At 44.5% G+C, this 140196-nt stretch overlaps 10 protein-coding genes and 2 long non-coding RNA genes across 24 annotated transcripts in view; 8 read left to right on the plus strand and 4 right to left on the minus strand.

The window, feature by feature from the left end:
- The first annotated feature begins 2343 nt into the window (after positions 1-2343).
- adhfe1 (alcohol dehydrogenase iron containing 1) lies at positions 2344-14559 on the plus strand. Of its 3 annotated transcripts, none has more exons than XM_047367108.1 (14): positions 2344-2458; positions 3435-3472; positions 4063-4112; positions 4201-4254; positions 11557-11711; positions 11897-12093; positions 12169-12246; positions 12444-12549; positions 12689-12841; positions 13087-13185; positions 13311-13389; positions 13579-13675; positions 13959-14116; positions 14197-14559. In XM_047367108.1, exons 1-14 carry the CDS (start codon positions 2406-2408, stop codon positions 14278-14280), a joined length of 1401 nt encoding a protein of 466 aa, XP_047223064.1. In that variant the 5' UTR covers positions 2344-2405; the 3' UTR covers positions 14281-14559. The 3 variants fall into 3 exon arrangements, with proteins under 3 accessions (XP_047223064.1, XP_047223066.1, XP_047223065.1); XM_047367109.1 differs by having other exon boundaries at positions 2393-2458; positions 3368-3472; XM_047367110.1 differs by lacking the exons at positions 4063-4112; positions 4201-4254 and having other exon boundaries at positions 2392-2458; positions 3368-3472.
- On the plus strand, positions 9374-10906 carry LOC124869313 (basic proline-rich protein-like). The gene has a single exon (XM_047367113.1). It carries the CDS (start codon positions 9482-9484, stop codon positions 10709-10711), a length of 1230 nt encoding a protein of 409 aa, XP_047223069.1. The 5' UTR covers positions 9374-9481; the 3' UTR covers positions 10712-10906.
- Positions 14560-15675: 1116 nt separating the features above from the next.
- On the plus strand, positions 15676-33476 carry si:dkey-97a13.12 (jouberin). Of its 2 annotated transcripts, none has more exons than XM_047367128.1 (5): positions 15676-15830; positions 16380-16417; positions 17893-18060; positions 32057-32151; positions 32373-33476. In XM_047367128.1, the coding sequence occupies exons 1-5, from the start codon at positions 15764-15766 to the stop codon at positions 32575-32577; spliced, it is 573 nt and encodes a 190-aa protein (XP_047223084.1). In that variant the 5' UTR covers positions 15676-15763; the 3' UTR covers positions 32578-33476. The 2 variants fall into 2 exon arrangements, with proteins under 2 accessions (XP_047223084.1, XP_047223083.1); XM_047367127.1 differs by having other exon boundaries at positions 15682-15830; positions 17890-18060.
- LOC124869362 lies at positions 24960-26405 on the plus strand. The gene is made up of 2 exons (XR_007038570.1): positions 24960-25040; positions 25135-26405. It is a non-coding gene; the product is annotated as an uncharacterized LOC124869362 (long non-coding RNA).
- A 13-nt stretch (positions 33477-33489) lies between the features above and the next one.
- Positions 33490-50458, minus strand: LOC124869304 (transcriptional activator Myb-like). 7 transcript variants are annotated; one of them, XM_047367091.1, is made up of 17 exons: positions 50321-50458; positions 49745-49848; positions 49551-49626; positions 49380-49451; positions 49210-49305; positions 48901-49121; positions 37411-37561; positions 37167-37340; positions 36817-36960; positions 36563-36673; positions 36346-36479; positions 36191-36275; positions 35996-36085; positions 34610-34879; positions 34394-34517; positions 34197-34271; positions 33490-33961 (listed from the first exon to the last, which is right to left on the minus strand). In XM_047367091.1, exons 2-15 carry the CDS (start codon positions 49768-49770, stop codon positions 34428-34430), a joined length of 1740 nt encoding a protein of 579 aa, XP_047223047.1. In that variant the 5' UTR covers positions 49771-49848; positions 50321-50458; the 3' UTR covers positions 33490-33961; positions 34197-34271; positions 34394-34427. The 7 variants fall into 7 exon arrangements, with proteins under 7 accessions (XP_047223047.1, XP_047223048.1, XP_047223051.1 ...); XM_047367092.1 differs by lacking the exon at positions 50321-50458 and adding an exon at positions 49941-50284; XM_047367095.1 differs by lacking the exon at positions 50321-50458 and having other exon boundaries at positions 36817-36942; positions 49745-50285.
- A 533-nt stretch (positions 50459-50991) lies between these two features.
- wdr33 (WD repeat domain 33) lies at positions 50992-68356 on the plus strand. The gene is made up of 21 exons (XM_047367077.1): positions 50992-51230; positions 53307-53525; positions 53627-53695; positions 53798-53902; positions 53985-54080; positions 54719-54870; positions 60669-60766; positions 60846-60972; positions 61045-61199; positions 61613-61691; positions 61790-61900; positions 62118-62212; positions 62291-62377; positions 62470-62609; positions 63334-63489; positions 63587-64285; positions 64368-64425; positions 64517-64835; positions 64907-65067; positions 67559-67708; positions 67995-68356. Exons 2-21 carry the CDS (start codon positions 53322-53324, stop codon positions 68153-68155), a joined length of 3222 nt encoding a protein of 1073 aa, XP_047223033.1. The 5' UTR covers positions 50992-51230; positions 53307-53321; the 3' UTR covers positions 68156-68356.
- Positions 68357-69118: 762 nt separating this feature from the next.
- sft2d3 (SFT2 domain containing 3) lies at positions 69119-70576 on the minus strand. Its single transcript, XM_047367123.1, has one exon. The coding sequence runs from the start codon at positions 70248-70250 to the stop codon at positions 69498-69500; it is 753 nt and encodes a 250-aa protein (XP_047223079.1). The 5' UTR covers positions 70251-70576; the 3' UTR covers positions 69119-69497.
- Positions 70577-73601: 3025 nt separating this feature from the next.
- Positions 73602-74555, plus strand: si:ch1073-184j22.2 (dual specificity protein phosphatase 18). The gene has a single exon (XM_047367126.1). It carries the CDS (start codon positions 73612-73614, stop codon positions 74278-74280), a length of 669 nt encoding a protein of 222 aa, XP_047223082.1. The 5' UTR covers positions 73602-73611; the 3' UTR covers positions 74281-74555.
- A 9143-nt stretch (positions 74556-83698) lies between these two features.
- On the minus strand, positions 83699-93130 carry si:ch1073-184j22.1 (erythroferrone). Of its 3 annotated transcripts, XM_047367118.1 has the most exons (9): positions 92975-93130; positions 92703-92872; positions 91912-92028; positions 89649-89763; positions 85763-85890; positions 85567-85678; positions 85249-85330; positions 84864-84942; positions 83699-84660 (listed from the first exon to the last, which is right to left on the minus strand). In XM_047367118.1, the coding sequence occupies exons 2-9, from the start codon at positions 92868-92870 to the stop codon at positions 84562-84564; spliced, it is 900 nt and encodes a 299-aa protein (XP_047223074.1). In that variant the 5' UTR covers positions 92871-92872; positions 92975-93130; the 3' UTR covers positions 83699-84561. The 3 variants fall into 3 exon arrangements, with proteins under 3 accessions (XP_047223074.1, XP_047223073.1, XP_047223075.1); XM_047367117.1 differs by having other exon boundaries at positions 92703-93125; XM_047367119.1 differs by lacking the exon at positions 91912-92028 and having other exon boundaries at positions 92703-93127.
- A 7747-nt stretch (positions 93131-100877) lies between these two features.
- Positions 100878-132083, plus strand: mfn1a (mitofusin 1a). Its single transcript, XM_047367082.1, is given in 18 exon segments — positions 100878-101367; positions 102239-102358; positions 102623-102758; positions 107355-107517; positions 107601-107725; positions 108334-108442; positions 116002-116109; positions 116255-116408; positions 116707-116774; positions 116887-117008; positions 117079-117205; positions 118085-118189; positions 118924-119026; positions 119101-119346; positions 119349-119494; positions 119896-120092; positions 120168-120302; positions 131333-132083. Coding segments are annotated over 17 exon segments (2226 nt in total). The 5' UTR covers positions 100878-101367; positions 102239-102243; the 3' UTR covers positions 131400-132083.
- A 758-nt stretch (positions 132084-132841) lies between these two features.
- On the plus strand, positions 132842-133977 carry LOC124869357. The gene is made up of 2 exons (XR_007038566.1): positions 132842-133333; positions 133577-133977. It is a non-coding gene; the product is annotated as an uncharacterized LOC124869357 (long non-coding RNA).
- A 2476-nt stretch (positions 133978-136453) lies between these two features.
- pex5lb (peroxisomal biogenesis factor 5-like b) overlaps positions 136454-140196 on the minus strand; it is a 43124-nt gene continuing 39381 nt past the window's right edge. The window contains exons 11-15 of one of the 2 annotated variants that reach the window (XM_047367088.1): positions 139575-139740; positions 139183-139340; positions 138923-139106; positions 138754-138852; positions 136454-138659 (exon numbers count right to left, since the gene is read on the minus strand). In XM_047367088.1, the coding sequence (XP_047223044.1) occupies positions 138799-138852; positions 138923-139106; positions 139183-139340; positions 139575-139740 (562 nt within the window). In that variant the 3' untranslated portion in view covers positions 136454-138659; positions 138754-138798. Of the gene's footprint in view, positions 138853-138922; positions 139107-139182; positions 139341-139574; positions 139741-140196 lie in introns of both variants that reach the window. The other variant, XM_047367087.1, reaches the window with a different exon arrangement.

The raw sequence follows: 140196 nt of genomic DNA on the forward strand, positions 1-140196 counted from the left end.
GGATGGATGGATATGTTGAACATGTTGTTGTAGATATAAAAAGCTGATGAGGAGGAACTCTTCCAGAAGCTCACTGATTTCTCCTCGAGGGCCAGTGTCCTGCAACCTTTAGATGTGCCTCTGCTTCAACACACCTGAATGTAATAATTAGGTCATTAGCGGGATTCTGGAGAACTTGACTGCATACTGAGAAGGTAATTCAGCCAAAGATTCAGGTGTGTTGGACCAGGGACACATCTGAAAGTTTGAGGACACCGGCCCTCGGGGACTGGAGTTTGACATCCCTGCTGTAATGAGACGTTGGACCAACAGATGGAGTTACCTGCACTCACATTAAGGAACTTTTCAAACAGTCTCCCCTGACTGGACGTGTTAACTTCCTGCTTGTCTGACCATGTTTGGACTCTCCTCGTTAAGTCCAGCTGTCAAGCCGCTCTGCTTCCAGAGGATGCTGGGAGACGCCAGCAGCTCATTAGTCGGTGTTTTCACTTTATGTTAACGAGGTGGAGTGTGCCGGAAGGATATGGCTAATTACTGGGGCATATGTCAGTACAGTTATTTGCTGCTGCAGGACTATGCTCTGTGTTTTCACCTAATTGACCTGTTTTAATAATTCATGAGAGACTCAGTGAGAAGTTCATCTCCAGGCTTCATGCTGGATCAGAAACTTTCACTAAAACTCGGGAGCAAACAGCTCAGAGTCCTGCAGTGGCTCGTTGCTTTGTTTAAAGGTCGATTTGTCTGTTCATAACAGCTGCAGGAAATACTGCTGCCCACTTTACTGAGGATCATGCAATCTGACCTCTGACCTTTCAGAAGCAAACTCAACTGGCTTTTAGTCCTTTAACACGATAAAGACCTTCAGCCAGGAGAGGAGGAACAGTAGCACCATGCTGCTGGTTTCCATCACTAACAGCTCTGAGCTGGTTTCAATATATTTCTATTTTCCTGCAGGAAGACATAGCAAAATCTATTCATTTTCATTAACCTGCCAGATCCTTTAAATTACTCAAATAAATATTAAAACTTTATAGAAACATATATTATTCAAATAAAATTGGCAGTAACTGGTCCTGCTGTTTGAAATGAAATATTAGGTTAGAGCTGGAAACAGTGTAAATAACTATAAAAATGCTAAGTATCTGTTGAAGTGAGTCGTATGCAGAATATAAGTGCATACTTTTAAACATGTTTGAGGAAAGATTTAAAAACAGTGAAATGATCAAGATAAATGAAGCAGTCACAATTGGTCTAGATTACTGGGATGTGCTTCATGCTGGGATCAGTCAGGCCTCTCTTTCAGGCCTTCAGCTCATTTAGGAAGCTGCTGCTGCTCTTTTAACCAGAACACAAACATCTCTGACCTGTTCTGTCTTCTCAACGCTGGCAGCCAGAGTCCAAAGAACTCATTTAAAAATCCTTCTCTTGGCTTTTAAATGCGATCATGGTCCTGCTCCTCTGCAGCTCTCCGACCTCGCCTCCTGCTCTCAGGTCAGCTGACCAGCTTCTCTTGGTTGAACCCCAACAGATTGAAGCTCGGAGGAGATCAGGCCTTCTCAGTTGTGTCTCCAGAGTTATGGAACAAGTTGCCATTAAATGTTAGACAGGCGTCTTTTCCATTAAAATTCACCATTTATCAGTGGCTTCTGACACAATGTGAGTTGGTTTGTTTTTGTTTCAGATTTTATTGCCGTGTTGTTTTTTTATTATAATTCATATTTGTGCTTCGGTTTGACCTGTTTTATTACTGTACAGCTCTTAAACTAATTGTTCTTTTTAATGTGCTTTATAAAAGAAATGGGTTGGCATGTTGCTGCCGCTGCTGCCTTGCAGCAAGAAGGTCCCAGGTTCAAATCCTGGCCTGGGGTCTTTTTGCATGGAGCCTGCATGCTCTTCCTGTGTTTGTGTGGGTTCTCTCTGGGTAGAAATAAAATAAAAATATATTTTATTGTCATTCAGCAGGGAAATTCAGGTGAGTCAGGAGCAACATAAAAGTCAAATAGAAGCTGGCAGGTTCTCACAAACGTAAAAAACTATCAAATCAAGAAGTAAGAGTAGAATAGACAATAAATACAACAAAAAACACTTCACAGTTATTAAAATGGCTTCCTCAGATTAATGAAATGTGCAACTGAGTTATTTGAGCATTTACCAAAAGCACATTTTTAATTGTGCATAAAAACAACAAGAGACTACGAGAAATGGAACAACTGCACATATCAGCAGGGGTGCGAATACTTGGCGAGTTCGTTAGGAGCAGCGGTGGTTCTGAGGTCCAACAGGTGCTGGCAGGAAGGACCTGAGAAAACGCTCCTCTGTCAAAACCAAGCATTCGGACTTTTATTGTGAAAAGTTGTGGTGGAAGCAGCCGATTCTGTTGTAGAAGCAGCAGAGGTTCGGACAACATGGCGGGTCGGGACCGAATTGTTCACCTGCTCAGACAGCTGGAGCGCGCAGCGTAAGTCAGACCCGGTTCTGATTCTGAGCTCAGCAGCCTGTTGTGTCGAACTCTGCTTAAAACGTTCTCAGTGTGAAGGGATTACATTTGAATTTAATTCGATGGGTTCGTAAGATCCAGACAGGGACAGGTCCTGGTTCTGTGAAGGTTAATTGGTAGAAATGGTTTTTATGTATTTAATTCAAAGTGTTACTTTCTGTTGTTGTGTCACTCTGATCTGAAGTCAGGTCCAGCAGGTTAAAGTTCAGGTCTCTGTAAAGAACCTGAACCCGATCGGGTTCGGTTCGGGTGACCAAAGTCAAACGGGCCAAGCAGAACGGGATCATTCAGAGATTTCTGTGACCTATAAAACTTTAGTTCTCTGTGAAAACAGAACTGAACTGAGATCAGTTGAGTCTCAGAACCTCCGAACCGGTCTGACAGATCAGCTGGTGGTGGCAGCTTTCTGTAGGCGTGGCCTCTCAGGACTCCTGTTCCGAACCTGGACATAAACAATGAGTGTTTTACTTCAAGAACCACAAACATCAGATTTAAGGTTAAGGAACCTCCCATAAGATTAATAAATCTGGATTTGATAGAACCTGAAGCAGAACCTAGAAACATTTCCGAGTCGTTAATTTTCGTTGTCAGTGTTCTGGTCAAAACAAGCCAACAGCCCGTTACTGAACACATGAGGTCCAGACGCACATTATGACTCGGCTGATCCAGTTCAGAAACAGGTCCACTCTGAAAATGGCTTTAGAACCGGCTCTGGATTGTAGAACCTCGCTGGAGCCTGACAGCGACAGGTGACATTAATATCGGCCCCTCTTGGGCTGACCCAGGTCCAGATCTAGAGGAGTTCTGGACCCAGTTCTCTATAGGCTTGAATTGAAGCCAGTCCAGGACCCTGTCTCAATGTTTGTCCAGAATCTTTAAGTGGGCCCTGAGCTCCGGTTTCCAGCGGACCTACTGAGCATGCTCCCTGTGTCAACAGGTGCAGATGTCCCGCCCACTTCAACATGTTCCATCAAGGTAGGTTTCTCATTGGTCCACATGTTTCATCAGAACTGGTTCAATTCCATTCAGTTTTATTTATATAGCACCAATTCAAAACCCATGTCGTCTCAAGGTTCTTCACAACAGTCAGGTTCATACATTCCTATTAATCGTAACAATTGAACAGTTCAGTCAGATTCAGTTATTTATTCAAATTGGATAAAAAGTTTTTCTATCTAAGGAAACCCAGCAGATTGCATCCAGTCAGTGACTTGCAGCATTCACTCCTCCTGGATGAACATGTAGAGACAGTGGACAGTCACTGGTGTTGACTTTGCAGCAATCCCTCATACTGAGCATGCATGTAGCGACAGTGGAGAGGAAAAACTCCCTTTTAACAGGAAGAAACCTCCAGCAGAACCAGAACCGGGCTCAGTGTGAGCGGCCATCTGCCACGACCGGCTGGGGGTTTGAGAGAACTACAGCTGGGTGCAGTTCTGACAACATAAATATCACTCACAATGTTCTGATCCAGCAGGACCTTCCTCTGAGACCCTGCTGGACTTGGACCAGGCCTACAGGATTCTGGTCCATCAGATTTGAACAATTTTATACTTTGTCCTCAGGAATCGGAGCGGCCGGCTGCACCAGCAGGAAGACGGATTATGCCTTCGAGGTAACGCCCATTGGACCACCGACTGGACCCGCTCCAGGATCAGTTCCTGGGTCTGGATCTGATTTCTCACTTTTTGTGTTTTCATCAGATCTCCAGTTCCAACATCCGATATGGACCTGGAGTGAGCAGAGAAATTGGCATGGTAACCACATTCATCGCCCTCGGCATCACATCACAGTGTGCTTCCTTAGAGCCGAGGAATGATCGGAGATCCGAACGGATCCTGGTCTGAGCAGAACTCAGACGGGCTGTTTTATTCGAATCAGTAACTTTCACGGCTGATAAGCCGGCTGCAGAGATGAGGCTGTTCCCTGGAATATTCCTGCAGCTCCGATCCCACTGGGACCATTTTACACCAACAGGAGGTGCTAATGCAACATTAAATCTGAATTTATTTAGCTTTAAATAAAAGATTTACCGAATATTGTGACAGTAAAAAATAGGATGAAAGATAACATTTAGAATTACTTTAAATTACAAAACAACCTGATTGGGAGTTTGCCCAACCGGTCCACATGTGTTTTGTGGACCTGGAGAAGGCATTCGACTGTGTCCCTCGTGATGTCCTGTGGGGGGTGCTCCAGGAGTATGGAGTCGGGGGCCCTTTACTAGGGGCCATCCGGTCTCTGTACGAGCGGAGCAGGAGTTGGGTCCGCATTGCCGGCACTAAGTCGGACCTGTTCCCGGTCCATGTTGGACTCCAGCAGGGCTGCCCTTTGTCACCGGTCCTGTTCATAACTTTTATGGACAGGATTTCTAGGCGCAGCCAAGGGCCGGAGGGGGTCGGGTTTGGGGACCGGTGGATTTCGTCTCTTCTTTTTGCGGATGACGTGGTCCTGCTGGCCCCCTCTAGCCAAGACCTACAGCATGCGAGTGTGAAGCGGCTGGGATGAAAATCAGCTCCTCCAAGTCAGAGGCCATGGTTCTTGACTGGAAAACGGTGGCTTGTCCTCTTCAGGTTGGAGGGGAGTTCCTGCCTCAAGTGGAGGAGTTTAAGTATCTCAGGGTCTTGTTCACTAGTGATGGAAGAATGAAGCAGGAGATCGACAGACGGATCTTTGCAGCTGCCGCAGTAATGAGGGTGCTGTGTCGGTCCGTTGTGGTGAAGAGAGAGCTGAGCCGAAAAACGAAGCTCTCGATTTACCGGTCGGTCTACGTTCCTACCCTCACCTATGGCCATGAACTTTGGGTCATGACCGAAAGAACGAGATCCTGGATACAAGCGACTGAAATGAGCTTCCTCCGTAGGGTGGCCGGGCTCTCCCTTAGAGATAGGGTGAGGAGCTCGGCCATCCGGGAGGAGCTCGGAGTAGAGCTGCTGCTCCTCCACATCGAGAGGAGCCAGTTGACGTGGCTCGGGCATCTATACTGGATGCCTCCTGGACGCCTTCCTGGGGAGGTGTTCCAGGCACGTCCCACCGGGAGGAGGCCAAGAGGACGGCCCAGGACACGCTGGAGGGACTATGTCTCTCGGCTGGCCTGGGAACGCCTTGGGCTCCCCCCGGAGGAGCTGGAGGACGTCTCTGCTGAGTCTGCTGCCCCCGCGACCCGGTCCCGGATAAGCGGAAGACGATGAGTACGAGTACGAGTATAAAACAACCTGTTATTAACTTTCATTTGAATGTTTTGTTTAACAGAATCTAAAATTAAATGTAAAGAACATTAAATAACAAATTAAATAATCGTAAATGATGTGAAATGAATAGTAAAAAACTGTGCATCTAGCAGCCACTGATTGCAGATTACTCGTCAACTGAGTCTTCCTCAGTCAGAAGGAATAGGTCAACTCCAAGGACGCAGTTTAGAATATTTATTCAGAATGAAATATAGCAGCAGGTACTTGAGACATGGTGAGGAAACTGATGCAGATGTGTGGTTATCTAGAACAGAAACAATAATAGAATATATATTAATAACCATGTAAGTGAACTACAACTGCACATGGATAAAAAATGGAAACTGGCCTTCGGTACCACAGAAAATCCCATAGGGGGCACTCTAACATTACACATTAATTATCAATTAAATGCAATGAACAGACGCCAGGAACGGTCAAATGAACAGCAATATCACATCACACTTACATTCATAACATATATTTGGCTGAAGGCATAACTTAAATATTGAATGGCTGGTTTGGAGCGCATGTTGAGGGCTGTCTCAGGCTCTGCTGTAGCAGATGAATATGAGGACAACACCACTTGGGTCAATGGCTGAACCAAACATTCAGCCAAATAAACTATACTTACATCATAAGAACGCACAAGGACTCAAACACAGGAGACTAGCAAAAGATCAGCAGGGGATCCCTGGACCCAGGACGCTGCTCTGACCTCTGAACCACACTAAAGAAACAGAAAGTGACTCGCTAAGCCACGAGCGAGTGCAACTACAAAACAAAAGGGTGCATCATGGGTAATGTAGTGTAGGGCACTAACTTTTAACATGAATAGTAATTAAGATAAAATTTGTTAAACTGGACGTGGTTTTTCGAACCTGCCTAAATAAATTCCTGCAGAATTAAAGTGGAATAACAATAAAATCAACCATCAGCAATGAAGTCTGGTCAGGTTTAGGTGGAATTATGGATTGGGTTCATTTGCTTTCCAAATGGGACAGCAAATGATCTCCTGGAGAAACCTCCACAGGAATCAGGGTGAACAAGCAGGTGGTCTTCATGCTGGGTTTAATCCAGGAAGGTGATATTCAGCTGCAGGTCAGATTCTGTGGGAGAAGAAAGTTTCCTAATATAAAAATGATGAAGAGACAACTGGTTTCCTCTCAAAGCCGACGCAGGGGACCTTTTATTCAGAACACCTCTCTGAATACATCTTCATACAAAATCCCAAATCCGTGACACTAGTCAAGACATATATATACAAAAGTCATATCATTGCTGTGTTTGTGAAAGTTTTGACCAATCAGATGTACCCTTTCCATTTACGCACATTTCTGGCCCACTGAACTCTAATGTCAAAGTGACCTGGAAGGATTCAAATATCATAATTCTTTCCAGCTGGACTGTTTCTATCCAGCCTACAAGTTCGCTTCTACATAACAAGTCCATTAGTCTTTCCTCACCCCAAGAACTTTTCCTTATCTAGCTTGTTCCCAGACAGGCCTTGCATGCTGCTCAGAGTGATTTTTTTCTTATGCCCAGAACAATCTACACAGAATTCATTTTCACATATGGTTAAAACAAGAGTAACACTTTTAATCTACCAAACAAAGCTTTAAGCTTCCACAATTCCTCACAGAAAAACAGCTTTTAAACATGATTTATTTTACAGATGGGCCATAAAATGACATTAGATCCTGAAGGAGGAGATTGTGTTGACCTCTTCTAGGCAGTGCACTTCTATCTTCTTGCTAACATGACTTTGGTTTCCATCCTTTTCCTGCAGCTTCATAAAAATAGTATTAATATTTAGGAACTCTTAGAGTTTCAAACTGAATTAACATTAAAACTGTTTTTGATTTAAAACTCGCTTCTAAAAATTGTTCCTCAAACTCATCGTCTCAGGGTTGACACAGAAGCTGAAGGCAGAGAAAATAAAGCCAGGATGTTTGAACTCCAGGTGTTAAATGTTCCAGCAACATGGTTTGGTCCCCAGGACCTGCAGAGGAAGCGTGACCTGAGCCTCCAGCTGGTCTCGAGCCTCCACCAGTTCCCTAGCCTCCAGCTGGTCCTGTACCTTCACCAGGTCCCGAGCCTGCAGCAGGTCCCAAGCCTCCAGCAGGTCCTAAGCCTCCAGCAGGTCCCAAGTAGAGGGTGACACGGGAGGGGATTTTCTCTCCTGTCCTATCCCAATCACAGGCCACCATAACAAAAAAAATCCTGTCCCGTCCCACTCCTGTGACTCTCCCTGTTTTGTTTTCTTCATTTAGTCTTTTGGAAATTTCTTTCTTTGAAGAACCAGTTAGGTCCCTGTTTTTAGTTGTAGTAAAGGACAGTTAAAGTAAAAAGAATAATAATCAAGAAATAATAAAATATTAAACAAGGAAACAGACCATGTCTATCTTAGCTGAATAAACAAAATATACATAGTTGTATTTTACTTATTTATTAAGTGATTGTTTCCTTTGAACAATGACATTACTTTTGTGTTTCAAGTTGCTGAAATGAAAGAAAAATGCACCTAGTAAGAGAACTGTACTTGGTGAACAAAAGGACAAAAAGGCAAAACCTTCATAATTTAGAAACTGTACCTCAATGGTTCACAGCCCTGGTCCTCAGGGACCTCTTCTCTGCAAGTTTTAGATGTTTGTCTGCTCCAGAACACCTGATTTAAATTCTGACATGACCTCCTATACAGGCATCAAGAATGGAGGGTCAAACTGGACAAAATTAATACAATAAAATCATCATTAAATAAATAAATGTTGTGAATGTCCCATAATTGAAGTAAATGTAACATGAAAGAAATGTAACATTAAATGTACCATTAAATTAAAGGTACCATTTATTTATTTAATACATCATTAGAAACAATAAATGTACCATTATATCATGAAATGGACTATTATGCAATTAAATATGCCACTGAATAATTAAGTATAAGTTTAAAGACGACATGACGTAATTAGTGGTACACTTAATATTTAATGATGTATTAAATAAATTGTACATTTAATGGTACATTCAATTTTTTTCTATTTCACAACATATTTATTTAATATCTTCCCTTGATGAAACCTTTCCCCTCTACTGTGGCAAAGACTCTTAAATCTTTAATGCAGCAGTTTTGTTGGTCAGATGAGACTTGATACATGATGGTACTTTTGGTTTGATGAATGAAGAGATGCAGGACTGATTTAATCCAGAATCTGTCTTACAAGTGTCCCTTAATCACTGATGAACTTGATTATGACTAAACACGTTTTATAAGCAGCAGACTGCGTGTTAAAACCGCTACATTCAACTCTCCTGAACTTCGGTAATATTTGCGACTTTCCTGTCAGCTCTATGAGTTTAATAGATAAGTCTTTATTTCTGACTTTACGTTACAAATCCAATTTTACCACGTTCAGTTCTCCACCTGCGTTTGCTCCCTCCATTCTGAACGCAGGTGGAAAACATCGAGCAGAAGCTCTGTTGGCTTGTGGGTCGTGTAGTTCGTTTGACTCACATTATAGTATAGGCTTCTTGGAAAAAACTACACAATGGCGGCGTCGATCCAAGTTTTTTTTTCTTAAAGTTTATAACAAAGTCTCAGTTTTACATTTCCAAAGACAATTGATCCTAGTTTATTTCGCTCCTATTGATTAGCTCCCGCTCCCGTCTGCTCCAGTTCAGTTTTTATCCTGTACCGTCCCAATCACGTGATCTTTACTGATGCTGTCTCCCGTCCCGTGGGATTCCCAAAAAAATGTCAGCCTCTAGTCCCACGCCTCCAACAAGTCCCGTGCCTCCACCTGGTCCCGTGCCTCCACCTGGTCCCGTGCCTCCACCGGGTCTCAAGCCTCCACCAAGTCCCGTACCTCCAGCAGGTCCCGTGCCTCCAGCTGGTCCCGAGCCTCCAGCAGGTCCCGTGCCTTCAGCAGGTCCCAAACCTCCAGCTGGTCCCGTGCCTCCAGCAGGTCCCGTGCCTCCACCGGGTCTCAAGCCTCCACCAAGTCCCGTACCTCCAGCAGGTCCCGTGCCTCCAGCTGGTCCCGAGCCTCCAGCGGGTCCCGTGCCTTCAGCAGGTCCCAAACCTCCAGCTGGTCCCGTGCCTCCAGCAGGTCCCGTGCCTCCACCGGGTCTCAAGCCTCCACCAAGTCCCGTACCTCCAGCAGGTCCCGTGCCTCCAGCTGGTCCCGAGCCTCCAGCGGGTCCCGTGCCTTCAGCAGGTCCCAAACCTCCAGCTGGTCCCGTGCCTCCAGCTGGTCCCGTGCCTCCAGCAGGTCCCGTGCCTCCAGCTGGTCCCGTGCCTTCAGCAGGTCCCAAACCTCCAGCTGGTCACGAGCCTCCACCAGTTCACAAGCCTCCAGCTGGTCTCATGCCTCCTGCAGGTCCCAAGCCTCCACCAAGTCCCGAGCCTCCACCGGGTCTCAAGCCTCCACCGGGTCCCGAGCCTTCAGCTGGTCCCGTGCCTCCAGCAGGTCCCAAGCCTCCAGCAGGTTCCGTGCCTGCAGCAGGTCCCAAGCCTCCAGCTGGTCCCGTGCCTCCAGCAGGTCCCAAGCCTCCAGCAGGTCTCAAGCCTCCACCAAGTCCCGTACCTCCAGCAGGTCCCGTGCCTCCAGCTGGTCCCGAGCCTCCACCTGGTCCCGTGCCTCCAGCTAGTCCCGTGCCTCGAGCAGGTCCTGAGCCTCCAGCAGTCCCAAGCCTCCAGCAGGTCCCATGCCTCCAGCAGGTCCCATGCCTCCAGCAGGTCCCGTGCCTCCAGCAGGTCCCGTGCCTCCAGCAGGTCCCAAGCCTCCAGCAGTCCCGTGCCTCCAGCAGGTCCCGTGCCTCCAGCAGGTCCCAAGCCTCCAGCTGGTCCCGAGCCTCCAGCAGGTCCCGTGCCTTCAGCTGGTCCCGTGCCTCCAGCAGGTCCCAAGCCTCTATCTGGTCCCAAGCCTCCAGCTGGTCCTGTGCCTCCAGCAGGTCAGGCGATTTGATTTCACCAAACGTCTAAGTGATCGCCGATCACGATCATTCAGGATTTTTTTCCGGCCATATTTCTTCCTGGAAAACGATGGGTCCCCGCCATCCTTCCAGTTTTTTTTTTTGGACAGTTCTCAACCCAATGTTGGTAGTTTCTGCAATCTCCTGAAATGTTTTCTCTGCTTGATGCACGCCGATGATTTGACCCTTCTGAAACAGACTGATATCTTTTCTACGACCACAGGATGTGTCTTTCAACATGAAGCAACTCATTGCACCAGTTGGGGTTAAATTACATGTTGCCATGCAGTAATTATCCAATGGGAGACTCGTACCTGTTTGCTTAGTTAAATCCAGGTGGAGACTTTTTTTGGCCAGGCCGTGTACTATGCTCTCTGAACTAGCTCATTTTCTAAAGCTAATTCAAACATGTTTTTCTCAGTACTATGAATGTATTCGGACCCTGACACAACATAATATAAGAACATATCCTGTTGGCTTGAAACTATGAAAAATGTTACTTCTTCTTTAGTTAATATTTAGAGTAATATTTATGCTGATAATCCTGATTAAGGTTCACATTAATCATAATACAGTCTTGCATATTATTACATCTTATGTAGAGTATGTACTTATTAAATGTTTGCTGTGCTTGTCACAAGTTGGTAAACCTGATCATGATTTCAAAAATTATTTTTTGTATAAAGGCTCTTTTATTTTTATTTTTAAAACTTTAGGATACAATCGAGATCCAGATTTTATTGTAAAATATTCATAATATAATATATTTTGCCTAATTGATTCACTTTCTAACATTGAAACATATAAAAGTAAACGAATGTGACCATTCCCTGAGTTTGCTGGATCCTTCTCCAGGACCTTCAGAACCTCAGAGCCAAGAACGTCTGCCTGATGACGGACCAGAACCTCTCTCAACTCCCTCCGATGAAGGCAGTGCTTGAGTCTCTGGTGAAGAACGGAGTTAGGTTCAAGGTCTTTGACAACATCCGGGTAGAGCCAACGGACTCTAGGTGAGACGGGTCACATGACTAGAACAGGTGAGATCAGGAGGAAGACATAATGGGGTACCCTCAGATATGACGTCAGGGGGGATGCTAAAGTGGGACCTTCAGGTGTGATTACAAGGGGAGGAAGGCAATGGTACCTTCAATGCGACGTTACGGAGAGGATGTTAACGTGAACTTTTTTCTTTCAGTTTTAAGGACGCCATCGCGTTTGCTAAAAAGAACTCGTTCGATGCGTTTGTGGCTGTGGGTGGCGGCTCGGTCATCGACACTTGTAAAGCAGCCAATCTGTACTCTTGTCATCCTGAAGCTGACTTCCTGGACTTCGTCAATGCTCCGATCGGAAAAGGGAGACCAGTGACCAAAGCTCTTAAGCCTCTTATTGCAGGTCTGTCATGTCATCTTTGCATTTAGCAGCTCTGATTTTCAGTCTTGCTCATCCTGTTTAGGCTTTTCTCTCCAGTACCAACAACTGCAGGCACTGGAAGCGAGACCACCGGAGTGGCAATTTTCGACTACCAGCCTCTTAAGGCTAAAACGGGTGAGAACATTCAGCACTTCCTGTGGCTCAGTCTGCTTTAACCCTTAAAGAGTTAAACACATTTTAGGAGGGGTTAATATGCCTATTTGTGGACTAGTGCATATCAAAGGAAACAGAGGTGTTTGGTATTATTAATATAAAATCTGCAGTTATGTCTTCGGATTCAACCTGAGTTTTCATTGGCTGTTTCTGTTCAGGTATTGCTAGCAGGGCCATCAGACCCATGCTAGGTATCGTGGACCCCTTGCACACCCTGAGCATGCCTGAACGAGTCACTGCGAACAGTGGCTTCGATGTCCTGTGGTGCGTCTGAACATGTTTCTTTTTCATTCCAAATCATCCTACGAAACATTGGTTTTGGCACCAGCATCCAAGTGGTTTTATTGTGGATATGCTGGTGTTACTGTGCTCTGAAAGGTCACATCTCCTCCTTGTTGAACAGTCATGCTCTGGAGTCTTACACTGCCTTGCCCTACAACCAGAGGGCGCCCTGTCCCACCAACCCCATCAACCGCCCCGCCTACCAGGGCAGCAACCCCATCAGTGACGTCTGGTCCCGCCACGCTCTCAACATGGTCGCCAAGTACATGAAGCGGTAAATAAATGACTTTACAGCAACTTTACAGAAGCTTTACTGAAACTCTTTGTATTTTAACAAGAAATAAATTTTAAGGGAATTTCCTCAAAATGTACAGATCTTAATACTTTCTTAGAAGAGTCAAGTATTCTTCAGGAAATTTTGTGAAAGATTATGAAAACTTTTCTTTTATAGAATTGAGAATTTTACTGAAAATATTTTCTTGAGAAAAATTACGATTTTGCTCATGTATATCTTTTCAGGGCTGTTTGGGACCCGGAGGACCTGGAGGCCCGCTCCAGCATGCACTTGGCCAGTGTGTTTGCTGGGATCGGCTTTGGGAACGCTGGAGTTCATCTCTGGTGAGAAACAGATTAAAGTTCTTAATGTGTTGTTGATTTTCTAGGACAGTTCTGTGATGCCGAGGTTATACTATTATTTCTGCAGGACGTTTGACTCGATCCTGTTTGTGTTTTTGTCTCATCAGTCATGGGATGTCATATCCAATCGCAGGAAACGTGAAAACTCACACAGCAAGGGGCTACAGTGTGGGGCACCCCCTGGTGGTGAGATATAACAGACCCTGGTCTGGTTTTTCAGTTTCACCTTTGGTCGTTTGACTCACATCAGTTTAGATGTTAAAGTGAAGTTCCTGCCGGAACCACAGAACAGCAGCTGTTCCTCAAACCTTGAACTCATTAGAGGTTTCCCATTAGGGTTCTTGGGTTAACGAGATTAACTTTGTCTCTCTGCAGCCTCACGGACTCTCAGTCGTCCTCACGTCTCCGGCGGTCTTCAGCTTCACTGCACCGATGTGCCCAGAGCGCCACCTGGAGGCTGCAGAGATCCTGGGTAGTTGAACACCTCGCAGCTCTTGATCACACTCAGTAACTGGTGTACCCTGGTGTAACAGCAGGGTTAGCAACATGTTGGCTAAAAAGCTGATTTTGTTGGGTGAGATCGTATGGCGACTCTGTTTCTGATGCGATGAGTTGCAGCAACTGTGTCTCTGGTGCATTCAGGCAACTGTGTTCCAGGCATGTTCTGTTGCAGCAATTCTGTCGCCAAAGCGTTGAAGTGCAGGGAGTGTTTGCGGTGTGTTTAGGTGAATTAAGTCTCTTTGTGGCACATTCAGGTGCAGAGGTGCGGCAGGCGAAGCGTGAGGATGCTGGTGCCCTTCTAGCTGACACTCTGCGTCAGTTCCTGTTCGACCTGCATGTTGAGGACGGACTCGCTGCTGTTGGATACAACAAAGATGACATTCCAGCTCTGGTGAAGGGAACCCTCCCTCAGGTGAACTCCTTACCTGCTGCTTAAGGGATTGGATGACACATTTATTACATCCCTATTTCTTCTTTTTCTTCTTCTTGCAGGAGCGTGTCACCAAACTGTCTCCGCGGTCGCACACCGAGGAGGACTTGAGCCAGCTGTATGAATCCTCCATGAAGCTTTACTGATCTGTTCTCAGACCGGCTGCAGTTCCCCCTGCAGCCACCAGGGGGTGGTGCAGGTCCACAGTCTGTGTGATCTCAGTGGCTCAAATTTATGACTTCATCAGTTAATTAGTGTTTGATCTCTAATGGGTTGTCTTAAAGGTTCAGAGTGATAAATTCATGGAAAACTGACCCGAGGAGGGTCTGAAGGAGTCGTGTTATGAATTATTGGACTTTCATCTGATTGAATCTGTTTTGATGGAGGCAGTTTTCACAGAAATAAAACAATCTGTTAAAACTGAATTTAGTTGTGTTTTTACAAAAGCTTTAAACAGAGTGAAATTAGTGAAAGCATAAACCTGCATCCTGTCGGGTTATTAAATATGAATATAGTTGAATCACAGAGGTTCTGCTGGGTTTCCTTAGATAGAAAAACTTTTTATCCAATTTGAATAAATAACTGAATCTGACTGAACTGTTCAATGGTTACGATTAATTGGAATATATGAACCTGACTGTTGTGAAGAACCTTGAGACAACATGTGTTGTGAATTGGCGCTATATAAATAAAACTGAATTGAATTGAGTTCTGTTACAGTAGCTGCAGGCTTCTATGTTAAAACTGAAAGATTATAAAGTCTTTAATTAATGTGATTTTAAGTCCTAATTAACTGCAATTAACATCTCTCTAGAACTTGTTCACATTAGGAGGTTGAGATTATTCAGGTGGAAACATGTTTTCAGTCAGCTGTCTACTGGGACTGAGATTTGAAACCGGTTCTGAAGGCAACTTACCCAATTTATTTCAGGTTCGTATTCTGTGAAGCTCAGTCCCTCACAGAAACAAGAAGAGTCTGTACGAGTGTGTTCTGGGAATGCTTTAATCCATGTTAATCTGATCCAGGAACAGTCGTTACATAAACTTGGTCTTGGAGCGACCCTGAACGCAGCACCAAGTTCCCCTGAACTCACCTGCTGGATCTTGAAACAGACAGCTGGATTTTCCCCTTCTGAGTCTGTGGATTGATGCTGGAATTGGACCGGAACATAACACAAAACATGCACACATCAAGTTTTTAAAATATGTCAAACTGGTCCAGTTCTGGAGAAATCCAACCTTAAACTGGTAGGATTTTAAAGAAACATCCAGAAATCCTGGAGTTAGGAAAAACAAACGCTTCAGTTCTACTGAGAGTCAGAAACACGACACCTGCAGAGGTTAGATCGAAGCAGGAAATGGGTCCAGTCAGAATGTTCCGGTCAGAAAATTCCAACATGCTTTAAGGAAGAATCTGGGAAGAACCAGGGAATGACCTGAGGAATATCAGGGAGTATTTCAGCTGCTCAGAATTTCTCCCAGTGAGAAAGGGTTCTGTTGGACGATGATCTTCTGCATGTCACGTCCAGCTCACCTGTAAGACAGTCCGGGTGGTTTAGGGTTCAGTGTGTGTGTGGGATTATCTCTGCAGGTATTTAAACGCTTCCTCAGACTGAGGGAAGTCGCATCATGCAGCAGATCTACACACACCGAGATGAGCAGCTTGAGGTTTTTACCACCGTCTTCTCTCCACAGGGTAACACACACACACACACACACACACACACAGCCAAACATATGCTTCAACCAGCTTTTTTGGTTCTAATGTTGCTGTTGTTCATTAGAATGATTATTGCAGATGTTAAGAGTCCAGAATCTGGAAACCAGTCTTTCCATAGTAACCTGACTGCTGCGTGACTCTGATGCTTATTTTATTTTATTAAACCGACCCAGAATCTTGGCAGTTTTGAAACAGTCAGATTCCAGGGGCTGCAGAACTGTTTCAGGACCAAGCGTTCCTCCATGGATCTTCCCTCTGCAGGATCACGTTTATATCTTCAGCTGTTCTGTCGGCCCGTTAACGAGTCTTTGTGTCTGAGCAGAACGTTAGGATAAAACTAAACCTGACTGACCCACTAAATCTTGCCTGATTCTGATTGATTGCACTGATGGACATTCTTCATACTGAGTTCCCAGTTTACCTGGACAGCACTGTGTCCTCACACCGTTACATAAACACACCTGTGACCAGTGAGCAGGGATTGGCTGATTGATGTATTCTCATTAACACCAGTTTGTCTCTCAGTTTGCAGGACAAGAGTGAGACATGCGGAGGCAGAGAAGGTAACACATCGGACGTTTCCTGGACGCACACTTTCTAGACTCTCATGAACTCACATGGACACACCTGACCTGGACACACACATGCAGACATCCGACACACCCTCAAAAACACACCTGTCCTCACCTGAACATACTTTGTAACACTGTGAAAGTCGTTTCTACTTAAACTCATTATTTGGAAAGTGCCTTGACAGACGTGTTGTGGACTTCCTGTGTCCCCATTGGTTTAAGACACAGGTACCACTCAGTTGAACCGATTCTGATTGGTTTGCAGGTGATTACTGATCAGATTACCAGTTTTAAAAGCATTCTGAGTTTCCTTGGGTCGGATGTTGGAACTTTAATTTAAAAACTTTCTGTTCCTCCTCTGTTTTAATGTTTTAATTTCAATTCAAATTTCAATGGAAATCTGTTGAGCATGTTGAGTTGGGTGGTGAAATTCAGGCCGGACACCCCCCAACCTCCTTCTCTGTGCAAACCAACATGGCCGCCACCCTGTCACCTGGTGAGCACGGTAACAAACCCCAGAACCTCACATTAAAGGCTGTGGATCTCAGCAGGAATCTTTGTGACTGAACAGATCAGCTTCTCTGTTTCCTAAGCGTCCACCTGGAAGATCCAGACCCTGAGTTTTTATTTTTACTCAACTTGTAAAGAAAACTGAAAGTTCGCCGAGATGTTTCAGTCCTCAGAGATAGTCTGCAAGGGAACAAGCTCCTGGGACCAGAGAGACCTGCAGGTTGTGAACAGATTGTTTGCTGTGTTGTTTGCAGCAGATTCATGATGGTTCCTTTAAGAAATGCTTAAAGGGAACCTTCTTGAAGATAACCATACAGACGTCATAATAGTTCCCATTTTTATAGGGCTGTTTGTCCATTTTAAAACCGTCATCAGCTCAGTCAGTCAGTCCAACCTCACCTGTAATCCCTGTGGATCTAGAGGCTCCATCTACACATGGTCATCCACCACAGATGAAGCTGCACCGGGACTAATCTCTGCTGGGATCTTTTGGAGCTTTCACTTTTCATCATCTCCATTTCAAATCACAAGTCCTTAGTGGGTTTTACGGTCTATGTTAGAACCAGGTCCAGAATGTTGGTCAGAGTCTACATAAACAAATGAAGACAAACCTGTGTCATCAGTAATCAGTTACATCATAGTGACCTCTGACCTCTGAGTATTTATTGCAGGCTGAGCAGATTAAACACACTCACAGCGGGGGGGCCTCTGAGCTTTAACTCCTTCCAGCAGCTGATTCCTTAAGGTAGAAGGAGAAAACAAAAATACAAAAAGCACAAACTTTGAGGATTATTAATAAAATGAACTTTGATCATCTGAGATTAGAGGAAAAATCTGCCTTCAGTTTCATAAAGTTGAAGAAAGTTTAACTTTTTCTGAGCAGGACCATCACCTTCCCCTCTCACATGCACACCATCTGTGACAAAGCGTTCTGTCGACTCATTCTGGTCTAGCAGGTGGTGGTGGTCACCAACCAGTACCGGTCCCGCTGGCCCAAAGAGCTGGACCTGGAACAGGGAGATCTGATCCAGGTTCTGTTTAAAGACGACGAGTCCTGGTGGTTCGGGCGGCTCGCGAATGGAGATGAGGGTTACTTTCCATCATCCTGCGTAGAGCTGCTGCAGGTACACACACCTGGATAACACCTGGTTATTAGCTCTTCCAGACCTGGATATTAGCTGTTTACCTGGTTATCACTGGGTTAACACCTGGTTGTTAGTTGGTTGTTACCTGGCTGTTACCTGGTTGTTAGCATGTTGTTACCTGGTTGTTAGCTGGCATTTACCTGGTTGTTAGCAGGTTGTTACCTGGCTGTTACCTGGTTGTTACCTGGTCGTTAGCAGGTTGTTACCTGGCTGTTACCTGGTCATTAGCAGGTTGTTACCTGGCTGTTACCTGGTTGTTACCTGGTCGTTAGCAGGTTGTTACCTGGTTGTTACTTGGTCGTTAGCAGGTTGTTACCTGGCTGTTACCTGGTCGTTAGCAGGTTGTTACCTGGTTGTTACCTGGTCGTTAGCAGGTTGTTACCTGGTTGTTACCTGGTCGTTAGCAGGTTGTTACCTGGTTGTTACCTGGTCATTAGCAGGTTGTTACCTGGCTGTTACCTGGTTGTTACCTGACATTTACCTGGTTGTTAGCAGGTTGTTACCTGGTTGTTAGCAGGTTGTTACCTGGTTGTTACCTGGTCGTTAGCAGGTTGTTACCTGGCTGTTACCTGGATGTTAGCAGGTTGTTACCTGGCTGTTACCTGGATGTTAGCAGGTTGTTACCTGGCTGTTACCTGGTCGTTAGCAGGTTGTTACCTGGCTGTTACCTGGTTGTTACCTGGTCATTAGCAGGTTGTTACCTGGCTGTTACCTGGTTGTTACCTGACATTTACCTGGTTGTTAGCAGGTTGTTACCTGGCTGTTACCTGGATGTTAGCAGGTTTTTACCTGGCTGTTACCTGGTCGTTAGCAGGTTGTTACCTGGCTGTTACCTGGTTGTTACCTGACATTTACCTGGATGTTAGCAGGTTGTTACCTGGCTGTTACCTGGTTGTTAGCAGGTTGTTAGCTGGTTGTTAGCTGGCATTTACCTGGTCGTTAGCAGGTTGTTACCTGGCTGTTACCTGGTCATTAGCAGGTTGTTACCTGGCTGTTACCTGGTCGTTAGCAGGTTGTTACCTGGCTGTTACCTGGTTGTTACCTGGTCGTTAGCAGGTTGTTACCTGGTTGTTACCTGGTCGTTAGCAGGTTGTTACCTGGTTGTTACCTGGTCGTTAGCAGGTTGTTACCTGGCTGTTACCTGGTTGTTACCTGGTCATTAGCAGGTTGTTACCTGGCTGTTACCTGGTTGTTACCTGGCATTTACCTGGTTGTTAGCAGGTTGTTACCTGGATGTTAGCAGGTTGTTACCTGGCTGTTACCTGGTCGTTAGCAGGTTGTTACCTGGCTGTTACCTGGTTGTTACCTGACATTTACCTGGTTGTTAGCAGGTTGTTACCTGGTTGTTAGCAAGTTGTTACCTGGCTGTTACCTGGTTGTTACCTGACATTTACCTGAATGTTAGCAGGTTGTTACCTGGCTGTTACCTGGTTGTTAGCAGGTTGTTAGCTGCCTGTTACCTGGTGGTTAGCAGGTTGTTACCTCGTTGTTACCTGGTCGTTAGCAGGTTGTTACCTGGCTGTTACCTGGTCGTTAGCAGGTTGTTACCTGGCTGTTACCTGGTTGTTACCTGGTCGTTAGCAGGTTGTTACCTGGTTGTTACCTGGTCGTTAGCAGGTTGTTACATGGCTGTTACCTGGTTGTTACCTGGTCATTAGCAGGTTGTTACCTGGTTGTTACCTGGTCGTTAGCAGGTTGTTACCTGGCTGTTACCTGGTCGTTAGCAGGTTGTTACCTGGTTGTTACCTGGTCGTTAGCAGGTTGTTACCTGGCTGTTACCTGGTTGTTACCTGGTCATTAGCAGGTTGTTACCTGGCTGTTACCTGGTTGTTACCCAACATTTACCTGGTTGTTAGCAGGTTGTTACCTGGTTGTTACCTGGTTGTTACCTGGCATTTACCTGGTTGTTAGCAGGTTGTTAGCAGGGGCAGACCATATAACCCAAAGAAGAGCGAAGTCTTTTTTCCTGCTTAGATAAGATTAATCTGAGGCTACCTGCTCAGGTTGGTTACTGAGAAGCACTAAACCTCTTAAGTAGCTCTTCATCTGAATGGAGACTGCTCTCTGACAGACTCTTTGGATTAAACACACTTAAAAAGATCCATAATATGCGTTGGTATAATGGATCCCAGAACTTACTGATCCAAATGATGTGATGTAAAATTAGACCTTTAATCCTCCACAGAGTTTTTATTTTCAGGACACAACACTAATTTATCCAATAAATCCTCCTACCTACTACCTACCTAAACATCCTTCCAACAAAAACCAGTTTGTAACTGAAGTCTGACTGGGATTCAGTTTGGTGTAAATCTGGACGGGTATGAAGTAGAACCGTGTTTCTCCATCCTGGTCCTCAGAGCCTACTGCCCTTCATGTCTTAAATGTGTCTTTGCTCCAGAATTGCCTCCTTAGCCATCAGGAGCTGCAGAGCTGTTTCCTGTTATCAATTTGCTACGTCTTCAGCTCGCTCCATCTCTCTCATTGTGGTGGACCTGTTTGCTGTACATCCAGACCTGCTGGTCTGTCCATAAACTGTGTTTGAATAAAATAATCAAATATTTTCTAACTTCTTGGAAAACTGAAGAAGGAAACAGATGTTCACCTTTCTTTTGTTTATTTCTTCCTGTTCATTGGTTTCAACAGTGTCATTTAATCTCAAATTTCAACTATATCTAATGTGGCTCAGTGGGTGGAGTAGTTGTGGGTTGGATTCCAGCTTCCTCTTGCCACATGTTGGTGTGCCTTTGTGCAAGGTGGGACTCAAAACTGACTCAAATATTAAAAATCTTTTTCAGTTGTGCTCAAAGTTGCTGAACTGAATACATTTTTGGATGTGAATCCCTTTAACTTGATTTCTTTTTTTATGTTGCGTGTCTTTGTTGTTGAGCTGATAAACATACATAATTCATTTTTGTGATGCTAGTTTGTTGTTTTTTATAAAATATCTTTTGGTCTGAGAAAATTTTGACTTGACAACTTTGGCCCATGTGTCAAAACGTTTGGACCACTCTGAATTTGGTCCAATTAAACTGAAACTACCTTTTAAGGGAATTTCACCAATCCAGTCTTAATGAAGAAGATTTGATTTTATTAAGTTTGAATTCATGTTAGATTATATAAGACTGACAATGATAGTAATTATGAAGACTTGTTGCATGGAGACAAAGCTGTTCCTTTAGTCTAAATATAGGTTAGTATCCAAAAAAGATTGAGGTTAGCTTGCTGTTGCTTCCTTGTGGCTCGGAGGACAGGAGAGGTTTCTAACAGTTTCTGACATCCGCCTCTGGATTAGTGCAACAGATTTCGTCTTTAATAGTTGGTTTCAGGCCAAGTTATCACCCTACAAACACGTTGGAAATATCCCAGGCCTTAGATAGTAACTTCACATCATTTCCTGCATAAGTTTCAGTTATTCTTCGGGTCAGCCAGGATGCTCATGGAAACTAGAAGTCAGCCATCAGCACAACCAGGAGAAGCAGAGAGGAGAGACGCTGCTGTCTGGATGGTGGAGCTCCAGAGTTTGCCTGAAGAACATTTTGGGCTTTATGAGGAAATTCTTGTCCCAGCCATGGCAATAATGAGGACCAGGACTTTAAAGCTAGAACCATGGACCTCTGATCGCGATGAAGTCAGTTTTATGTTGGATGTTGGATCTTCATGCTCCATGGATTCAGCAGGTCTTCCTCCAGTTTGACCCGATGAAGACAGTCTGATTACAGGCAGCTGCTCTCTGCCTGCTCCCTCCTCCTGCAGACGCTGGTTCTGTGAAGGACTGTCAATAAATGTCAGAACCAAACCCACTGGTTCATGGGGGTTTAGTTCTGTGTGTTTTGGAGGAAATGTTTGTGCGTCTGATCAGCTGATTTTATGTGTGATCAGCTGGTTTAGGATGTTATTAACTACAGCGCCCCCTACCTGCGTGTAATTCAAAAAGCTGATGTGTCCTTTTTCTTCTCTCTCAGTCTTCAGGCTGGTTTATGATTAGTAAATAGTAAAACGGTCCTTCCGTCCCATGATAAAATACGTCACTACGTCTCAAAGCTGAGCTTCTCTGAAAAGTTCAGATTTTCTAACCCACGCATCTGCCACTTCAGATGCTTGAAATCTCAAAACATGACACACCAGACGCGTGAAACACGTCGTAGGACCTCTAAGCCAACTGTGCCACAAAACGCCACTTTTACCACGCGTCTGGTTAAAAGGTCATGCAAAAAACGCAGTTTTATAAGTCAGAACACCTTAAAATGCAGCGCAAATCCCATCAAAACGCCATTTAATGCGGCATTTAAAGACCACCCGCAGAACGGCATAAAAAACTGTGTTTTTCTGGTCACTGAACGCTGCTTTTTACGCACGACTGCATTCAATGTCCTGAGAAAACGCAGTTTTTTCGCCGCTTTGTGACACTTTTTACGCCGTCTAATGGTGCGTTCACACCGAACGTGGATTCTGCGATAGCAGCGGCCAATTTACATGTTATCCCTATGTAGAGGCGCGTTCAGGAGCGGGCGGTGCGAAGGAGACGGAGGACGTGGTGCGGAAGGCGCGCCAAGCGAAGCGGGAGCGAAGCGATGGGCAAGTTGAAAAATCTGAACTATTTCCTAAATTTGTCTCGCGTCAACCAATCAGGGACTGGATGTGGCTGTGACGTAGGGTGAAAGACCGTAGCGGAGAAGAAGCGGTTGTCAGTGAAGATGGAGGATCAGATCATAGCGGCGGTGAGCGGCAAGCCAGAGTCGTATGACTCAACTAATTACTTTTACCGAGACAAGTACAGAACGGACCTGGTTATGTTCAGGCACAAATATCTTATATTTAGGAGATGTGGACATTAAAAATCGGCTGTTTTTTTTATTTACTCACCAAAGACAGATGGACAGGCGTTCAGCAGCGGGGATACAGCGCCGGTAGTTGGCGTCCCGGAGGCCGATTCGGCTCCCAACGCAGGGCAGCAGATCTTCGAACTGGGTCCTGGATAGACGGAAGTACTGCTGAAATCGGCTGTCATCCAGACGCAGCTCCTGGAGTAGGTGGTGGTAATCTCCGAACTGTTCCCGTCCCTGAAGAATCTGGTGAACGCAGGGACGTCGACGTTGGCGGTGTTTTTCGGCTCTCCACGGGTAAAACACCATAATTATCCGTGAAATCCATGTTCAGTTGAAACCAGCAAGTAGCAGATGGAAGCTCCTCCTATTTGATGACGTGGCAAAGCGTTGCCGCTTGTTGCCAAATGGCAACGCGGAGTTCAAGCGGAATGTCAAGCGGGCAAAAGCACACAAATGAGGCGAAATATTCGCAGAATCCGTGTTCGTTGTGAACGCACCATAAAACGGAGTTTTCTCAAATTAAGCAGGACCCTTATGGGGTAAGAATGCTGTCAAAAACAATGTGTATGTAAAGACAGAAATGTGTGCATATTAGTCAATAGTTGTGCATAAATAAAATCCAAAAGAGTTATTGTATATTTTCTCTATAAAAATACAAAATAAAATGTTACAACTTCAAGAAATTACAAACACAAAGTTCAAGTTTACAGTTGTGGTTTGTTCTTTATGAATACAATATGCTATAACAGTTTATGAATACAATTTATTTTCTATGAGAATATGAATTTACATCAACGACTTGGTGTCACGTGATCTCAGGCTCAGAATGTAGTGGGTGGAGTTATACAATGATGTACAGTAGGTGGCGCTATGCACCTTTGAATTTGTTGCAAACCGCCAGCAGAAGAAGAGAAGAAGCAGCAGCACTACCACTAAGATGATGGACCAAGAGCATATATTAACGACATTAAGACATATAGAAACTTTTTAACATTACCTGACTTTGGACCGTAGTTTCTTGGTCCGTCATCTTAGTGCTAGTGCTGCTGCTTCTTCTCTTCTTCTGCTGGCGGTTTGCAACAAATTCAAAGGTGCATAGCGCCACCTACTGTACATCATTGTATAACTCCACCCACTATATTCTGATCCTGAGATCACGTGACACCAAGTCGCTGATGTAAATTCGTATTCTCATAGAAAATAAATCATATTCACAAACTGTTATAGCATATTGTATTCATAAAGAATAAACCACAACTGTAAACTTGAACTTTGTGTTTGTAATTTCTTGAAGTTGTAACATTTTATTTTGTATTTTTATAGAGAAAATATACAAAACCTCTTTTGGATTTTACTTCTGCACAACTATTGACTAATATGCACACATTTCTGTCTTTACATACACATTGTTTTTGACAGCGTTCTTACCCCATAGCCCTGCCCACACTCTTCTTATCCAGTAAATGTAATCTCCAGCCATCCAATAAGAGAAGAAGAACTGCAGACCCACTACTTCATAACAGATCAACTGTGCTGAAAAGAGATCTGATGTTTTTGCCTAATAAATGTCATAGATTCCGCAGCACTCAGTGTCAGTGTTTGCTTCTGTAATTATCTTAATATTTTAATGTATTTAAAGTCAAAAGCAGAGAAAAAATACACATTAACTGTGAAACAAGTGAAGACCGACATGCAATAGTCGGTCGACTAGTTCCCGTGCGAGAGCCATCTGGTGGAGGAGAAACGTATTACAGCTACTCGGATTTCAAAATTGCATGTCGGTCGTCACTTGTTTCAGGCAGTTATTAATCAGATTGTAGGATTTATAAAGAATTTATTTGTACATTATGGTGGAAAATAGGTATTTGGTCACCCGCAAATAAGCAAAATGCCTGGCCCTCACAGACCTGTAACTTCTTCTTTAAGACGCTCTTCTGTCCTCCACTGGTTACCTGTATTAAAGGCACCTGTTTGAACTCGCTATCTGTATAAAAGACACCTGTCCACAGCCTCAAACAGTCAGACTCCAAACTCAACCATGGCCAAGACCAAAGAGCTGTCAAAGGATACAGGAAGAAAATTGTAGACCTGCACCAGGCTGGGAAAAGTGAATCTACAATAGACAAGCAGGTTGGTGTGAATAAAAACTGTGGGAGCAATTGTAAAATAACTGGAAGACATACCAGACAATTGATAATCTCCCTCCATCTGGGGCCCCACGCAGGATCTCATCCCGTGGGGTCAAAATCATCATGAGAACGGTGAGCAAAAATCCCGGAACGACACGGAGGGACCTGATGAATGACCTGCAGAGAGCTGGGACCAACGTAACAAAGGCCACCATCAGTAACACAGTACGCCGAGAGGGACTCAAATCCTGAGTGCCAGGTGTGTCCCCCTGCTTAAGCCAGTACATGTCCAGGCCCGTCTGAGGTCTGCCAGAGAGCATGTGGATGATAGAGAAGAGAATTGGGAGAATATCATGTGCTCAGATGAAAGCAAAATAGAACTTTTTGGCACAAACTCGACTCGGAGGAAGAAGAATGCTGAATTGCATCCTAAGAACACCATACCTACTGTGAAGCAGGGGGTGGAAACATCATGCTTTGGGGTTGTTTTTCTGCACAGGGGAAAGGATGACTGATCCGTGTTAAGGGATGAATGAACGGTACCGTGTATTGTGAGAGTTTAAGCCAGAACCTCCTTCCATCAGTGAGAGCATTGAAGAAGGAACATGGCTGGATCTTCCAGCATCACAATGAACCCAAACACTCCGCTGGGGCAACGAAGGAGTGGCTCTGTAAAAAGCATTTCAAGGTCCTGGAATGGCCTAGCCAGTCTCCAGACCTCAGCCCCATAGAACATTTGTGGAGGGAGTTGAAAGTCTGTGTTCCCCAGTGAAGTCCCAAAACATCACTGCTCTAGAGGAGATCTGCATGGAAGAATGGGCCAAAATACCAGCTACAGTGTGTCCAAACCGGGTGAAGACTTACAGTAAATGTTTGACCTCTGTCTTTGGCAACAAAGGTTATGCTACAAAGTATTGAGATGAACTTTTGTTATTGACCAAATACTTATTTTCCACCATTTGTTTTTCTCATAGTTGTAGTGAACCTATGATGAAAATTACAGACCTCTCATCTTTCTAAGTAGGAGAACTTGCACAATCAGAGGCTGACTAATTACTTTGTTGCCCCACTGTATTGGTAGATTCTGAAAATGCATTAATAAATCATAGAAATAAACACTGGGAAATAAAAAAGGCAAAACAAAACAACTTTATATTTCTAAAGTTGTTCATAGAAAAATAATAACACAAAACACATTTCTTTTCCTGTATTTAACCAGATTATAACCAACCAAAAACAGAATAAACCTACTTAATGTACAAGTGAGGGAATAAATGTGTGGATAAAAAGATGTCTGTACTGTATTATTGTATTATTTGCACTTTGAGAGACATGTATGAGTAAAGATAAAGAGCCCCTGGATAATTTTTTAGGGCTGTGACTCGCAGAAGGAACAACAGCTGTATGCCTATTTGGGCAGTGTACTTTGATTGAAAATATGTAACATGATAATTCCATGAGATATGGTAATTGGTCATTATATTAGGAAAAAATAGTTGTGTTATTGAACACCAGATAGTTGTATTGATCTTTTCATTAGGACCTTTTCAGAGTTGTATAAAAAACAAAATGATGAGATACAGAATTTCTATTTTAGGGTTCTTATTCATGCCAACTCATAGATTAAGAATCTTTCTAGTAATTGTTCATAGAAAAATAACAGCAAACACGGAATACAAGATTTATTTTCCTGTATTTAATAACATTACAACCACCAGAAAGTTTCTGTAGAGTAGCTCCCGTGCGAGTGCCATCTGGTGGAGGAGAAATGTATTACAGCCACAACTCGGATTTCAAAATTCAATTCAATTCAGTTTTATTTATATAGCTCCAATTCACAACACGTCGTCTCAAAGTTCTTCACAACAGTCAGGTTCATACATTCAAATTAATCCAAACCATTGAACAGTTCAGTCAGATTCAGTTATTTATTCAAATTGGATAAAAAGTTTTTCTATCTAAGGAAACCCAGCAGATTGCATCCAGTCAGTGACTTGCAGCATTCACTCCTCCTGGATGAGCATGTAGAGACAGTGGACAGTCACTGGTGTTGACTTTGCAGCAATCCCTCATACTGAGCATGCATAATTAATGTAAAATTGCATGTCGGTCTTCACTTGTTTCACAGTTAATGTGTATTTTTTCTCTGCTTTTGATTTTAAAGACATTAAAATATTGAGATAATTACAGAAGCAAACACTGACACCGAGTGCTGCGGAATATATGACATTTATCAGGCAAAAACATCAGATCTCTTTTCAGCACAGTTGATCTGTTATGAAGTAGTGGGTCTGCAGTTCTTCTTCTCTTATTGGATGGCTGGAGATTACATTTACTGGATAAGAAGAGTGTGGGCTGGGTCCTGCTTAATTTGAGAAAACGTAAAAAGTGTCACAAAGCGGCGAAAAAACGGCGTTTTCTCAGGACATTGAATGCCGTCGCGCTTAAAAAGCGGCGTTCAGTGACCAGAAAAACGTCGTTTTTTACGGCGTTCTGCGGGTGGTCTTTAAACGCCGCATTAAACTGCGTTTTGATGGGATTTTCGCCGTATTTTACGGCGTTCTGACTTATAAAACGGCGTTTTTTGCGTGACCTTTTAACCAGACGCGTGGTAAAAGTGGCGTTTTGTGGAACAGTTGGCTTGCCATACTCGATGCCAAGACGCATGTCCACATAGACTTTGCATGAAAACCAGACGCCCCTGATGCTCAAATCGCGTTCAACCTGGACGCACCATTAAATACCAGACCTGTCAGTCGGCTCCCTTTGACCAGGGGCCGCAGGGTAGTGAGAACTGGTACCAGAGACCCGCGGTTCCTCCTGGTTTCCCTCTGTACCACTGAGGTCAGCTCCATGCAGAGCTCCAAGATGATTGTCCTGGACAATCTGAACCAGCTGATGAACCATGCATCATCATGTACCAGCAGGTCAGGAGGATCTCCAACTTCTTCCATTGGTGATGTCCTCCAGCTGAACCAAAGCTGCCATCGTTCCACAGATAGGAGCAACTTTAGCAGCTATTTATAGACATGTGTGGTTGTCTCCAACTGGTCCACGTTAGGAACCATCAAACCTGACATGTTAGGAGTTGATCTGCTGATCCGACACCGTTTTCTTCTCATTGAGAATGAAAGTGTCTCTTAGATGATTCTCATGCATTTTACGCTCGATGTAGAAAATGTGCGTAGAGATGTCACTGCAAACACCAACGTTCATTATTGTACATGCTGAGTTGTGTGTAACATATTGCACCACAAGGTTTTTGTGCGTAAGCTCCCTTCATACATGAGCTCCCCGGTCTGGAGTTTAGCAACCCTGAAAAAAGGCAACACGGGAATCCATTTTCATAGCCTTCATTTCTCACTCCCAGCTACCATCAGAACAAAGGGCAGAGGAAGAGTTGAACTGAACCCTTACTGGACCAGTGTTGCTTCAGGTCTGGCTGTACTGCTTGGGAAGCATTTCTGGTTCTGCTGCTTTGAGATTTTGAGATTCCTTCAACAGTCACGAAGCCTTATGAAGCTTTTCCTGTGTGAAACAAATTTGGCGGCCATCAGAAATGGGTCTGCATCCATACAGCGTGTTGTTGAGCGTTTTATAGGATGTGGCGTCCAACTTTTATTGCAAAGGGTCCAAAGCAATCCATACCAGTGGACCAGGATGAAGATTTATGACTACATGGGAAATGTTTGGAAAGCCTCTGGTTGTCCATCTTCTAGCTACCCTTCTGTCCTTCTGAGGGAACGTGTGACAGGCACCTACATCACTTCCTGTCACTATGATGTTTTTACTTTCAGAGAACTGAATCAGTCACCTTCCAGTTTCTGCAGCTTCTTGATTATTATGTCCTCTCCATGTCTGTCAAGCTGTTGCGCTGAAGTCTGATGTTTAAGGTCCGATTATAATCACATCCTCCTTTCTTATCTACTGTTCCAGGTCATCAGTCCAAGACCTCACAGCTGTTTGATTTTTTTCCATCAGATCCAGAACCTTTGCTCTACTAATTTTCACCGACAGTCTTTCCCCAGGCTTCCACGTTTTCTTCATATTTGTTGCTTTGCTATTCTCTGCACAACCATCGTTCACAGTGTGGTGGAGCAGTGGGTAGCAAGCCTTCTGGTGACAGGTGATGGGCCCGGTTCCAGCCCGGTGCTGGGCCTGGTGGCAAGGGGCAGTTTGTTAACCTTTCTCATCGCTATTCACAGCAGCAGGTTTGTCATCGGAGCTTCTGGCCTGACGAGATTATTCTTCCTCTCTGTTCATCTGCGCAGGGCGCCTCTGAGTGCGTAATTGCGCATGAGAATGCGGGTTTGAAGTTATTCTGTGAGCAGATGCTTTATGTTTGTGGTCCAGACGGGCCCAGCGAGGCAAAGACTACATCGTGCTTCGCCTTTAATCAGAATAATGGATTACAGGCCGCTGTGCAGAAGGGAGAGCTGGGTGCCATCAGCGTCTAGGCTGACGTCACAGCAGCTTGTTAACTGTGTTGCTCAACGTAGTTCAACGGTTGCAGCTTAGAAACCGGCCAGTCAATATTAACACTAAAAAAGACAAAAATGTCTGTCGATGAATTTATTAGAGGTTTGCGTCCCTTGATCTTTTTATTCTTTTCAGAGACTCACCGTGTTTGGTAAGAGATCTGTATGCTAATTTTAAAAACATAATATCACATAACTGTTAAACATTTCTGTGCATAAGAATACATTATTTTCCAAAGATTTCACTTAATTCGTTTTGGGTTTTTTTCCAGTTTCTTAGCTATATTCAACTGTTTGTTTCAATTATTCTTTGGTGACATTAAATCATTTTTTAGTGTACAAACCAAGCCCTGCCAAATATCCACATTCATAAAATGTAATGAAACTGATCCGTCTCTAATTGCTCTGCAATAATAATGTAGTTAGTTTACTTACAAGGTTAAAACATAGTTTTTCTCACCACATGGAATAAACTGCCTTAAAATTGTGGTTTTTCACCTGTTAAAAAGTGATTTTAGCCTCAAGTTTGCAAATGGATTTAATCAGCCTTTTAATGTCTTTACCATTGTGTCCGTTACATCATGTGCAATTACAGTTACAGAGTGTGTGCGCTTCTCTGGCAGATGATCAGTTATGCAGGGTGCGGCGCTGATGTTGTCAGGGTTAAGCGCGCGACCCTATGAAGAGGCTACAGTCCTCAAAGCGGCCGTCCTGGGTTCGAGTCCCGGACCCAGCAACATTTGCCAAATGTCTCCCCCTCTCTCTAACCCTCTTTCCTGTCTGCCTACTGTCAAAAAAGAAATAAATAAATAAAGGCCACTAGTCCTGAAAAAATATCTTTAGATGATCAGATATGCACACCTCTGCATGATCAGGTTTGTGCTTCAGCAGCAGATGATCTCACTGACAGCGATGATGCTGGAATGATCCAGACGCAAGTAGAAAAGTGTTGCAAGGAGTTTCATCATAGGGGAGATGTCATGGCTTCTGTTTGTGATCGGTTCCAAATCAGACCTTAGATAATCCTACACAGAATCCTCTGTTCTCATCTAGTTTTAGTATTTTTATTTTTATTTTGGACAACCCAAATCTGTCGACACATAAACAGAATGTTCTTTCTCCATCATCTGTCATTCTATCTATGGAACACCTGGAACACTGCGGTAGTCTCTATTACTCCTCCTCTGCAGTTGGCCAGGTGTGATGGTCATGTGGTAGGACAGGTGTGATGGTCATGTGGTAGGACAGGTGTGATGGTCATGTGGTAGGACAGGTGTGATGGTCATGTGGTAGGACAGGTGTGATGGTCATGTGGTAGGACAGGTGTGATGGTCATGTGGTAGGACAGGTGTGATGGTCATGTGGTAGGACAGGTGTGATGGTCATGTGGTAGGACAGGTGTGATGGTCATGTGGTAGGACAAGTGTGATGGTCATGTGGTAGGACAGGTGTGATGGTCATGTGGTAGGACAGGTGTGATGGTCATGTGGTAGGACAGGTGTGATGGTCATGTGGTAGGACAGGTGTGATGGTCATGTGGTAGGACAGGTGTGATGGTCATGTGGTAGGACAGGTGTGATGGTCATGTGGTAGGACAGGTGTGATGGTCATGTGGTAGGACAGGTGTGATGGTCATGTGGTAGGACAGGTGTGATGGTCATGTGGTAGGACAGGTGTGATGGTCATGTGGTAGGACAGGTGTGATGGTCATGTGGTAGGACAGGTGTGATGGTCATGTGGTAGGACAGGTGTGATGGTCATGTGGTAGGACAGGTGTGATGGTCATGTGGTAGGACAGGTGTGATGGTCATGTGGTAGGACAGGTGTGATGGTCATGTGGTAGGACAGGTGTGATGGTCATGTGGTAGGACAGGTGTGATGGTCATGTGGTAGGACAGGTGTGATGGTCATGTGGTAGGACAGGTGTGATGGTCATGTGGTAGGACAGGTGTGATGGTCATGTGGTAGGACAGGTGTGATGGTCATGTGGTAGGACAAGTGTGATGGTCATGTGGTAGGACAGGTGTGATGGTCATGTGGTAGGACAGGTGTGATGGTCATGTGGTAGGACAGGGGTGTGATGGTCATGTGGTAGGACAGGTGTGATGGTCATGTGGTAGGACAGGTGTGATGGTCATGTGGTAGGACAGGTGTGATGGTCATGTGGTAGGACAGGTGTGATGGTCATGTGGTAGGACAGGTGTGATGGTCATGTGGTAGGACAGGTGTGATGGTCATGTGGTAGGACAGGTGTGATGGTCATGTGGTAGGACAGGTGTGATGGTCATGTGGTAGGACAGGTGTGATGGTCATGTGGTAGGACAGGTGTGATGGTCATGTGGTAGGACAGGTGTGATGGTCATGTGGTAGGACAGGTGTGATGGTCATGTGGTAGGACAGGTGTGATGTGCATCAGGACAGAGATGATCTGAGCTGGGGCAGGATATGGATTTTGGTTTTGTTTTTGTGTTAAATTGAACATACTGCAGCAGCTGATTGGCTGACAGCCAACAATGACGTGATGTTATTTGTGCTGCAGGACAGCGAGTTGTCCAGAGCCACGCCCACACAGTTGAGGAGGGGCTCTGTACCTGCAATGGTTCGGACACGAGGCGCCCCCTGTGGCTGCACCAGGTAACTTGAATGACACAATGCTTGTCTGCACACTAATTTCAGTTTAAAGTCACCCTGTCTCCATCAGCGGGCAATTTAAACTGAACAGACTGGTGAAGTCATGCTGTAGCAAATGTTTGCTTAAACACCCTGCAGATCACTTATATTGACCTATGAAATCTTCCAGAGTGACAAGATCACTTCTGAACTGACTTCTGACCCAGTACTATGTGTCATTACAGCGGTCGCAGCACTCCCAAACTACTGAGGAAAAACAGCGTCCAGCAACCCTCAGAATCCAGGGTGTCTGGAGCATCAACAGCTCCTCTGCGCTCCTCCAGCTTCTTCTGCAGAGTCCTGGCAAAGTCCAGGAGGAAGAGCTGCCCCCTCCTGCCCAGGGCCCACCTGGACACGAGCTCCGACAACACCGCCTTCCAACCAGATTAGATTACCCTAATCACAAGCAGAGTCCCAGAAAAATGATCAAGTTTTAGTTTTTCTGTAAATATAATCAGGCTTCTGTAGCAACATCAAAACCTGAAGACATAAGAAGATATGATGAACCCCTCATAGGCCCAGGGCACAGGATCTTCATTGGATCCCGGGTCCCTGAATTGGATCTCGGGTGACCCGACACTATGTTGACATCAAGTCTCTAATCCGTGATCTCCCCAAAAATCCAAGTTCTGGTGGACTCTAACTCTAATTTAGTGTTCAAGATCCAAGTTAACTGGTCCAAGTCCACAAGAAGTCATGAAACAAGTACCTGAGGAAATACCCAGTCTCAGGTCCTTGTCAGCTTCAGGTCTGAGTCTGAGTGCAGCCTGAACTGAGCCGAGTCCACCAGTGGTTCCTCAGGGACGTTGTGTCTGGCTGTGCTGCGGAGAACCCTCCTGCCCACAGCTAGAACCGTCTGTGCTGATTCTGAAGAAAGTAAGACATTGACAGTTATGCATTGTAAAATATTAGGATGAGTGGAATTCCTGCTGCTGATCAGAACCTGTTAGATCTGTCTGTGGTTGAAATCAGACCTTGGTTCTGTTAAAGAGACAAACACAAGAAGACATTCTGAGTGTTTCCATCTGGGCCCTTTATTTTCACAATCAATCATCAGAGTCACGGTCAGGTCCAATAAAAACTCCCCTAAAGGTAAAATCAGGCTTAGAGTTCAGACGGGTTTGGACTTTCACACAGAACTTCATGTGGACTGCGTCATGTACTAAACATTCAAATAAAAACATTACAATATGAACTGATCAAATCTAATGCAAGGTTCTGGTTTCATCAGTTCTGATGCAAAGTGCAAAGGTTCCACATAAAGTGCCGTCAAAAATAAAGAAATTTCCCTGAAGTTTGGTCTGTTGGTTTGGTCCAACAACCCGAGGCGAGGCGGTAGCGGTCCAATCTGAGTTAATGAGCAGCATCAGTCACTTTACATCAGGATCACAGCAACGTTCCAAGAAATAAAGACATCAAAGTAAACTTCCAGCTGGTTAAAAGATAAAAATGTGTTTTTAAAAGGAAAAGTTTTACTGAAACCGCTGTTAAAGAAATAAAATATCAGCAGCGTTTCGATCCAAGCTGATGATCGGCTCCAACTTTACATCCAGGATCTCCAAGAAAGAAAGAAAACGTCTACTTTCAGTCAGTTAAAAACATTAAAAGATGCTTTTGGTATAGAAAAGATTTGACTGAAACAGCTGCTGAAGAAACCAAACAGCAAAGTGAAGTGATGAGGCAGCAGGAAACGAGAAATCCCCTCTTCTGATTGGCTTGTTGATTGAGGAGGAGGAGTCATCGTCTCTTCAAGTGAAGTTCACCTCACGCATGTCTGTAACACAGGAACATCTGATCAGTAAACTCTTTTTCTGAAACTGTTACATCAACTGGTAAAAGCTCTGGTTCCACCTGGTTCCATCTATGTGTTTCTTGTGTTTAAACCAGGAAGGAAAGACAGAGTTTTGTTCTCTTCGTGTTCTTGTTACATTTGTCTTCAGCCTGACAGCCGATGATACTTGCGGATGTCTCAGGTATGAGCGGTCCACCTGACAGGTGTGTTAACCCACCTGCTGTAGGCGAAGCGTTCAACTCTGTAAGGTTTCTGATTTATTCCCACATTTAAGATCCAACAGGATGCTCACCTGAAATACAAAAAAACAAATACCAAAAGTGGACTCAGGGTGACATCACAGCACTTGGACCAATCACATTTAAAGCACTCAGCCCCAATATTGATCACTCTGCTCTGTATGTTTGGACTCACCACCTGCTGAAACTGGGTCAGGACCTGGTCCTGATCATGGCTCCACGTAGAGTCGGGCCTGTTGCGTCAGACTAGCTTGGTCCTCAGTTCTCCCAAACATCACCACCTGCAGCTCACCGCTCACCTGCAGACACAGACAGGTGGCATCATCCACCCTCTGAGGCAGGGATGAACAGCAGAACATCGGCTTGCTTCTTAGCCAGTTCTGGTTATTACCTCAAATGGGTTGGTCCTATAAGTTGGACACTCAGGTGACCCCGGGTTTGGACCATTCTGTTGGCCCCACCACACTTCCACCTGTTCATCTAATGGGAAGCATTCGAACTCGTCACAGGGAGGGACAAACCCAGACAGAGCAGGAACCTCTGAGCCGGACTGCCGCTGGACCTTCTGCTGGCCTGAACCAGACCCACCTTGGACCTGTGAGACAGAGCTGGACCTGTTCTGACTCTGTAGGATGGAGCTCAGCAGGCTCTCACCGTGTACCTGCAGGTCAGAGGTCAGAAAATGTGTTTACTGAGGCTCTGATAAAAAGTGCTGACATACATCTGTCCAGCTGCTGCAGAAGTTTAGCTCTTCGTACTTTTGGTGGTTTCTCATGTAAAAAGAGACCGGGACAGAACCTGTCTGAGTACTGATGGTGTGTTGGATGCAGTATAAACGTTGAGTCTAGAGGACAGACAGAGAAGACCTGAGGACAGATACCTTCTGCTCCAATGAATGATGAGGAGACCTGATATTTCTGCCACAGAACCAATCAGCTCTGTTCTGTAGGACCGCTGCGTTTCACCACCTTTACACTGTTCATGTTTATGGTTTTTAAACATTTATGACAAATATTGTTTTACTTGTGTTTAATCAGCTAGAGGCTGATGGAAATCAACCTTTAAACTTATTTGGTTCATTTAAAAAACGTTCTGAAGACAAAATAATTAGTTCCCATTTTTGACAAAGCAAAGAGGGAAAATTCACCAGAAAACATTTAGATTAGTTTGTTTTATTCTCAGTTATAAAGCTTTAGAAGTCTGACTGAGACAGACGACAAAAGGGACGAATACCTGAAAACTGCTGCAAGTATATTAATATTCAAAGAACAATTTTAGATCAAGCAATCAATGAAAAATATTAAGTTTTATGAATTAGGTGCATTTTATTTTAATTGCACAAGTTAAGTATGTATGGTAAGTATATTTAGTTATGTAGCTAAATATACTGTAGTTTTATTTCCATATTTTAATCATTTCATGAAAGTACAGTTCTTACTTTATTATGAAAAGATTCAATCAGAGAGACGAAATCATGAAAAATTGTTTCTGGGCCACAAAGTCCAGTTCCTGTTTATATTTTAAACTTAAAGACATGAGGTCAATGCTGCAAACAGAACTTCCCTGAGCTGGATCAGAACCTCTCCCCAGCGGCAGCTGGATCAGAACCTCTCCCCAGCGGCAGCTGGTTCAGAACCTCTCCCCAGCGGCAGCTGGTTCAGAACCTCTCCCCAGCTGCAGCTGGTTCAGAACCTCTCCCCAGGTGGAGGAGATTAACAACTGATGGAGCAGCAGATGTGTGTTTGCACATGCTCAGTGTGATCTGTGTCAGACTGACCTCAGAGCTGCTGCTGGAGTGTTGACTGTCAGGATCACTGCTCCTCTCTCCCCCAGTCAGGTTCATGATCCTTCTAGAGCATGCTGCCACCTGAAGCACACACACACACACACATACACACACACACACACACACACACACATACACAGTCAGTTTCAGCTCCCGTTAGCTGACCATTAGCAGGACTCAGCTCACCTCATCAGTGATTTTCAGCGGCGTCGGCGTTTGAGGAGCCAGTGACAACAGCACTCTGATCTTCTCTTGAATTTTCGCAGGCGTCCTGAACAGACCAACCAGGAGTTACGGTTAGGGGTAAAAAAAGGTCAAGGTGTGAAAGACAGTGGGCCGACCTTGTGCTCAAGCTGCAGTGCATGCAGCAGGCGTTCTGATGGCTGCCCATATTGTGTTTGAGGGAGCAGAGAGGGGTGGAGGTGAGAGCCGGACGCTGAAAGTTCAGCTCATCAGCAGCACTCAGACTGAACACCTGAGACAGGTAAACACAGACTGAACATTGTCTGTGGAAAACCTGAACATGTGTTGGATCATGATGTCCGTAGTCGTCTGTACCTCAGATTGAGAGAATACTGCTGCTTCCATCATGCTACTCCTTTCCCAGGAGGAGTCCAGGAAGGAGGCTCCATCATCAGTGTTCATCAGCTGCTCCTTCACAGCGGTATCCTGCAGATGACAGCAGCTGATTCACCTGTCATGTTTGCCTTTTAAACTGAAATCAATGTTTCGTTTTGTCTTTCTGAAGAAACTAGATTTTTCCTGTCTGAAATCAAACCATTTGACCCATTTTGTGTTCTGGTGTGTCTTACGTAGCTCCTGCTCAGGTCCATGACAGACTGGCTATCATCTATGAGCAGGCAGTCGGCAAGCGACTCAGAGGGGTGATTACTATGTGAGGTCATTTCCTGTATTTCGCAGCTCCATGCCTCCAAGTTCTGCGATGAAGATGATTTCTATTCATTTCAGAGGAAACAAATAAAATATAGGCAGTTCCAACGTGGAATTAAAAGCTGCATCAACATGAGTCACCATGCAACTCTATTTAATGTGAAGGCAGCAGGAGGGCAGATAGCCTGACAGACAGAGCTGAGGGTTTCACATCTCCAAACAATGCTTCTTTATATACTACAGCCTTAGATGGAAGAAAAGAAACTGTTACCATCTCCTTTAGATCTGTCGATGCTTCCTGCTTGCACATGCTAACAGAGGAGCTGCACCCTGAGTAGGAGGCTGGGACCCAGGCAGAGCACAGGTGGGTGGAGGTTCCATGTGGTCTGAACGTGCTCTGACTGGAGAAGCTGGACTCATCTTTATTGCTAGATAGACTGTCGGCCTGCAGGAACAAACATCATCGTTAGCATCCTGACCAACTGCTGAGTCATCACTGGTGATGGGGGGAGGACCTTGATGTGTGCTCTGTGGGACTCATGGTTCCGGGTCCCAAGTCTGGAGGTGGTGCTTGGGCCGTGAAGCTGCAGGAAATGCAGGTATCCTTCTTTCTCCACCTTCCTCTTTAAAGTGGAGTTCCAGTGATTTTTAATGGAGTTATCTGTCCTGGAAGACATGGCAGCATCATCAGGTGGACAGATTATACTGTGATGGCGGTTCGACTGTACATCTCAGTCATTGTATCCTTGGGCAACACATTTGCCTGTTGATGGTGGTCAGAGGGTTCGGTGGCAGCCTCACTTCTGCCAGTCTATAACCAGGGCAGCTAGGGCTACAATGTAGCTCACCACTGTAAGAGTAAATGTGGGGATGACTGACTAGTGGAACCGCTTTGAGGTCTCTGGGGACTTGGTAAAGAGCTATACAAGTACAGACCATTTACCGTTTATACGCAGGTACATGCATCTGCAGACAGGTGTACAGATCTGAATGTGGGTGCATGCACCTGCCTTTAGAACTGCAATTTAATTTAATTCAATTTCACCCAATTTAGGTGATTTATGCAGAACCAATTCACAGCAAATGCTACCTCAAAGCAGTTTACAAGACAGAACAGGTCCATTTTAAACCTGTAAAGTCAGATCAATAATGTACAATTAAATCATTCATTCCAAATAATCGTAACCATTGAACAGTTCAGTCAGATTCAGTTATTCAAATTGGATAAAAAGTTTTTCTATCTAAGGAAACCCAGCAGATTAGACCTAGATGCGAACCAGGAAGAGGTTCAATGAAGGGTAAGTGAACTGTGAAATATTTCATACAAGTTTATAGTTGCTCCATCGTTGAGCAGCAGATCAAAATCCTTTCTGGCTCTTTAGCATGATAAGTTAAACGGGTTTTAATTGAGGTATCTCCATTCTCTGTCTAATACACATTGTTGACTTACAGTATGGTTTGGACAACTAAGATTAATATATGCAATTCCTTTTCTGATGTTTTATAGGTTACTTGCATTACTGTTTATCATGGGACCTCGATTTGATGTTTGTGTTTTTTCTGTACATGCTGCTCCTCTCCATCATGAGGGCTGGGATGGACCAGCGAGGCTTCATGGGACCAGCGAGGCTTCATGGACCAGAGAGGCTTCATGGACCAGCGAGGCTTCCTGGGACCAGCGAGGCTTCCTGGACCAGCGAGGCTTCATGGGACCAGCGAGGCTTCCTGGGACCAGCGAGGCTTCCTGGGACCAGCGAGGCTTCATGGACCAGAGAGGCTTCATGGACCAGCGAGGCTTCCTGGGACCAGCGAGGCTTCATGGACCAGAGAGGCTTCATGGACCAGCGAGGCTTCCTGGGACCAGCGAGGCTTCCTGGGACCAGCGAGGCTTCATGGACCAGAGAGGCTTCATGGACCAGCGAGGCTTCCTGGGACCAGCGAGGCTTCCTGGACCAGCGAGGCTTCCTGGGACCAGCGAGGCTTCCTGGGACCAGCGAGGCTTCCTGGGACCAGCGAGGCTTCATGGACCAGAGAGGCTTCATGGACCAGCGAGGCTTCATGGACCGGAGAGGCTTCCTGGACCAGCGAGGCTTCCTGGACCAGAGAGGCTTCATGGACCAGAGAGGCTTCATGGACCAGCGAGGCTTCCTGGGACCAGCGAGGCTTCCTGGACTAGCGAGGCTTCATGGACCAGCGAGGCTTCATGGACCAGAGAGGCTTCCTGGACCAGCGAGGCTTCCTGGGACCAGCGAGGCTTCCTGGACCAGAGAGGCTTCATGGACCAGAGAGGCTTCATGGACCAGCGAGGCTTCCTGGACTAGCGAGGCTTCCTGGGACCAGCGAGGCTTCCTGGACTAGCGAGGCTTCATGGACCAGCGAGGCTTCATGGACCAGAGCGGCTTCATGGACCAGAGAGGCTTCCTGGACCAGCGAGGCTTCCTGGGACCAGCGAGGCTTCCTGGACTAGCGAGGCTTCATGGACCAGAGAGGCTTCCTGGACCAGCGAGGCTTCCTGGGACCAGCGAGGCTTCCTGGACTAGCGAGGCTTCATGGACCAGCGAGGCTTCATGGACCAGCGAGGCTTCATGGACCGGAGAGGCTTCCTGGACCAGCGAGGCTTCCTGGACCAGAGAGGCTTCATGGACCAGAGAGGCTTCATGGACCAGCGAGGCTTCCTGGGACCAGCGAGGCTTCCTGGACTAGCGAGGCTTCATGGACCAGCGAGGCTTCATGGACCAGCGAGGCTTCCTGGACCAGCGAGGCTTCATGGACCAGCGAGGCTTCATGGACCAGAGAGGCTTCCTGGACCAGCGAGGCTTCCTGGGACCAGCGAGGCTTCCTGGACTAGCGAGGCTTCATGGACCAGCGAGGCTTCATGGACCAGCGAGGCTTCATGGACCAGCGAGGCTTCCTGGACCAGCGAGGCTTCCTGGACCAGAGAGGCTTCATGGACCAGAGAGGCTTCATGGACCAGCGAGGCTTCCTGGACCAGCGAGGCTTCCTGGACCAGAGAGGCTTCATGGACCAGCGAGGCTTCATGGACCAGCGAGGCTTCATGGACCGGAGAGGCTTCCTGGACCAGCGAGGCTTCCTGGACCAGAGAGGCTTCATGGACCAGAGAGGCTTCATGGACCAGCGAGGCTTCCTGGGACCAGCGAGGCTTCCTGGACTAGCGAGGCTTCATGGACCAGCGAGGCTTCATGGACCAGAGAGGCTTCCTGGACCAGCGAGGCTTCCTGGGACCAGCGAGGCTTCCTGGACTAGCGAGGCTTCCTGGACCAGAGAGGCTTCATGGACCAGCCTGAATGGCTCCTTGAGAAGTGTTCTCGGTGGGGTGGGAGGGCATACTTCGTTGGGGATTTGCGTTTGGTTGTTCAATTGTTGTTTGTTGTGGTTTTTATACCTTTTCTTTATTTGTCTTGTCTTCCCCTAGCAGCCAACCCTTTATGCACATAACAACTTAACTGAAATAATTTCTCTTATTCCTTGATGGCCGCTAACCTCCAATTCACCTCTTGGAATGTAAGAGGGCTGAATAGCACAGTCCAACTGAGACAGGTGATGAAGAGGATTCAGCAGTTAAAAGCTAAAATAACTTTCCTCCAAGAGGCCCACTTAACCTCAGATGATGTGAATGGAGTGAGGAGAAGATGGCATGGTCGGATGTTTTCTTCCTCTTTTAGTTCACATTCAAGAGGGGTAATTACATTAATCCACAGCTCAGTACCATTCCAGGTCATCAATATACCTGAGGACCGTTATGGCAGGTATTTAATTTTACACTGTGTAATTCAATCTGTAAAACTACATTTGGTCAATGTCTATGGGGAAAATAATAATAATCTTGCTTTTTTTAGACACCTGTTTCTGTCTGTAGTGTCGCTCCCTGGAGGGTACATTATTGGAGGCGATTTTAACTGTACGCTTACACCTATGTTAGATAGATCTGCAGGCAAGGACACCTCTCGTTCTCAAACAAGGAAAGAATTATTCAATTATATGAAAGATCTTAATTTGATTGATGTGTGGAGAAATATGCATCCTAATCAAGCTACATTTCAATGCTATTCTAGCACTTTTTCAAGAATCAACTATTTTTTAGTTTCAGCAGATCTGGTCCCGAACATTTCAAATAGCTGGTATGACAGTATAGTAATATCCGACCATGACCCGGTATCTCTTCTACCTTGAAGTTCCTAATCTCTCCTTTTCATCAAAGTGGCGTCTGCAATCAATTTGGCTAAGGGATCCAGAATTCATACAGTTCATTGGAACAAAAATAGACACGTATTTTGAATTAGATACTCACTAAACCTCTGCAACTGTGAGATGGGAGGCCTTCAAGGCGTTTTTAAGAGGCCAAATGATGGGTTTTACCAGCTTCAACCATAAACTTCATAAACTGGAATTAAACAACTTGAAAAATCTATTAAAAGCATAGAAACACTATTATTTCGCAATCCTACAACCCAACTAAACACAGAACGTCTTAGATTGAGAGCTAAATGCAACATGTTAGCTACAAATAAAGCAATGAAAAGATTAATGAAACTGAAACACCTGTCATTTGAGTGTGGGAGGTTTCATGGCTAAATTGGACCAGCCTGGTAGCCAGTCTTCATTGATTGCACATTACACCAGTAAGAGCAGAGTGTGAAGGTTCAATTACCAGGGTAAGAGCACAGTTTTGCTCAAAATATTGAAATGCACACAACATTATGGGTGACATACCAGAGTTCAAAAGAGGACAAATTGTTGGTGCACGTCTTGCTGGCGCATCTGTGACCAAGACAGCAAGTCTTTGTGATGTATCAAGAGCCACGGTATCCAGGGTAATGTCAGCATACCACCAAGAAGGACGAATCACATCCAACAAGATTAACTGTGGACGCAAGAGGAAGCTGTCTGAAAGGGATGTTCAGGTGCTAACCCGGATTGTATCCAAAAAACATAAAACCACGGCTGCACAAATCACGGCAGAATTAAATGTGCACCTCAACTCTCCTGTTTCCACCAGAACTGTCCGTCAGGAGCTCCACAGGGTCAATATACACTGCCAGGCTGCTATAACCAAACCTTTGGTCACTCATGCCAATGACAAACGTTGGTTTCAATGCTGCAAGGAGCGCAAATCTTGGGCTGTGGACAATGTGAAACATGTATTGTTCTCTGATGAGTCCACCTTTACTGTTTTCCCCACATCTGGGAGAGTTACAGTGTGGAGAAGCCCCAAAGAAGCGTACCACCCAGACTGTTGCATGCCCAGAGTGAAGCATGGGGGTGGATCAGTGATGGTTTGGGCTGCCATATCATGGCATTCCCTTGGCCCAATACTTGTGCTAGATGGGCGCGTCACTGCCAAGGACTACCGAACCATTCTTGAGGACCATGTGCATCCAATGGTTCAAACATTGTATCCTGAAGGCGGTACTGTGTATCAGGATGACAATGCACCAATACACACAGCAAGACTGGTGAAAGATTGGTTTGATGAACATGAAAGTGAAGTTGAACATCTCCCATGGCCTGCACAGTCACCAGATCTAAATATTATTGAGCCACTTTGGGGTGTTTTGGAGGAGCGAGTCAGGAAACGTTTTCCTCCACCAGTATCACGTAGTGACCTGGCCACTATCCTGCAAGAAGAATGGCTTAAAATCCCTCTGACCTCTGTGCAGGACTTGTATATGTCATTCCCAAGATGAATTGATGCTGTATTGGCCGCAAACGGAGGCCCTACACCATACTAATAAATTATTGTGGTCTAAAACCAGATGTTTCAGTTTCATTGTCCAACCCTTTTATAAGTGGGAGAAACAAAAGAAGAAGCCTGAAAAATTACAAAAAGCAGGAAAAAAAAGGCAGAAGAATTACTTTTAATGGAAGAAATCTCTGAACACCAAACTAGCGAACACGGGAAAGAACCAGCCCAGGAAATGGCCGAACATGATAACGCGGAGATGCTGAAAACTGGGCTCTCAACAATTAGGGGAAATATCAGAACCCTTAAACAAGAGCTATGCCAGGAGCTAACCGTGTCCAAAGACGAGCTGAAAAATGAAATGAAGGAGCTACAGGCACAGCAAGCGAACATCAGCGAGGCCCAGACGCTCATAGCAGAGGTGGAGGACTGGAAGATGAATGCTAATGAGATGCTAATCAAGATGCTAGTGCACACACAACAAATGCAAGAAAAATTAACCGACCTCGAAGGGAGATCGAGGAGGAACAATATCCGAATCTTTGGTGTGCCAGAGGACGAGGAAGGGAGCTCAACAGCAGGATTTTTGGAACAACTTTTAAAGAAGGAGCTTGATCTCCTGAAGGTGATCAGTCTCCAGATTCAACGAGCCCTCACCCACAAACCGAACCTAAATGCGGCACCCAGATCAATTTGAGACGTAGGAAATTATTTTTCTACTTTAACCACGACTACCCAACAGAAATAGTCCAGAAGAGAAAGGCATATTTGGGCATTAAAGAAGTACTGAAAGAGAAAGGAATACGTTTCCAGACACCGCTCGCCAAAATACGGATTCACGGGAATAATGGAACGAAGACATATGAAAGTACCAGGACAGCAGCGCAGGACATGAAGGACCGTGGCTACACTGTGGACGAACCACAGTGTAGCCACTGTGCTTCAGCAGAGGAGGGGAGATGGCGGGGAGCCGCGGGGTGGCAGCGAGACTCGGCACACAGAGCGAGAAAAGAGAAAAGCTACGAAACTTCCAGTGGAAATCTTAAAATGTTCTGCTGAAGAAAGAGGAATGGATATGGAGCAAAATGGAAGATTCAATAAAGACTAATTACTTAAAAACTGTGTGAAACCATGGCCACACAATAGTTGCAGAGACTGATAAAAGAAGAGAGAATACCTAAAATCATCTAGGCTCCCATAATTTGTCATACTTTATTAAAACCCGACTGAGAGGTTGAGTTCTCCAAGCTGGACATGTCTAGACGGAGTGGTACCCCACAGGGTGGGAGTAGTACTGGGGTCCTCAGTAGAGGTGAGGACTTCCTCTCCACCCACCAACGGGACTAGGGGAAGAGAGGAAACCCAGTCTGGAATCGTGTCAGATGTTTGGTTTACGTTCGGTTAGTAAAAGTTTTGACTTGTTTTGTTTTAAATTGCTTTTCTGAACATATTTTCAGGAAATGGTAACTTATAGATATAGATAAATGGTCTGAATACATTGACTAAAAAAGACAGGGTGATGGCAAAACTGAAAATTATATTCTTGCAAGAGACTCACTTATCCAAACCAGAGCATGAAAAATAAAGAAAATACGGTTACAGGAATATTTACCACAGTCCTTACAGAGATGGGCGCTGAAGAGGAGTGGCAATATTAATACCAAACACAATACAATTTGATTATAAAAAGGAATCCAAAGATAAAGAAGGAAGATATATAATAATAAAAGGAAGAATAGAAAATGAAATCATTACTTTGGTAAATGTGTACGCACCCCCAGACAGTAACAAATATTTTTTAAAGAATCTATTTAATGTAATAGTGGTGGAAACAGAAGGAACTCTAATTTATGGAGGCTATTTAAATGTAGTTCTGGACCATAAGTTGGATACAACAAGCTACAAAAAACTAAAGAGCAATTATCAAGATTTATTAATGTCTCTTTGGAGGAGATGGGAATGATAGATGTTTGGAGAGGTTTGCATCCATTAGAAAAAGACTTTACACATGACTCAGCTGCTCACAAAGTGCATTCAAGGATCAACTAGTTTTTAATAAAAGGAGATGACAATCAGAGAGTGAAGGAGTGCAGGATGGGGAGCAGACGTGTCTGATCAAAACTCAGTTTATTTCAAAATATGTCTAAATTCAGTCTGGAGACTGAACCTGAGAACAGGGAACAGCAGAAAGATAAAAGCAGAGCTAAAACATACATTGAAGAAAATAATAATGGAACAGTAGACCCGGCAATATTATGGGATGCCATGAAGGCCATCCTCAGAGGAAGATTAATAGCTGAGACCTACAGGGCAAATACAGAGACTGAGGGAATTAGAGCAGGATTATCAGAAAACAAATGACCCAAAGATATACCAAGAAATCAAGGTGTCACGGAGCCACATTTTTGGACTTTGTTTGTGACTTTGTGTTTGTTTATCTTTTGCTTAGATTTTTCTTTTTTAGTTTTTGTATCATGTTTTCTTTTCTCCCTCTTCTGCCTCCTAGTGTTTACTTCTTAAGTTCTTTTATGGTTGTTTTCTTATTACTTTGTATGGTTTATTATTATTATTATTATTATTGTAATTATTATTATTATTATTATTGTAATTATTATTATTGTAATTATTATAGTTCTTGGTCTTCCCTGGATTCTCTAGTTTTATTTCTCTTTAGTATCTTTATGTTTAATTGTGTTTTATTTGTTCCTTTGCACTCTTCTTGTTTACTAGTTTATTTTCTGTTTTCTTTCCAGTTAATTCAGTCAGTGTGGTTTTAGGTTTGTATTCAGGTTTTCTTTATGGGTTCTATGTTTGTTCTCAGGTTGTTCTTGTTGTTCCTATGTTTCCTCTAGTTTCTCTGTTTATTTTAGTCATGATTATTCTAGTTTTTTTATTCCCCATTTGATTATTTATCTTTGTCTATAGGTTTGCTTGGTCTGTGTTTCTGTTCATTAGTTACTTTGTCCATCCTCAGTCTTTGTATTTGTTTCACCTGTTCCCTGTTTTCTCTGATTACCTGCCCTTTGTTATCCCTCAGTATATTAGTTGGTTTTGTGTCTCTGTTCATCGCTGGTTCCTTGTGTTCGTCATACCTCGTTCTTAACCCACGTATTTGTGCTGAGTTTTTTTCCATGTGCCTGCAGAACCTCTTGTAAGTTTTTGGATCTGGACTTTAGTTTGTATCTGCAGTGCCTTATTTGGTTTCTTTTGAAAACCTCTGGAAATAAAGCTAAAACCTTTTACAACATGCTGCTGCCCAGCTCTTGTCTGCACTTTGGTCCGCCCGCAAACCACATTATGACACAAGGCAGCTAAACCAAAAATAAATGACATATTACTGGATGAGACGGAAAAAAGAAACAAAATTATTATGAAGCAGGTCAAAGGGCAGCTAAACTATCAGCTAAACGTAGACGCTTAGTACTGGACATAAAACTAGAAACCTCCTCGCAAATAAATGAACAGATAAACCAGAGGACATTTTTCAGGGATACTATGAGGAACTGTTTAAACAGCATGAATTCACACATGAAGAGGAAATGAGAGCCTTTCTAAACTCACTGGATTTACCAACAATTAATCAAATACAAAATGAGACTCTAACAGCTGACATTACCATAATAAATACATTACAGAACAATAAAGCCCAGGTAGCGATGGATACCCGGCAGACTGCTACAAGGTATTCAAGGAAGAGTCGACACCATTACTTCCAGCTTCTTTCAACTCGACGCTCAATCAGAATAAAATACCTCCGTCATTATTTCAGTCATCCCAAAACAAGGAGGAGATGAGGAACACTGTGGGAACTATAAACCAATTTCATTATTAAATATAGATTATAAAATCTATACAACAATTATTTCTAAAAGATGAAATTCTTTTAGAACAGAATTAATAGAGGAAGATTGAACAGGATTAATGAGACGACGTCAAACACATGATAATATTAGAAGAGTCTGCATGTAGTAGAACAAGTACCACAGAAAAAACAAAGTCCTATACTCGTAAGCGTTGATGCAGACAAAGCTTTTGATTCAGTAATAAATCAATACAGTGTATAAGAACATTATATCAACACCCACGGCAAGAAAAAGAAATGAAAGGAGTGGTAATAAAGGGAGAGGAACACAAAATAGGGCTTTTTGCAGACGATGTAATAACCTTCCTTGATCAACCATATAAGTCTCTACCGGCATTGGTTCATCTTCTAGAAAAGTATGGATATCTTTCAGGATATAAAAATAATGTTTCCAAAACACATATTTTAACACTCAACGATAATCCATCAAAAGAAATTCAGGAATTATTTCCCATCAAATGGAATAAGAAGGAACTTAAATACCTGGGGGTTAATATCACTAAAGGGCTATCTATACTTTACAAAGCAAATTATGATCAAATGAGCCAAGAGATACAAAAAGACAGATGGTCTACACTACCCCTAGATCTTAACTCAAAAAGTGAAGTTATTAAGATGAACGTGCAGCCAAGACTTCTTTATTTATTCCAATCACTACTAATAAAGGTCCCCCAAACACTATTTGCCACCTGGGACAAGATAATATCCAGATTTATTTGGGGTGGCAAACAGCCTGGAGTTAGATATGAAACTCTCTGGTTACCGGAAGCCAGAGGAGATATGGACCTCCCAAAACTACAGGAGCTCAGCTCAGACGTGCTGCTGTACACCAGATTACATGGAGAAATGGAACGATATGGAGGAAGAATGTAGGGAACAACCAATTCAGAGCATTATTGGAGTCGAAGATAGATATGAGAAGATAAAAATAGCACATGGACCCAATTACAGAATTGACACTGGAAATATGGTTAAAAATACTAAAAAACATAAGATAAAGAAAGAACTGAAATGGCTCAGATGGGTAGTTTATGATTTCAAGCCAGAAATATATGATAAGGGATTTAAACAATGGGGTCACAGCAAGGTGTCTCCTTCAGAAGGATGGAGAACTGGAGAGTTTTCAAGAAAGAAAGACGAGTTTGACTTGGAGAAACACGAATTTTACAGATACCTACAACTGAGAGGTTACTGCAGGGCAGAAATCAGGGGGATCCTCTGTAGAAACGAATGGAGTGATTCAAACTGTGATCAACTCATTCAATGGAAGGAAGATTAAAATCATATCTACTTTATGTCAAAAAATGATGATAGGTAAACTAAACACACAATCAGAGCTTAACGTGACAATTACAGATTGGGAGGATATGTGGAGGAAACATCAGACAACCACCAGTTCACGGATATGAAGGAAGTTTGCCTGGAAAAACCTGATAGGATTTATTATCACACCTAAAGTCAAGAACAGATATAAGGACACAGAGACGACGTGTTGGAGGAATCGTGGATCAATGGATGCAGACCATTCACATATATGTTGAAAGTGACCTAAAATGGATCAATTTAGGAAAAATGTACCTGGAACGGTAATGAAGATATGATCTCCCTATGAGTAGCATGTTACTATATCTCTGTAATTTGAACAATATTAAAGAAAAGGTCAGAGTAAAGGACAGGTATTTGATTAAGATAATGTTAACAGCAGCCAAGAAAGATGTTAGGAGGAAATGAGGAAAGGTGGATCCTCCTTGTCACGAACAATGGAGAGAAATAATAGAAGAAATCTATACAATGGAAAAATGGACACATCGCCTAAGATTACAACAAACACAAATGGATGAAAAGTGGATGAAATTATTTAAAGCCAAAGACAGCGACCAAGGATAGGAAAAGAACTTGTCAAACAGGATGGACAAGAAGATTATTAGAAGAATAGCTCCCAAGCAAAAGCTTTTTGGTTTTGTTTTACGTAACGTTGAATTGTTCACATTTGTTCTGCATGGAAGCAGTTTTGGAAAATGGTAATAAAAAGTTAAATGTTAAAAAAATAAAGAAAGAAAATAAATAAAAATAATAACACAGCGATAATTTCTTTACTCCTGAAGCCACGTAAACCTGCCACCCAGTGTGGCTCAAATAGGCTGATTTCTCTCATTAATAATGATGTTAAAATTCTATGTAGATGAAGCTAATATTTGTGATAACTCATGTTAGAGTAGAAGTAAAGAGAGAGGCAGGGGTCAACATAAACAGACAGACTCATGTGTATCATCTATATTTAGAGAGAGAGCAGGAAGTTATTGACAGCAGTCCCCAGGAAGCTGACACACAAACACTGCACCAGGTGTAACTTCTATGTTCACCTAGACTCAATACTTACAACCTAGTTACCATACGCAGGTGTGTCTACCTCGACACAGGTCTCAACATCGATGCACGAACCTGCCTGGTAGAAGCTTGGAGATGTCCGCCCAGCGGTTTCCCAGCAGTCTATGGGCCTGGCACACAATTCGGTCCTCCTCCACCGTCCAGCTGCTCTTCTTCACCGCTGGGTTCAGGTGGTTGTGCCATCGCTCACGACACTGCTTCCCATTCCGAGTGTGCAGGTGTTTGGCGATGAGTGACCAGCGCTTCACGCCGTATTTCTGGACCAGCTCCATGACCTAAAGGGTAAATGACATCAGAAATGAGTCAGAGGTGAGAGTGTAGCTCTGAGCACTGGGTGTGAACGGCTCTTGAACGAGTCTTTACCCGTCGGTCCTCTTCCTGAGTCCACGGACCTTTGACCAGCTCTGGATTCTTAATCTGCTGCCAGCGTCTCTGACACTGCACCTCTGACCTGTGACCCTAACAGAGATCACCCCCTGTTGGTGACCACAGAACTTTGCAATAGTTACCTGATCTCAGATTGAGATACTCACCCTGAAGTGCAGAGCCACTGAGGACCAGCTGTTGGATCCACACTCCTTCACCAGGTGCAGCAGCATCCCATCCTGAGGACAAAGAGCATCATCATCATCATCATCACACTTTGGGCAAAAGTGTGATGATGATGATGATGACAAAAAGCTTCAGAGGTCAGTCAGGCGTGCCTCCTCTTTGGTCCATCCAAGCTTCTGTAAAGACACTTTAGAGACTCTTTTGACACGTCTGGATCGATTCTTGGAACTGAAAAAATAGACAGCAGTCAATCAGCAAAATACTTATTCAGAACCAATCAGTGGGCTAGACTGTGTTTCTGGGTCACATGTGTGGGACAGGTGAGAGACAGGTGTGTGCTTCTCACCTGGTCCTGTGGCTCCGGCTGCTCATCTCTCACTCAGATAACTTTCTGGGCTGTGATCAGTGAATGTGATCAGCTGCTGCACCTCCAGTAACACAACTCAGAACCTGTTCAGATATCATGATGAAAAAGGTTCTCCTGGGCATGGAAACACGTGATTCAGTTCACAGTTCAGTTCTGATGAACAGAGTCGGTTTACCTAAGATGAATCTGTTCACCTGGACTTTAAACAGAATTAATCCTAAACTGTGAACTGATTCAGTTTCCAGATTCATTTTAGGTGAACAAATTAATTGATCACAGCAGAACTGACAACTAATCAGATTTTCTGACTCAAATTTAACACAAACTGGGTTCGGATCCAGGTTAATCCGGGCGTTCAGAGGTGAGGACAGAACCTGCTCAATCAGCGATCGTTAGCCTAACCGGTTAGCTGCTTTTAGCCGTTAAAGTGAGCCGTTAAAGTCACGCTGACACCGATCAGACCGTTACAGCAGCAGGTAACCAACGCGAACCTCTGCTGTGGTCCGACCAAGGCCGAATCGAACACCTGGTACCGTCCGGTTTCAGAGAACTTACCAACGGCCGAAGCAGAAACGAGGGGCTTCAACAATTTGAGTTCGGGCGTTAACGGACTAAAGTTGCCCTCTGGTTGGACAAAAACGACTAGTGACGTCATACAACGACTCAGATTTTATACCAAAAATGTTTATTAATTTTATTCATAATTCTCAAAAACTGTAGTAAGGATTTTACTATCCAGCATGGACTAAAAAAATATTCATGGCTGAAATTCTGCACTAAAGTGTACATTGATAAGAAAACATACATATACACAAACTTCCCTCATGGAAGGTGGAACAATAAAAACATTTAAAAAGTAATAAATGGGAAAAACAATAATAATTCAAACTTAAAATACACCAAACGTAAAATAAATAAATTAAAAACGTGCAAGGCTTACAATTTATTTAACTCATAATATAATATAATATAATATAATATAATATAATATAATATAATATAATATAATATAATATACTATACTATAATATAATATAATATAAAATAATATAATATAATATAAAATAATATAATATAATATAATATACTATACTATAATATAATATAATATAAAATAATATAATATAATATTCGTAACTTCCTTAAAAGATAATTTCACAACTCGGTACTCAGTTTCCCTTGATCCTTTACGAAATGACGCAGACGCAAAATCCCGCCCGTTGCGCAGATGTCCCACCATGCTTTTCGATCGGGCCGAGAAGAAAAGGCGTCATGATGCAGTCCGCTAGTGGCTTAGGGCTACATCTGTTTAAAATTAGAAACAAATCTGCTTAGGTTCCGAATAAATCTCTTGAAATAAGTCTGCTGATAAAGTGTGAGACACTCATGGTTCTTCAGAGAAAGTTTGTCCAGGAGAATCTAGGCTGTTGATGACAGCTAGCTAGCTGCGCTTTGGGGATTGTTGGTGAGTTTCTGTAAAATAGTCGTCGCCATTAAAGATGCTCAGATCCCAGAAATGGGCCAGAACCGAACCGAGACGCGTTGGTAAAATTCCCAGAACCAGTGACAACTTGGTGGTTTGTTGAGACTCCATTTGAGGGGTTCCAGTAGGGGAACAGCAACAGATTTACGTTCTTCGCCTGTTTAGCCTGTTAGCTGCTGCGGTTAACCACCATAGCAGTAAAGATGCTAGGTTAGCTTAAAACCAAAGGATTCAGGCATCAATAATTTACTCAAACAGGAAATAAGGGTCACGTCAGATGACCCTAAAAACACTGAAGGGGTCACTTTAAACGGAGAGGCTTAACCCTGAAGTTTAACCCATTAGCTGCTGCTAACCGCGTTAGAGTTCTAACACAAAACAGCGGGTATTTGGCTCCGAAAGCTAACAGTAGGGATGTATGCCAATAAATGGGGGATTGAAACGGTAAAAACCGAAAGGAGAGGGGTTTAAACTGAAATCTCGTCTCCAGACTTAACATGTGCCTTTCTCTTGGTAGGGAAGCATGTGTAATTATAGGAATAATTGTCAGGTTACTGAATATTGTTCTTTATAAAGATTTTCCTTTAGGTTTCATGTTCCTATTTCCACGGTGTTTCTGAACATTCATAGCAGTACACTGATGGTGATGTCAATAACTTTAGTCACATTAATCTACAGACTAGAAGTGAATGATTATAGTTGACCTAGTCTCATCAGCTGTCAGTGTGGACAGGAAATGACCTGAAGTTGTGTGAAACATCACATGGGTTGACTGCAGAGAACCCTGATCTCCGAGGGGCGAAGAATCCGTTTTACTGGAATGTGGCATGAAGTATCCACCTGCCATGTGGGTTCTTCATTTGCAGGATGTGATCTTGTAAATTTGTCTGAATGTTCTTCTGTAGAACTTGATGCAGCTATTCCATGAGATCAGATGTTCTTTCTTCTGTAAAGCTTGGAGTTAGTCTGTGAGTCCGTGGTTCTTAGACTCTGGGGTCCAGATGTTTTACCTGAGAATCACAGGTCTGATATCCAGGTTACTTTACTCCCACTTTAGAACCTTTTATGGGTGCTTGAAGGTTTCTGGAAATGTAGATCACTGTGTGTTCTTTTCAACCCATCAGAAATCCTGCAGCTCTGCATGATCAGATCTGAAATAGTTGGTGTGTTTCCATGAATCCCATCATTCCATTAATTAAGGTTTTTAAAGGAAATATTAGACTTTACTGGTAATGTTCTGGTTCCTATCAGGAAATGAAATAAATGAGAGCTGCACTTTATTAGGAACACATGTGAATGATTGAGGTAATGTTATGACTAAAGGAATCATTAAAAAGCGCTGATGCCTTTCTGCTTTGGGTTTATAGCAAACACAGACCTCAGATAACGAGCCTTCGGCTCATCTGCTGGACAAAATACAATTGATTCTTTTCTTCTCAGTAACAAGTTTTAACTGAAGAAGTTGTTTCTGACTGAAGTCTGATGATTGCTAATAAAACTACTTTGCTTTAGTGTCTGAAAGACTCGACCTTCTCTTTAACTTTTGAAACATTTTCTGCTGCATTAAAGTGTCACCAGATATACCTATAGAGACCCTGAATGCATGGTGCTGAAATAACATTGACTGCATCCCAGTGTGTTTGTTCTAATATGCAGTGATATTGCACTAAAATCGGTCCACATTAATCAGGTTATTAGTCTGCTGGGTTACCTGCTCTATGTTTAGGTCTCTATCTGCTGATCACGTCGCTGCTCATACACAAGAATTTCCCCATTAAGGGACAAATGAATGAGTATATGTGAATAACCGTTTCTTTAAACAATGGATAGAAATGATGTTTACGAGCAGGAAGAAAGCAAAATGAAGTGAACTGTATTGAAAACAGTCAAATTTATAGTCTGAGTTCAGGTTGATGAGCTGTTTACGTGAAACTAAGGTGAAGGTGTTTCTGGAACTGCTGATCAGCACCTCTGTCTTCTGGAGCTGGCTGGTTATTGGTCTATCAGAAGAGCAGTCTGGACCCTCATACCGGCCCTCTATTTCTCTGTTTGCTGCAGGTTAAGCTCGTCACCATGGCGACAGACGTGGGCTCACCGCAGCGCTTCTTCCACATGCCACGCTTCCAGCACCAGGCGCCACGGCAGGTGTTCTACAAGAGGCCGGACTTTGCGCAGCAGCAGGCCATGCAGCAGCTCACCTTCGACGGCAAGCGGATGAGAAAGGCTGTGAACCGCAAGACCATCGACTACAACCCGTCTGTTATCCGATACCTGGAGGTACCACCCCTGATCCGGCTTCATTTCACTTCAGTGAGGTACAGAATCAGTCCTGACCCAGTTGGCAGATGTTTACCCACCATGCGTCTGTTTCTTTTCAGAACCGTCAGTGGCAGCGGGACCACCGAGACTTCAGAGGCATCCAGCCTGATGCTGGCTGCTACAATGATGTGAGTCCAAACTGGTCCTGCTGGTTCTTAATTACAGAATGTTTCCATCCCGAGGCCGGGAACATTCGGATCAGAACCTGACTCTTTCTGTTGTTTCTGCAGCTCGTTCCTCCTCTCGGCATGTTGAACAACCCCATGAACGCAGTCACCACAAAGTTTGTCCGAACCTCCACCAATAAAGTCAAGTGTCCTGTTTTTGTCATCAGGGTGAGAATCTGGTGTTCTGCCGCATCACTTCCTGTTTGCGTTTAGGTTTGAATATAACCAGTTCTCCTGGTTCTGTCTGCAGTGGACTCCTGAAGGCCGCCGGCTGGTGACTGGAGCCTCCAGTGGAGAATTCACTCTGTGGAACGGACTAACCTTCAACTTTGAGACCATCCTGCAGGTAAAAATCCAGAGACGAGGAGGTGGTCAAACAGTTTCATGCAATCAGACGAAACGTTTCCCAGATCCTTTTATAAGTTTGATCTTTGAGACGTGGGATCCTTCAGGGGGCACTGGGCGCGGCCTGCGTCGGCGCTGGGCGCGGCCTGCGTCGGCGCTGGGCGCGGCCTGCGTCGGCGCTGGGCCCACACTGAGAAACAATGGAATTAGTTGTTAATCTTCTTCAGGTCTTAATAACTGTGAAAAGGAAAATGGTGGAGACATGTTTCCAGGTGAAGTCATTGAGCCCATTTCCTGTTTCTTGTGAACTTTGCTCATCAGTCAGGAAATAGACCCAGAACCTAAGGAACGGTTTTTCACAGTGCTCTCTCTGTGGTTCTGATGCATCTGGGCTGAGAGGCTGTGATGTTCCCTGAAACACCTGATCCCACAGAGAAGGTTAATATCTGAAAGAAACCACAGTGATGGGAACATGTGGTACCTTATCCGGGTAGTTTAGGGTCACGGAACATTGGTTCCTCAGACTGTGTCAGAGCTGGAATAATGTGAATCAGATCTTTCAGGTGTTTACTCCATCTTCTGTCAGAACCAGTTAGATCCTCCTCACATTGACCTTCTGCTCCCTCTGTGTCTGTGCAGGCCCACGATAGTCCGGTCCGGGCCATGACCTGGTCACACAATGACATGTGGATGCTGACGGCGGACCACAGCGGCTACGTCAAGTACTGGCAGTCCAACATGAACAACGTCAAGATGTTCCAGGCTCACAAGGAGGCCATTAGAGAAGCCAGGTTTACTCCCAATCTCCCATTCTCTGTAGCTCAGACCACAGGGGGGCGCTGCCACGTGCTCTGTTTGTTCTGGTTCATTACTGACAGATGTAAGCGTGTGCTGTTGCAACACTGCAGTGATCTGTTGTTGAATCTGTGCATGATGAGCCGTGTATGTGTTCTGAATAAAGTCATCCTTTTCTTTACATTGGGCCGGCCCGTTGGATCAATAAAGTTCTGCCAGAGATCAATAAAGTAATCATCAGGAGGGCCGTTGGGTCAATAAAGTTCTGCAAGGATCAATAAAGTGATCGCTCACTCTGCAGCTGCTGCTGAGGTTGAAATAAAACTTACTTTTACACTTGCACCTTAAACACAGAACAGTGGAGACTACGTTTCCCATGATGCAGCTGGACAGATCCTCCACCCCACTGGGTGATATCACTGGGTTTAGAAACATGCTTTAAGTATAGTCATGTTCAAAATGACAGTTGTGTTGAAAACTGAGTGAAGCTCCAAGTTCTTAGAATAGCTTTCATCTCCATCCATGCAGATGTGCTGGGAACACGGCACATCTGGATCAGAACATGAAGACCAACAGATCCAATGTGTTCTCCCTCAGCAGAAAACGGCAACATGAGGCTGTTAAAAACCAGCAGGGTCAGCAGTTTTCTTTCCCAACCCCAACAGTTTCTGCACAAAGTGAAAGATGTTTGAAGGTTTCTCCTCACTGGGAATCACTGGACTAATGTTTAGATGTATCAGCAGAACCTCTGCTTCTCATCTGTGAATTCAGGCTCATTGGTTCCTCTACAGTAAATGTGTTTATCTAAAAATAGCATGTTTGACTCCCACCTCACAAATGAAGGTCTAGGGATTGGGTTTTCCACTCCATAACGTTGGTCTGGACCCAGGATGCCGCTCCATGCGGGTGTTTTTGGCCTCATGGTCTTGTTGAAACACCCATTTCAGGACATTTCCTCTTGAGCAGAAGGCAACATGACCTCTTGAAGTATTCTGACAGATTCAAGCGGATCTGTGATCCCTGGTATGTGAGAAACGCCTGAAACATTTCCAGACCATGATGCCTGAGCCACCGTGCTCCAGTGTCTGGTGGCTTGAATTCAGCGTTTATGGTTCATCTGAAACTCTGCAGCTCCTAGAGCAAAGAAACACTGTTGGTCGCATCCGTCCATGACTGTAGACCTTTAATCTTCTGGAGCTCAGTCTACTGTTTGATCCATAGCAACGGTACTTGGAACCATGTCACTCAGGACGTCTAAAAGCAGCAAGTCTTCGTCCTTAAAGGACGACCTGTTTGTTTCAGCAGCATTCATGGATGACTGTTGGCTTTCTATTTGTCCACCACAGCTGCTGGTCAGTGATCTTCCATGTAGAAAAATCCTTTCTACCAGAACCCAGGATGAATCTGGTTGGTTCTGTTGGAGTTCTGTCATTCGGACCACGGCTCAGGAGTGGTCAGTCAGGGTGGATGTGCTCCAGCTTCAGCGGGCTGTACCTGCTGTTACTTTAACCTCCCACCAGAGTGTCTCCATTACCTGACCCCCCAGCAGAGTCACAGACCCAGGAAGTGTTGGACTCAACAGCTTTCTTTCTGCTCTTCCATGAAGGTCACATTTATGGAGACCACGACTAATAGCTGAACAGATTCTCATACTTGAGCTGTGGATCTCTGCAGCTCCTCCAGAGTTACCAAGGGCCTCTTGGCTGCTTCTCTGATTACTTCTCTCCTTGTTTAGGTCAGTTTAGGTGGACCTCCATGTCTTGGTAGGTCTGCAGGTGGTCCGTCCTTCATGTTCAGATGATGGACCGAACAGAACTCTGGAATATTGTTGTAGAACCTAACCCGGCTTCAAATTTCTCCAGATATTTCTCCCTGACCTGTCTGCTGTGTTTCTTGGTCTTCGTGATGCTGGTTGTTCTCTGATGTTGTCTGAAGAACATCTGAGGGCAGAAACAGAACATCTACAGTTAGACTGAGAATAAATGACTCACAGCTGGACTCTGAGTTCTGAAGGAAATTGTCTGATCTGGGTTTATTCTGGCTGAATACAAATAAGCACTCCACACTTTTCAGATTCTTGGTATGTTTTTAACTGAATTTGTTTCCTTCACTTCAGTGTTCTGCTCTGCTTTGTGTTGGTTTGTCCTAGAAAGTCCAAATAAAACCTGCAGAAGGTTTGAGCAGGACAACATCTGGAGAAGTTCAGGAGCAGGGAATACTTCTGTGCAGTTGCTGCTTTTTCTTTCTGTTAGTGTTGGTTCTCTCCTGTTAGAACTTGTTCTTGACTAGATTCACAGCCTGGGTTCCCTGAATGCATCTGACCATATTTATTACCCCCCTGGAACCTTCTGCCCTTCCTTTAGGGAGGAATGGCTTCCAATAAAAACCCCCATGCTGGAGTTACTGGTACCTGAGGGACCCGACCTGGCGACCCCTTTTCACTGTCCTGTCAGAAACCCGTTGGTTTTGAAAGGCCAGGACATTTAAAGACTTTATGATGCTGGTCCACTCTGACAAGGTTCTTTGAAGGGACATAGGCCCACAGCATCACACATTCCCCTCCATACTTGACAGGAGGTGCTTCTCCACATTTTCATCTTGTGGTTCACAGCACAGCCACCTGGAGGGTTTGTTGAAAAGCTCCATCTGAGTCAGATTGGACCGAAGCTCCCAGTTAAATATTCTGATGGTAGGACAGAACAGGTGGAGACAGGTGGTTGTCATGGAGGGTTGGCTGCAGGTCTCCAACAAGGAGCTCTGGAGCGTCAGAGTCTGAGATAATGCTGCACAAAGATCTTCACCAGCAGGGGGCACTACATCTGTCCACATGTGTTCTTCACTGAGCCAGAACTTTTAACACTTGGATCATTTCAGACAACCAGACCTGCTAGGAGAAACATCTGAACAACAGCCCAGATCAAATCCAGAAACAGAACCTCATGGTATAGGAACCCAATCTGACACCCCTTCAGAACGTTCACCTTCACCTGTTTCAGTCTGACAGAACCCCAAAAACCCAGTCCAATTCCCTCCGGTCCAGTTCACTCCGCCACCCTGTTCCTCAGAGCCTCAGCCTCTCTGCTGCAGATAGACTGGGTCCAACCTACATGTTGGGAAGCCAGTTCTAATGGGGAAAACTGTTGCTGAAACTGGCTCTACTGGGAGGAATCAGTTTGATTTATGTTTATGGTACAAAGTTCTGCTCTTTGTGGAGATTTTAGAGGTTCTGTATGTTAGATATGAAATTGTTGGCTATTGATCCAATTACTGGTTTTATGAAATGATTTTTAACGGGTCAGGTTGTGAACATTGGATAACGTGTTAGAAATGTCTTCTGGATCTTCTAGATTATATCCGAGGGATCTAGAACAGTTTTGGTACCAGCAGGACCCCAGGTCCGTGAACTGGGTCCTGGTTTAGCTGCAGGTCTGAGGTCATGTCACGTGTCCTTTTGGACCTTTAAAATAAAACCCAGTTTCTGATTAAAAATCAAGGTAGCTTCAGGATCACCGTCCTGATCTGTTAGTCCAGGGGTCTGCAACCTGCAGCTCACTTCATGCATGAAACAACAGAACATTTATAGAACATTTATTATTCTGCCTCCATGAAAAAAACACCGGCCTCACCCTGGTAAACGGGTCAGAAGGATTTCTGTTCTGGACCCAGTTTAGTAAAGCGTGATTAAAGTTCTGTTTTAGCAGGAAGCCGTTGACACAGTCTCTGTTCAGACAGGAGGGGCTCAACTTGATCCGAACAGAACAATATCATCTTCATTTAGGGGCCCCTGGTGTCTTTAGGGCCCTTGGTACCCATGAGGCCATGCTTGAATTTTCCCAACGAGAACTGATGCCACCAGTCGGACAGAGGCATAAAGCGTTTGTGATCCGTGCAAAAGACTCTGCACCAGGTTCTGTGGGACAGGAACAGCACCTAAAGTCCAGATGGGCTGTTTAACATAACTGTGTTTAGATCCCAGACCTGAAGAGGCTGTGATGTGATTTACGGGTCCGATCAGTTCAGAACATTTCCTGAAATCAATCCCAGGTCCTCGCTGAGGTCACCTGAGCAGGTGTTAGCCAATCAGTGATCAGTATAATAAAATGGGGGCATCAACGGGAACCTGATCCCTCAGGATCAGAAACGGGAGTTCCAAGTCTGGCCTCTGGAGGGCACCACAACAATAAGAATGTGATTGTAATCGAGTGAGTGGCTGCTGTGTTGTTGGGATTCATTTCTGACCTCTGACCCCTAAACGTGCTGACAGACTAGAACTGTTTGGACATACCAGACTCGTTCCTGTTAGCAGAGAAAGCAGGTCTGACAGGTGGTCAGACTGGTCAGAACCTTGAGGTGTGGGATGAGCATGACCCGGATCGGTGGTTAGAACACAACACAAACCAGGAGTCAGTTACAGCTCAGCAGCACGGATCATCTGCTCACTCTGCAGAACCAGAACCAGGTTTAAATGCAGGGAAAGCCACCAGTTCATTTTAAGTGACGTCTGCTCCATCCTGACTGAATCCCTGAGAGATGATTGGTTATTTAGACACAGGTTTAATCTGTCTCTTCATTTCTGCACCAGAAACCAGAAGCAGAATGGGCTTCTGGGGCAGACAGAGCGACCAGCTCTCACTGGTTCATGATTTTGATATGAAAGCGAAGGTAGTTTTAGGATCAGGTGTGGACTCTACCTGCAGGTGTTTCACCAGATCTCTGCCGCCTCCTGCTGTGAATCTTCTCTACGTGTTTAAACATGGCGCCACTAGTCCAGGTAAAGGGGAGTGTAATGAAATTACATTTTTACTCCATCCAAACTGCTGGTTTTTATCTCTCGTCCCGAGTCCAGCTGTGGGAACCACTGGTTTCAACTGACAGGCAGCTGGGTGCAGAGCTCAGAACTGGACCCAATTTTCTGAACCCATTTGTCAGACTGACCTGTGTTCAGTGGTGCTGCTGATCCATCTCTGATGCCTCTTAGATGTTCTTCAGCTAACTGTAGACCAACCCAGAACGGACTCCATTCGGACAAACATCTGCTGGTGGTGAATTGATCTCCATGGAAACAGGTTCTGCTGCTTTGCAGGTTAGAAGAGAATAATTTCTGCAGGAATCAGAACCTTTCTTAGGACTCGGCTGATAAACTGTCACCGTTGTGAGCTGTGCGCCTGATGGTGGGTAGATCATGTCAACAGACCGTATCTGAACATGCACCTCAAGTTATCTCTGAGTTGCTTCCTGAACTGAGGTGCTGCAGGAGAACAGAAGAACCCAGAGGAACCACAGCTTCAGTTCTAAACTACATAAGAAACATTTACAGTCAGTTCTGGATCGGTCCTGGCCCAAATCTTCCTTTTCTTCATGTTTGAACCAGGATATCACCTGTGTCTGTGTGCAGTTACGGTGAACCTTCAGCAGGTAGAGATGTTCCTCAGGCAGACCTCAGAGCAGCTGAATCAAAGGTTCAAGGTCAAGTGAGATGGTGTCAGTGAGCAAAAACCATTTTGATTCAGTTAATTCTTCAAAAGGTTCTACTGGTTTCTGTCAGAGATCTTGATGCTTGGACTGGAATTAGAATGTAATCGGATTACTGATGAGGAGATTCAGGTCTGATATATTTACTGAAACCCGACACCAAAACCAGAGGGTGCCAGTAGGTGTGGGTTTTATACACTGAACGGGCTCTAGATCACTGCAGAAACTGGTGCCAGATCAGTGGTTCTGATGGATCATGAAGTTCCCTCACACGGTGGTCCAGATGTTTCACCCTGCTCCTCTTCCTCATCTTCCTCTGCAGCTTTTCTCCCACCGATAACAAATTCGCCACCTGTTCCGATGACGGCACCGTCCGGATCTGGGACTTCCTCCGCTGCCACGAGGAGCGAATCCTCCGAGGTACTGGTTCTGCTACTGTCAGAGGAAACACCTGCCAGACTCGCGGCAGACACACTGAATCTCTGCTGTTGTTGTTCAGGTCACGGTGCTGATGTGAAGTGTGTGGACTGGCACCCCACCAAAGGCCTGGTGGTGTCGGGCAGCAAAGACAGTCAGCAACCGATCAAGTTCTGGGACCCAAAGACAGGCCAGAGTCTGGCTACACTGTGAGTATCCACAAACCCATCTGACGCATTTAACACCTGCAGGGTCTCACTGTCACACCTGTCTGTCCTCAGCCACGCCCACAAGAACACAGTGATGGAGGTGAAGTGGAACCTGAATGGTAACTGGTTGCTGACCGCGTCACGTGACCATCTCTGCAAACTGTTTGACATCAGGAACCTGAAGGAGGAGCTGCAGGTGTTCCGAGGGCACAAGAAGGAGGCCACAGGTGAGTGAGGAGGTCCAGCACTGTGCCTTGGTTCTGCAGGACTGATGGCTCCAGTTCACTTAGCGGCCGTGCCGTTTGGATTGCCCTTGTTTGGATCCGAGGCATTCGGGTTCCCCTGAGGTCTAGATCACTGCAGAGGTGCCATCTACAGAAACTGGTCCCAGATCAGAGGATGGATTATGAAGTTCACTCAGATGGTGGTCCAGGTGTTTCACTCTGCTCCTCTTCCTCTGCAGCTTAAATTCACCACCTTTGCAGTTTGGGTCAGTCTGAGCCAGAGGTGTTTGGGTCACTGTAAAACCGTGGTGTTCAGGTTGCCCTAAAACTGAAGTGTTTGGGTTGTCCTAGACCTAGAGCATCTGAGTTGCTCCAAGGCAGCAGGTCCACCATGATCTTTGTTGTTGTGTCATCAGCTGTCGCTTGGCATCCCGTACACGAAGGTCTGTTCGCCAGCGGAGGCTCCGACGGCTCGCTCCTGTTCTGGCACGCCGGGTAAGAACAAGGAAGCTGAGCAGAACCTGCAGATTGACACTCCGTGCGGCGACCCTACAGCAACCAGTTTGTCTCTGTGTTTATGGTGTTTGTGTCAGAGTGGAGAAGGAGGTGGGAGGCATGGAGATGGCTCATGAAGGTATGATCTGGAGTCTAGCCTGGCACCCACTGGGTCACATCCTGTGTTCTGGTTCCAACGACCACACCAGGTATGCACACAGCACCAGCAGTGATACATGAGCAGTTTAGGACCAGTACAGGATTAGTCCACAATCATTACACGACCAGTACACAACCAGTATGCAGCCAGTACAAGGCCAGTATGTGAGAGCAGAGCACAGCTAAAACTGTCCCCAGCATGTTTCCAACAGGACACCATACACGACATTTCTGTTTTCAAGCTCCTCTCCTGGTTCTGTTCTGCAGTAAGTTTTGGACGAGGAACCGACCCGGGGACAAGATGAGGGACCGTTACAACCTGAACCTGCTTCCTGGGATGTCAGAGGACGGCGTGGAGTATGGTAAGCTGCAGAGGCCAAGCAGCACCAGATTGTGTGTGTTTCACGACCTACATCAGAATGTTCTGTGCTTTTGTCCAGATGATGTAGAACCCAACAGCTTGGCCACCATTCCTGGGATGGGAATCCCAGAGCAGCTGAAAGCAGCCATGGAACAGGAGCAGAGCAGTAAGTTCTGGAAAAGCTCAATAATCTGATTAATACTGACCCAACAGGGAAGGTCTCTCTCAGGTTCTGCTCTGGTGTTCCTTTATCTGCAGATAAGGAGGTGGCTCCAGAAGTGGAGATGTCCATACCTGGGCTGGATTGGGGCATGGACGAGGTGATGGGCAAAGATTCCAAGAAGGTTCCTCAGAAGAAAGTCCCTTACGCCAAACCGATTCCAGCGCAGTTCCAGCAGGTATACGTCCACACCTGATGGGGTGACCAGAAATCAAAGAACCGAATGGGACACATTACCAACACTATGATGACGTCATACGTTTTCATTTATTAAAGATCTCACATTATATTCATCAATCTCCTCTTTGACTGTTGGTGCAAAACTATGAATGAGCACAAGTTCAAAAATACTTTACAGCTTTGAAAGTTTAACGCTGGTAATCTGGGCTGCTGTTACCTCGTCTGTCTGGCTGTCGTCTCTGGGTCTGAGTAAAACGAGGCCATAGATCCACAGGTGGCTTTTTCAGCTGGGCTCCCCTCTGTTAAATTTAATAATTACTTGATAAAAATCCCTCAGAGATCACCTCTCACTGGGCTCACCCAGTTATAAACCGTTTCCCCGTCTCTGTTGTAGCTGCATTTTCTTTCCTGTGACATACTTTCCATTATATTGTGTATAGTCTACACCAGACAGTCCTTTTCCTATTCAGTTTTATTTTGTCAGCATCGTGGCGCGCAGGTTGGTCATGACGTGGGACGTATTTTGATTGACAGCTGATGAAGCTTTCTTCACATTTCAGAAAAGCTCCAGCCGAATATTTTTTTTGACTTATCAGAATTTGTCCCAGTGTTTCTGTCTGAGAGACACTGGGACAGGAGTGAAAAAAGTCCTGCAGAAATCACTTGACCATGTGATGTTGTCATGTAACCATGGGAACTGAATGTTGGATGTTTGCCTGCAGGCCTGGGCAGAGAACAAAGTTCCCATGATGCCTCCATCTGCGGATTTATCCAAAGATCGAAACATGGAACAGAAGGTGGAGGGGAAGAAGAAAACCCAGGCAGAGCTGGAGCAGGAGATGGCGGCGTTGCAGTACACCAACCCCCAGCTGCTGGAGGTAAACGGCAACACCAACCTCCACCTATTGGAGGTAAGCAACTACACTGAAAACAACCAGCAGCACTGACCCAGATTCTGGTTCTGTTTATCTGCAGCAGATGAAGATGAGCCAGATGATCTCGGATGGGAATATGGGACCCCCACAAGGACCGGGTTCTATGCATCCCTTCCAGGGCCCTGGGGGTCCTGGAAGTTCTGGCCCTCCTGGTCAGCAGGGCTATGCTCCAAACATGCCTCCTCAGCAGATGCCCAACAACATGCCCCCCCCTATAGGCCCTGGAGGGATGCAGCAGTCTTTTATGCAGCCTGGACAGATGGGTCCCCCCTCTGGAACCCCATCTCATCAGGGTCCCCCTCAAGGCATGATGGGACCATCAGACATGCAGGAACAACAAAGACATCCTGGCCCACCAAGGCATATGGGCCCTCAAGGACCTCATAGTATGGGGCCCAGAGGGATGCAAGGGCCTCCTGGTGGGATGATGAGCCACCCTCCTCGAGGAATGGGTCTAAGGGACCCTCAGGGGCCCCCACCTCAGGGCGGAATGATGCCACATCAAGGAAACATGATGGGGCCTCAGGGCCAACTGCAGGGTGGAATGATGGGGCCACCACCCAGGACACACGGCAACATGCCTAACAACTATGGGATGGGCAACATGCAGGGGCCGCAAGGAGGAATGCAGGGGCCGCAAGGAGGAATGCAGGGGCCGCAAGGAGGAATGCAGGGGCCGCAAGGAGGAATACAAGGACCTCATGGGAACATGCAGGGCCCCTCGTATATACAGCACCAGGTCAGTTTGAACAAAAGTAGGATCTGGTCTAGCTGCAGGTTTCAAATCAGCATGTGAAGTAATTCTACTCTGGTGTTTTCAGGGTCAGAACTCTGGGCCTATGATGCATGGAATGGGGCCACAGGGGCCCAACAATAAGGGTGAGTTCATGTTCCCTTATCAGACCTCTATTTTGTGGCCCTGTAGGGGGAAAACCTTCTGTTTTGAGTCTGAGCCGAAGTGTTTTTCCAGGAGACCATCGAGGGCCACCCCCTAACCACCACTTGGGCCCTTCTGACCGGCAGGGTCCCGGAGGTTCAGGAGGACCGGACTCGGGTTCAGGTTCTTACTGGGGAGACAACCAGCAGGGACGAAGGGGCCCGCAGGACTTTGATGGAGGGCAGGACTTTCACAGCCGAGGAGAGGATAGCTGGAGACCAAAAGGACCAGGACCTGGTCCAGGGTACCAGGGGGGCGGCCACAGAGGGGGAGGGCACCGAGGCGGAGGAGGGAACTGGGGCCCTGATGAGCGTTTCAGTGGGGGGGACTTCAGAGGACGGCGGGACGACAGGTGGGTGAACTGGGTATCTCTGGGGGGGGCGATTGGTTTAGACCTGATCTAAATCTTAAATCTATTATTAGGTTCAGAGGGGGTGGATCTGGACGACCAGGGGGGCGGGGCTATGCTGAGGAGTACAGTGGCCAGGAGGAGGGCTTTGACAACGCTGAGGAAATAAGCCGAGGCTGGGACTCAGGGGGCCGTGTGAGGCCCCCGCGAGGAGGTGGTCCACCACGAGGAGGAGGTGAGGAGATGGTGTCCACCAATACACCCTGCAGATGTGTGCATGGCTGGATGGGAAACAATTTTATGTTTCCCATCTAATATGCAGAGATAGCTCAGAGAGTTAGCATGCAGTGAAAATGTTGAATATTTGTTTTTCCTGTTTTAAGAGAGAGAAACTCATAAATTATATAGATTCATAACTCATAGAATGAAATATGTCCAACATTCATTTCTTGAAATTTTGATGATTCTGGCTTCTAGGGAATGAAAACCCAAGATTCAAATATATACACACACACTCCTATATATGTATATACATACATATATATACTACGTGTCAAAAGATTTATAATGCCTTTCTAATTTAATGGTATTCTTTATGTTTATGACTATTTCCATTCTCAATGAAGGCATCAACATATATGGAATTATGCAGCAAACAAAACATTGGAAAAGAACTTTAACTGTTTTATATTTTTGATTTCTTCAAGTAGCCGCCCTTTGCTGTGGTGACCGAAATATTAACCTTTGACCTTCTCTCAAGAGCCTTTGGAAAACCATTCCAGGCGACCACCTCATGAAGCTCATGGAGAGAACGTCAAGAGAGCAAAGCAGTCATCAGAGTAAAGGGAGGCAGTTTGTTATAATCTAAAATATAAAAATGTTTAGAGTTTTTTACACTTGTTGTTTACTACTAATGTTTTGTTTTCATGTGTTCATTCATAGCTTTGATGACTTTGGTGAGAATCTACAATTTAAATAGTCATGAAAATGAAGACACCCATTAAGCGAGAAAGTGTGTCTAAAACTTTTGACCGGTAGTGTAGAAATAATCGGGCTCATCTCGACGCACAGCTCTGGCTCTGGAACCAGTCTCCTTCAGAGGGGTTGGACACTCTTCCACACTGAAGTTGCCCCTGGTCAGAGGTGTCGAGCTGGGCTGGGCTGGGCATACTTGTGGCCCCATTTTGGCGCCTGTACGTTGAGGTTCACCCCAGTGAACGAGAGGGTAGCCTCCCTCCGCCTACCGGGGGGAATGGGTTCTGACTTGTTTGAGCTTATGCACCAAACAGCAGTTCAGACTTTCTGGAGTCCTTGGAGGGGGTGTTGGAGAGCACCCCTCTGTGGGACTCCCTTGTTCTGCTGGGGGACTTCAACGCTCATGTTGGCAATGACAGTGAGACCTGGAGGGGTGTGATTGGGAGGAATGGGCATCCTGTTCTGAACCCGAGTGGTGTTTTGCTATTGGACTTCTGTACTTGTCATGGATTGTCCATAACTAACACCATGTTCAAGCAAAAGGGTGTCCATATGTGCTCTTGGCACCAGGACAGCCATAGGCCGTAGTTCGATGATCGACTTTGTTGTCATGTCATCTTATCTGCAGCCGCATCTCTTGGACACTCGGGTGAAGAGGGGAGCGGAACTTTCCACTGACCACTACCTGCTGGTCAGACCTGGCAGACCCAAATTAATCTTGAAGGTCTGCTGGGAACGTCTGGCAGAGTCTCCCATGAGTCAGAACTTCAACTCCCACCTCCAGGAGAGCTTCAAATACATTCTGGGGGAGGTGCGGGACATTGAGTCCATGTGCGCCATGTTCCGCGCCTCCATTGCTCAGGGGGCTTACCGGAGCTGTGGTCGCAAGGTTGTTGGTGCCTATCGGGGTGGCAATCCTCGAACCCGCTGGTGGACACCGGTGGTGAGGGATGCTGTCAGGCTGAAGAAGGAGTCCTACCAAGTCTTTTTGGCCTGTGGGACTCCGGAAGAAGCTGATGGGTACCGGCAGGTCAAGCGGCATGCGGCTTGGGTGGTTGCTGAGACAAAAACTCAGCCGTGGGAGGAGTTCAGACAGGCCATGGAAAACGACTTCCGTACGGCTTTGAGGCAATTCTAGTCCACCAGCCCACGTCTCAAGGGAGGGAAGAGGTGCACCACCAACACGGATTACAGTGGGGAGGGGGTGCTGTTGACCTCAACTCGGGACATTGTGGGTCGATGGGCAAAGTACTTCGAAAACTTCCTCAATCCCACCGGCACATATTCCGTTGAGGAAGCGGAGCCTGGGGACCTTGGGGCGGGCTCTCCAATCTCTGGGGCTGAGGTCACCAAGGTGATTAAAAAGCTTCTCGGTGGTAAGGCCCTGGGGGTGGATGAGATTCACCCGGAGTTCCTTAAGGCTCTGGATGTTGTAGGGTTGTGTTGGTTAACGCAACTCTGCAGCATCGCGTGGACATCAGGGGCAGTTTGACCGGATTGGCAGACTGGGGTGGTGGTCCCCCTTTTCAAAAAGGGGGGACCATAGAGTGTGTTCCAACTATAGGGGAGTCACACTCTTAAGCCTCCCTGGTAAAATCTATTCGGAGGTTCTAGAGAAGAGGGTCCGTCGTATAGTCGAACCTCGGATTCAGGAAGAGCAGTCTGGTTTTCGTCCTGGCCGTGGAACACTGGACCGCTGTAAATATCCACCTGTTGTCCTCTAGTGATGATGCGTCTCTTCCTGTCCTCAGGTCATGACGGGTATCGGGACGACGGTTCGTCTCCTGGTGGTCGGGAGCGTCCCTCGTCCATGCAGGGAATGGACATGGCGTCTCTGCCGCCCCGGAAGCGTCCTTGGCAGGACGGTCCAGGAACAGGAGACCACGAGCTTCCTGATGGAGGTGAACTTTATGCAGATGAATTTATTAATTGTCACTTTTATTACTTCCTTCTACATTGGTTTATGTAAAACATTTAATTTCTATTGATTTAGTTTCATATTTTTTAAACAATTTTCTTTTTATCCTTTTTCCTGCTGGACCTGATTTCCTTTCATTTTATTGTTTTTACTATATTAGATTTATTCTTTTCAAACAAGTTTTGGTAATTCATTTTCCTAATCGACCCGATTTTTCTGTATTTCATCTACTATTCTTCATCTTTTGTTTCCATCTCGTCTGTCCGCAGGTCGTCCTCCTCCGAGGGACGACGCCGGCGGTTACGGTCCCTCTGGCCGAGGTGGGCGGGGCGGCTGGGGTCCTGGTGGAGGCCTGGGACCCGGAGCGGGTCTCCGGCGAGGAGGACCGCCTCCCAGAGGAGGTCCGAGGGGCGGTGGGCGAGGCCGGTAGTGCTAGTGTCCTCTGAGCGCCTCCATGGATCCTGAAAACTCCAGACTGTTGGTCATGTGACCAGAGCGGCGGCTGGCTCACCTGAGCAGCAGGTGTATCATACTGTAGAGACTGGTGGCTGTTTGTTTCTGCGGCGTTTTCTAACAGATTTCTATGTGTTTGTGTTTTCACCGAGCTGGACAATAAAGATTCACACTTCAACTGTTGGCACCACAGCGCCCCCTGTGGAACGGGCTACATAGTGTTTTTGTTTTCAATGACGCTTTTTGATCCTCCTCAGCTGAGGCGGATCAGACAATAGGTACTGGTTCTGATCCACTGACTCCCATTTATACAGTACAATAAAAAGAAGCTGGTCCCCGTTAAACCCAGATTTAAGGTTTTCTCACAGAATATTAGCTGGATTTAAGATCCACATCAGAATCTGAACTCGGTTCCACTCTAAAGCTGAAGGAGATGCCATCAGAACCATTGACGACAGACCTGTCTGAACGGAGAGTTCCTGTAAGAGAATCTCAGGGTTCCTGTGCCGTCTGGAAAGGTTTGGTATTTGGTTCACCATTTCCCTGCTCAGAGAAAAGTTCTGAACCATCAAGGAGTCGGTCCAATTGGATCAGTTTCCAATGATTGCTTCAGAAGCTAGCTTAACTCCCATGGTTATCACCTGTTCCTACGTCTACCACAGCAGGCTGAACATTGTGGGTTAGCACTGGATGCACCTACAGATGTTCCTCAGGTGATGGAACCCTGAGGTTCTGATCCAATTAACTCATCAGGGAACCTGTGTCTCATTCATGGGATCAACACTTTTCACATTTAGGCAGATTTATCTGGAAGGTTCTGTTGGACATTTTTACATTAATTGTCCCAAACTGACTGAGAAATAAAGTCTGATTTTGGAATAAAATGACTGCGGGAAGCAAAGGAACCAGTGAGTCCAGAAACCATGAGTTCACCACGTGATCAAAGTTCTGTCTGTTGGTAGAACCCATTTATTAATACAACTACAACATGATGTTAGAGGTGATCCAACCATCAGAACCAGACTGAAGCTAAAGGAAAGGAGCTGTGACAGAAACCAATAATAAGCCCGTCTGGTCGGACAGGTCCAGGGAAACCAGAATGATCCCAGAACCATTTTATCCGTTATTAATCCAATAAAAACCCAGTCTGCTGGTAGAACCTGTTTTAATAACAAAGCTACAACAACTCAGAACCACCCTCCCATCACAGTTTGTCCGGTCAGTTTCTGAACATGGGTCCCCAGGAACTCCTGGCAGTCGTCGTTGAGGGTTTAATTCTGCAGTGGAAAGTACAGTACAGTCTCTGAGCTCGGTACCGCTCAGATCGGAAGCGTTCTGCCGCAGACGGTCTTCTTCAGGACAGAGATCATCCAACCGCCCAGGACCCGGATCCCTGCGCTGCCCCCGGGCAGCAGGGACAGCAGGGAGCCCAAGATGAGCGCCACCTGCAGGCCGGCTCCCAGGGCGGTCAGCACGGTGCTGTGGAGGCTCAGGGCCGCGTACAGAGTCCCCGCCAGGGCGCAGAGGTACCCCGCGGCTCCGGGAGACCGGTGCAGTCCGGACATCAGCTTACTGGGCCCTCTCAGAATCGACACCGCCGCCACAGCGAACAGGGAACCCAGGGTCCAGAGCAGGGCGAACTTCCGGGCGTAGATCAGCAGCAGTGGTGCGTACAGAGCCGAGAGTCCAAAACATAAAACCGACAGGCACACACAGAACCCGAACCCTAGCAACCGCTGCTTCCGGGTCACACCGGGCAGGCACGGGTCCGGTTCAGCCGACCAGGGCCAAGAGGACCCGGTGCTTCCCCCCGAGGCCTGACCGGACCAAGGACTGGACCATCTACCAAACCAGCTGCCCGGTACTGCACCCGGTTCTCCCACTTCCACCGAGGTGCTGGAGCTGGACTTGGTTCCGCCGCTTTTGGACTGGGACAGATACTCCTGGAGCTGCCGATTAAGTTCGGCCATGACGGTCAGGTTCAGGACTTCTTCTCTGTGAAGAGTTCTGATGGTATGTGCTGCCCCCCTCAGGTCAGAGGCAGAACCACAGGTCCACATCAATAAAATCATTTTTATTCGAACTAAATTTTCTTTTCCAGAGAATAAAAACTATTTCTTCCTGTTGATTTCTCGTGATATTTTATTACATTTAGAGATTAAAGCCAGAAAAGGAAATGCTTCCTTCAGGTGCCGTAGGAAAATCAGACCTCTGAGTAAAGTTAATCTTGGGCTCTCATCAGGTTCTTCCTGACATTCTGAACCAAGCAGAGGTGATCCGGACTGGGATCAGTTTGAGTCCAATCTGCCGCAGAGCCCGCTCCACAGCACAAAGCCTGCAGCCAGAATCACAAAGTACTGCAGAACCAAAGAGCAACTGCAGCTTGGTTCTTAGAGACCGGACCGACGGTTTGGGCGTGTTCTGGTCCTCTGTTTTCAGACTGGATGTCTGCTTTTATTTCTGTCCAGGTCATGTGACCGGAGGACCAGTCTCAGCTGCTGGCCTATAATTAGCCGACAGCTGATTGGGTTCTGACCCGGCACTTACAGAACCATGTAAGGTGTGTGTGTTTCATTCAGAGCACAGATCCGAGGAGAAGCAGCAGGTAAATCTGCATTTGATTTCTTAATTAGAAGCTAGCAAAGGTTGTAGATCAGGTGATCAACACTATGACTGCAGGGGGCGCTCACAGGTCAGAGCCGAAGGCTGTGAAGGCAGAACCGGCAGAGTTCTGGGAATCCTTCATTCAATTATTCATTTGTGTTTTGAGATTTTATTTCCCAGTTTTATCCATGTTTTCCCTATAGAGTCCCAGTAAACCCAGTCAGAATGAGTGAGGATGAGATGGAGTTGTTAAAGCAGCTCAGACAGCATGAAGAGCAACACAGTCAGTGTCCATAGTGACCTGTCAGCCACGCAGTGGTGCTGACTGGACCTGAGAGTCTTACAGCATTGGCCCATCTGACAAAAGTGTCTTTCTGCCTCAGTCAGAGCAGGAGGCAGTGTGGTGGAGAGCTGAAGCCTTCACAGAAACAGAACTCAAAAAGGGTTAGTGTTGTCAGGGTGTTGGGAATGTCTAAAGGTGGAGAGGAACCTTCCTGCGATGGTCACTCGGTCAACTATGGTGGAGGTATTCTTTGAGAACAGTTTGACTGTGACTGGAAAGATTAGAGATACCTCAGAGGAACACAGCAGAACCAGAAGATAACTAGCCAGCTGGATCATTTTAATAAATGTTTATCACCAACTGTTTGTTTCTCTGTGACCTGAAGTTTTAATATTTGTTTTAATGATTTCCTCCTTTTAGCTCACCTGAAGCTCACCTGAATCTCACCTGAAACTGACCTGAAGCTCACCTGAAATTGAACTGAAGCTCACCTGAAATCGACCTGAAGCTCACCTGAAACTGACCTGAAGCTCACCTGAAACTGACCTGAAGCTCACCTGAAATTGACCTGAAGCTCACCTGAAATCGACCTGAATCTCACCTGAATCTCACCTGAAACTGACCTGAAGCTCACCTGAATCTCACCTGAAACTGACCTGAAGCTCACCTGAATCTCAGCTGAAACTGACCTGAAGCTCACCTGAAATTGACCTGAAGCTCACCTGAAATCGACCTGAAGCTCACCTGAAACTGACTTGTAGGTGACTCCTGAGACTGACCTGAAGCTCACCTGAAACTGACTTGTAGGTGACTCCTAAAACTGACCTGAAGCTCACCTGAATCTCACCTGAAATTGACTTGAAGCTCACCTGAAATTGACCTGAAGCTCACCTGAAATCGACCTGAAGCTCACCTGAAACTGACCTGAATCTCACCTGAAACTGACCTGAAGCTCACCTGAAATCGACCTGAAGCTCACCTGAAACTGACTTGTAGGTGACTCCTGAAACTGACCTGAAGCTCACCTGAATCTCACCTGAAATTGACCTGAAGCTCACCTGAAACTGACCTGAATCTCACCTGAAACTGACCTGAAGCTCACCTGAAACTGACTTGTAGGTGACTCCTGAAATTGACCTGAAGCTCACCTGAAACTGACTTGTAGGTGACTCCTGAAATTGACCTGAAGCTCACCTGAAACTGACCTGAAGCTCACCTGAAATCGACCTGAGCTCACCTGAAATCGACCTGAAGCACACCTGAAAACGACCTGAAGCTCACCTGAAACTGACCTGAAGCTCACCTGAAATTGACCTGAAGCTCACCTGAAATTGACGTGAAACTGACCTGAAGCTCACCTGAAATTGACCTGAAGCTCACCTGAAATTGACCTGAAGCTCACCTGAAACTGACCTGAAGCTCACCTGAAATTGACCTGAAGCTCACCTGAAACTGACCTGAACCTCACCTGAAACTGACCTGAAGCTCACCTGAATCTCACCTGAAACTGACCTGAAGCTCACCTGAAATTGACCTGAAGCTCACCTGAAACTGACCTGAAGCTCACCTGAAATCGACCTGAAGCTCACCTGAAATCGACCTGAAGCTCACCTGAAACTGACCTGAAGATCACCTGAAATTGACCTGAAGCTCACCTCAAATTGACATGAAACTGACCTGAAGCTCACCTGAAATTGACCTGAAGCTCACCTGAAACTGACCTGAAGCTCACCTGAAACTGACCTGAAGCTCACCTGAATCTCACCTGAAACTGACCTGAATCTCACCTGAATCTCACCTGAAACTGACCTGAAGCTCACCTGAAATTGACCTGAAGCTCACCTGAAACTGACCTGAAGCTCACCTGAAATCGACCTGAAGCTCACCTGAAATCGACCTGAAGCTCACCTGAATCTCACCTGAAATTGACCTGAAGCTCACCTGAAACTGACCTGAAGCTCACCTGAATCTCACCTGAAACTGACCTGAATCTCACCTGAAACTGACCTGAAGCTCACCTGAAATTGACCTGAAGCTCACCTGAAACTGACCTGAAGCTCACCTGAAACTGACCTGAAGCTCACCTGAAACTGACCTGAAGCTCACCTGAATCTCACCTGAAACTGACCTGAATCTCACCTGAAACTGACCTGAAGCTCACCTGAAATTGACCGGAAGCTCACCTGAAATCGACCTGAAGCTCACCTGAAACTGACCTGAAGCTCACCTGAAATCGACCTGAAGCTCACCTGAAACCGACCTGAAGCTCACCTGAAACTGACCTGAAGCTCACCTGAAACTGACCTGAAGCTCACCTGAAATCGACCTGAAGCTCACCTGAAACTGACCTGAAGCTCACCTGAAATCGACCTGAAGCTCACCTGAAACCGACCTGAAGCTCACCTGAAACTGACCTGAAGCTCACCTGAAACTGACCTGAAGCTCACCTGAAATTGACCTGAAGCTCACCTGAAACTGACCTGAAGCTCACCTGAAACTGACTTGTAGGTGACTCCTGAGTTCTCACAGCTGCAGAATCTCTACAGATGTTGCTGTCTCAGGTTACGCCCACCCTGTTTCTCAGTGGGGCCGACGCCCCCCTCAACAGCACTTTGATGTCACAGAAGAGGATCACCTTGATTGTCAATGCCACGCTGAGTCATGCCTTCCCCGCATACCCAGGTGTTGAGTGTCTGCGCGTCCCTGTCTGCGACCTGCCCAGCGGACGGCTCGGAGTCCATTTCGACCGCGTGGCTGAACGTATCCATGGAAACCACGCAGGAGGCACGCTGGTGCACTGTGCCGCTGGGATGAGCCGCTCTCCGGCTTTGGTCATGGCGTACCTGATGCGGTACAGGGGAGTGACGCTGTGCCAGGCTCACCGCTGGGTCCAGGAGAGCCGACCCTTCATCCGGCTGAACTTGGGCTTCTGGGAGGAGCTGCTGCAGTATGAGAGGAGGCTGTACGGCCGCAACACTGTCAGGGTGGAGACACACAGGGTAGGGTTAAAAAAGGTGGAGCCAAGTATGGTGGTACCTGTAAAGACGGAGCTGACCCGGAATGTTGTCGCTCTGCAGAGCAGCTGGTTAATGTCTGAACCGAGGTCACCTGGGGTGACCCACACTCCCCTGATGTCACGCTCCCAGCTGATGATGTCAGCAAATAAATCAAGAAGAGGATTACCAAGAAGCGACAGAACATACAAACAGGTGTGAAGGGGTGGACAGGTGTTGAGCAGGTCACGACAGAGGTGACGGAGTTGACCTCGCCAGCTGTCTAAAGGTCATCAGTTTGGGACAGGAACACAGATGCTGTTTGGTTGTTGTTGAGAACAGCTGATGTCAGCATGTTCTCCCTGGAGATACTGGAGCAAAATCAATGGCAGGAAGTCTGTACAAATGTTCTGATTAAATCTCAGCTCAAATGCCTGTTTTCTGACTCAGCTGTTAGGAAACTTGCTCACTCTTTACCAATAAATCATTTTCCATCAGAGCGTCTTCTTCATCTTCCTCATCTCTTTTTATCCAAATGCTAAAAACACCAGCAGGGGGCAGCCTGAGTCCAGATGTCTGGTCTTTATTTGAGTCATTGAAGTTTTTCTTTTTGCTGCTTTAAATTGAAAGATGAAGAAGCTTTTAAAGTTTATAGCAGAGCAGAAACCAGGAAGTGAAACTGAGACGTTTTTATGGTTTGATGAATAACTATATAATATTACATCCTGAATGTAACGTGGTGTTTAGTTCGGTGTTTAATTAAATTCATCATCAAGCTCTGTGATTAGTAACAAGTGCAGCCTTACAGGTGGAGGAGGAGGACATGTCCACAGGACCACAGGATCTGGAGAACCCCAGAACCCTGCATGAACAGTACTCTCCCTTTAAAGCAAAGACAAAAGGAGGAGGACGCCTCCCCAGCAGAAACCCCTGCTCCAGTTCTCAGGAGGAAGAAGCAGAAGATCAGCATGGTGAAACCAAAGAAGTGGTTGTTCTGTTTTAGTTGAATGTTTTAGCAACAATGTGTTCAGTTCTGGTTCTGAGAGGGTTTATCAGAGAGAGACTGCTGGAGATCAGTTGGAGAACCCAAATAAAACAGGAACACCTGGATAAACCTTAACCACGTCAGGTGTTGTTCTGTACCAGGTGCTGAGCATGTTCCCAGTTTACCCAGTAGAATCTGATCCAGACTGCTGGGTTCTCCTACCCTATCCATTTAACATCATTCCACTTCAGGTCCGACTGTGAAACGACCTGGATGGGTTCAGTTTAATGTGTCAGAACTTTGGACCATATTTAAAACGTGGGCAAGGTGAGCGGGTTTCCTTCTGTGGATGTTCTCCTGAACCCTGAGCCCATTATCTTGTTTGGACTCTGGAATTGTGCAGACTGATCAATCTCTGGAACATCGGACCAACTTTAATCTGGGTCAGTTTTCCAGAACAGTCATGTAACACCTTATGGGTCCCCTCAGATGATGTAATCCAGCTGCTAAACCAGGTTCTTAATGTCTGCTTTAAACTAAAATGTGGAGAAAATCCAGAACAAATGCTGACTGGTGTCCAGAACTTAAAGTCAAAAGAGGGAAAATATTAACTGAAGGATTATCAGTCTGTACAGCAGAACCGATTTTTGTTGATAGGACCGTGGACCCTGAACCTGAGACCTTCACTGGTCAGTTTACAGGAAGCCCACCTGATGTTCTTTTGGACATTCAGAACACATAAGAGCGATGATTAGATTAGTCCTGCTTCCCTGGGTACCAGCACACAGCGAACGAAGCTGCAGATAAAACACTGAAACAATCGACCAGAACAGAAACATTTAAACACGGATTGGATGGAAGAAAACTGAGCTACAAAGCATTATTAAAGAGGAGAAATGACAGAAATAAGAAGAAGAGGAGAGGAAAGGGAGGATGAAAGAGTGCAGGAAACAACAGAAGACAAGAGAGAATCAGTGTGTTTAAATCCTGACTAAGACCCTGGGTGGACCCCAGGGTTTATAAATCCTTTAAAAGTCCTGTTTGTTCTACCATAGCAAAAAATGGCATTAGATAAACACACTGGTCCCTTTATCCTTATTTTGTTTCTTCTAAAGTTTTTATATCTTTGATTAATGTGTGTACTCAGTGACGGCTTCAAACCCAATTCAAATTCCTTGTTCATGCACCCAATCTTGGCCTGTTCTGATTCTGAACATTAAGCTACAAGCTACCTGTTACATTTATATTCATATATATTATGAGTTATATATATTATATTCATCAGACATTTTGGTTCCGTCTTGAATACTTTTATTGGATCAAAGTTCAGACAAAAATAAAATTCAGAAGTTCATAAAGTTTATAGCTAATAAAACCTCATCTTCTCATGCAAACCAAATGTCTCAAAACCAGTTCTTGCTTTCTCTACTATATGTCATCGTTTGTACATGTAATGGACCCAAACGTAGGCAGATCAGAACCATTTCGACTGGAAAAGAGTTTAATAATGACAAATTCAAATTAGTTTATTTCTTTAGCTCCAATTCACAGCACACTTCGTCTCAAGGCAACAAGTCAGTTTAATCCAATCATCCAGATTCCTAGTCAGGTTCATACATTCCAATTAATCCTAACTATCAATCAGTCAGAGGCAGCAACTGACTTTATTTCACAGGTGAACTTATTGTGATTCACAGCTTTACTTTGGTTGATGTGTCTGGAGGTCATACGAGAAACTGAATAACTGGAACAAACTGAGGTTCCAGGTCCATTGAAGCATGAACCATTCAAAGCAGAACTGTGGTAATAGTAACCGGTACCAGATGAACATTGGACCAACCAGCATGTAAATATGAATGAAGCCCATTCCTTGGGAGGCAGAAGAGAGAGATGTTGAGGCCAAGCAGTTTCAGAAAGCCTGGTAGCCGTTACCCTGAGTCAAGTTACCCCTGCAACTTACTCTGTGAACCAACCCTACTCAATAGCAGGGTTTACTGAACTAACCCTGGCTTTGGTCTACTTTCTAGCTCAGACCTGGAACAAGGAACGTGTTAGAAATGGTGGGATCTTCTCTAGAGGATGCAGGAAACGTTGGAGCACAACTTCTCTGCAGAAATCTCCATCAGGGAAGGGTGATCAGATCGAGATTAGATGTCTAATTGTACTCGTCGTCTTCCGCTTTACCCGGGACCGGGTCGCGGGGGCAGCAGACTCAGCAGAGACACCCAGACGTCCCTCTTCCCTGATACCTCCTCCAGCTCCTCCGGGGGGAGCCCAAGGCATTCCCAGGCCAGCCGAGAGACATAGTCCCTCCAGCGTGTCCTGGGCCGTCCCCTGGGCCTCTTCTCGGTGGGACGTGCCTGGAACACCTCCCGAAGAAGGCGTCCAGGAGGCATCCGGTATAGATGCCCAAGGGGAGTTCCTGCCTCAAGTGGAGGAGTTTAAGTATCTCGGGGTCTTGTTCACGAGTGAGGGAAGAATGGAACAGGAGATTGACAGACGGATCTTTGCAGCTGCCGCAGAAATGGGGGCGCTGTGCCAGTCCGTTGTGGTGAAGAGAGCGTTGAGCCGAAAGGCAAAGCTCTCAATTTACCGGTCGGTCTACGTTCCTACCCTCACCTATGGCCATGAACTTTGGGTCATGACCGAAAGAACGAGATCCTGGATACAAGCGGCTGAAATGAGCTTCCTCCATAGGGTGGCCGGGCGCTCCCTTAGAGATAGGGTGAGGAGCTCAGCCATCCAGGAGGAGCTCAGAGTAGAGCCGCTGCTCCTCCACATCGAGAGGAGCAAGTTGAGGTGGCTCGGGCATCTATGTCTAATCGTTTTATGGACAAATATGTTTTCAAGCATTACCGTTTTTCAACACAGTCAATAATAATAGTTGCTCGTATGACACGACTGCACTTCATTTTTATGCCAACTGTAGCTTTTTGTATAAGTGATATAGAAAATCCTTCAAAGGCAACCTGTATGTGGTGATGTCAGTAGTGTTACTGTTGCACTGAAACTGCTACTGTAGAGCAGAGGTGTCCATGGAGTCCATCGCAAACATCTGGTGAAGTCAAGTTGTCCTCCTCAGGAGAGTGAACCGTGTCCCTGCCTGCATATAAACACGACTTTCAAAAGTTTTAGGCAGGTGTGAAAAATTATGTAAACTAAGAATACTTTTGAAACTATAAAGAATCATTGTTTAATTTTAGAACTTTACAAATTATATTATCATTTACAAGTATACTGAGAAAAAGTCAGGGATTGTACTCAATCAACCAATTATACCAAACAGATGCTAATCCTCATTAATGTCACATGAAGTTTTCAGTCATAAACTGAAACGGACTCTGCTGTGTAGGAGGCTTAAAACTGGGTGAGGAACAGCCAGCCTCTGCTCACAGGTCACAGGTCATACCCTATGGCATGACACAAGGTAGTTATACTGCACCAGCAAGGTCTCTCCCAGACCAGTATTTCAAAGCAGACTGGTGTTTCAAGATGTACTGTTGAAGCACCAAATAATGAGTGTCTGCAAGCAACAGTGAAGAGCGGTCGAGGTTCCTTGCAAATTTGGGGGATGCATTTCTGCAGATGGAGTTGGTGATTTGGTCAGATTAATGGTGTCGTCAATGCTTGGAAATACAGGCAGATACTTATTCATCTTCTAATACCATGAGGGAGGCATCTGTTTGGCCCCAAATTTATTCTGCAGCTGAGTTCCCTCAAAAACAAGCGTACCAAGAAGAACTGATGCTATGTTGAAGTTGACCACATCAAATATTGATTTAATTTAGGTGTCTCATCTGTTTATTCAGTGCATATTGTTCATTGATAAAAACAAACTAATACCATTTCCATTGTTGAAAACATTCTTGGTTTACAGCTTTATGCTATCTGCACGCTACTGTATATATAAAGAATGATTTGCTGAATAAAACCAACCTTCTGGATGACTAAATCTCAACGGTGTCCCATTAGCTGCCTTTATTAAAATAATATTTAAAGAAATATTATTAAGGGGATGGTAAAATATTTAAGGAAGCATTTTGGAAAAGAGCCAAATCTTTCTGGAGAAATGGGGCTTAATGGTGTTTCATTACCTGTTAGCAGTGAAAGCTAACAAAAGAAACTAATAGCTTAGCACCAGAATCAAACACAGACCTTTAAAATACCTCGGTTAATATAAGGGTTAAAATGCATAAGCGCGGACGGCGCGTTATGATCAATCTTCTGTTCAAAATCACCCTTTAAATAAAGTTTGTCTTAACTTTAAAAACACACAAGGAACACAACCTGGACACGTGTGCTGCAGATAGCCTGCTAGCACCAAGATAGCTGAGTTCAACACAAACCAAACTTCATAAAATGAAAACGTTCAGATCATAAATCTTTCTCTATTTCTCTGCCCAAACCTAACCTCGTATGAACCATGCTGAGGAGAAGTTGTCTGGGCGACGACGAAGTTTCAAGAAAGCTCTGTGAACAAAGGGTTAGCTTCCAGCTAACCTCCGAGCGGGGGGGGGTCTCACTGTCGGGCCGACCAAGCTGCACGTTACCATGGTGATGCTGTCTCGGTTGTCCTCTTTCCAGACCGGGAAAACCGCTCCGTTCGGCTTCGTAGAGACAGCGTCTCTGCAGGAACTTCTCTGGAATACAGTTTGCTTCTGCAGGCCTCAGAGAGAAAGTCAAGCAATGCTTATACCATAATTTCCCTTTTATGAATGAATACCGGATACACAAACAGTTTTTCATCCGTACTTAACTGCATATGATCGATGATCTTATGACATCCTTGGATCCAGTTTGAAGAGTTTATGTGTGTTTGCCAGCAAAGGGACATTAGCGCGCTTGTCTCCTCCTATCCCGATGATCACCGGTGTGGAAGAGGCAGGATGTAGCAGAGCGGTGCTTTTATTTGGACAGTGACATCACAGGAAGTCCGCAGTTACCCCGTTTCCTGGCTGTGCCGGAAGTAGGTTAATGCACTTTATTTTGAAAGTTCCAGAAGAGTTTGTACCGGAGTTTAATGTTGAAATCCATGGCTGTGGGTCCCAACATCCCCCTTTTAGTTCTGAAGAATGGGAGGAAGTCCACAGTCTTTGGGGCTAAACATCCGTCCTCAGCCATGAGAATAGAGTCACTGTAGGCAGAGTTCAACAGTTCATTTTTGGTTCAGAGGTTAGTGTTTGGACAGGAATGAGGCAGGTTTGGGCAGAGACTAATACTAATAAAATATTTAAAGAAAAAAACAAAAATCATGCAATAATTTTCCCACCATAATAATACTGCTTTTAAAACCTTAATAATTTCTCAAGTTCAGAAAGAAAAAGATTAAAACAGAATATAGGGTGTTAGACATTATTTACCATCTTCATACCTTATTTGATAGATTTTACAGGGTTGATTCTGGACTCCAACGGCTTGCCGTGTCTTTTAGGAACGACGTTACCTCAGTTATAACACACCTGTAGATCATCTCAAACTCCTCCTTTGTGATGACATCTTTGGAGTTGCTCCACTCTGTACCACCAACCTTACAGTTTGATGTTGCTCTGTGAAAAGGTGTTTGTCTTTTAACTGGTGGCTTGTCTTTTGGCTGACGCCAGTTACCACCCCCCTGGTTCTGTTGCATCACTTGGGGACTTACTTTGCACCTCCTCTTAGGCCTGTTCTCTGTTTGAATGTTTAACACTCTAACTTTGCCTTTTCCTGCTCTGTCTGCATGGACACGTTTCCCACACAAGCTGAGCATATCTACGAGTCTCCTGCATGGAGAGATTCTCTGTTATGCAATGCATGGTCACTTCATACTGCACGCTAACGTGGAGGTTGTGAAGAAACAAAGACTTAAAAGTGTGGTCTTCTTCAAGACCTGGAGCATAACATCCCTGAAAATAAGCTGTCTTCAAACGGTGGAAATATTCTCTGGGAGGTTCAAACTGTTTTTGCAAAACTGTCAAAGCATTAATAGTGGCAGCGGCTTCATCTCTGTAAACATAGTACTCTTCTCTAAGAGCCTGGCAGAGAGCTGGATAACTGTCACTAATTTCTGGAGGAAGAGTTTTTATGAACACATGAACACTCTTAGCTGTTATTTTCCAAATAAGCCTCAGCTTCTCACGATCAGAAGGAAAACACAAGTCAAGAAGACAATGTTCAACTTCAAACAGGTAAGCATCAATATTTGACTCCTGGCTACCTGGATCAAAAACGTCTATGTCCTTGGCAAGGGATTCAAGCTGTTTGAAACAGACACCATGCTCCCAAGGTGGACCACGTCCATCTGAGAAGTCATGCTGGTTAAGTTCATGAAATGGTGGAAGATCATGATAAAACTTCTGGGGAAGGAAACAAGTTTTCTCATGATTTAAATGAGAGCTTTCTAATGAATGGTCTCGTGCAAGTGGTGGTGGGTCAGGTTGGATTGAGTCACCTGAGAACCATGTGCTTCTCTCCTGGCCCCTAGGGTTCAACACAGAGTCAGAAGGGAGAGGGGTGCCTATCAGGCCAGAAGGGTGCTCCTCCCACCCAACTGGACGACTTGTGCACGCTGAGTCCGGCACTCGGTCATCTTGGTGGTTGTTCACTGCAATGGAATTTGGCAGGACACCACTGGAGACCATCTGACTTCCAACATTTCTGTTAAGGTCTGTGGAAGTAAGTTGAACACTTGGATTAAATTTAGGAAAGGGAGACTCTGACCTAGGTGCTGAATGACTGCTGTCTGGGTCTGCCCCCTGCTGCAGCTGCTGTGAGTGAAAATGCAAATTCGGTACCTGAAAGGTGGGGGTCTGTTCCTGCTTTTGGGATGAAGCTTTCTTAAGCTCATCTGCTTTCAGGTCCACTAACTTTCCTTCATCTTTCTCCATCCTCTCCTCTGCTTTTGAGAGCTCAAGTTTTGCAGCATTCTCTCTTTCAATGGCCATCTGATGGTCAGTCTATAACTGAAGATATCTTTTAGCTTCCAGTTATGATTTCTGCTGATACAACAAGGTAAGCTGACAAAGAACATCTGATATCAGAGCATCTCTAGTTGAATTTTCAATTAGGTCAAGTAATTCTTGAATCTTTTCATCATAGGATGTTGGGACCACAGCCATGGTTACAATGGCTGTGGTCCCAACATCCTGTTTCATGACCAGGTTAGTTATTTTTGCTGGACGTTGTCTTGTTTGTTCGAGAGTTAACTGTGTGCATAGCATAGATCGGGTTAATGATATTATTGGGTCCTTGCTGTAATATTTGACTTGCAGCAGTGGTGAACATGGTGTGTGATGGCTCCAGCAGTAATGATCTGTTCTACTGTGCAGCTGCAGACTCAAATGCAGAAAGGTGGTCAACCTCAGGCATCATGTCTTCCTACACCACTGAAATAAAAGGCTGAGGTCCAATAGTATGATGATCAGAACTTCCTAGAAACCTATGTTCTGTATCTTATGCGCTAGCATCAGTTAGCACTCTGCCATGTTTCACACTGTCCTGCTGTTTTCGTTCAGCTTCCTTTTTTCTTTGTTGATGTTAAAAGTGTTTCTAAAAATGGTTTGAGTTGACCTGAGACGTGTCAGAAACAGAAACAGGAACCATCGTGTTGAAGAGAGAACCACTCATCTACCAGGGTTCCCAGAGTGCTCATGCTTTATAACGAAGAGTGCTGAGGAGCAGAACCAGTGACCACCATCTTTGGACTCGGCAGCATCTCTGATCTCTGCAGGAGTTTAAACCTAGTTGCTGTGCAGAGTCTGAGCTGAAAGGGTCCAGTTCCTCAACATGAACGTTGGTGTAGATCTGCAGTTCTGAGCAGCAACTTTTCATTTTCCATCTGAATGATGTTTTACACTGCCTCTCTCTCTCTCTCTCTCTGTGTGTGTGTGTGTGTGTGTGTGTGTGTCAGCTGCCTTCGTCAATGAGAGTGTGGCTGAGTGCCAAACACTTGGCGCCACTTTATGAAAGATGTTGATGATGTCACCTGGAGGCTGCAGACGCTGTGGCGTTCTACCATGCTGAGTGTGTGTGTGTTTTAACAAAGAGACGTTGTGTGAAGCACAAACAGTCTGACGTCAGAGCTTTGGTTTTGCTCTGACTCAAAAGCAGTTCTGGTCTCTAAGGGCTCCCTCAGGTTGGATTCCAGCATTCCAGCCAGTCGGAAAAACAAGCTGGAACATGAGGAACAGTCTCAGAGCTGCTACAGCTTTCCTTCTTGAGGAGACTGAAGTGTGTTTGATGGGTTCATGGGGAAAATCAGTAACAGATCTGAATCCTCAACAGATTCCTGCTTTGGTTTGATCCAAGATTAGTTCTATGTGTGAAATTAGACCACTGGTACCTCCACACAACGTCATCACCATGGAGCGGTACCGTTAGGGTACTGAAAAACATGTTCTGCTGCAGGGTCCTAGGAACACCCAGAAATCCTGGCTGGATCCTGATCCTGCTGAATGTGTGTATGGGTGTGTGTACTTCTGGTTTCTCAATCGAAGGCCGTCGGCTGCATCTATCCTCCTGATTAGCTGATCGTTGCATCTAAATAACTTGGAGACTTGGAAAAGAATACTGTCAGCCAGACTTGGGCTGACGAGTCGCAGCTGATCAGGTGGATCAATGCAGCGATTGTAAATCAAGTGAAACAGAAACCATTGTTGAGAAAACAGACAAACAACGCCCTCTTGTGACAGAGTTTATTATCTAACTGACATACCCTCAGGTAGGACACTAACAGTGATAATTTCACAGAACCTCACCTTTAAAAATCCAAACCCTCCCTTTAATCAGAACCAAGCGACTTTATGACAAACACTATGCTTTACCTTCACAATCTAATTGCTGTTGGCTGTGAAGAACTGAGGATATCTTATAATTTCTGACAGGTTTGAGGAGCAAACAACGTCATCATCAGCATACAGCTCAACAGGAGGTCCTCCGGACGTTATTAAAACAATGAAAATTCTGATCAGGGAGGAACGCTATGAAATACACTGAAGAACCTGAAATCCAGCTTAGTCTAGCACAAAGAAGATCTGGAACCAGAACATCCCGGAGATTCTGTCTTTTAGATAAAATCAGGGTAAAAACATCAAGCTGGACACAGAACGTGTACTGGTCTTTAAAGGAAGTTCTAACAAGGCGGACAGCTACAAGCAGAAGGTTCATGGAGATCCCATGTCGGCCTCCAGAATATTCTTCAGGAACTTAAGCATCTAGGTGGGATGATGATAGTTCAGGAAGACAGTTAATCTGATTCCTCTCAGATTCGAGGGAACTCTGTAACCTCCACTGAAACTCCTGATGGTTCTCATTGTCCTTTTAAACCACAGTTCTCCAGACTAAGTTCAGGCTGATCCACAATCTCATTGCTGCGAGTAACAGGTCTGTGGATCCAGGAAGTTCTTTAGTGTCTGAGATACAGACTGGGATTTGTTCCCAGCAGATTGTGGGTCCATTCAGACGAGCCCCATCAGGGAACAGCACTGGCTGGGTTTATAGAGTCAAAACCTTCAGCTTTTTGGTTTCTTCAGTCAGATTCTACGTCAGATTCCTAGCAGTATTCCAGAGAACAGAGAGTCCTGCAGGACACTGATGGCCGACCCGGTAGCATTGTCCACAAACACCGACACGTACTCTCCAGCCTGAGAACCGAACAAAAACACACTTAGATGGGTCAGAACTCTGTTTTCCTGATAAAGGTCGTGGAAACTGGCAAAGATTCTGATTTGAGTTCTGATCAATCAGTTTTGGATAAATAAGAACCCTTCAGATGGTTCTGGAAGTGATCCCACAATGGAGAACAGGTTGTATCTGCTGGTGCTGGTGTCGCCCAGGTGAGTCGTACCTGCAGGTAGAGTGTTCCTGTCAGTAAGATGCTGAACGTTCCTCCAGCAGCTGCCGCACCCATCACCGACTCCACAGAGCTGATAGACAACAGAACATGTTCAGACACGGTTCTTCTGAAAGGAATCCAAAAACACCAGACTGATATTGATCCCTGAATCCTCCTGTGCTGTCTGGACCGCCTGTCTGGAGATCTGAACTCAACATTTAGAACAAATTAAACTAGAAAAAAATACATCTCTTCCTCAGAAATGTAAAGAAGATCTGCAACTGTTTTAAGCAGGAATCATCTCCAATCTGACAAACACGTTCTGCTTTAACCTTCCAGCCGGAGTCTGTGGAGCTCAGCTGACCTGAAGCAACTTTATGGAGGAGGAGGTACTCACAGGTTACTCTGACAGAGCGACTCAATGCAGATGGCCGCTCTGACGCAGTCCCTAAGCCGGACCTGGACTCGGTCTCCAGACTCTAAAACAAAAAGATGAAGCATTAGATCCTCATCCTGCAAGGTATACTTCCTGCTCTGAACTACAAGCTTCAAAAGAGCTTCAGACAAATGTGTTTTTTTTTTATTTTAAGATATTGTGAAAGTTTTGTTAGAGAAAATGTCGGATCTCAGAACTATGGTCTCTGTGGAGCAGCATCTAAGTATGTGGATCAGGGAGTCGGGACAGGACTGGGCGTGTTGGTGTGATGGATCGGACCTACGAGGAGGCTGGCGGTGACCTGGTAGAAGCCAGAGATGGGTGCAGTGTATCTGCCGGTGCTGCTGTTGAAGCTTGGACCCCTCTGCAGGCTTCGCTCCGACTCTGACGGCTGCACAAACAAAGAACTGGTGCTCTTCACAGACTCACTAAGTTTCCACAAACTGCACCATGCATGTGAGCGTGCACGGGTTACCTGGCCAAAGGGCTGCAGCTCCAGCAGGCTGCGGCGGGGGATGGAGGCGGCCTGAAGGAGGCGGCTGAAGAAGGAGGTGGAGACACGAGGAGGACGGTGGCACTGCAGACACACTCCACCGGCCAGGTCTGGGGGGGAGGTAGGGACAGTGACCTCATCAGGAAAATGAGAGAGGGAGGGTGTGTGTGTGTGTGTGTGTGTGGTGGGTTGGGGGTGTTTAGGAGTGGGCATGCCTCCTCAGCACAGAAACAGACCACAGGAATAATTTCCAGTGAATTCTGGGTAACTGTCAGAGATGTTCACGTCATTTTGTCTAAGTCCGAATCAAGTCTCAAGTCTCTAAGATTTTCTCATCCAGGTCTCCTCTAACTCTGCTTCGCTGTAGGTCAGGAATCCAAACCTGGACTGTTTGTCCTCAGGCTGTAATTATTACATGAATATCTTTTATCTTAATATTTATGAACAGTTGATTTTTAGTCATTTAACATTTAATTCAAAAATCTACTAAAGGCTGATTTATATTATTTTGAAGTGATCAACTATAATATTCTTTGTATTAACTAACTTATCAGCTGTTTCTCCTGGTCTTCATGTTCCTTCATCAAATATTCCTCTAATCTGGGTTTTCTTCTCCTCACTCTGACCTGCAGAAGTTTTATCAATATTGTGAAATAATTTTCTAAATTCACATTTAAACCTTTGCTCTCAATTCTGAATAGTAAAGATGCTCAAATTTAAGACACAAATTACGACATAATGAACGAGACAAAGTGTAGGAAATACATAAATGAGCCAAAGTTCTGAATGAATAGAACAGGAAGTGTTGTTATTTTGATATTTCCAGCAGGAAGTGTCCTTGTAATGTAGCAGCTAGCTTAGCAGCGAGGTGAAGGTCGGAGGTCAGTTACGTTTATTTTGTTGCTAAATGATCCGAAGTCATTTATTCAGAGTTTGGTTGGAGAGACATTCATGAGGTTTTTATTATGAAGCTACAGCTAACATGAACAGGTTGTTATGAGCCATTAACATCCCATAATAATCCACCAACATCACTGGCTAATAATCAAGATCATCCTTCCACAGTAAAACATGCAGCAGCTGCAGTCTGGAGCTCACAGACTGGCTTCCTTTCATTCTTCTTTACGGGAGAGAAAAACTAGTACTAAGATTCGAGTCTCAGACCACGAGTCCAAGTCAAGTCTCAAGTCTTTTCTCAAGTTACACCTGGTTCTGAACTTCCAGCAGTTCTGTTCTGCTTGTACCTCTTCATCGTGATCTATGCCGGCATTTTTTAGCAGGATCCTTTTTAAAGTCAAATGTCAATTCCTGATCGTGACCTTTTAGAGGAATTAACACCACTTTGGAAGGACACCAGAGCAGGAGCTGTCTGTGTGAGAAGACCCGCAGCTGTCAGTGGACATAATGAATAGTAGGGAGCAGAGGACACCGCCCTGAGGGTCACCACTGTTTAAAATATGAGCTGAGCATATATATTCATTGGAAAAGCTGTTGAGTTGTGTTAGTTAAAAGCATTAAAACATCATCAGGTTGCTAAAAACCCAATGCTGATCTCATGACGAAAATGTGCAGAAGATCTTGTTAAAACCTGAACTAGAATCTGCAGATTAAAGATGTGCACGTACAAACTGTTCAAGATGAAACGTTCTGCATCATTTGCTCTTTTTCTAGTTCGGTAAAGGAAGAGTAGAGAAGATGACCCTACAGAACAGATTTGCACAATGACACAACATGTCTTCCAAACGCATCAGAACCGACATCTTCACTTCCTCCTTTTATCTCTTAACTCTGGTGAAAACCTCCCACCAGAGTGCAGAATGAAAACATCACCTTTTCAGGTCCATGTTTAACCTGGTTTGATGTTTATCAGTCTTAGTTGTTAATCATTCATTCATTCATTCATCTTCTCTAATGCTTCTTCCATACTGGGTCATGGGGAGCTGGTGCCGATCTCCGGCAGTCTACGGGCGAGAAGCGGGTCCACCCTGGACAGGTTGCCTGTCCATCGCAGGGCAACACAGAACAATTAACCTAACAGGCATGTCTTTGGACTGTGGGAGAAAGACGGAGAACTCATGCATGCACGGGGAAAACATGCAAACTCCATGCAGAAAGACCCCCGGCAGGGAGTCGAACCCAGGACCTTAGTTGTTAATCAGTGCAGCTATATTCAGTTTATTATTCAACTTGGTTAAAAGGTTTCTATCTGAGGAATCCCAGCAGACTGCATCGAGTCAGTGACGTCACTCCTCCTGGATGAGCATGGAGCAACGGCGGAGGAGAAGACTCCCCTTCAGATGTCCCGGAGACCGGAACACCTGCATGAGATTGACCCTACTGAGAAGTTTTGGGTTTTCCATCTGACTCTGCTCCCAAAGGGACAGTTAGGTGTTTAAATCTAGTTTCAGACAGAACTGAGAAGAAGGAGAAACTGCAGCCAATCAGTGCATCATCTGTGTGTTTGGATCTCAGGGAGATTCTGGCTTTGCAGCAGAACAGTTGCTCCACTCCTCAGAACATCTAGGAGGCATCTCATCAGTGTAAAGATTGAACATATCCATGTTTAGTTAAGGCAGCAGGTTTCTTTCTCCACCTTTATCTCCATCCTCTCCACTTCAGCTCTCAGATCAAACATATTTGTTTCACATGTTGCTGTTTGGGACGGAAAAAAACGGAACCTGAACTTCTCAGATGTGCAGAGAATGAAGGAGGCATGCTGATGAATATAACTGTAGATCTTTAGACAGCTTCTTGCTTTTACTTCTACTGCTGAGATCATCATGAAGTTGTCTCCATCATCACTGTACTGTCCTCAGGCTACACGTGGAGCTGTTGGTTTGCACTGTGAACGCAGGAAAAAGGTCCTGGGTTCGAATCCAACAAGGGACAGAATCTGTGTATGGTTAAGTGCCAGTTTTGTCAAACTAAGACCTGGTACAGTTGGATCTGGCCATATCCATCCATCCATCCATCCATCCATCCATCCATCACTCACTCCTGAGGGCAACACAGAGAGACCATTTAACCTAAGATGCATGATTTTGGATTGTGAGAAGAACCTGGAGTACTTGGACAGAATCCACGCCTTCACAGGGAGAACATGCAAAATGAATGCAGAAAGGTGCTGGCTGAGATTTGAAGCCAGCACCTTCCAGGAAGGAAGGACACTGAGGCAAAGTTTGAGATTTATCCTGCAGTTTCCTGATGGGAATGTTGGAAATCTAGTTCCTGCTGCAGGATGGTTCTCATGCTGGTGGTCCGAACACACAGAAGCAACTCTGATGGAGGGAACAAGCAGCATGCATGAAGGAATACACACAAACACACACACACACACACACACACACACACACACACACACACACACACACTCGCAGAAAGAAACAAAGACACGCCATCAGTCTGCAGGAATGTCAGGAATCCTGCAGCCGAGCCAAGTCACATCCACGCTCCACAAAATTACCCCTATTAAGGACTCAGACAGGCTGCCTCCAGCTCTGAGCTGGATTTATGAAACCTGCACAGGGAAACCAAGTGAAGCAGAAGAATCCTGGTGGTTCTGTCAGTTCCTTGGTTTATGCACAAACTTGGCAAAAAACGTTGATTCTGATTCTGAAGTAAAAACGATACAGATCATTTTCCCTTTTTTCAGTAGAAAGTTGACATTTTCCAAATCTTTCCTTGTTTTTGTTGTAAAGTTAATGTATATTTATGAGAATGCAGCAGAAATGTCTGGTGAAATATGGACTTTTCTCTGCTTATCAGTGTCAAATGTTTTCTACACACCTTCCTGGAGGAACATCACAATTTGGGAGGAACCTCAAAGCAAACAGGACAGGACTTTATCTCCATCTCAGTGACTTCTCACCTGCCAGTTTGAGCTTCATCTCCTGGATCAGGTCCTGTTGTTGGGGCAGAAGGGGGCCAGGGAGACCTGGGGGACCCTGGGGTCCTGGAGGCCCTGGTGGTCCTGGCAGACCGTGCTGAAAAAAACAGAAATAGGGATTTATCAGAAACATGACTTTAAAACCATCTGAGGAAACTTTTCAGTGTTGCACCTAAAAACCTCCTGCAGGAGTCAAATTTTTAGCAAACTGAACAAATCCAGCAAAGACCTAAAGCAGGACCTACTCAAAGATCTTCTTGGAGCTGAATTCCTACATTTTCATGCTAAAGTATTCCCTCCTCCTGAACTTCTCCAGATGTTGTCTTGTTCCAACTTTCAGTGGATTTGATTGGAACTTTCTGACAGAACAACATAAAGTAGAGCAGAACTGTGAAACTGTGGCCTCCTTTACTCTGACACCCCCCAATAAATCCTGGTCAGATAATCTGGATGTCAATCAGTGACCAGAGTCCAGCTTTCTGCCATTTAAATCTGGAGCTAACTGCAGATGTTCTGTGAAGCCCTGAGAGGTTCCTTGGAGAACATTGGAGAACAACCAGCATCATGAAGACCAAGGAACACAACAGTTAGGTTTGTTCAGTCTAAAGCAGGGTTGGGTTCTACAACAACACCACAAGCTTTAAACATCTCACAGAGCTCTGTTTAGTCCATCATCTAAACATGGAGAGATGATGGACCACCTGCAGACCTACCAAGACATGGAGGTCCACCTATAGGGACAGGCTGGGGATGGTTGGAGCTAAATCCATGATGATCATGGAGGAAAACCTGTTAGAGGCTGCAGAAGACCTGAGAGTGGGGTGGAGGTTCACCTTCCAGCAGGACAACCGCACTAAACATACATCCAGAGATCCAATGGATGGTTTAGATCAGAGCAAATTCACGTGTTAGAATGGCCTAGTCAAAGTCCAGATCTAAATCAAACTGAAAATCTGTAACAAGATTTGAAAACTCATCTTCACAGATGTTCTCCATCCCATCTGACTGAGCTTGAGATGTTTTACAAAGAAGAGTTGTAGATGTTAAAGCTGGTGGAGAGAAAATGCAGAAGACCTTCACTTGGACCTGCAGACAAAGGTGGCTCTACAGAGTTCGGATGTAGGAGGGCTGAACATGCATGTCCTTCACACATGTCAGATCTTTTTCTGTAAAAATGTTGGAAGCCATGAATCATTTTCCTTCCTTTTCACAGTTCTGACCTCGTGGCTGGAGCAGGACGCAATCTGGGAAAGTTACAGGGGTATGAATACTTTAGGAAGGGCTAACTTTTTCTCTCTGTTAAGATGTTATCTAGATGTTTTTTTTTATTTTCAACTAAAGAAATAAGGACAATTTGTCTTAGGCACCATACAAAAATCAACCACTGCTAAAGTTGGTCCGGCAGAAAAGCAGCCTGATGCTTTTCTGCTGAAGAATGATGGAAAAACTCTGAAAGATCTCCACACAGCCTGGAGCTGCTGATCCAGACCGCTGGACCAAAACAAAGTGATCAGAGCTTGATCAGTATATGAGAGAGAACAGAGGTGGACCTGAAACCAAGCCTTGAGGTGCACCACATGTCATTAAAGCACATTTAGAAGAATGTCTGTTAGGCTTCCATAACTCCAGTTCTAGCATATTTATTGTAGTTCTCACTTTCAAAGCCTGAGCAGATGTTGGACCTTTTCAACTACTGCAGCTCACCCTGAAAGCTCAGATCAGCTTCTCAGAGGCTCCTTCTTAGCCCAGAGGTGACAGGTCTGGTAAGGCATGTTATGGAGAAAGATGTCACCTTCTGAACGCTCCTTTGACTCATCCAGTGCTTTCACAGAGAAGCTGAAGACACTTTGATCCAGACAAGATGTGAATAGAACAAGAAGTGGACCTCAGGGCTTGTTTTATGTCTCATATTTCACTTTGTTCTGTTTGTTTCTTATTTATAGTTTTAATCTTGGAATAATTTAAATAATTTAACGTATTTAATTCCAGAGTCAGCGACGAATCAAACATCATCTAAATCGAGAAGATTCTCTTTCATCTAGAAATGCTGGACTTTAAACCTTTTCAAGAGTCGTGCATTTCTAGATGAAACCTCCGGACCTCTACCTGAACCCTCAGACACATTCATCAGTTGATGTTCCTGTGGAAGAGCTGCATACAAGGTTCTTCTGTGGTTTGACACTGAGGAACCAACAGCAGAGCAGAAGAACCAGGACAGAACAGAATGGTTCAGCTTCTGACTGACCTTTGAGATTCTCCGGGAGCCTTTGGTTCTCCGGTTTTCTCCTTTGTTGGAGTTTCTTCTGAAGATCAGCCATGAGCTGCGAGGAGATACTCTGGACCCATTGGAGGATGTTGGTTCCTGGAGAGCAGAAGCCAGTTAGTGCTGGTATGTTAATGCAGACCCAGTCTGACCCATCTCCATCATGGCTGCAGAGTCTGAGGTCCTGACCCAGACGGTTCAGTAGGTTCTTCTACTCTCTCTTTAAAAACCGCCTGTTCACCTGTCTCTGACCTGAGGACCTGCTTTTTTGGTCCAGTTTGGACCTGTGCTGGGTTCCTGCACTTGGATTATTGACAGATCTTTTCTGGTTTTCCTCACAGATTCCCAAATGGATTCAATCATCCAAGAACATCTCAGGTTTAAACAGGATTACATCTGAAATCCAACATGGAAGACGTTCTGCCTGTACCAGAAGAAGAACTGGAGGAACATGTGGTTTGCAGGATCTTTTATTTCTGCTGCACTCTTGGATTTTTGTCTCATTGCTCTGTCAGCACAAAGAACCATGGAGTTCCCAATGAACTTCATCCAAACCCTGGAAAACCACCAGCTTTAAACTCTGTGAAGGCAGAACTTTTCCAGCTCAGTCTGATGGAAATTGTGACCAATCTCTGCTCAGCAGATGGTCCAGTTGGAGATGGAATCTGCTGGAAAACGGATCATCTCTCAGCTTATTCCAGGAACTCTGAAACCTTCAGTTCATTGAATAAAAACAAGTTTCTGGTGTTTTAGCTAAAATGTTTGTTTCTCACCAACATCTCCTCCTCCTCTTCCTCCTGGATCTCCTGACTCTCTGCGTTGTCTGGCTCCTCCATGCTTGCTGCCTCCACCATCGTCACCATCAGCCCGAGCAGCAGGAGGAGCAGCAGCAGCCTTCCTCCAATCATCAACCTCCTTTCTGAGGAGAACCTACTCAGCATGGCTGCAGGAGGTGGAATGAAATGATGAAGATGTTCAGGTTTCCAAGAACAGCAGCGTTTGCATCATGATTCTGCTGAATTGTAGCATTCCCAGCTGCTTTTACTTTTTCCTCTTAACTTTTCTTCATCTGAAGCTTCACATCATCTTCCTCTATCCTGTCTGTGCTCAGTAGAAGCTGTAACTCCTGAATGTTCTTCCTCCTCGTCCTCCTCATCTATCAGCAGCAGCAGTCCTTCCTCCTCAGTTTGAAAGTTTTTGCTCTGGTGTCTCTGCTTTTTAGCCTCCATCTGGCTCCTCCCTCAGCTCCTCCCTCAGCTCCTCCCTCAGCTCCTCCTCCTTTCTTCCTCTATCCATCTGAGGATCTGAACCTGTCACTCGTCTGTCTGCAGTTTTCATCTGAATGTCTCCTCAGTATCTGTTTCTGCCCTTCACATCTCCTCCCATCCTTCCCAACAGAATCCATGTTTCCTTTCATTGCCTCAAAAGTCAGATATGAGCAGATTTTCAGAACTTCCACTGCAGATTGATCAGGAGGTTTGTGTTGGAAAGTAAGATCCAGTTTCTCTGTAGTTCATCACTCACTGCCACTAAAGCTCTGGCTTGTTCACCTTCAGTCAGTATGAAGATGAGATCTTCCCTGTTCATCAGCTTCATCTCCAGGCATCAACACAGAGTTCAGGACAGAAAATCAGATCAGAAGAGAAAAAAATGCTCCTCAGAGAAACATCTGAAGGGATTTCATATTTCTCCCTCTGCAGAGCAGAGCATCATGAAACAGTCAGGGGATCTGGAGGAATTTCAGGGAGCAAGTCGGTACCTCAAACAGTTCTGCATCCAGAACAATCATCCATCACCAGCTGATAGAACTTAATGGACCAGTGATTACTCTGGAGAACCTTCATTCAGCTCCACAATCCAGTTACATTCACAGACTTTATTGAGCAGAGAAGAAGCCTGATGTTGACCTCAGAGGAGGAGTCAGCTTGTCTAGGCTCAGAGGCTTCTGGATGGACCATCACACATGGGGAACATGGATCAGATGGATCAGTTCTCCAGATGTTGTAAAAGGAGCATCCAGTCTGTTGTCAGCAGCCAGGCTCTGTGATGGTAGGAGGCTTGGATCATTTCCTCTTCTGTGATGGATCATTGATGGAGGAAAGTCCAGCAGAGATTCTAGAGAAACATCTGTTACCTTCAGGGCCACATCCTCTCCAGGGATGCCCATAATTTGCCACCAAGACCAAAGAAAACTACATTCCACAGGCCTGGCTGAGGAAGAGGAGGGTACAGTTGGTAGACTGACCTGTCCCTGATCTCAGAGACAACCCTGTACCATCTGAATAACTCCTGGAACTCTTCACAGGTTGGGATCCTCGATGATAAGAGTTGGGAGTCGGAATGGGAATATTACATTGTTTGGAATGGTTGGATATTCCCAGATGAAACAAGCAGCAGAAAACATTCCTGCTCACACACCTGCCAGGCTGACTTCAGGACTCTCACCAGGTGGTGTATCTGCTCAGGAGCTGGTCTCAGATCAGCGCTGCCATGACGACAGGGGTGATGTCAGGTTGTAGCGGTGGGTGTGGGTCTCTATCAGCTTCAGTCAGATTCATAGGAAACGCTGGTGGCTGTTTCATCACTCAGACGCTTTCATCATCCTGAGCAGCTGCAGACCACGCCCACCTTATCTGATGGCTGCAGGGTGTGTCCCGTTGCTCGGCAGGCCCACAATCCCCACAACACAACGGACAGGAACCAGACCTGACCCGACCTGGAGATGAGTCTCCTTGATCTGAAGACTGGGAGCCAGAGGAAACCCAGTATCCATCACCGTTCTTGCAGACAACATACGTTTTTCCTCCAAGAACTTCCAGAGATAAGCTTGAAAAAGCTTTAGAACTGAGATAAAACGTCAGGATTTCTGAGCTGAAGATAAAGTCCTGATCTTATTGTCCATCAGAAGGTTCAAAGATGTTACAAGAGTCTTCAACAGTTACAAAACAGGTTCAGACATGTCTTGAACCAGTTGCTGTGACAGTAGGTTCATCTGAAACAGGCTGCAGACATTGATTTTTCTCTCACTCAGACGGAGGAAATGACAGCAGGTCTGCATGATGATGGGAAACGAAGCTTTTACTGCTTCCTCTCATAGTTTCTTCATTCATAAAGTTTTCCCAGTGGAACCACATCCTAACTGGCTCAGAGACGCTGTCTCCAGAACAGCATTTGACTTTCTAGTTTGAATGATTGTCAGGGAAGTCGGAGAGTCCAGATCAGTTTTAGAAGACCTGATGCAGAAAAACACAAAAAAGAACAAATGTTTAATTTGAGCGCCTCCTGCTGGACACAGAAACAAACCTCAGTTCAAAAACCTTTTAACAGTTTATCAAATCCAAATAAAATAATCACATCTGATAAAAATGAAACGTGGAAACAGAAGCAGCTTTGAACAAATGTTCTTACATCATGTTCTATAGAGAGGACATGATGTCCTACAGAGAGGACATGATGTTCTACAGAGAGGACACGATGTTCTACAGAGAGGACATGATGTTCTACAGAGAGGACCCGATGTTCTACAGAGAGGACATGATGTCCTACAGAGAGGACATGATGTCCTACAGAGAGGACATGATGTTCTACAGAGAGGACCCGATGTTCTACAGAGAGGACATGATGTTCTACAGAGAGGACATTATGTTCTACAGAGAGGACATGATGTTCTACAGAGAGGACCCGATGTTCTACAGAGAGGACATGATGTCCTACAGAGAGGACCCGATGTTCTACAGAGAGGACATGATGTCCTACAGAGAGGACCCGATGTTCTACAGAGAGGACATCATGTTCTACAGAGAGGACATCATGTTCTACAGAGAGGACCCGATGTTCTACAGAGAGGACATGATGTTCTACAGAGAGGACATGATGTCCTACAGAGAGGACATGATGTTCTACAGAGAGGACCCGATGTTCTACAGAGAGGACATGATGTCCTACAGAGAGGACATGATGTTTTACAGAGAGGACATGATGTTCTACAGAGAGGACATCATGTTCTATAGAGAGGACATGATGTTCTACAGAGAGGACATGATGTTCTACAGAGAGGACATTATGTTCTACAGAGAGGACATGATGTTCTACAGAGAGGACCCGATGTTCTACAGAGAGGACATGATGTCCTACAGAGAGGACCCGATGTTCTACAGAGAGGACATCATGTTCTACAGAGAGGACCCGATGTTCTACAGAGAGGACATGATGTTCTACAGAGAGGACATGATGTTCTATAGAGAGGACATGATGTCCTACAGAGAGGACCCGATGTTCTACAGAGAGGACATGATGTTCTACAGAGAGGACATGATGTTCTACAGAGAGGACATGATGTTCTACAGAGAGGACCCGATGTTCTACAGAGAGGACATGATGTCCTACAGAGAGGACCCGATGTTCTACAGAGAGGACATGATGTCCTACAGAGAGGACCCGATGTTCTACAGAGAGGACATGATGTCCTACAGAGAGGACATGATGTTTTACAGAGAGGACATGATGTTCTACAGAGAGGACATCATGTTCTATAGAGAGGACATGATGTTCTACAGAGAGGACATCATGTTCTACAGAGAGGACATCATGTTCTACAGAGAGGACCCGATGTTCTACAGAGAGGACATGATGTTCTACAGAGAGGACATGATGTCCTACAGAGAGGACATGATGTTCTACAGAGAGGACCCGATGTTCTACAGAGAGGACATGATGTCCTACAGAGAGGACATGATGTTTTACAGAGAGGACATGATGTTCTACAGAGAGGACATCATGTTCTATAGAGAGGACATGATGTTCTACAGAGAGGACATGATGTTCTACAGAGAGGACATTATGTTCTACAGAGAGGACATGATGTTCTACAGAGAGGACCCGATGTTCTACAGAGAGGACATGATGTCCTACAGAGAGGACCCGATGTTCTACAGAGAGGACATGATGTTCTACAGAGAGGACATGATGTCCTACAGAGAGGACATCATGTTCTATAGAGAGGACATGATGTCCTACAGAGAGGACCCGATGTTCTACAGAGAGGACATGATGTTCTACAGAGAGGACATGATGTTCTACAGAGAGGACATGATGTTCTACAGAGAGGACATCATGTTCTATAGAGAGGACATGATGTCCTACAGAGAGGACATGATGTCCTACAGAGAGGACATGATGTTTTACAGAGAGGACATCATGTTCTATAGAGAGGACATGATGTCCTACAGAGAGGACCCGATGTTCTACAGAGAGGACATGCTGTCCTACAGAGAGGACATGATGTTCTACAGAGAGGACCCGATGTTCTACAGAGAGGACATGATGTCCTACAGAGAGGACATGATGTTCTACAGAGAGGACATGATGTTTTACAGAAAGGACCCGATGTTCTACAGAGAGGACATGATGTCCTACAGAGAGGACATGATGTTTTACAGAGAGGACATGATGTCCTACAGAGAGGACATGATGTCCTACAGAGAGGACATGATGTTTTACAGAGAGGACATGATGTTTTACAGAGAGGACATGATGTCCTACAGAGAGGACATGATGTCCTACAGAGAGGACATGATGTCCTACAGAGAGGACATGATGTCCTACAGAGAGGACATGATGTTTTACAGAGAGGACATGATGTTCTACAGAGAGGACATGATGTTCTACAGAGAGGACCCGATGTTCTACAGAGAGGACATGATGTTCTACAGAGAGGAGATGATGTTCTACAGAGAGGACATGATGTTCCTGGTAGTGAAACCCCTTACCAGATGTCAGTGTGTCCATAATAGAAATGAGTGGACAGGTCAGAGCTCCCTTCAGGTTATTGCAGAGAAGATAGAAACCATCGTTTCAAGTGAGCTCAGCGCTCAACTGGACTTAGCAGGTCTAAGGACCACAGAGCATGTGAGGAACCTGGGTGTAAAAAACCACATAAAGTACGTTATGGTATCCATAAAACATCATCATGTAGACCCCTCAGGTGTTCACAGACCTGCTCACTCAGTGTTCCCACAACCAGAACCAAACCAGGTGAGGCAGCATTTAGTTTCTCCTCAGATCTGGATCAAACTGGAACAAAAAATCTGAGATGTTCAGAAACGGTTGGTTCCTTTAAATCAGGACTGAAAACAATCTGACTAATTGACTTGTTTCTTTCCTTTTTCCTTTAATATCTGGATTTTAACATCTTGTTCTTTAATGCTTGTTATTTTCTTTCTGTCTGTCCTTTGATGTTCTGGAAGACTCACTGGATGGCCTGGTACAGCGAGGAGAACAAGTATTTGATACGCTGCTGATTCTGCAGGTTTTCCACCTCCAAAGCTTGTAAAAGTCTTTCATTTTTATCAAAACTGCTCTTCAACTGTGAGCGACGGAATCTAGAACATAAATCCAGAAAATCACATTGAGTGATTTTTAAGTAGTTAATGAGCATTTTATCTCATGACATCAGTATTTGATCCCCTACCAACCAGTAAGAATCCCAGCTCTCTCAGGCCTGTTGGTTCTTCTTTAAGAAGTCCTCCTGGTCTCCACTCATTACCTGGATTAACTCCACCTGTTTGAACTCGTTACCTGGATAAAAGACACCTGTCCACACACTCAATCAAACAATCTCCAACCTCTCCACCATGACCAAGTCCAGACAGCTGTGTGAGGACATCAGGGGTAAAATAGTAGACCTGCACCAGGCTGGGATGGACTACAGGAAAACAGCCAAGCAGTTTGGTGAGAAGACAAAAACTGTTGGAGCAATTATAAGAAAATGGAAGAAGTTCAAGATGAAGGTCAATCTCCCTCTGTCTGGGGCTCCATGAAAGATCTCACCTCATGGGGCATCAATGATCATGAGGAAGGTGAGGGATCAGCCCAGAACTACACGGCAGGACCTAGTCAATGACCTGAAGAGAGCTGGAACCACAGTCTCAAAGAAGACCATCAGTAACACACTACGGCGCCATGGATTAAAATCATGCAGCGCTGCAAGGTCCTCCTGCTCAAGGCAGCGCAGGTCAAGGCCTGTCTGAAGTTAGCCAAGGACCATCTAGATGATCCAGAGGAGGAATGGGAGAAGGTCATGTGGTCTGATGAGACAAAAATAGAGCTTTGTGGTCTAAAATCCACTCGCCGTGTTTGGAGGAAGAAGAAAGATGAGTACAAGCACAGGAACACCATCCCTACCGTGAAGCACGGAGGTGGAAACATCATTCTTTCGAGATACTTTTCTGCAAAGGGGACAGGACAACTGCACCATATTGAGGGGAGGATGGATGGAGTCATGTATCAGGAGATCTTAGCCAACAACCTCCTTCCCTCAGTAAGGCATTGAAGATGGGCCATGGCTGGGTCTTCCAGCATGACAACGACCTGAAGCACACAGCCAGGACAGCTAAGGAGAGGCTCCGTGAGAAGCATCTCAAGGTCCTGGAGTGGCCTAGCCAGTCTCCAGACCTGAACCCAATCAAAAACCTAAAGGATCTGAAGAAGATCTATATGGAGAACTGGTCCAAAATCCCTGTGTGTCCAAACCTGGTCAAGGACCACAGGAAAAATTTGATATCTGTAAATGCGAACAAAGGTTTCTGTATTAAATATTAAGTTTTGTTTTTCTGATGTATCAAATACTGATGTCATGAAATAAAATGCTAATTAATTACTTAATAATCACACAATGTGATTTTCTGGATTTTTGTTTTAGGTTCCATCGCTCACAGTTGACGACAACCTCTGATAAAAATGAATGACTTCTACTTGCTTTGGAGGTGGGAAAACCTGCAGAATCAGTAGCAAATGAAATACTTGTTCTCCCCGCTGTATATAAGTTCTACTGCTGTCGAAGTAAACTGGTCCTGCCTCCTTGGAGATCACTGCAGTAATAAGGTAACTACAGCTTATTTCTGTAGCATCTTTTATGGAGAAAAATCTGACCGTGCTTCACAAAGAGAACATAACCATTAAAACCTGAGAGAGCAGATGAAAAGATACAAATAATTTGAAAAAATGTCAATACTAAAAAAGATCATAAGGAAAATTATGTTTTAACAAGAACTTTTTCACCTGCTTTTTAAATGAATCCAGATTCTGATGAGAATGTAAAAACAAAGGAGGCTCATTCAGGTCCAATAGTTGATCCCCTCAGGTTTCATATGAGTATGACTCTTCAGGTCCAGGAGTCATTCCTCCAGTTGAGGCTTTACCTATTCAGTAATATTAAAAGGAGTCGGACAATGCAGGGTCTAAAAGTTAAAGTCAAGATCTAAAATACATTCTAAAATGAACTGGTAACCAGAAATAAACAGGTAACCAGTAACAGGTAACCATTAAGAGGTAAGCTGATGGTTCCAAGTCAGAGTCTTGCTGCAGAGCTTTGGACCAACTGAAGGAGGTCAAGGTCTTTTTGTTTGGTCAGAAACACCTAAATTCTTTAAGTTTGGCTCAACGGCAACGTTTTCTGGGGCAATGATCAAAGACTTGGTCCTCTTTTCACCCACTTTCTTATTTCTTTGAGGCCATAACGTTTCTGAGACAGTTTGAAAAACTAAAGCTTAATGTCATCTGCATAAAAGTGACAGGAGATGTTATGAAATGTATTCATCCAGGTGAGTGATTACAAAGCAAAAAAAAGTGGGCCCACAGCAGAGCCTTGAAGTACCTCGCATACTGTATCAGCAGAGTCTGACATGACCTAGTTCAAACGACCACTGTTTGAAGGTAAGATCTAAACACTCAAGAGCAGCTCCAGAGATCTCCCCCAACTCTACAGTCTGTTGCTTTAGATTGTGGATGGACAGAGTCAAAGGCTGCTAAAAGGTCCAGCAGGATTAAAACAGAACCTCCCCCAGTGTCTGCAGCCATCATGGTGTCACTGGACCCTTTTAGCAAAGCGGGTTGTGTTGATGCATTTCACTAAAACCAGAGTGGTCAAAATATTTTGTCCCAGAAAAGAAATCAGTTGGTTGCCACAACATGTTCTAAGATTTTCAAAATAAAAGCTCATTTACAAGCAGGCCTGTAATTATTTGGCTGAGAGGAGTCCTAGTTGGTTTCTTCAGAAAAGCTTCAATGACAGTGCTTTTGAGGGACAAATTAGTAATGCCCACTATGCAGGGCACAATCCGGTCCAAAACGTTCAGGTCCAAAGGAGGCTGCAGGTTGTAGCAGGCTGCATGACGCTTCAGGACACTGGCAGAGGTCGGATAAGACTGTAAGAGTCTCTAGAAGGATGCAGGAGACCACAGGAGGCTGCAGAAGGTTGTAGGAGGCTGTAGGTGGCTGCTGGGCTAATTCCTGATAAGAGGATCAAACTCACACAGAGACACTAAGCTGTTTACACGCTGAGTTCTGCCTATCGGACCGAAGCTTTATGGGAGCCGGCAGTCACTCGACGAACCCATAAAACTGGACTGACCTTTGAACCTGAAAGACGCACAGATCAAGGTAAAAACATGCTTCTCTTGTGTGTGTTGAAGACGGAGAGTCTGCAGGATGTAGATGTTTCTATGGCCGTTGTCACCTGCAGCCAGTCACAGCTATAGACAGTTTGGGTTTCCGCAGATAAGTCTGCAAAACCTCCCAAAGATCACACAGTGAGCTGAAACCCTGACATACACCACGTGTTCTTCTGTTGATCAGCTGGAGATGTTCTCAGACCTGTCTTCTCTAGACCCTACTGGTCCGAGTACCTAAAGACAGTCTGCTGCCTGCTGGTGTAGGTAAAGATGGGACAAAGCTGGAAGATCTGAGCCTTCAGCTCTGCTGCAGGAGTTTTATTCTATTCTTCTGAAAGACATCATTAATGAATCATTGATCATTAACGATGATTTTATATAAATAACGATTAATGATTCGTTATTTATATAAAACCAGATTGTTTGAAAATTTACATGAAAAAAATAAGAGGAAAAAAAGACTAAATGAGACATTAAAATATAAACTGAGGTGTGTGTGTGTGTGTGTGTGTGTGTGTGTTCCTGTCTTGACATCACAGTGAGACCATTTTCCTGATTTCACCATCAAATTGAGGACCGTTTGTACCAAAGTGAGGACATTTTGCTGGTCCTCACGACCTATTTTGCTAACGGTTAGGTTTAGGACTAAGATGTGAATTGAGTTTAGGTTAAGGTTAGGGTTAGGTAAGCACTGGTAATGGTTAGGTTTAGGGTTATTGTCAGGGTTAGGGCATAGAAAGGGTTGAAAATGACTGAAAATCAATGGGAGTCAATGGGAGTCAACACATGGTCCTCACTACATATAGTAAAACAAGAGAGTGTGTGTGTGTGTGTGTGTGTGTGTGTGTGTGTGTGTGCAGGAACCATGGATATCGAGGACCCGTCTCCTCTGCACCGCTTCGTCATCGCGAAACGATCGATCGGATCGATCTTCGACCAGCTTCTGGAGTTTGTGAAGAATGGTTCTGCCTTTGTAGATGGTCAGAAACACACACACAGATGTAGGTTCTGTGGGTCTGCATGGTTCTGGTGTGTTCTGGTTATTTAGAGAGTTTGATGATTCTCCTCAGTGTCCATTTATCTCCTTCCAGTCCAGAACAGTGACTCTGCTGGAGCAAACATGTCCAGCAGAGGTTCTGACAGAGTTTCCACTTGGACTGCTCAGATGAAACACCACGAATCATAAAGACTCTCAGTGTTTGTCTTCTGAACACAGAGCTCATGTTTGTTTGTTGTGATGTTAGAGGCTGTGCACAGCCAGGATCTGGGTCAGGTGGCCGTGGAGGAGCAGAGTCTGGAGATGCAGAGCTGTGCTACCAAACTGTCCACCATCAGAGACGTTCTGTCACGGAGACACATGAAGGTGGCCTTCTTTGGAAGGTGAGAACACCTCAACATCTTCTCAGAGAGCAGTTTAACTGAACCGTTTTTTTCACAGTTACTGTTGTTGAACCAGATCTGGATCCATTTTCAACCACAAGCCTAAATCCAGAAAATTTCTCTTCTCAATAGTCTCCAACCTTCTGATAGGATCTAAGCTGCTGTGTTTCCTTGAAACTGTTCTCCTTCGAGGAAGATGCTATGGCTGCAGATTTGTGTCTGGTCCTGTTGGACCTCAACTGTGATACTGTTGATTTCATCATCTTACTAAACGCGATTCATGATTTTGTTTGGCTCTTAGGTGTAGAAGTTCCATCCGTCCGTCATCACTATTTTGTGATGTGAAGGTATCTGGTTGTTTAGAAGCAAAGATCTCCTCCCAGTGGTGCTCTTCAGCTCTTCCAGAGGAAGCCCTGTGTTTCTCTAGGTCAGAAAGGATATATAGCTCTTCCAAATTCTTCTCCAAAGGGAGATGGATGGAGACCTTCTGAAGAGATACTTGAACAACCTTAAGAAACTATTACTGATGAAGAACAGCAACTTATCCCTAGCTTTGCTTTCCTCATCATTTTGTCAGAACCTCACTAAGGGAAAACATTCTCTCCAAGCAGCGGACCTTCTGGCCCTCATCCCTGCAAGTTTTAGTGTATAATTAAACCAGATCATGTTGAGGTCCTCAGGTTCCTGCTTTGGGTCCAGTTCTCCTCCAGATAAACATGCTTCCTCTAAAACAATTGACCAAAACATTTACTGGATAATTAATTCACATCTTGCAAGGCCACCATCTACACCTTCTAGATGATGTCTAGCTGTTGCTTTTAGGACTTTAGGTTGTCAGTTGGACTTCTCTACAGGTCAGCTAGAAGATGTGGCCAGGAGATAACTCCCTACAGTTAAACTGAATGAAATCTAAACATTTCCTCTGAAATAAATAAACCATAAGTTTGTTCTTGAAGCTCAGCTGAGCAGTAAAGTGAAACAAACATCAATCTGCGTCTCTAATCAGTTGGTCCAATAAGATGGTCAGAAACTCTGAGAGGAAGAATGAAGTCATCTGTCTTATCTGAGATCATTTCACCATTTGAATTCACTTAGATCCAACTCATTTTACTGTATCAGAACCTGGCCCTGAAGGCACCACAATGGTCTTAAAAGGGTTGGTACCAGCTCTGATTCCAGCTCCTTCTGTGTGTTCAGCTGCTGATAAAGCTGCTGACAGACGGAGAGTCCAGATTAACCTATCTGACCAGAACTGCAGTTGCAGCTTCATGTTCAGGCCTGCAACCGTCACAACAAGCATCCTGAGATAGGGCCGGCGGCGATTCTGTGTAAACGGGTGATGCAACGAGCTGTCCTGTGAAATCATTAGAGTACTGATCCGGTACACATTTATGCTTTCAAACTCAATTCAGAGCTGCGTACTTTAAAGCACAATGTTAGAAAATTGGAGAGAAAATGGCGCTCTACACACCTAGAGGATTCCTACTTAATCTGGAAAAATAGCCTACTGTTGTATAAAAAGACACTTCGCCAAGCTAGAACAGCTTATTTCTCATCATTAATAGAAGAGAACAAGAATAATCCTAGGTTTCTCTTTAGTACAGTTGCTAAACTTACACAGAGTCATAGCTCTGTTGAGCCATCCATTCCCTTAGCTCTTAGCAGTCATGACTTTATGGGATTCTTCTTAAATAAAATGGATTCTATTAAAAATAAAATCTTTGACATACTCCTGAAGATGATTACTTCATCCTCAGCAAGTGAGACAACATTGGAAATAACTGCAGAACCTGATCTGTGTTTGGACTGTTTTGATCCTGTGAAGCTTCCTGAGTTATCAGAAATATTAGGTTCATCTAAACCTTCAACTTGTATGTTAGACCCAATCCCAACCAAATTATTTAAGGAAGTGTTCCCTCTGATTACCAGAACCATTTTAGATATGATTAATCTATCTTTAGTAATTGGATCAGAACCACAGGCTTTTAAGTTAGCTGTAATTAAACCTTTACTTAAGAAACCTTCGCTTCATCGAGATGATTTAATAAATTACAGACCTATATCCAATCTTCCATTCTTATCTAAAATTCTTGAGAAAATAGTTGCTAATCAAATGTGTGAACATTTATACAGCAATGACCTGTTTAAAGAGTTTCAGTCAGGCTTCAGAGCTCATCATAGCACTGAAACAGCTCTGCTGAAAGTCACTAATGATATTCTTATGGCCTCAGATAATGGACTTGTGTCTGTTCTGGTTCTGTTAGATCTCAGTGCTGCATTTGATCCAGTCGACCATAATATTCTCTTAGAAAGGCTGGAATATGCTGTAGGGATCAGGGGAACAGTGCTAGGCTGGTTTAAATCTTATCTGTCTGACAGATTCCAGTTTGTTCATGTAAATGATAAATCATCTTTAAACTCCAGGGTTAATTGTGGAGTACCACAGGGTTCAGTACTTGCGCCAATTCTCTTTACTATATATATGCTTCCAATAGGTCAAATTATCAGGCAGCATGGGATAAATTTTCACTGTTACGCTGATGATACTCAGCTTTACTTATCCATAAATCCTGATGAACCCAACCAGTTAGATAGACTACAAGCATGTCTTGAAGACATAAAAACTTGGATGACTTTACATTTTCTGCTTCTAAATTCAGACAAGACAGAAGTTGTCGTCTTTGGACCGGAGTCTTTAAAAAAGAAACTGCTTAGTCAATCACTTAACCTGGATGGCATTAAATTGACCTCTGATAATAAAGTAAAAACCCTTGGTGTAATCTTTGACTAGGACATGTCATTTAAATCCCATATTAAACAGGTTTCTAGGATTTCCTTCTTTCATCTCCAGAACATTGCCAAAATTAGAAATATCCTGTCCAGGAGTGACGCTGAAAAACTAGTCCATGCATTTGTTACTTCAAGGCTGGACTATTGTAATTCTTTACTATCAGGATGTCCACAAAATGCAGTTAAAAGCCTTCAGCTGATTCAAAATGCTGCAGCAAGAGTTCTGATGAAAATTAAAAAGAGAGATCATATTTCTCCTATTTTAGCTTCCCTTCATTGGCTCCCTGTTAAATCCAGAATAGAATTTAAAATTCTCCTCCTCACATATAAAGCCCTTAATGATCTAGCTCCATCATACATCAGAGATCTGATTGGTCCATATGTTCCTAACAGAGAACTTTGTTCTCAGACTGCAGGTTTACTGGTGGTTCCTAGAGTCTCTAGAAGTAGAATGGGAGGCAGATCCTTTAGTTATCAGGCTCCTCTCCTGTGGAACCAGCTCCCAGTTTTAGTCCGTGAGGCAGACACCCTGTCTACTTTTAAGGCTAGGCTTAAAACTTTCCTTTTTGATAAAGTTTATAGTTAGAGTGGCTTAGTTTATCAGGGAGGGAGCCTTCCCTGACAGAGAGAGGTATCCCAATCCTTGTGGTTTTTAGTATAACAATGACCATCAGTGGGACCCTTTGTGGAGTTCCTTGAGACGACATTGTTGTAAATAAGCGTCGTTTAACTAAATAATCTGAACTGAAACTTTCTGTGTAGTTATGCTGCTATAGGCTTAGGCTCCTGGAGGACATAATGACCACTTTCACTCTCTTCGCTACATTCTCACACTACTCTCTAATTCTGCATTATTTGCTGTTATTTCAGTTTTTAACTTTGTTCTCTCTTTTCTCTTCCTAGAAGCTACACCTGGCCTGACTCTGTGTCTACCTGTGACACCTTTCTGGAGAGGGGCATCGTCCAAGCTTCTGCTGGCAACAACTTAATGCTCACCTTCTACAGATGATCCACATGGCCCTGTCTTTCAGTGTTTAACCCTTTCTCTCTCCTAGACATGGCTACTGACTGAGCTTCTACTGTGACTAACTCTATGTTCTCTCTTTCAGACTCTAACCTTGAAAACTGGATCAGAGTTTATCTGTTCTTTCTTTCTAGATGAAACGACTAAAGGAGCTACATCCATTAACATTTACTTTTCCTTCCCATAGAAAGTACTCCTGGATCAGTGCTTCTTTGTTCTCTTTGTGTCTCTGCTCTGTTCTCTCAAACCTCCAGTCGGTCGTAGCAGATGGCTGCTCACACTGAGCCTGGTTCTGGTTCTGCTGGAGGTTTCTTCCTGTTAAAAGGGAGTTTTTCCTCTCCACTGTCGCTACATGCATGCTCAGTATGAGGGATTGCTGCAAAGTCAACACCAGTGACTGTCCACTGTCTCTACATGCTCATCCAGGAGGAGTGAATGCTACAAGTCACTGACTGGATGCAATCTGCTGGGTTTCCTTAGATAGAAAAACTTTTTATCCAATTTGAATAAATAACTGAATCTGACTGAACTGTTCAATGGTTACGATTAATTGGAATGTATGAACCTGACTGTTGTGAAGAACCTTGAGACGACATGTGTTGTTATTATATAAATAAACTGAATTGAATTGAATTGAAGTCCCTTTAGAGTAAGTGACAAAGAAGCCATAGTACAAAGAAAAAACTCTAGAACATGTCCAGAAATCAGGATGTCAGACCGGTATAATAACTGGAGGGTATAATCTAAAGCATGGAACGTTCCTCTGTTCTGTCCATCATCAGGACGAGTAATGGGAAGAGCACCGTCATCAACGCCATGCTCAGAGACCGAGTTCTGCCCAGCGGCATCGGACACACCACCAACTGTTTCCTAAGCGTGGAAGGAACTGATGCAGACGAGGCCTACCTGACCACTGAAGCCTCCAATGAGAGGCACAGCGTCTATGTAGGCCTGCAGCAGCATCACACAGCGGACCTGGACCCAGGTGAAGGTTCTGTTGAGCTCTAACTCCTCTGCCTTCATCCTAGACGGTCAACCAGCTGGCTCATGCTCTCCACATGGACCCGGCGCTGGACTCTGGCAGTCTGGTCCAAGTGTATTGGCCAAAGAGTCGCTGCGCTCTTCTGAGAGAGGACCTGGTTCTGATGGACAGGTAAAAGGTGCCACACCTGTACCTGTAGACACCTGATCTTGCAGGGTTGGTTCAGTTCTCTAAAATAAAGTTGGGTGTAGGTCATATGCAGCCATTCTGATTGTTCTGAGTCCAAACATGTCCAAACTCAGTTTGTTTCTTGTGGGGTGCTGCAGTGACACAGTGGGGTTGAAAACGATCCGGTTTCGTCTCTAAATGATCCAGAGTGAAGCCACAAAGTTCCCATTAAATCCAGTTCATTTCTGTCAAGACCAACCTAAGCGGGTTCCATGTGGGGCCACTGCACCATGCACCACGACTCATGGGCCCCGTGTGGGTGCCGACTTTAATCCTTCAACCTGGTCCAAAAGCGCCCACTCAGGAATGTTTGCTGGGAACCAGCTGTAAACTGGTCTTTCAGCTGGAGACTAAAAGGCTCCTCTGCCAGAAGCAGAGAGGTGATTCAGAACTTGAGTCAGCAGAGGAAGAACCAATCTCAAAATAAGGTTCAGCTGTCAGTCTGTAGCTCAGAACTCATCAGTTTAACACAGTAAAATAATCCAGAAGGACTAAACATTTCCTCCTTCTCCCCCCTTTGACCTCCTGACCTCCATGACACCTGACAACAGTCCAGGGACAGACGTCACCCTGGAGTTGGACAGCTGGATCGATAAGTTCTGTTTGGACGCAGACGTCTTTGTTCTGGTGGGGAACTCAGAGTCGACGCTGATGAACACGGTGAGGAACCAGCTCTGCTTTTATTTGGAGTCAACGTGACTTCATTAAAGGCACAGTGCAACACTTTAAACATGAACGCTGCTGCTTGAAGCAACATCTGAGGAGCTCCAGACTCAGACAGTATAACGCCAACATCATGGCATCATCTTATCTGGGATATTTCCGCAGATCTGGCTGAAGATGTTGAGCAAACTCAGCTTCAGCCCAGCAGTCCAGCTCAGAACTACCAAACAGTCAATTTAGAGGATTCAGTTTTCTTACTCCTCATTGCTGATACAACCGTGAAAATAAACCAGAGGCCTCAGCAGCTCCGCCACGGAGCAGAGGGGCCTGTCCCATTTCAACATGCTGTCCAGGGAAACCTGACACCTGCTGCTTCAGGTGTGCCACCTTTACCTGCAGAGGGCACAGGATCTAATTCCAGAAGGTGGGGAACCGTCTCAGCTCCACAGACATGTTGAAGAATGAATGATTCAGTAGGGTCGAAAACAAACACACAAAACAACAACTGATAATCCAACAAATTCAGTTTCTCTCATTTGTCCAGGCCTGGTGTGAAATAATCCCCAGCTGCTGATCATTCATTGTATGGAAAATAATGATTTATGTTTGCTTCATATGAAACAGCAGAGACCACAGGTAATAAAACTGACACGTAAAGGGTTCTTATCCTCTAAATTGTTGAATGTTTGGTTGTTCTGAGCCAGACTGAAGTTGAAAGAAAATAAATCTGTGATTTTATTTTTAATAAAATCGATTTTATTTATTAGGAATTGAATAAAGTCATTACTGCTGAGAGCTGAGGGAATAGATGGCTCCACAGACCATCTGTACTAAACAGAACCCTCGGATTGTTCTGGTTCTCCTCTATTTATGATAAAAAATAAGCTGTTCTAGCTCGGTGAACCATCTTTTTATCCAACAGTAGGATATTTTTCCAGATTCAGTTCAAGTCCTCCAGTGTAGAGCGCCATTTTCTCTCCGGATTTCTAACTGCATGCTTTAGTCTGCAGCTGTGAATGAAACCAGAGAGCCAATCTCCCTGGAATGATGACCTTTTTGTTCCAGGGGGCACCACGCAGTGACGAAGATCAACAAGAACATCTATTTGTGTAAAGGAAGAAATGTAACTGCTGCCCTCTGCTGGTGATTCTGTGATACTGAGGAAATGAACTGTATTCTTTTAAATTTAAAGGGGAGATGTCATAAAAAATCAACTTTTTAGCACTTAAACACTTGTTATTGTCCACCTGGAGTCTGTAGGAGGGCAGAAAAGTTGATTTTAGTCTCTCCAGGTGCTGCAGAGATTTTTTTATATTATGTTTGGGTCATATTTTTCAGTGTTACGTTTTTCCAACTGTTACGTCATAGTATTTGCTGCTGAACAGATAAACAAGGTCATGGACTTCCGGGTAAAAAGTGTTGTGAATCTGCCATTTTTATTTCTTGCTGTGATTTTGTAGACCAAGCTCAAGTATGCTGGAGCTGCAGGTGCTGCAAGTCCAAAATGTTGGGTTGTTGGGTGTATTAACACACACAATTCATTTCACCCTCCCCCAGAATCAGAACCTCTTCAAAACCTGGTCATTTTTTTTTTATTAAAATGTTCCCACATCAGTGGGGAAATTCCTCTTCTGTGTGAAGCTCTTCAAGAAGGAGTTCTTTATGGGGTAAGAACGCTGTCAAAAACAATGTGTATGTAAAGAGGGAAATGTGTGCATATTAGTCAATAGTTGTGCAGAAGTAAAATCCAAAAGAGGTTTTGTATATTTTCTCAATAAGAATACAAAATAAAATGTTACATCTTCAAGAAATTACAAACACAAAGTTCAAGTTTACAGTTGTGGTTTATTCTTTATGAATACAATATGCTATAACAGTTTGTGAATACGATTTATTTTCTATGAGAATACGAATTTACATCAGAGACTTGGTGTCACGTGATCTCAGGCTGGTTAGTGGAGTACAGAGTTAGTCGATTCACGTTGCGCATGCGCTGTCACACTCCTCACCGCCAGAATCAAGAGTATTATAAATAAAGCATTGTTCTTATTTTTATGAAATACAAAACTAAAACATAGAATATAGTTTGTGGAGTTATACAACGATGTACAGTAGGTGGCGTTATGCACCTCTGAATTTGTTGCGAACCGCCAGCAGAAGAGAAGAGGAAGCAGCACTAGTGCCAAAAGAACGGACCAAGAAACTACGGTACAAAGCCAAGTAATGTTAAAAAATTTATATACAGGTCCTTCTCAAAATATTAGCATATTGTGATAAAGTTCATTATTTTCCATAATGTAATGATGAAAATTTAACATTAATATATTTTAGATTCATTGCACACTAACTGAAATATTTCAGGTCTTTTATTGTCTTAATACGGATGATTTTGGCATACAGCTCATGAAAACCCAAAATTCCTATCTCACAAAATTAGCATATTTCATCCGACCAATAAAAGAAAAGTGTTTTTAATACAAAAAACGTCAACCTTCAAATAATCATGTACAGTTATGCACTCAATACTTGGTCGGGAATCCTTTTACAGAAATGACTGCTTCAATGCGGCGTGGCATGGAGGCAATCAGCCTGTGGCACTGCTGAGGTCTTATGGAGGCCCAGGATGCTTCGATAGCGGCCTTTAGCTCATCCAGAGTGTTGGGTCTTGAGTCTCTCAACGTTCTCTTCACAATATCCCACAGATTCTCTATGGGGTTCAGGTCAGGAGAGTTGGCAGGCCAATTGAGCACAGTGATACCATGGTCAGTAAACCATTTACCAGTGGTTTTGGCACTGTGAGCAGGTACCAGGTCGTGCTGAAAAATGAAATCTTCATCTCCATAAAGCTTTTCAGCAGATGGAAGCATGAAGTGCTCCAAAATCTCCTGATAGCTAGCTGCATTGACCCTGCCCTTGATAAAACACAGTGGACCAACACCAGCAGCTGACACGGCACCCCAGACCATCACTGACTGTGGGTACTTGACACTGGACTTCTGGCATTTTGGCATTTCCTTCTCCCCAGTCTTCCTCCAGACTCTGGCACCTTGATTTCTGAATGAAATGCAGAATTTGCTTTCATCCGAAAAAAGTACTTTGGACCACTGAGCAACAGTCCAGTGCTGCTTCTCTGTAGCCCAGGTCAGGCGCTTCTGCCGCTGTTTCTGGTTCAAAAGTGGCTTGACCTGGGGAATGCGGCACCTGTAGCCCATTTCCTGCACACGCCTGTGCACGGTGGCTCTGGATGTTTCTACTCCAGACTCAGTCCACTGCTTCCGCAGGTCCCCCAAGGTCTGGAATCGGCCCTTCTCCACAATCTTCTTCAGGGTCCGGTCACCTCTTCTTGTTGTGCAGCGTTTTCTGCCACACTTTTTCCTTCCCACAGACTTCCCACTGAGGTGCCTTGATACAGCACTCTGGGAACAGCCTATTCGTTCAGAAATGTCTTTCTGTGTCTTACCCTCTTGCTTGAGGGTGTCAATAGTGGCCTTCTGGACAGCAGTCAGGTCGGCAGTCTTACCCATGATTGGGGTTTTGAGTGATGAACCAGGCTGGGAGTTTTAAAGGCCTCAGGAATCTTTTGCAGGTGTTTAGAGTTAACTCGTTGATTCAGATGATTAGGTTCATAGCTCGTTTAGAGACCCTTTTAATGATATGCTAATTTTGTGAGATAGGAATTTTGGGTTTTCATGAGCTGTATGCCAAAATCATCCGTATTAAGACAATAAAAGACCTGAAATATTTCAGTTAGTGTGCAATGAATCTAAAATATATGAATGTTACATTTTCATCATGACATTATGGAAAATAATGAACTTTATCACAATATGCTAATATTTTGAGAAGGACCTGTATATGCTCTTGGTCCGTCATTTACTGGCGGTGAGGAGTGTGACAGCGCATGCGCAACACGAATCGACTAACTCTGTGCTCCACTAACCAGCCTGAGATCACGTGACACCAAGTCGCTGATGTAAATTCGTATTCTCATAGAAAAGAAATCGTATTCACAAACTCTTATAGCATATTGTATTCATAAAGAACACAACTGTAAACTTGAACTTTGTGTTTGTAATTTCTTGAAGATGTAACATTTTATTTTGTATTCTTATTGAGAAAATATACAAAACCTCTTTTGGATTTTACTTCTGCACAACTATTGACTAATATGCACACATTTCCCTCTTTACATACACATTGATTTGACAGCGTTTTTACCCCATAGTTCTTCATCAACACTCTCCAGTATCATGAAGAATTTGTAACATTTTCAGGGCTCAATCATGCTAACACCGGGTGTGAATCCCAGAGATCCACACCTCTCTCCGTGACAACCGTTATCTTCCTGGAGCCGAAGGTCCCACAACTTCCTCTCTGCCAAGAAGCTGGAGGTTTCATCGGTCAACCCGTTTTATGTGAAGGATCCAAAAAGCTTCTTTCAGCATTAGAGACATGGGTCTCAAAATGTTTTCCAGTTATCTGTCCAGAACAAGCTGCGAGGAGCTCTGAGTGGTCACATTCAGTCCAGTGTGTCCTGCTAAAAGCCTGATCTATTTCTAGACAGAATTTGGACTGAAACATGACAACAGAACCAGATCTTTGTGGATATGATAGAAACATGTCCTCCAGATTTCTCTCTGTTTGTACCACACCTGTGAGGTCCTGCTGTGGTGTTTGCAGCAGTTTTACATCTTAAATATTATTAGATCCTAATTTCTGAACCCAGTCGGGCCTTTTCTTTCTGAATTTGCAGACATTTTAGCATCAGTTCAACAAACACGAGAAAGTTTTCATTCTTGATGACTTGCCTGCAGCTGCAGATTTTGTCTTCTAACCTTGATTAAGATGTTTCTCATGAAATGGGTCAGAAACTGGATCTGTTTTTTTCTTCAGGATCAAATGTGGACCATTTACATGTTGAACAGGTTCATCTCATGACCACATCTGCTTCCTCCCAGATTAAAGTCAAAGAGACTCATCATTAATTAGTCCGTTAATGGTTCTTTTGCTCTATTCGACAGGAACAGAGTTTATGGTAGTGATCCAGACTCCTTAGTCCTTTCCTTACATCAGTTGCTGCTTCTGGATTTTAGATCCAGATGCTTGACGGTGATTCTTGAGTTCTGATAAACGGTTCCAGTTTATCAGAACAGGAACCGTTTTTGGATTAAGAAGAGCATTTACATTCAGAAGAACATGTCCTACAGCTGAGACTTTGGAGAACAACTTAGATCTCAGGCTGAACTTAATGTACCTTATTAAGAGTGAGAAGATAAAAAAAAAACCTCCAGCACCTCAAACAAAAATATCTCCAAAGTTTGGTTTGATCTAATAAATCACATGATTTCTCCTGAAGATTCTCTCATACCTGGACTTTCAGTCTGACCAGAAAGGCTTTCTGACTTCCTTCAAGAATAAAATCAGGAACTAATTGTACATAGCTGACTCCTCGATGTGGAGGAGCAGGAGCTCTACTCTGAGCTCCTCCCACATGGTTGAGCTCCTTGCCCCATCTCTAAGGGAGTGCCCGGCTTTATAGCTGCTCCAAAGTTCCACGGCCAGAACGAAAACCATTCCTCTTCAACACCCTGGCATAGGCCTTTCCAGGAAGGCTGTGGATTGTGATCCCTCTGTAGTAGGAAAACACCCTCTGCCAGTCCAGAGGCACTGTCCCCGACCACCACGCAAAGTTGAAGAGGCGTGTCAGGCACGACAGCCCACAACGTCCAGGGACCTGAGGTACTTAGGACGGATCCTAAAGCCTTCCCATCATAGAGCTTTTTAACCACCTCAGCTACTTCCGCCTGGGTGATGAACGAGTCCGACTCAGAGTCCTTCGACTTCGAAGGCCCTCACTATATGCTTGGACATGCCAAGTCTGTCCGGCTTCCTCTTCTGCCAGCGGATCCAACTCACCCTCAGGTGGTAATTGGTGAACAGTTCAGCCCCTTTCTACACCCTAGAGTCCAAGACGTGACCAAAGGTCACAAGATATGACCATAAGGTCAATTGTCTTTGTTGTCATGACACCAAAGACCTCTGGCACCAGGACACCCAAGACCAGAGGTCTTGGGTGTCCTGGTGCCAAGCGTACTGATGAACACCCTTATGCTTAAACATGGTGTGTGGACAATCCGTGACTAGCACAGAAGTCCAATAACAAAATATCACTTGGGTTCAGAATGGGGAGGCCATTGATCCCAATCACATCCTTCCAGGTGTCACTGTATCCCAACATCCCAACATGGGACAACTGAGCTGGGTGGCAACAAGCAAACCCACCTCAGCCCACCACCTCTCCCCGCGGGCCACTCCAGAGTAGAAGAGAGTCCAACTTCTCTCAAGGAGTTAGGTTTCATAGCCCATAGTTTGGGCTCCTTCCCCCACAGCGAGGTGACAGTCCATGTCCATAGAACCAGTTTAAGCATTGAGGGATTGGGCTGTCGAGGCCTTTGCCTTCAACCGCCATCCAATCCTCTTTGCACCGCTCCCTTATGGTTCCCCCTGCAGGTGGTGCACCCGCTGGGGGATGGCCTTGCATGTCTCGTTTGGGCTTGGCCCAGCCAAGTCGCCTGACAAGTAACCTGGTCACCGGGCGCTTGCCAACGAGTCCCAGGCAGAAGCATTTAAGCTCAGGACAACATAGCCTCTGGAATCATCCGAGCACTCAAACACCTCCACCACATTAAGGGGTCTATTCAAGGAGGGGAAAATTAGGAACATCAGGGCTAATTCTTCACCTCCATCGTCTTCCTAATCTTGGTCATCCTTCAGTCTTTCTCAGGACATCAGCATGAAACCTTGTTCAACCTGTGCTGATTACTAATCCATCCCTCGTTGAAGCTTTTCTGAAGAAACCAGCTAAGACTCCTCTCAGCCAAATAAGTACAGGCCGGCTTCTAAATGAGCTTTTCTTTTGACAATCTTAGAAAACGTTTTTTCTGTAACACAACATTTTGTTAAATAAATCAGCAGAACTTGCTTTGGTAAAAGGGTTTAGTGACACCATGATAGCTGCAGACACTGGGGGATGCTCTGTTTTTGTCCTGTTGGACCTTTCAGCAGCCTTTGATTATGTCCATCCACAGACTGCAGAGTTGGTGGAGATCTCTAGAGCTTTTCTTGAGTGGTTTAGATCTTAAGATAAGATAAGATAGACTACATTGATATCACACAGAAATTAACTTCTGACCTTCAAACAAACGCTTCCACTGGTTGTATGAATAACATCACGTCAGACTCTGCTGATATAGTATGTGGAGTACTTCAAGGCTCTGCTGTGGGCCCACTTTTTTTTGTTGCTATATATTCACCCACTTGAACAGATCATAAATCAACCAGTTGTAATATCTCGTATCACTTTTTTCTCATACCGCACACTCTGTGATGCATCTGACCTGATATTGTTTTAGCAAGAAGACTTGACCTTCGAACTAGCACCACTGCTCTTTCTTTGTCTCTGGTAACTATACAGTTTCTGTCAGTGAGTGTAGCTTTTGTGTTTGCTAAAATGAAGAACATTTCCTGAAAAAATAAAGTTTTCATTTTTTCTGCAGGAAAAACTTTTCTTCCACAAAGTCAGTGAACGAATCTCCAAACCGAACATCTTCATCCTCCACAACCGCTGGGACGCCTCGGTGACGGAGCCCGGCTACATCGAACAGGTGTGTGTTTGTGTCAACAGCTGAGCTGAGCAATAACTGAGCGGTAACTGATTCAGATCTTCAGAGCAGGTTTACTTCAGACCTCACTGACCTTTTTTGTCCTGCATTTCATGTTTTCACAAAAACTGCTCCCCCTGCTGTCCAGGTAAGGAAACAACACATGGATCGCTGTGTGAGCTTCCTGTCAGATGAGCTACGGGTGGTTGGACCGGATGAGGCTGCTGGGAGAATCTTCTTTATCTCTGCCAAGGAGGTTCTGAGCTCCAGGACGCAGCGAGCGCAGGGCATGCCTGAGACAGGTGAGACAGGTGAGGGAGAACCAACAGCAGATCTGACCTTCCTGCTGCAGGTTCTACAGCAGTCCCTGAAAAAACTAAAACAAACAAAATAAACAAGTCAGATAAACCCGACTAAGTCCTGAATTTGTTTACAGCGTTAATTTACTTATCAGGGAGGCCGAGGTCTTTGAACGCCATCATTTAACTTAGCAGAACTTTTATGAAAGGTTTCAGGAAAGTGATTGCTTGGAAGAAGTACCTGGAGAGCCGGATCCGGAGTTTAATGTACCTGTTTGTACTGAACCTGAACATCCTGCAGGGGGTGCTCTAGCTGAAGGTTTCCATGACCGGCTGAGAGAGTTCCAGCAGTTTGAGAGGACATTTGAGGTACAGAAATCCAAAAACGCATTCTGAGTTTGAGTCACAACACTATTTGTTGTGGCCCAATGAGCCTGTCATGCTCTGCTTCTGACCCGGTAAACTGAACCTCTGTCTGCAGGAGTTTATCTCTCGTTCGGCGGTCCGGACCAAATTTGAGCAGCACACAGTGAGGGCGTGTCAGATCACAGAAGCCATCAAAGCAGTGATGGACACCATCAACATCGCGTCAGCTGACAGGAAGTGAGCACAGTCAGCTAATTCACTGAGCGTGCTTTGAGTCTGTGTCTCTCTGACCTCTGACCTCTGGCAGGATCTGCTGCCTGGAGGACCGAGAGGAACAGCGCGACCGTCTGGACTTTGTCCGAGGACAGATGAACCGTCTGAGTGACAGCGTTAAGGACCGGATCAGGACTCTGACGGATGATGTTGCTGCCAAGGTAGAAACAGCCTCCCGCAGATTTACTCTTAACCTTATCACTGCTCAGATTAAAGGTTCCGATTCTGGTTTAAAGGTTCAGGTTTACAGGTTCTGTTTCTGACAACTCTGACTGTCCTCTCTTCCATCAGCGTGAGAAGCAGGGTAAACAGGTTGCCAGTCCCTCACACAGAGACATCGGAGCAACAAGCAACACGGTCACTAAAGGGCAAAACATAATCACGCGTACTTGACGTCTGCTGGACATGTCTGCTCACGCAGTGCCACACAAAAACCGCTCGGGAAGAAAAAGTCTCCACATCAAACTGTTTTATATGTGATACACTGCTCCGAGCAGCCGGTTGCGGGTACGCGCAGCGTCACGGCCACTCTGCCTCGTATTGAGAGGTCTATTCCTCTTCTTCGTCCTTAGTCTGGTTTAATGGCCTTTAACAACAATTTCTTTTCTTTTTGTTATTTCAAAGCTAGTTCAGCCTCCCCAATCTTTATATTCTAAAACAGTATTTACAAGTAGTTCAATGTCTAACTGTCCACACAAATGAACCTCCTGGCGCCATGTTTCATTCCTACCAGGAAGTCGTGGTTGTTTTGAAGGATTCTGATTGGCTGACAGAGGTTTTAGCTTTGCAGTGCACTTCCCCCTATGTATTTGGCTCTGTGGCGTATTTGTGCGGGTTCATGTGGGGCGATGCTAGTTTTAATAAAGACCCTGCTACGTGTGTACAAGGCCTCAGTCCAGTTTGACCCATGCAACACTTTAAATCTGGTGTGAAGAGTTTGGTACCAGTTTATGTTCTGTATTGTAATCATCTTTATCATCACCCGAAGGTGCTGGGTCAGTGTTTCCAGGGTAACTTTGGGTGGGTGTCTTTGTGCTCAGGTGGCCTCGGCGCTGTTGGATCAGATCCATTCTCTTCCTGTTCTGGTGGAGGAGTTCAGAGCCGACTTCAACCCGACACAAGAAACTCTGCAGCTCTACAAAGCTGTGAGTGCTGAGCTCCAACACCCAGGAACATCTAATCCTGATGAACCAGAGGAGGCTGCAGTTCCTGACCTCTTCATGTGTTCAGTAAAGTTCTGGATTCTTGGACCAGTCAGGAACACATCTGACAGGATCAGTCCAGATAGTGTAATGAAGACAATCCTTGCACCCAAGTGGCTTTGGTCTTCTTTTGGACCTGCATGGTTTTTAAAATGTAAACTTTAGTAAGGATTTTTTTCATTGTCTCAGAATAAAATCCACGACTGATAATAAATGTTGCCTAAGTCAATCCAGCAGGGGGCGCTCTCTATGTAAATTCTGTATTCATTATTTGTTGCACTTCAGCCTATTTTATGATCTCCTAACTGAGTTCCCTGAGCCTGAAGCCCTGAATCTAAACGTATCAGATCATCTCCTCCTTCTGTGTTGGAGCTTAACCTGCACGACCAATATTGGAGCGATTTCAACTAAAACCATAAACCGATCCAATCTGTCTGGTTCTGTCCTGATGTTGAGAAGGAATGAAACTTGCAGAACATATTCCCATAAACAGGCCCAGATCCCTACAGATATCTTCTTCCTGCTAATTAAAGTGAGCTTTGATGAAACCACATCATTATGAACCACTTCGGTCTTTCCTGTTGGATCTGACACATTAAAGCAGAACCCATCCGTAATTACACCACATCCATAAACAGAACTTTTTCTAAGCCTGACTATGTCTGGTGTTCCTGCAGAAGCTGGTGCAGCACGTGGAGGAGAGGCTTGTTGGCTGTTTGGCTCAACACTGTTCCATCAGCGTCCTCAGAGACATCCAAGAAACCCAGAGACTCATGATTGGTACTGACCCGTCCTGTTTCTGCATTACTAATCCTCCGAGAGGCTGTCCCTCTGACTCTGATGTCTGTCCTCAGACAGCGTCCGTCCTCTGGTGTCTCTCTCTGTCCAGCAACAGCTTTCTGCTCCATCCTCCTTCTTCGAGATGACCTATGACCTTACCCTGCCTGCTCTCTGTGCAGACTTCAGGGAGAACATTGACTTCCAGTTCTCTTTGGGATGGACTGCCCTCGTCACCCGCTTCATTGGAGCCACCAACGCCAAGCGGGCATTGAGTGGTGGCGAGCGTGGCCTGAAGGTGAGCTCATATTCAGGAAGTGAGAGCTTTTGTTGGTGCAACCAGCTGAAAACATGCTGCTCTATCTGCAGGAAGGACCCTTCTTTAAGAATGAGGCGATGGTTACCATAGCAACAGGCTTGGTGTCTGTCACCTCCAGGACATCCATGGCGGTGCTCGTGATCGGAGGCGTGGTAAGTCCACAAACCAGCAGATCAAAGCAGGAACACTGATTAATCTGGATAACAGCAGTCGGTTCAAGATCTACAGAACCCGACTCAGAAGATTTAGAACCTTCCAGAGAAGATGGATGGTTCTTCTCCTGGTTCTTGGTGGCGTGTGAGGTGAGATATTACTTCAGTTAGAAAAAATATCTGCTGCACTTCAACACAGCACTGCAAGAAAAACACCAGCACAAGTAAGGCACATGTGCTGGTGTGTCTCAGGTGTGTCTCAGGTGTGTATAGCTGAGCTTCAGGAGTCTTTATGTTCTCAGGTGTGTTTCAGGTATGTCAGGTTGGTTTGTCCTGGCTGATTTTGATGTGCGTCTTTCAGCAGTCTTTCCAGTCTCTCAGGGGGAGTTGTGTTTCTGCAGGTGTGGCGTTCTGTGGGCTGGCGTGTCATCGCCCTCTCCATCTCCCTGTATGGTCTTCTCTACCTGTACGAGAGACTTACCTGGACTGATGCCAGCAAGGAGCGAGCTCTGAAGCAGCAGTTCATGGAGTACGCCGCTTACTGCCTCAGAGCCGTCGTGCCCGTCACCAGCTCCGCCTGCAGCCAGCAGGTGTACAAGTAAGCCCCGCCCCCACTGACTGGACACCTGACAATGTTTCTGTTTGTGGTTATGTTGGTTTTTTTGTGTTTGAGGGAGCTGACTTCGACCTTCGAACGTTTGACGCAGAGAGTGGACCTGAGCGAAGCCGAGCTGGAAGGAAGCATCCGGCAGCTGACCTTCAGAATCCAGAAACTGGAGAACATCCAGAGGAAGTCCAAGGCTTTTAGGTGAGAGCTCGGAGCTGCTGAGAGGAACTGATGTGTCAGCTGGGTGGGTGCTAATCCACCTGCAGAAGAGGTGGACTGTTCTGCAGAACTAGGGGGTTCTGGGGACTAAACCAAAAGGATAAATAAAAGACATATTTTAATGGAATATTAATGTTCATTTTGCTGACTTGTATCAATATCTGTTGTGTGAGGAGGTCTGATATTGTGAGGTGGCGAACTTTTGGCTGCTCTCCAGAGGAACATTAGTGTTTTCTTGGAGATACTCAGGACTACGAGCTGGACTGTTGAGTTTTCAGTTCATATTCAGTTCTTCCAGATTGACGAGTAAACAGATGTTGTGTCTAAGGAGGCTGCTTATTTCTTTCTGCAGGTTTTGTAGTGGTGGACAGAGCCAGACTGCATGGAGGTGGTCATTGCTGGTGTTAAATTCTGATCTGATCCAGTCAGTCCCATGTTGTTCATGTGGTGCTGTGTGAGGCGTGTTCTGTAGATGGTTTTGTATGCCCTGTATATTAGTGTTGTTGGACATAGTAAAACTGACTTTCTGTGTGGACGTTTGGGTCTGTTTCCCATTTGTTGATGAGAGTGTGAGGTGCATCGCTGTATCACTCCATTGTCACGCAGATGACACTCAACTTTATATCCAAATGGACTCCAACCCATCATCCACAGCACCAGCACTGTCCACGCTCTGCCAGGAAGAGATAAGCATGGATGAACCACAACATCCTGCATAGGAACAACTCCAACACTGGAGCAACTTTAATTGGCACTCCCCATTAGAGGGTGACGACCCAGGAGTGGATTTTCTCTCCTGTCCCGTCCCGCTCCCATTTAGAACGACTCCCACTCCTGTGACTCTTCCAGTTTTGTTTTCTTCATTTAGTCTTTTGGAAATTTCTCCGAAGGACCAGTTAGGTCCCTGTTTTTAGTCGTAGTAAAGGACAGTTAAAGTAAAAAGAATAATAATGAAGAAATAATAAAATATCAAACAAGGAAACAGACCATGTCTTGTTTTCCTTGTATCTTTAGAAACAATAAATGTACCATTATATCATGAAATGGACTATTATGCAATTAAATGTGCCACTGAATAATTAAGTATAATTTTAAAGACGACATGACGTAATTAGTGGTACACTTAATATTTAATGATGTATTAAATAAATTGTACATTTAATGGTACATTTCTTTCTATTTCTCAACATATTTATTTAATATCTTCTCTTGATGAAGCCTTTCTATACGGAGTCCGTGAGGGGACAAGGGGGAATTTTTCTCTTTTGCGTTATCTCGCAATACTTTGTGGGAGACCTGTTTTTGAGATTTATTGAGTTTTATTTTGAAATCAGCCTTAAATAAAAGGATCTTCAAATCAGATTAAAAGACAGTTTTTATCCACAAGCTGTCAAACAAACTACTGAACAATAAAACTGCACGAAACCACATCTGTGACACTTTATTTCCTTATTACTGCTGCATGATGGGTACTTTTTCATTGTACACCATTAGTGTTTTAGTTTTTATCGTGATTTGAACGGTTCTTCTTATCCTAAACATTTAATCACATTGTTTACAGCGTGTTAACCTGCATATGACAAATAAATCATATCAATAACATATCAGTGTTTGTTTTATGAGCAGTTTATCATCTGTGCTGCTGTTAAAAAATGCACAGTTTTCTCAAGATGATTAACAACTTTTGCTAGCGAACGTAAAAGAAAAAAATCCCCCCATGTCCTCTCCCGGGCTCCGTACCTTTCCCCTCTACTTTTTTATTTTAAACTTTATTTAAACAAAGTAGCACAAACAAGTGAGGCAATTACAACAACAACAGTTCACTTCTGTATAGGGCATAGTACAGGCAGATTATGAAATGGAAAAACAAAGTGTTATTAATAAGAGAGAAAATATATATATTTATATATATTAATAATAATGAAACAATAACTAAAATAGCAACAAGGGGATTGATATGTTAGGATTGATATACATCGGTGGGCAGTTCCATTAATATTTCAGTCAGGTATTCATATGATTCAATATATTTTAGAGATTTCAAATATAACTGGAATTCAGATAAAAAGATATTAAAAACTGGGGATGATCTCAGCACTCTTTGTTTATGAATAAAGAATTTTGCCAAGTAAAATATTAGGTTACAGCAGAGTTTTATTGTTTTATTTTTTAATAACACTCCAAAAGTTACCATCTCTCTAGAAATAGAATCAGGAAGTGTAATTTTTGATTTGATCCACCTTTCTAAGCAATTCCTAAATATTTTGGTTTGATTGCATTCATAGAAGATATGGTCAATCGTTTCTATATCATTTTCACAGAATGAACATTTATTGTCATTCATATTAAAGCGATTCCTTAGTAGCTCTTTTGAGGGATAGATTGCGTTTAAAATTTTAAAGTGTGTTTCTTTAGCTTTTGGTTGTATGGGGAGTTTTAAATAAAGAGTTCTTAACCTTTCAATTGATTTTTTTTCAAACTTGCAAAGAATGTTATTTTTATTTATTTTCCCAGGGAATAAATATTCATTTAGACAGTTTCTAATTATGTGGTTATTCAATTTTGGGTCAGTGAACGATATTCCATTAATAGATAATTTGGGTAATTGTGTAGTCATCGGACTATATGTTATTAAATTTATTATCTGATTAATAAATTGTTTTGGTAAGGCTTTAAATAATCTGGTAAATTCAGCTTTTGGGGGAAGGAATTGATATTTTGTGCAGAATTGTTCGTAATTTAACATGCAACCATTAGCATCCATTAAGTGTATAATAGACCAAATATTCTTCTCCATCCAATCTTTATAAAATAAGGATTTATTGCGATGTAGTATGAATCTGTTATTCCATATGATAGAGGAGTGTGGCGAGTAGTTATGTACATAGAGCTTTTTCCAATAAAGAAACACTTGTTTATTGAACTCTGATAGTTTAATGGGCAATTTATGAATATTGAAATCAGCTAGAAGTACAAGTTTTAGACCACCTATTTTGTTAAATACATAATTAGGAACACAATACTAAAATAACTGAGAATTTTTAATCCAGGATTTCAGCCAATTAATTTTAAGGGTTCCATTAAGACAATCAAAGTCAATTACCTTCAGACCGCCATCTTTGATTTCTTTGACCATATGACTTTTCCGTAGGTAACGTGGCCGGTTTCTCCAAATAAAGTTCATGTTCATTTGGTTAATGGTCTTAGTTAAGCTATTTGGGACAGCAGTGCTATAAGTTGAATAAATTAATCTTGACAAACTTTCCATTTTGGATAAGTAAATACATCCTAAAATAGAAAGTTCTTGTTGGAGCCATCAGTTAAGTTTGGATTTGCAATCTTTAATCTTGTTTTCAATTGTTAAGGTTGATTCTTGATTTTTAGTTATAACAGTTCCCAAGTATTTAATTTCAGATTTAATTGGGATGCTAGATATTACTTTTAGGGGAGTGTCATGAATGGCTATAAGCTCACATTTTTTAAGATTTAGCATTAGTCCTGAAGCCTCTGAAAAAAGTTTAATTTTATTTTATTTTATGGTGGTGTTATCTGCTAACTGGCTAATGATTAATTCTGTACCAAAAATGTCTAATTTCTCAATGTCTACACAGTTTTTAAGATAGATTGCTGACATTTCTCCAACTAAATTAAAGAGATATGGGGAAATGGGACACCCTTGAGGAATTCCAACATTAATATTAAATCTAGCTGTAGTGCACCTAGGTAGTATTACACAACTATTAATGTTTTGATATAGACCTCTAATTAAGTTAATAAAATTGGCTCCAAAACCTAAATGTTCAAGAACTGAGAATAAGAATTGGTGTTCCACCGAGTCAAAGGCTTTATAGAAGTCAAGGAAAAGAATAAAACCATCATCTTTTATCATGTCCCTATATTCAATCAGGTCCTTCACCAGTCTAATATTGTTATGGATTGACCTTCCTTTTAAGAAGCCAGACTGTGATTCTGCAATAATGTCTGAGATTCCGGTTTGGAGACGCATGGTAAAAATGTATGTTAGTAATTTATAATCTGAATTTCTGAGTGTAATAGCTCTTCTATTCTCAATAATTCTAGGGTCCTTGTCTGGTTTGGGGATACATATAATAATTCCTTGATTTATTGTAGTAGGTATAGTATGATTTTTAAAGATTTCTGTAAAAACTTGGTGCAGTAATGGTTTAGATTATTATAACCATATATATTTAACAAAATAAGTATTACGTTATCCAAACAGACAGTGAGGAATAACCAGTGACCATTTTCATCCATTTTACTTGAAATTATCTGACCTTGGAAGTTTTTTAGAAGAACAGCGACCCCTGCTGATCTTGAAGAACCATGACAAAAATAAGCTTCATCTCCCCATTGTTTAGACCAAAAGATGCTATCTTCATGTTTTGAATAAGTTTCCTGTAAGAATATTATATTTGCATCCTTTTAGTCAAACCTTTCCCCTCTACTGTGGCAAAGACTCTTAAATCTTTAGTGCAGCAGTTTTGTTGGTCAGATGAGACTTGATACATGATGGTACTTTTGGTTTGATGAATGAAGAGAAGCAGGACTGATTTAATCCAGAATCTGTCTTACAAGTGTCCCTTAATCTCTGGTGAACTTGATTACAACTAAATACGTTTTACAAGCAGCAGACTGCGTGTTAACATCAACTCTCCTGAACTTCGGTAATATTTGTGACTTTCCTGTCAGCTCTACGAGTTTAATAGATAAGTCCTTATTTCTGACTTTACGTTACAAATATAATTTTACCACGTCCAGTTCTCCACCTGCGTTTGTTCCCTCCATCCTGAACGCAGGTGGAAAACATCGATCAGAAGCTCTGTTGGCTTGTGGGTCGTGTAGTTCGTTTGACTCACATTATAGTATAGGTTTCTTGGAAAAAAACTACACAATGGCGGCGTCGATCCAAGTTTTTTTTAAATTAAAGTTTATAACAAAGTCTCAGTTTTACATTTCCAAAGACAATTGATCCTAGTTTATTTCCCTCCTATTGGTTAGCTCCCGATCCCGTCTGCTCCAGTTCAGTTTGTGTTCCAGAGGGAACACAAGGTGCCAGGTTCGTATCCCACAGATTACCACTCTGGGTCCCTGAGCAAGAACCCATCTCAGCCCCAGAATGCTCCCCGGGCGCCGCACAATGGCAGCCCATTGCTTCCTGTAAGGGATGGGTTAAATGCAGAGGACAAATTTTGTTGTAATGTACATGTGCAATGACCAATAAAGATGATTATTATTATTTTTATCCTGTACCGTCCCAATCACGTGATCTTTACTGATGCTGTCTCCCGTCCCACGGGATTCCCGCGGGATTCCCGAAAAAATGTCAGCCTCTAGTCCCTATCAGTGCCACTCCCTCATAACCACCATCTCATTCTCTGGTCAAGACATCCCACTCTCCCCTTCTGTCAGCAACCTTGATGTCCAGCTTGACCCCCACCTCACTTTCAATTCCCACGTTGATCACTTCGGCAAGATCTCATTCTTTCACCTCAAACGTATTGCAAGCCTCCGTCCATCACTCCTGATTCTCAAAGAAGTGTCCATGCCTTCATCTCCTCCAGGCTGGACTCTAGCGTCATTCTTCCTGATATCTCCAACAAAAATCTCCAAAAATTCAATGTATTCAGAACAGTACTGTCAGAAGCCCTTCCTGTCTCTAACCACATCCAATAGAAGACCTGCCTCCTGACCTATCAGTATCCCTGAAACGCCTCAGCCTAAAGAACTGCTTACTCCATTTAACTTCATCACAACTCCAAATCGCAAGGACCAAACCAACTTCTATGAGAGACCGGACCTTCTGCACAGCTGCACCTCACCTGGGGAATGTTCTTCCAGAACACCTCAGGGCACCACAGACTCTCGAGTCCTTCACAAAAGACCCTAAAATAACTTTATTTTATTCATTTCTGATTTTTATTCTTTTTATTTAAATTCTAATTAGTTTTATTGTTTTTTTAACACATATTTTTATTTGTAGACAGTAGAACATTAAACTGATGTAAAGTGCATTTTTAATAAAATTTATTATAATTATTATTATAATTATTATTATTAGAGGATATGAGTTTATACAGATGTTTTTTTGGATTGTGCTGCTTGTCCTACAATGAGATTTTGATACTTGATGAACCATTTTAGGGGGACTTGTTGGAGAAGTTGTTTCCTGTCAGTGTTGTACGTGTCGATGGGCTGTTGGAATATTAGTAGGTTGTTCTGGTCACATCTGTGGTGCCGCTGAAGATTGATCAATGTGGGTAATTCAGTTGTACTCTTCTTATTTGAATGGTCTTCCATCAAGCTGTCAGAGCTTTTGAAGCAGTTGATGTCCAGTTGTCTCACTGATGGATGGTAGATCTTTGATTAATCAGATTTTTGATGTCCAGCCATGGATAACTGGTTGGCTGAGAAGAGCGTCCTATAATTGAAGGTGGTACTGTCATGTCATCCATCACTTTAAGTCATCTTGTATTGTTTTCAATAGAGGAGTAAAATTAAGGTGAAGGCACTCTGACAGTTTGGCAGAGAGTTGTATGCCTCGGTACGTGATGGTGCTGGTACTGGGTACTAGGTGGGGGTTCTGTGATGGGCAGTGTCAGATTGGTCGAGCAACCATAGAGGTGGGTGATCAATTCCCTGAGGTACTACCTTCTAGGATGTCACTTCTACTTGGAAACTGACCATCGGGCCTTGCAATGGCTCAAGAGGATGAAGGACTCAAACACTCGTCTCATAGGGTGGTCCCTGTCCCTCCCACCATATGACTTTATAATTCAGTATTGTTCAGGAAAGACCAACCTGGGGTACATGAAACCAGGTACATGAAAACTGAGGTACTGTATTCTTGAGTGAAAGGGGGAGATGCAACAGTGAGCCACTGTTCCACTTATATGGTAGATCCATAACTGTTTGTTAGTAAAAACACATATGCACAGCACAGCTAAATAATAATACGGCAACTAGTTTTCATTGAGTTTGTTTGCTTGGAAAGTGTGTCTGGATGTGTCATCCACTGAGTTGGAGGGCCTCATCTCGGCATTCCCTCCTGTAAAAGGTGAACAGACAATAATGTTTATTTATCTTTAAGAATTTCAATAGATAATTGATTTCAACTGCAATAATATACAAAACTGTCTTAAGTAACTACAATAATGAAAGCTTTTTTGGATAAATACTTACCTCTGCCATTTTGCACCTCCCAGCAGGTGTGCGCAGACAAAACATTCCCCAGGGGTTGGCATACAGTTTATTAGTTCTGGGATGGTACCAGTGGATTAAGAGGAGGTGGTCTAGCAAGATTATGCTTTATGTGTTGTTCTCGGTATAATTATATGAATGAAATTAAAGTATTTTTAGTTTGTAAATAATATATTGTTTTGTTTGGTCCTTATTTAATGTAAATATTGTCATGGTGTTATCGATCTTCATTGGTACCAGTCCTAGAGATGGTTTCTTCCAGTCTAGATTCATTTGTATTTACGTAGTCTGCCATCCATTGTTTGCTGTAGGTGTTTCTGTTTGGTTTGTACGACGGAGTTTTAGGGCCAGGCTAAGTTGGAATTTTTATGGCAACTCTTACAAAAGCGCAGTCTTTCATGCATTAAAATGAGGAATGTTAAGCATCTTGTGAAGTTATAGTTTAGTATCGGTTTCACAAATAAATTATTACCAGTATCTGGACTTTGAAATTATTGTGCATACAACTGTCTGTTTTTGACAATCGAACCACACGGACTTAGAAGAAATTGCTTGTTTTGTGAATGAGGAGCTCTCATTACTTAATTCTCGTAATATTACAACTTTATTCTCATAATGTTATGATTTTATTGTCATAATTAAAAAAAAGTCTCTTAGCCTGGCTCTAATACTCCGTTGTAGGCTTGTAACACGTCTGGCAGCAAAATAAAAAGAAGCTTCCATGGATCATTTTGGCCTTTATTGCTGCAGTTTGGGTCCCACCTCCATGGCCGCTCGACCAATCTGACAAGCATGTAACAGGTGGAGGATCTGTGATGGTGGTAGGTAGAGGATCTGTGATGGTGGTAGGTAGGTGGAGGATCTGTGATGTGTGGTAGGTAGGTGGAGGATCTGTGATGGTGGTAGGTAGGTGGAGGATCTGTGATGGTGGTAGGTAGGTGGAGGATCTGTGATGGTGGTAGGTGGAGGATCTGTGATGGTGGTAGGTAGGTGGAGGATCTGTGATGGTGGTAGGTAGGTGGAGGATCTGTGATGGTGGTAGGTAGGTGGAGGATCTGTGATGGTGGTAGGTAGGTGGAGGATCTGTGATGGTGGTAGGTAGGTGGAGGGTCTGTGATGGTGGTAGGTAGGTGGAGGATCTGTGATGGTGGTAGGTAGGTGGAGGGTCTGTGATGGTGGTAGGTAGGTGGAGGATCTGTGATGGTGGTAGGTAGGTGGAGGATCTGTGATGGTGGTAGGTAGGTGGAGGATCTGGTGGTAGGTAGGTGGAGGATCTGTGATGGTGGTAGGTAGGTGGAGGATCTGTGATGGTGGTAGGTAGGTGGAGGATCTGTGATGGTGGTAGGTAGGTGGAGGATCTGTGATGGTGGTAGGTAGGTGGAGGATCTGTGATGGTGGTAGGTAGGTGGAGGATCTGGTGGTAGGTAGGTGTAGGGTCTGTGATGGTGGTAGGTAGGTGGAGGATCTGTGATGGTGGTAGGTAGGTGGAGGATCTGTGATGGTGGTAGGTAGGTGGAGGATCTGTGATGGTGGTAGGTAGGTGGAGGATCTGTGATGGTGGTAGGTAGGTGGAGGATCTGTGATGGTGGTAGGTAGGTGGAGGGTCTGTGATGGTGGTAGGTAGGTGGAGGATCTGTGATGGTGGTAGGTAGGTGGAGGATCTGTGATGGTGGTAGGTAGGTGGAGGATCTGTGATGGTGGTAGGTAGGTGGAGGATCTGGTGGTAGGTAGGTATAGGGTCTGTGATGGTGGTAGGTAGGTGGAGGATCTGTGATGGTGGTAGGTAGGTGGAGGATCTGTGATGGTGGTAGGTAGGTGGAGGGTCTGGTGGTAGGTAGGTGGAGGGTCTGTGATGGTGGTAGGTAGGTGGAGGATCTGTGATGGTGGTAGGTAGGTGGAGGATCTGTGATGTGTGGTAGGTAGGTGGAGGATCTGTGATGGTGGTAGGTAGGTGGAGGATCTGTGATGGTGGTAGGTAGGTGGAGGATCTGTGATGGTGGTAGGTAGGTGGAGGATCTGTGATGGTGGTAGGTAGGTGGAGGATCTGTGATGGTGGTAGGTAGGTGGAGGATCTGGTGGTAGGTAGGTGGAGGGTCTGTGATGGTGGTAGGTAGGTGGAGGATCTGGTGGTAGGTAGGTGGAGGATCTGTGATGGTGGTAGGTAGGTGGAGGATCTGTGATGGTGGTAGGTAGGTGGAGGATCTGGTGGTAGGTAGGTGGAGGGTCTGTGATGGTGGTAGGTAGGTGGAGGATCTGTGATGGTGGTAGGTAGGTGGAGGATCTGTGATGGTGGTAGGTAGGTGGAGGATCTGTGATGGTGGTAGGTAGGTGGAGGATCTGTGATGGTGGTAGGTAGGTGGAGGATCTGTGATGGTGGTAGGTAGGTGGAGGGTCTGTGATGGTGGTAGGTAGGTGGAGGATCTGTGATGGTGGTAGGTAGGTGGAGGATCTGTGATGGTGGTAGGTAGGTGGAGGATCTGTGATGGTGGTAGGTAGGTGGAGGGTCTGTGATGGTGGTAGGTAGGTGGAGGATCTGTGATGGTGGTAGGTAGGTGGAGGATCTGTGATGGTGGTAGGTAGGTGGAGGATCTGTGATGGTGGTAGGTAGGTGGAGGATCTGTGATGGTGGTAGGTAGGTGGAGGATCTGTGATGTGTAAATATGGACATCTCCATTTATGGTTAAAGAAGTGGATTCATTCACATTTATTGTACAGTCAGATATGTTGGAGAATATATTATTAACTGGGATAAGTTCTTTTACTGGTTTGTTTGGGTTCTGTAGAGCAAGGAGTGCCTCATCTGCGTATAAACTGATCTGGTTCTGAATGTTCTGCTGCTAATGGCTCATTGAGGAGTGAATAGTAATCCTTGTGTAGAGACTCTATTAAGTGAGCAACTTGTTGAGATGAAGTTGTTTGTTATATCTGCTGGTTTATTGTAGAATGTTCTGATCCGTTGAATAAATTCCACCCAGAACCAAATTTTCCTGTGTTTTAATTGTCTACCTTGCTGAAGGCTTTTTCTGGATCTAGTGGGAGGATGGTTGTTTTATGGGAACCTTGGAGAGATAAATGTATGAGGTTAAAAAGCTGATGTCTAGTATTTGATGAGTGTCTGAATCCGGTTCAGTCCGGGTCAGTAAATAAAGAGATGACCGATCCAATGTGGGTTGTTGAGGTTCTGCTGATTATTTTGACGTCTGTGTTAATGGACCGTATCTGAAGCCGTGGGTCTTTGTTTTGTTTTGAGTAGTTCTGAAATCAGAGCTGTGTTCACATGGTGCCAAATTCACCGGTTGTTTTTCATTTCTGCCATTTTGACAAAACGTGGTGATATTAAAAGTGTTCAGGGGCGTCCATCTAATCCAGGGCCTCTCGATATTCTGTGGATGGACGTGGGGCGTCTCAGATGTCCGCTGGTTGCTTTGGTAAAGATGTTCGTGTGATGTTATCCAGAAAATGATCTAGATGCTTCAAATCATTTTCCATGCTGCTTTTATATAATTCATAGTAGGAATATGTAGAGGTGTTATTGATGGTTTGTGATGTTTCCTGTCGAGGCTCTGCAGGATTTAACGATGCTGCCATGTTGTTTTCTTCCAGTAATTGTTCTGTGGGACTAGACGCATAGGAATGATGGAGTTTTCTCATTCTGCTTTGTTTTTCTTTCAGAATGAAGAGGATTTGATTATTTTCCTTTTTGTCCTGCTTTGGCTGTTTCCTAGATGAAAGCTGGTGATGGAGTTGCTCTGTCATCTGTTTCCATGAGTAAGGCCCTTCTAATGTGTTTGCAGGAACCGAGCGACAGAGCTGGAGGCTCAGCTGGAGGCCTTCTCTGCTCACTATCTGCAGGCAGACTGAAGGAGAAGAAGATGTACTGCGTTCAGGCGCCTTCAGGTCATCAGAGAAGGGTCTGAAAGCAGCAGCAGTTTGGATCCAATCTTCAGAGTCCCTCTCAGAACCAGAATCAGATGTTTATCAGCTGAAGGTTTAGAACATAAAGGTCAGTGTATGACCAAGGCTCAATGGGATGAAACAGTTTCTGCTGAGGATTTCTGGTGCTGGTTCTGGGTTCTACATCCAGTCGTTGTGTTGCCGAGACAGATGATAGAAGATCAGCTTGTGCTGAGGACTCCTGGTTCATCATACATCTGTTTAACTGATGGGTTCTGATCACTTTAGTAGAAAATAACAGTTTTGGATCAGACACTATGTCGGTGACTCTGTTTCTGGAAGGGTTTGAGCCCAAATGATAATCTCACCTGAGGTCCCTGGTCGGGATCATGAGACCTCAGGGTAAAAGTTCATACAGTTGTCTCTCTCTCCTGATCCAATCTTTGTTTGTTCCTGTTTTCTTTCCTGTAATCTTAAAGTGGTCTGGACTGACAGTTCTCCAGACCTCCTTAAGGTCTATTTTCTTTGGACCTTGGATTCTTGTTCACTCAGTTTCAGTTTTTTCAATTCAATTCAATTCAGTTTTATTTATATAGTGCCAATTCACAACAGATGTCATCTCAAGGCACTTCACAAAGGGTTGGAATGGTGCGGGGTTGTTGGGGAGGTTAGAATAAACTACTGAGAGTTAGAGTTCGCCATTTTAGAATGGGAAGGAGGGAGGAAGGCAAAGGTAAAAATAATTGGAGAGTGTTGTTTCCTTTTGCATTGTGTGAAAGGTGGGTAACTTTAAAATGGGCTAAGTCAATTGAATCGAACATGTAGATTTCAAGTCAGGTACAAATATTCCAATTAATCGTAATCATTGAACAGTTCAGTCAGATTCAGTTATTTATTCAAATTGGATAAAACGTTTTTCTATCTAAGGAAACCCAGCAGATTACATCCAGTCAGAGACTTGCAGCATTCACTCCTCCTGGATGAGCATGTAGAGACAGTGGACAGTCACTGGCGTTGACTTTGCAGCAATCCCTCATACTGAGCATGCATGTAGCGACAGTGGAGAGGAAAAACTCCCTTTTAACAGGAAGAAACCTCCAGCAGAACCAGAACCAGGCTCAGTGTGAGCGGCCATCTGCCACGACCGACTGGAGGTTAGAGAGAACAGATCAGAGACACAAAAAGAACAAAGAAGCACTGATCCAGGAGTACTTTCTATGGGAAGGAAAAGTAAATGTTAATGGATGTAGCTCCTTTAGTTGTTTCATCTAGAAAGAAAGAACAGATAAACTCTGAGCCAGTTTTCAAGGTTAGAGTCTGAAAGAGAGAACATAGAGTTAGTCACAGTAAAAGCTCAGTCAGTAGCCATGTCTAGGAGAGAGAAAGGGTTAAACACTGAAAGACAGGATCATGTGGATCATCTGTAGAAGGTGAGCATTAAGTTGTTGCCAGCAGAAGCTTGGACGATGCCCCTCTCCAGAAAGGTGTCACAGGTAGACACAGAGTCAGGCCAGGTGTAGCTTCTAGGAAGATAACAGAGGACATAAAAATGTGTATATGTTTCGTTATGTTTACGTCTATCTGTCAATACATTTATCTCTCTATCCATCTATGGGTATCAGTAAAATGATGATATATCAGCTTAAATAATGAGAGCACACTAGCTCAAAAAAGCGGGTCAACTTCGCCAAAATACGAAGATTGAGCTTTTCCGGTGGTGGCCGTTGTTTCCTTGTGGCGCGAGCACAGCGCGTCGGTTACGAGCTCGAAACTAGCACGCGCGTTTCTTGCCACCTAGGCGGCACAGATTCAGTCCCTCTACCTGATCAGATAAAATCTGAGTAACCTAAACATGTGGAGAAGAGGTCTCATGCCTACAACTTCTCTCCAGCAGATGCACCGTAAGTCATGTCTTCAAGAAACAGCAAAGTCTTGACCCAGGACCTGAAACCTCTCAGGGCGAGTCTTTGGGAATCAGATTATCAGACAGAAAAAGAGCATGAAGCTGCCTGGGGGAGAAACCTGGAGCAAAAAATGGAGAATGAAGACTTTTGCACAATGATGCTTATAACAAGAAATATTCACGATTGATTCTTGAAACACAGTTGATTAATTAAATCCGTCTGTGCTCATTTGACCAGCAGGGGGCAGACTGTGGACTGACTTGGTAAAGCTGAGGAAGTTCTTCTGTGCTTTTGGTTCTGGTCACTGATCTGAGAACTGTTCCCCAGGATCTAGAAGTGAATCGTCACCTCCTGCTCATTATTGATCATGGTTCAGTCATCAGGCAGGAAGTTGAAATAAAGATGGCTGCCATTATGGCTGCTGTGTTTCTGCTCCACAGCAAGACCTTGTTCTCCAGTCTCTGCAGCTTCAGTTCATATTACTGTTAGATCCTTGTGCAGAGTGGTGACCACATGTAGATTCATTCATCCATCCGAGAGCTTCAGTAGCTTCACTTCACTGTATTCTTCTTGTGTGTCTTTGATGGGTTAGTTGTGAACAAGAACAAACCAGATGAATAAATAATAATATGGAACAAGAAGACTTACAGTTCAATTCCGTTTATTTCTTTAGCTCCAATTCACAACACATGTCATCTCAAGGCACAAAGTCAGTTTAATCCAATCATCCAGATTTAAAGTCAGGTTCATACATTCCAATTAATCGTAACCATTGAACAGTTCAGTCAGATTCAGTTATTTATTCAAATTGGATAAAAAGTTTTTCTATCTAAGGAAACCCAGCAGATTGTATCCAGTCAGTGACTTGCAGCATTCACTCCTCCTGGATGAACATGTAGAGACAGTGGACAGTCACTGGTGTTGACTTTGCAGCAATCCCTCATACTGAGCATGCATGTAGCGACAGTGGAGAGGAAAAACTCCCTTTTAACAGGAAGAAACCTCCAGCAGAACCAGAACCTTTCTATGGGAAGGAAAAGTAAATGTTAATGGTTGTAGCTCCTCTAGAGGCTTCATCTAGGAGAGAAAGACAGCTAAGCAGATAAACTCTGATCCAGTTTTCAAGGTTAGAGTCTGAAAGAGAGAACATAGAGTTAGTCACAGTAGAAGCTCAGTCAGTAGCCATGTCTAGGAGAGAGAAAGGGTTAAACACTGAAAGGGAAGAATTTTAAATTCTATTCTGGATTTAACAGGGAGCCAATGAAGGGAAGCTAAAATAGGAGAAATATGATCTCTCTTTTTAATTTTCATCAGAACTCTTGCTGCAGCATTTTGAATCAGCTGAAGGCTTTTAACTGCATTTTGTGGACATCCTGATAGTAAAGAATTACAATAGTCCAGCCTTGAAGTAACAAATGCATGGACTAGTTTTTCAGCATCACTCCTGGACAGGATATTTCTAATTTTGACAATGTTCTGGAGATGAAAGAAGGAAATCCTAGAAACCTGTTTAATATGGGATTTAAATGACATGCTGTACAGTTGGTAGTCCTGTTGCCTTGCATCAAGAAGGTTTGGGGTTCAAATCCCAGCCTGGGCTCTTTCTGCATGGAGTTTGTATGTTCTGCCCATGGTGAGCGAGTTCTCCACAGGTACTCTAGCTTCCTCCAATAGTACAAAAACATGATTATTAGGTTCATTGGTAGAGACTTAATAAATACGAATATTATTGAAATTTATTCCAGTAACTCCATCAGTGAAACACAATATATAGATTAATTCCACACAGACGGATGTTTTAAGCCTTTATTTCTATTAATTATTAGTTTCTGCTTCCAGCCAATGAAAACATGACATTTAAGATTAGATTATTACATCAGACCAATAAAATCTTGTTAATACACAAATGTGGGATTAATAAGAAGTATGTTTAATACCTGCTGTTAGGATCATTTTCTAAAGGTTCTTTTAATCTGATAAATGGGCCTCATCAGAACGTCCAAAGACCCCTGAAGATAGGCACCAGGCCCCCCATGACCCAGCAAAGATAGGTGGGTATAGGCGATGGATGGAAGGATGATGGATGGATGATGGGTGGATGATGGATGGATGATGGGGGGATGATGGGTGGATGATGGGGGGATGATGGGTGGATGATGGGTGGATGATGGGTGGATGATGGATGGATGATGGGGGGATGATGGGTGGATGATGGGGGGATGATGGATGGATGATGGGTGGATGATGGGTGGATGATGGGTGGATGATGGGTGGATGATGGGTGGATGATGGGGGGATGATGGGGGGATGATGGGGGGATGATGGGTGGATGATGGGGGGATGATGGGTGGATGATGGATGGATGATGGGTGGATGATGGGGGGATGATGGGTGGATGATGGGTGGATGATGGATGGATGATGGGTGGATGATGGGTGGATGATGGATGGATGATGGGTGGATGATGGGGGGATGATGGGTGGATGATGGGGGGATGATGGGGGGATGACGGGTGGATGATGGATGGATGATGGATGGATGATGGGTGGATGATGGGGGGATGACGGGTGGATGATGGGGGGATGATGGGTGGATGATGGGTGGATGATGGATGGATGATGGGTGGATGATGGATGGATGATGGGTGGATGCATACATACATCATGAAGTATTATGATTGCAGATCTGGTTTCCTAGAGGATCCAGCTGCCTCTTGAGCCGTCTTTACTCGACCTGCTTGAGTTCTGTAAAATTCTTGTTATGGGTCGGAGTTCAACCATCCAGAGTTTCACAGCAGCAACAGCATCACTGCGTTTCACAGTATAATATATGTCTTCTAAATGTGACAGAGATAGTATGTTCCGTGGTCCGGGCAGAACTTGTTTCAGAGTGGACTTCCAGCTGTGCTGCTGCATGGGCCCGTTTAATAACATCATTGTTCTGTAAATCAGATTAATCTGGGTCCATTTGCCACATCCTACAACAATGAAGAGCGGCTGCTACAGCGCCCCCTGGCTGTGAGTCTGCAGGTCTTCTCTTGAGCAGAAACATTGCAGCAGAACAAGTTTGATTCAAACGCGATCAAGTGGAACCGCAAGGCCCCCCTCCCCCACCTACTTCTGTTTTATTTTAAGCTTTATTTGGAGCAGGAACACAAACAATAATCTAAATAATGATAAATAACAACGACATAAATCCAACAACAGCGGAAATAAAATATAGAAAAGAAGATTGACTCCATAATAAATACAGAATTGTACAGATTACATAAAACGATGCAATAAAGAGACAGTTTTATGGTTTTTGTTCCATTTTCCATGAAAATGTAAAACTTTCTATATAAGAATAAATCAACAAATTTGTCTTAAATTCGGAACCTTTTGGATTCATTAACAAACACAAACAGAACCAACATGTAATGCAACCAGTGGGGCTGGTTCTTGTGAACACCTTATAGAAGATTCCTCCTGGAATAACTGCAGACTGATGGTTTGCCCTGAGCATGAAGGTCCTCAGAAGAAAAGTTAGGAAACGTTACCAGCAGGTCCAGTATGATGCTGTGGGTCAAACTCATCACTGCAGGATGACACGCCCCCTCCTGTCTTCTCAGCAACTAGACCAACTGTCTGCTGAAGCCATGGTCCAGTCACCCACCAACAGATGGTTCAGGAAAGGACGCTGGGTCCAGTTGGGTCCAGGTTGGTCCAGAGTCTAGAGACTGCCACTGCAAAAGCCCCTTTGTTCTTCAGTTTGGACCTAGACTGGATGATCCCAGAGTTCTACTGGGACTATATATCTCAAGCAGTTTGGGTAAATATATCGGGCCGAACCATTTCAGACAACAAGCAGCCAGTCCAAATCAGCTAAACTGGATCCTGACCTCTGGTCCAGTGGCTCCATCTAATGGTGAGGAATGCCTGATAAGGAAAGATTCTGCTTTCAAATCTGGAACCACGAGCAGAAAGAGGGAAAAGGAAATGAGTCCAAATGGTTCCTGAACCGATAACGGAGTTTTGTGTCATCTTGTGGTAACATCTTCCAGGTCATCATCCTTCACATCGGACCCGGTTCTTCTGTGTGGAAAAATTCAAAATGTGGAATCATCAGCATCTCTGCAGACCCCACACCTTCTGGACACAATCTGCTCCAACTTCTACCTTCTTTCAGCCAGGAGCCACAGAAAAACCCAGCCTCCTCAGAAACACCGTCTCCCTCTAGAACCAGGCTGCCCTCTGAAGAACAGACTGATCTAGAGTTCTGGAGAACTAACAGCTTCCATCGACCCACTCCATCCAGGTCTTGGTAACCTCTGTAGGTCATAATCACTGTGGCACAAAATCTGATAACTGACCATAGAAGTGATCATGTGACGTATTTTCAGCAATGAGTGGAAAACTCGTTGGACCTTCAACATACAACCAGAACATGGCAAACGGGTACTAACAGAACCGTCCCTGATGGGCTTTCAGTGTAGCTGGACTCCAGCACACAGAACACAGAGTTTAGAAGAGACTGGAAACAAGAGCAGCTGTTATGATCTACGATCTATTTAAAGGACATGATGCTCTATCACTCTATTTGATACAGATCTACCTTCATGAACTGTAATAGATGCTGGATGTAGCGTAGATCTTAACATGCAGGAAAACAGCTGTTTCACTTCTTCTTACTGAAGGTTTGTCAAAGTCTGGCATGAAGCTCCGCCTTAATGTTTGTATCATGTGACCGTCACCTCCAGCCTTGCCGGGGGATCCCAATCCTTCCAATAGATGCTGTGAAAATCCTGGAAAGGACCTCAGGATCCTTGTTCCAGCAGCTCCCAGAGATGAACCATGGACTCTCTGCAGGTGGAAGTTCATGTCTGCTGAGATTCGCAGGAACTTTACTGATGCTCTGCAGATTTTAGTCCAGTGGTCTCTGTCAGGAAGTCCAAAAGAACTTCAGTCCTTTGAACTGTGAACCATGTCGGTGCCGCTGGACATAGTTTTGGCTCACAAACATACTTTCATTGGATCCAAACTTCATTAAACTTGGACCTGGCTTCAGCTTTGTATTGGTTGCGTTCAGATCCACGTCTTCTACATTTTATATGTTATACATGCAAATTTCAGCTAAATGGACCAGCTGTGGTTCTTAGACTAGGTCAGAATAATTTACAGCTTTATAAACCTAGAGGCTTTGATGATGACAGTCTGGAGAACTGCTGATGAAGACCAGACCTCCAGAAGGAAAACAGAAACATGTATTTGTTGCTCTGGTGTGAATGATTCTAACCAACATCTTGTCCTTGTATTTGGGTCCAGCCGACAGACAGTGAACGTATCTATGAATGATTCAGGTTGCAGTCAGCAGGTGAATAAAGACAACAGGTGGAATTAAACAGGTGAGCAGTTCCTGGATTCATGGTGATGGTGTACCTGAAGGTGCAGTCTGATGGCTTTAAGGCCTGATTTCAGATCAGTTCAGGACTTTAGCAGCGCAGCAGAAGAAGCTTGAAACTGCACAGCGAGCAGCTCCTGGTTAAAGGGTTGTGCTTTAGATAATGCAGCTGTCTGGGTTCCTCTGAGCCAATCACAGGTCACCTACCTCGAAGGCTCTCATCAGCTGGTCCAGGTCGCCCATGTTGGCGGCCTGGACCAGCTCAGGCCGGTCCATCATTGAGATGGCGATCCTGAGGGCGGCCCAGATGTTGGCTGACATCCGCTGCTGGCTGCAGCGCTGACTTTGCCGCTGCTGGTTCAGAGCTGTGAGGAAGTTACTGACGGCCTCCCTGCAGAACCAGAACCAGGTCAGACATGAGCTGTTATTCCTGTGAAACAGGCGGTCAGAGCGGGTCTAACAGGTACCTGTGTGCTCCCAGGTTGATGCAGCTGATTCCCAGGTTGTACCTGGAGCGGATGAATCCAGGCTGCAGCTCCAGCGCCCGGGTGTACGCCTCCACCGCCTCCTGGCTGCGGTTCCCGTTAGCTAGCGTGGCTCCCAACCGGTTCCACAGCAGGTAGTCCTGAACAGGAACAAACAGGAAGTGTGAGGTCATCATGACATCATTGGCCTGCTGAAACTGAACACATCATCAGACTTTCCAGAGTGAAAAGGCTTCACTCTGTTTCTGACTAAAACACAAATTTACAGAGCTCAGATGGTCCCTGAACGCATCACCTTCACACAAGCAGACAAACAGAAACAGAACCAGCAGCAGGTCCTCAGCTGTTCCCTGGTTCATCAGTGCTTCAACTACCTGTGGTCTGACTGACACAGCCGCACCGAACGCCTCCACCGCCTTGTCGAACTCTGACCTCAGGTTGTAGAGGACTCCCAGTCCGGTCTGCAGGTCTGGATCCAGGCTGTCCACATTCAGCAGAGCTGCTTCCTGGAAGAGCAGCAGGACGTCCTGCAGCTGCGAACTGGATCATAAAATATTCTGTTCAGTTTGTTTATGTAGAGACTCCTCCCAATGCATAATATAGAAATATTATGTGCAGTGCAGCGCCATCTGCTGTTTACTAAACATTATAAATGCCACCAGGACTTCACTGTGTTTTAGATGAGACACGCCCACTCATATATCTGAAGCTTGTTAGAAAGAGAGATCATATTTCTCCTATTTTAGCTTCCCTTCATTGGCTTCCTGTTAAATCCAGAATATAATTTAAAATTCTCCTCCTCACATATAAAGCCCTTAATGATCTAGCTCCATCATACATCAGAGATCTGATTGGTCCATATGTTCCTAACAGAGCACTTTGTTCTCAGACTGCAGGTTTACTGTAGTTATAGGCTTAGGCTGCTAGAGGTTTTTACTAAGACATTAAAGTGGAACAGAGCAGATCACGGTGCACTGCAGGAACAGCAGAGGTCAA

This window comes from Girardinichthys multiradiatus, chromosome 6 (genome assembly GCF_021462225.1).
Source record: "Girardinichthys multiradiatus isolate DD_20200921_A chromosome 6, DD_fGirMul_XY1, whole genome shotgun sequence".
In the NCBI taxonomy this organism is placed as follows: Eukaryota; Metazoa; Chordata; class Actinopteri; order Cyprinodontiformes; family Goodeidae; genus Girardinichthys; species Girardinichthys multiradiatus.

Bases quoted from the DNA above. Each gene is read 5' to 3' on its own strand.
- adhfe1 (XM_047367108.1), top strand. From the start codon at position 2,406: ATGGCGGGTCGGGACCGAATTGTTCACCTGCTCAGACAGCTGGAGCGC. The intron at 12,842-13,086 runs GTAAATAAATGA...ATATCTTTTCAG, and splicing joins GTCGCCAAGTACATGAAGCG to GGCTGTTTGGGACCCGGAGG. The intron at 13,186-13,310 runs GTGAGAAACAGA...TTGTCTCATCAG, and splicing joins AACGCTGGAGTTCATCTCTG to TCATGGGATGTCATATCCAA.
- LOC124869313 (XM_047367113.1), top strand. From the start codon at position 9,482: ATGTCAGCCTCTAGTCCCACGCCTCCAACAAGTCCCGTGCCTCCACCT.
- si:dkey-97a13.12 (XM_047367127.1), top strand. From the start codon at position 15,764: ATGCAGCAGATCTACACACACCGAGATGAGCAGCTTGAGGTTTTTACC. The intron at 16,418-17,889 runs GTAACACATCGG...ATTCTGGTCTAG, and splicing joins GACATGCGGAGGCAGAGAAG to CAGGTGGTGGTGGTCACCAA. The intron at 32,152-32,372 runs GTAACTTGAATG...GTGTCATTACAG, and splicing joins GCCCCCTGTGGCTGCACCAG to CGGTCGCAGCACTCCCAAAC.
- LOC124869304 (XM_047367091.1), bottom strand. From the start codon at position 49,770: ATGAGCAGCCGGAGCCACAGGACCAG. The intron at 49,306-49,379 runs GTGAGTATCTCA...GATCTCTGTTAG, and splicing joins CAGTGGCTCTGCACTTCAGG to GGTCACAGGTCAGAGGTGCA. The intron at 36,674-36,816 runs GTAAGACACACC...TGTCATCTGCAG, and splicing joins TGGACCTGAGCAGGAGCTAC to GATACCGCTGTGAAGGAGCA.
- wdr33 (XM_047367077.1), top strand. From the start codon at position 53,322: ATGGCGACAGACGTGGGCTCACCGCAGCGCTTCTTCCACATGCCACGC. The intron at 54,081-54,718 runs GTAAAAATCCAG...GTGTCTGTGCAG, and splicing joins ACTTTGAGACCATCCTGCAG to GCCCACGATAGTCCGGTCCG. The intron at 61,200-61,612 runs GTGAGTGAGGAG...TTGTGTCATCAG, and splicing joins GCACAAGAAGGAGGCCACAG to CTGTCGCTTGGCATCCCGTA.
- sft2d3 (XM_047367123.1), bottom strand. From the start codon at position 70,250: ATGATTTTATTGATGTGGACCTGTGGTTCTGCCTCTGACCTGAGGGGG.
- si:ch1073-184j22.2 (XM_047367126.1), top strand. From the start codon at position 73,612: ATGTTGCTGTCTCAGGTTACGCCCACCCTGTTTCTCAGTGGGGCCGAC.
- si:ch1073-184j22.1 (XM_047367118.1), bottom strand. From the start codon at position 92,870: ATGCTGAGTAGGTTCTCCTCAGAAAGGAGGTTGATGATTGGAGGAAGG. The intron at 85,679-85,762 runs GTAACCCGTGCA...TTGTTTGTGCAG, and splicing joins AGCTGCAGCCCTTTGGCCAG to CCGTCAGAGTCGGAGCGAAG. The intron at 84,943-85,248 runs GTGAGTACCTCC...GTTGTCTATCAG, and splicing joins TCGCTCTGTCAGAGTAACCT to CTCTGTGGAGTCGGTGATGG.